At 38.9% G+C, this 124,749-nt stretch overlaps 7 protein-coding genes and 2 long non-coding RNA genes across 11 annotated transcripts in view; 5 read left to right on the top strand and 4 right to left on the bottom strand.

Moving 5' to 3' along the window:
* The window catches only part of LOC148652576 (ficolin-1-like), a 6,627-nt gene extending 6,209 nt beyond the window's left edge, over positions 1-418 (top strand). Inside the window, exon 8 of the mRNA XM_088599476.1 lies at positions 1-418. This exon is cut by the window's left edge and continues 519 nt beyond it. The gene's annotated coding sequence lies outside the window, so the exon portion shown is untranslated.
* A 1,851-nt stretch (positions 419-2,269) lies between these two features.
* Positions 2,270-9,629, top strand: LOC148652575 (ficolin-1-like). Its single transcript, XM_088599478.1, has 8 exons — positions 2,270-2,426; positions 3,536-3,667; positions 4,118-4,171; positions 5,356-5,391; positions 6,149-6,276; positions 6,369-6,498; positions 8,060-8,194; positions 8,873-9,629. Exons 1-8 carry the CDS (start codon positions 2,342-2,344, stop codon positions 9,118-9,120), a joined length of 948 nt encoding a protein of 315 aa, XP_088455604.1. The 5' UTR covers positions 2,270-2,341; the 3' UTR covers positions 9,121-9,629.
* A 5,647-nt stretch (positions 9,630-15,276) lies between these two features.
* On the top strand, positions 15,277-42,590 carry LOC148652574 (uncharacterized). Its single transcript, XM_088597623.1, has 16 exons — positions 15,277-15,435; positions 17,112-17,252; positions 18,289-18,342; positions 18,511-18,546; positions 19,284-19,411; positions 27,470-27,599; positions 28,187-28,321; positions 29,512-29,756; positions 34,571-34,772; positions 36,809-36,931; positions 37,158-37,211; positions 37,588-37,623; positions 38,128-38,255; positions 39,409-39,538; positions 40,844-40,978; positions 42,340-42,590. Exons 1-16 carry the CDS (start codon positions 15,291-15,293, stop codon positions 42,588-42,590), a joined length of 2,073 nt encoding a protein of 690 aa, XP_088453749.1. The 5' UTR covers positions 15,277-15,290.
* A 3,453-nt stretch (positions 42,591-46,043) lies between these two features.
* On the top strand, positions 46,044-52,850 carry LOC148652572 (ficolin-1-like). Its single transcript, XM_088599479.1, has 8 exons — positions 46,044-46,193; positions 48,255-48,368; positions 48,509-48,562; positions 48,939-48,974; positions 49,447-49,574; positions 49,667-49,796; positions 50,808-50,942; positions 51,907-52,850. Exons 1-8 carry the CDS (start codon positions 46,109-46,111, stop codon positions 52,152-52,154), a joined length of 930 nt encoding a protein of 309 aa, XP_088455605.1. The 5' UTR covers positions 46,044-46,108; the 3' UTR covers positions 52,155-52,850.
* Positions 46,880-50,583, bottom strand: LOC148652573 (uncharacterized). The gene is made up of 3 exons (XR_015925379.1): positions 50,367-50,583; positions 49,624-49,840; positions 46,880-48,556 (listed from the first exon to the last, which is right to left on the bottom strand). It is a non-coding gene; the product is annotated as an uncharacterized LOC148652573 (long non-coding RNA).
* Positions 52,851-53,725: 875 nt separating the features above from the next.
* LOC148652571 (ficolin-1-like) lies at positions 53,726-59,282 on the bottom strand. The gene is made up of 8 exons (XM_088599477.1): positions 59,128-59,282; positions 58,793-58,924; positions 58,164-58,217; positions 57,105-57,140; positions 56,671-56,798; positions 56,449-56,578; positions 55,481-55,615; positions 53,726-54,827 (listed from the first exon to the last, which is right to left on the bottom strand). Exons 1-8 carry the CDS (start codon positions 59,210-59,212, stop codon positions 54,580-54,582), a joined length of 948 nt encoding a protein of 315 aa, XP_088455603.1. The 5' UTR covers positions 59,213-59,282; the 3' UTR covers positions 53,726-54,579.
* A 1,686-nt stretch (positions 59,283-60,968) lies between these two features.
* st6galnac2 (ST6 (alpha-N-acetyl-neuraminyl-2,3-beta-galactosyl-1,3)-N-acetylgalactosaminide alpha-2,6-sialyltransferase 2) lies at positions 60,969-94,921 on the bottom strand. 3 transcript variants are annotated; one of them, XM_088599474.1, is made up of 10 exons: positions 94,458-94,921; positions 73,423-73,506; positions 70,450-70,516; positions 68,045-68,210; positions 67,186-67,348; positions 66,502-66,640; positions 65,760-65,863; positions 65,237-65,320; positions 63,825-63,924; positions 60,969-62,725 (listed from the first exon to the last, which is right to left on the bottom strand). In XM_088599474.1, exons 2-10 carry the CDS (start codon positions 73,449-73,451, stop codon positions 62,528-62,530), a joined length of 1,050 nt encoding a protein of 349 aa, XP_088455600.1. In that variant the 5' UTR covers positions 73,452-73,506; positions 94,458-94,921; the 3' UTR covers positions 60,969-62,527. The 3 variants fall into 3 exon arrangements, with proteins under 3 accessions (XP_088455600.1, XP_088455598.1, XP_088455601.1); XM_088599472.1 differs by lacking the exon at positions 94,458-94,921 and adding an exon at positions 84,761-85,182; XM_088599475.1 differs by lacking the exon at positions 94,458-94,921 and adding an exon at positions 84,349-84,403.
* On the top strand, positions 90,886-101,298 carry LOC148652569 (uncharacterized). Its single transcript, XR_015925380.1, has 2 exons — positions 90,886-90,981; positions 100,793-101,298. It is a non-coding gene; the product is annotated as an uncharacterized LOC148652569 (long non-coding RNA).
* On the bottom strand, positions 96,157-111,985 carry LOC148652568 (alpha-N-acetylgalactosaminide alpha-2,6-sialyltransferase 2-like). The gene is made up of 9 exons (XM_088599471.1): positions 111,776-111,985; positions 106,991-107,504; positions 103,942-104,104; positions 101,864-102,032; positions 101,244-101,382; positions 99,980-100,083; positions 98,869-98,952; positions 97,463-97,562; positions 96,157-96,667 (listed from the first exon to the last, which is right to left on the bottom strand). The coding sequence occupies exons 1-9, from the start codon at positions 111,895-111,897 to the stop codon at positions 96,458-96,460; spliced, it is 1,605 nt and encodes a 534-aa protein (XP_088455597.1). The 5' UTR covers positions 111,898-111,985; the 3' UTR covers positions 96,157-96,457.
* Positions 111,986-124,749: the final 12,764 nt, after the last annotated feature.

The following is a 124,749-nucleotide window of genomic DNA, read 5'->3' as shown; positions in this document are numbered from 1 at the left end:
AATATCTGAAGCTTTCGTGACTACTACACTGTGTCTGAATGTGTGACTTAACCAAACCATGTACTTCCAGCAATATTGTATAAACCTTACTAAAATATTTTGTCCAACATAACCAGACTTTACAGCTTTGGAAAAGTTATTACAATGTATTAAATTAGTTAGAAGACTACTGCAAGCAAATTAGCTCTTTTTATCAATCGTCGGAAATGGATGTTTTTTGCTGATTGTTAATGCATGTTCTTCTCCAAATCTGTGATAAATATTGCATTTTGGATGTTTTATGTTAAACTTAGATTGAAACAGACCCATCAGCAATGTATTCCTAAGAAGGAAATATTTCCATTATTGTTTTGTATTTTAATTCAAGAGTAGACATTATACTGTATATTTCTTTAAAATAAATACAGTCGTCCAATAATTATTATTGATTGCTTCTACTACAGGCACTATTTTAACAAGCCACTATCCATATGCTTATAATCAGAAAAGGAGCATTCCTGTCTTAATTTAGCCATTGTCATCAACGATCTGCACGCTACAAGTGTTGTGGTGTTAAAGGGGGTCTGGTTCCTGAATAAAAATGGGGGCAACTTTCTTGTCCTCTTTTCAGGACCCTGATCTGTCAGCAGTCCAGTAACTTAAGACTGAACCTTTTTCCTTCCCACGATTGCAGTCTAAACAAGAGGCTTGCGCAGTATTTGTACTCTGGCAGCAATGTTACGGGAACAAGCAAAGTCAACAACATGTGGACAGGTCCCCCGATAATTAACACTGGCCTGTTTCCCACATTTTCACCAGTGTCAGCTCTCATCAGTCATCTGACCCAGCATCCACCTCTGTACTTCCAAGAGAGCTACAACTCACAGCTCTCAAAAGGAAAAAAAGCTCAGTATACCACAAACATTTTGCTTTTAAAAGTTTTAAACCAAATCTTCAGGTACCCGACTACTGAAATCCCCAAGAACATTTACCTTCACACAAACATCCTCCCCTACCGTGTGTAAATCAGATGAACCCAGAAATCTTGTCTTCTCTCTATTTGTTAATATACACAAAAATGTGTAATGCCTAGTTATCAGGTCAGTTTCTTTAAACCAGTGGTGCCTGCATGAAACAGTTCTGAAGAGCAACATTTCATCCTCTGAATGTTGAGTCCTACACCCTGACAGTCTCACGGCAAAGCACAGCCCCAGACACTTACTGAAGTGGCCATATTGTACCCCACAAGCAAGTTAGATACTCTTGCAGGTCACAATGTTTCCTCTCGCTGTCTGGGAGCCAACAGGGCTGACAGTATTAGTTCTGCCCATCCTCAGATGGACATCATGACTGAAGCAAAGACACAACTGGCCTGTTAGCACACAATCTCTACAGACATTGTGTGTGAGTTGGTTAGACTGAGATCTGGAACAATATTAGGCAAACTGGCAAACTAGCAAGTAGGTGATAAAAAACACCTGTAATTTCTAAAATGATACTATACAATTATGTGTGTATGTGTACACACACATGTATGCATAAGCATTATTACTGTCAGAAGAGAGCAACAGACCATTCTGTCCATATGAATGAGAACTCCCCACCCTTTCCAATGAAGAATGAGCCAGGGAGCTGGTGCAAGGGTGAAAATTTCACCCCTCAACACAGAGGGATGAGAAAATAAAACAAAACAACCGAATAAATAAAAAGTGTGATGTTTTTACATAGGCAGATATCTGGGAGTCTAGGGTTTAGCCTCCTCTCAAAACTCCATAATGTTTAAATGTATTAAACAACCAATTAAGCTTGCTTTGTTCTAACTTGTCAGAATTTTCTCTTTTAAAGAAACTAAAAATTGAAGGAAATCTGGTGAGTGATCTCATTTTAGGTACTGAAATATATTTAGTTTTGCTAGCAGTTATGGGCGAAAGATAATTATCATGGCAAGTCTCTAGTCTTAATCTTTAGTCCATAAGAATGTCCTCAAATAAGAACAAGTTGTTTGGCTTATATAGTTCATTTAGTGGCTGATAGTTTATTGATCTGAAGTGTTTTCAAGGCTTTTCTTGTGGTATACCAGAGCTATCTGTTTCAACAACCTGATAGTGTAGCTAGTTTTGGACTCCCATGACTTTTTCTGTAAATAACTTCCTACTATTCATTCCTATTTTACTGTATTTCATTACTATTACCACCCACATGCACTGCTACACCTGTCACCACCTCTCTTGAGCACCAATTAAATCACGGGAAAGGAGGCTGAGCTACTGTGGTGAATAAATACGCCTGCTCGCAAGAAAATCGCATCAGCGTGACAGAGGAGGCTGGCGTTAAGAGGATAGTGTCTTTAATCAGCTGCAGAATGATTTGCCAAAAGGATTTGGAATCCACCCTCATTCTCTCACTGTTTCTTACTGTGGTAGCTGGCACAGAAAGCACCTGTCCAGGTAAGTCCAATGCCTTAACATCTAGTCCAACATGGCCCAAGAAAGACTTATGTCTTTACACAAAAACTGAGACTTCTGCTTTTGCCATTCTTATCCTGTATACTATACACTTTAAGTACAATACCATTTCTGAAATACATTTCAGAACTCCTTTTTAATCGCATCGAGTGTCTCAAATTTAATAATTATGAGAGCTAACGACTGATCGGTGTTCTGAAAAGGAAAGGACAGAACTTTTCATTCAACATTTTGAAAGCTCCCAATGATTTCATTTGCTTTTGCTTCTGTTAATTTTGGAAAAGAAATATTTTGAAAAGTTTCGGTACTTCATAGCTCACTGAAGATCTTTGTCTCTATAAAAAGTTGCAATTTCCTGTTATTTAATACCTTGCCTGTTGTGTTCTATATTGTGTTCATAACATCTATGAATGCCTAGATTTTCATTTGACACTATAACTACCAATTGTAGCAAAAGGGAAAAGTATTCTAAAACTTAAAGCTAAAAACTTGTATGGATCCTGTGAGAATGGGAATTACCTTGTGGAGAACTCTAGTGAAACATGGATACTCGGCACTGGTGTGACACTGGCATAACATCTTCACCACCTTTCCCTGTGCTCACACCTTGGGAATTGTTGCACTGCAAACATTTGAAACATAAGTATTAACACACACAAAGGATGTAACAAATAAGAGCTGAAAAAAGAAAAAAGCAACTTTTGTCACATTTGTTTAAACTTAACAAAGTTTAAACCCACAATCTGACCAAAAAAGAAATGCTGATGTTGATTCAGCATCTGGTTACTGTAATGAAGTATAAAACTCCTGTTTTCTGTGTGGTCAGTATGTTTTAGACAGCCTTATAGAAACAGAAACATATGCCTCACAATTTATTAGAAGCTCTTTTTTCGAGAATGACTGACTTCACTACAATATTTCGATTGCTGTAAAAGATTCTTCAATGATTTTTAAGGTCCGCAGCACAAAAACGTCATCATTAGTTTTCTTCAGCAGTGTGAAGAGGGATTTTATTCCACACCTTAAACTACCTCCTTTGGTCCTCTTGCCCAGTGTTCAAGAAGGCAGATTTGCGCTCTTCTGTGTTACAGAGGTGAAGGTTGTGGGCCTGAATGACAAGGACAGACTGACCATCCTTCAGGGCTGCCCAGGACACCCAGGGATACCAGGTGCTCCTGGAGCTCCAGGCATGAAGGGAGAACAAGGCCTGCCAGGCCCTCAAGGTACTGTAATTCCCAGCTGTTCTGACTTCTCCCCAGAAGGCATGCAATGAATTGAGTTTGTTCTCTCCCATATAACTAAATGTAAGAACTGTCTGTAACTTCAACTTTTTTCTTTAGTATTTATTACCATCTGTGACAAAGGTGGGTGGGTTTATTACTTGCTCATGATTAAAGTAAATTAGGTGCCTCCATTTATCTTAAGATCAGCTCTTGCATTCAGACATTGAAGACAATTTTTGATCTTGTAAAGGTTAAAGGGTAGAGGTTCTGGCATATCATTGATGCAATATTGGTCATCCAATTAAGTCATTTTTAGAGTTGGAATTGAAGTTCAACAGTTATTATGTCCAAACCCCATCCATTCACCCACTAAAACAGTTGTAATGACTCTCCACATTCTAGATTTTTAAAAATAGAAGTCTTCCTTTCAGCTGTATTTCAACTTTACAGGTATGAAAGGAGAACCAGGAGCATACGGCAAACTGGGTCCAGATGGAGCCAAAGGTAAATATCAGGAAATGCGATTTTAATGCTGAGGTAGGGAGCCAGAAACAACCAAAATAGAAATCTCTCCAACTTTTTAAAGCCATTAGAACAGAAAGGGGGTGTGTGACAGGACTTGTGGGGAATCTCAGCAGTAGTAGCTTCTTTTAAACAGATTATGCAGATCATACTCCTGTTTATGTTAAACTTTTAAAATGAAATTAATGGATGTACTGTATATACTTTTAGTGCAATTCATCTTATCCCGCTTCTTTGAAAATATGAGCAGACAGCATCAGTTTATCAGTTTATGATGCAACACATGAAGTTGTTAAAGGTTTCAAAATGTAGAATTTTAATGGCAAATAATTAAAATATTTTTAATTATATATATTATTTTGTGAGACCTAATACTTCTGAAACCTGATCTAGCAATTTACTTTAAACTGTGCATCCCAGCATATATCCCATCACTGGCTTTTCTCAGTGATCAGATGGGTATTTTCACACATGGCCCTATGTACAGATGTGTCCTATAACCAAGACTGAGCAAAGTCTTTAATATACTCTTGTCAGTGTATAGTATATATATTATCAGCGGCAATATTTTAGGTTATCAAGTCATCCTTACCAGTACTAGAGCTGCTAGATCAAATAAAGAACAAAACAGCAATACAATCATAGTCAAGACACTGTACCAGTACAGTTACATTGAACCAACTTGCTTATTCTTTGGTTTGAAAGAGAGGGAGAGGTAGTAGTTTTTTTTGGATCGGATGGTGAGGAGATGGTGTTCATTTTGGCTTCGTAGTCTCAAGTATGTCATGCACCTTTCATCTTCCAGCTGCTGTTAGAAACTAATTAAATTACAACTTTTTCTTACATCAGAAAAACCAAGTATTAGTTTCTCATTCAGCTGGATCAGTCCCAGGAAATTGGAAAAATGCATTGCACATAGCAAAAGAAAACTTAAAATCACGTTCTGCCCCAAAGTATCCCAAGGAGAGAGGAGTAATACAGCCTTGTTTTCCAGGGTTTTTGGTCAATGTTCCAATGGCTTGATTAAATAAGCCAATTGCTGGTTTAGGTCAGTAACTGCTTGGAGAGGAAGAACACCAGAAGACGGTAGACCAGAGAACAATGGTAGTATTAATAAATCTTCTGTTACTGCACACAATTTATAGATTTGTCATTTGTTCTTTCAGGACAGAAAGGAGAACCAGGGGATTTAAGTTACACAGGTACAATGACGATCTTTTACAGACATCTGTTTCTTTCCAAAAAAGAAAGATGTTAGTGTTTGCTGGTGTGATTAATTGGTGTGGTCTTTTACACACAGAGACATTGTAATGCACAAGGAGCATGGAATTATTCCAATAAATCCTGAGAGATAAGAATAATAGCTCTGGAAAAGCTTAAAGAAATTGTGCACAAAGCAACATGCTGAATGGGGAAAAGGGGAGTGAAGTTTAGTGAAGTGTCATAAAATGAGATTTTGACAAATAAGGTGCAGTGGAAAAATTCAGATACATTTTTTACCAGTTAGAAGAGGAATTTAAAACACAAACCCAACCCAGATAAAAACACTAAGAGCCTACTTAGTGTGTGTGCTAATGTATCAGGTCCATAAAAACATTAGCCATGAAATTAAAATACATATTTTGGCTGTAGTGTATATTATGGTATCTACAGTACCAAACAGTAGTAGTTTGCAACGAGTGACTGTAAACTAAGTATTACAAAAATATTGTGGATGTATTTGTTTTTAAAACTCCAACTCCAACTTCCACAAAGTATGAATATACTTATTCATGTATTATTATATACACATACTGATAAAGATATAATTTCTGCTAATTCTGTAGCAAGCTATTTCAAGTATTTGTGTCCTGAATGATGAAAGTGCTCTGATCACAGTGTTTCTACAGTTCACACCGTGCATTGTAAAGGGAGGCATGTGTCTGTTCAGCTGCCTGTGTGATGTCATCGTTCTTCCAGGGGCTCGGAACTGTAAGGAGCTGCTGGACCAGGGGAACTACATGAGCGGCTGGTACACAGTGAGGACAGAGGGAGACAAAGACATCAGGGTGTTCTGTGACATGGACACTGACGGGGGCGGCTGGCTTGTGAGTAACATGTTATCTTGACATGAAGTCAGAACAAAAATGTTTTTACCTTCAAAATGTTGTTTTACACTGATACATTGCTGTGTCTGCAGGTATTCCAGAGGAGGACGGATGGGTCAGTAGATTTTTTCAGAGACTGGGCCTCTTACAAGCGAGGGTTTGGTAACCAGCAGTCAGAGTTCTGGCTAGGGAACGACCACATTCATTCACTGACCAGCTCAGGTGAGTCTGCCAGCCTGGCCACAGGGCTGTGTCAGCACAGGAACTGCATGAGCTAGAGCTGACCCCATCAGCTCAGAAGGACATGGATGCAAAAAGGATATTAGCTTTTTGTTTACCGTATGTTTCTCTATGCTTCTGCTTTATTAATTTATTTTTACATAATAATATAATTATTTTTAAATTATTATAGACTTTTAATTTTTGTACGGAACTTTCAAACCAGGAAACATGTCTCTTTTGACATGTATTGTAAGAGATAGCAGATTCAGTGTTGTAATAATGCAATATTATGATGCAGCACTGTTTTTGCTTTCCATTTTAAAACCTGCTCAAGGATGGAAAAACACAGGACTTATTTATATTTTCTGAAGAGTGTTCTCAAAGTCCAGTCAGAAAATGTCAAATGTCTGGGGGAAGATAGTCACTGCTGCACACAGGTCCATTCATATTGTCTTATCAATTAGTGCAGCGACATTAAAGGACATAGAACAGGAAAACTGCAGAATTTGGGCAAACTGCAGATATACAGTTTTGTTTAAAGTTACACAAACATACAGTAACTACATAATAACCAGTCCTTAACCTTTAAAGAATTTGGGTTCTGAAAACATGCTGTTAAGCATTACTGCATGCTTCTACAAGTAATAAGACTGTGTTATTTATTTCTATATTTCACAATGTGATGATTTTTAAACCTTTATTTTTCAAGTCCAAGGCCCTCAGTCAAGATGGCAACTGGACAGCTGAACAAAACAAAATTAGCGACTTTTCTTCTCAGACATGTGCAGCAAGAAGAGGAGATTTACCGCACTACATTTTTCAGAAGCATGCCCCATAAAAACAGGAAAAAGCTGACAGAAACAGCTCCTACAGTACTAAGCCAATTACTATTACAATTATCTCATTAACAGCAGAGCTGGAATGCAGCCCTGCAGACACGGCATCCTTCCAGGAATGGAGTTACGCTCCTCTGCACAGATCACTCTTACAGACATCTGTGCGCAATGGCTTGGCTCCCCTGTTTGCCTCTCATTGCTCTGAGTGAGATTTTGAAAATAATTGAACTGGAGTTATTACAAGGTGTGCTTCATTTCAGAATTCATGGTCTTGCTATGCACAAAAGGCCGTAATACAAAGCTAACTTTAGGTATCTGCTGATTGCTTTCAGAGTGTAATCAGAAACTGAAGAGCTACTCTGGGTACAGTGATAACAGTATTCGGTATCAATTCCAGCTAGTTTTTGAATTTTTTTCTTTCCTATGATTTACTAGTTCAAATCTGCCTCGGGTCTTGTACTTCAGTCACCTTGAAATGTTCCGAAAAAAAATAAACAAAAATAATAAACTGTCAGTCTTGAGGATTCAAAGGAGTGCTATTTTAGACCTCCTATGCTTTGTATAATGAAAAAGGTTTAAAAATCAAGTTAATAGATATACTTCAGATTACCTTAAACAGATGTAACAACTTATACAGTATGTTGCAGAAACACACCTTGCGGTCTTCATGTGGGTGCAACAGTTGTGATGCAGTTCTAAAATGTTGTCTTTGTCTTATTTTTAAGGGAGTTACGAATTAAGAATAGACTTAAAGGATTTCGACAATGTGGCAACATTTGCAAAATTCCAGTCTTTTAAAATTCTGGGAGAATCAGATAATTACAAACTTCTTCTTGGGGAATTTCAAGCCGGTGATGCAGGTATGTTCCCAATTCTGTTCAGTGATGTGAAATGCTAATAATTCCTTGTAAATAAGAGTTAAAACTCAATTTTGAGAAATTCAGCTATTTTATAAACATTCCTTGGGTGTAATTATGCAGGTATTTTAAAAAATGATCAATTTTAAATATGTTCACACAATTTGAAAAGATTCTCAACCCTGCTCTTCAAGCAAAAGGGCTTTGAAATATTTTATGATAATTTTTTCTGCTAGTTCTGAATGAAGAAGGCAGAATATATAGAATAATTTTTCAAGTGTTTATTTTTCAGACTCGGTATACAATTTAATATTCTGTGTCTGAAGCTACGAATTTCTAATTTATAAAAATAAAAATGTTAGTTGGCATCTTATTGCTGAAACGGTACTCAATGAACCTCAAGATGATTATTAAATTTAAAGGGAAGATGCTGTCTTTAAAATAATCTGGACAGTGTGATATTTAGAAATATGCCTGAAGAATATCACTCAGCAATTACCAAGCTACAGTATAAGAAGGAAGATAATATATTAAAGGACAAGTAAGTTTATTTATGCAATATGCTAGTGTATAAACTGTATCATTAGCATTTGCTAGTGAGAGACAAACAGTTCTTTAGGGCCTTTTTGTTTGTTTAGGTTTCTTCAGTCCCCTGAAAACCTCCCCATATTCTGTCCACAGGTGATTCCCTAACAGGACATAAGAATCTGCCTTTTTCTACCAAAGACCGTGACAATGACAGCTGTGACTGCAACTGCAGCAGCATGTACAAGGGAGGCTGGTGGTATGGAAAGTGCCACGGTTCCAACCTTAACGGTCTCTATCTGGGTGGGCACCATGAAAGCTATGCCAACGGAATCAACTGGACAACTGGGAAAGGTGCCCATTATTCCTATAAATATTGTGATATGAAAATAAGGCCCCGATGAGAGGTATTCAGTTATCAGGGGCTTGTCACACAGGTGTACACCATTCCTTACTTCAAGAAAAATGACCAGAAAAATTCCAATTTTACCTTGCACCCACAACTTACAGTATGTGCAGTGGCTACAAATGTAAAACACCATTCATACACAATTCTGCACACACTGCTCTTTCTCCCTCTCTATCAGTATAGTATAGTGCTACAGTACAGTAGTCATTTTATCTCTACAGTGAGTCTTGGCAGATTGTAGTCTGCCACTAGCTCTGTACATAAGAATGTAAAAAAGGTTACACTCAAGAGGAGCGCACGTAGCCTACTTGTTCTAATGGTTGCATCTCGAACAATCAAGATCAAAGACATTGTCAAACTGTCTCTACTTCTGTCTTATTTAACGGTTTTGTTTTTAGAAAGTCTTTCCATCTTCCTGGCTTTCTTATCTCATGTAAAACTGTTTTGATTTAATTTTCCTTTTGTTCTGTTTTGAAGAAGAATAAAAAAGTTTTAAAGGATCTAGATTTGTGCGCTTACAGACTCTGATTTTCTGTCTCTTCCTCTCAAACCTTCATCTTTCTGCATCCTGACACAGCAGTAAAATTATATCTAAAAGACCACAGGTGTGTCTCAGGTGTATTGCAAAACCCAGCAAGATGTTACATATGGAAACGTGTCTATTTACGGGAGGCTAAAATTTTTGCCTTCGATTCAAATTGTGTAAAGGTAAGTGTACCAATAAGTAAGAGCAGTAATCAAACCACAAACAGTGCATGAAAACTAGAACCTATCTTAGCCCTTCTTCAAAACTCTAGCAAGAAATTTAAAATGAAAGTGTCCCAAATTCTGACAAAATATTTGCAGATTCCACAAACACCTTGGGAAACAAAACCTGACAAGGAGATAGCTGGTAACTCTTAGTACCAGTATGACATTGTAAGAGCTTTTTTTCTAAAATAACCAGTTAATCAGTATCGTAGTTCCATGGACGAAAGTGACCTAATATGAGTTTGCTTTCAGTTACGGGAAGAAGAAAGAGATTTAACTAAAAAATAAATTAAAGACAATCATTAGGAAACACGTTCACTTACTGAGCAATTAAATCAAGAATCAAAGTTAATTTGTTAATAAGTTAACTTCTATTACAGTCAAATCACTCAATACAATATCTATTTTCTAAGAAGAGTGGAATCTTTATTAGTCTTTGGTAAATTTCAGTCATCCTGGAAATTCTGTCTTGATTTTTTAGTGCCAGCTGTTTCGAGATTCTGATTTAATCAAGTTTATCCCAGAAAGGAAGACTCCCCTTGAACAAATGACATAACCCCCCTATTGGATTATAGAAATTTAGCTGTTCTGAGGAAGAAAGCATCACCTAGAAGAGAAAGTAACCAAAGACAGGAACAGAATTTTAACAAGCACAAGAATGATTCTTCTAAGGGCTGCTGAAATTAGCTTCATCCTCTCCCTGTGTCTCACCATGGGTAATGGAGCAGAAAGCTCTCTGATTATCTTTTTCCTCGCACCAAAAAGCCAGAAGTCAATATGTTGTGCGTCATTCTCTCCTGCCTTGGGATTTTCAGTTTCTCTTCTGCCGGTGTGTGTTCTGTGAAGGCTCCTGAATGATGCATGTTGAGAAAGTAGTTTCTCACACGTCTAATGGGGCTGAAGCTCCACTGCACTGACATGGGTCTTTTCCCAATAAAACTTGTTCAGCTCATATCCCAGTGCTAATCCTTCATCTCCCTAAATTGACACAACAAGATGGGAAATGAGTATATACTCAAATAAGAAAAGGCAAATTATAAAAAAAAAAATTAAACCTCATGTTGATGCTGGAAACCTTTATTTGTATATTGTGATATCTCCTTGGCAGAAACAAAATTGCTTGGTGAGTATTTCATGAGCACATTCTTTTCAGCTATTGATCCAAGATTGAGCAACTGACATCACACTGAAACGTAGTCTGATTGTTGTAAACTGTCCTTGAATTAATCTGATCACCCTTATCATTCACATGCCTACAGTACAAGGTTCAATCATTAGTCCTTGAGATAGCAGTAGAGAAAGGTTTTGCATCACGTGAAGCTGGTTCCTCCAGATCTGTAATTCAGATCTTCTTGGCAAAGTCGTGTTCCATGTTGTAGACGTGAATTCAAAACAGCTACAACATATTTTACCAGAAAATTCTTCTCAAATATTTTCGGCATTCAGCTACCTTTTCAAGTATCTTCATTTATTGTGACAGCTGCGAGTCATTCATTGTCACAGACTGCATTTATCCCATTGGAGCTGTTGCATTCCTTTGATGAACCACTTCAAAGTACCTCAAGCTCATGGAAAGAAGCTCTTCATTAATGCAAAATATATATATATATTTATATACACCTATGAATCTGTCTCCCCTAGTCCTGTAGCACCTCCAGTTCTTGGCAATGCTGTGTCCTTCCCTGTTACAGAGGTGAAGGGTGTAACCTCTGATTGACAAGGACAGACTGACCATCCTTCAGGGCTGCCCAGGACACCCAGGGATACCAGGTGCTCCTGGAGCTCCAGGAGCTCCAGGCATGAAGGGAGAACAAGGCCTGCCAGGCCCTCAAGGTACTTTTCTTCTACTTGGTTTAATAGGTATCAGTTCCCTTAACAAATTAAAGAGCTGTAGTTCCGGTGAACCAGTACTTGACTGGAAAGTAGCCATCTAAATCTATATCCTCACTTAAAATAATAAATTTACCAAATGTTCCTCTACCATAATGTATGGTCCAAGTACAGATTATTTTACCGTCTGCAGAACAGAACACTTGTGAAATAATAACACAAGAGCTGCTGACTTGTGAGTGAACTCAGGATAATTGTTTTCAGGCACCTCACATAGAAGGCAGGCATTTGAAACTTTCCCAGTTTTTGACGGAAATTAAATCTTCAAAATGTTAGTAAGTGCTATGGATGTTTATACTCTCATTCAGGAGTTAAAACACATAAAAATGAGATCTTCACAGTGTTCACCACCTTTATATTCTTTCTTGTGTTTTCTTTTCAGTGTACAAATTAGTCCTATTGACATGCACTTCAGCTTAAAACAGCTTTATTCTGCCATTATCAGCTGTATTTGCAGGACAATTTCATTATCATAAATGAGAGGAGAATTTAACTAATATACATAGGATTCAGTGTACATATTTCTTTTACTGGGTTTATACCCCAATAAGGTCTTACCCCACGTCTTCTGGTTGCAGTTATTCCAGAGAAGGAAGGATGGGTCAGTAGATTTTTACAGAGACTTGGCATCTTACAAGCGAGGGTTTGGTAACCAGCAGTCAGAGTTCTGGCTGGGGAACGACCACATTCATTCACTGACCAGCTCAGGTGAGTCTGTCATCCTGCCCACAGGGCTGTGTCAGCACAGGAACTGCGTGAGCTGAAACAATCACAGCATAAAGTCAGCAATGAAAGGGAAGACATTTATGTGCAGTAGTATAGTTTTTATTCACAGTTTGGTTGGGAAAATATTTTTTATGTTTACATCAGAATGAACAATAATGGTGAATACATTTCTGGAGGATGTTTCAAAACGCCACATCACTCAAAATGAAGAGCCAGCTACCTTGAAATATGAAAAAAATATTATGAGGAACTATGATGCAAAAGCAGCAGAATAATACTTTAAGACTGAGTTCCTGAGATGAAGTCTTGTCTCTCTTGTTTTAAAGATAATTATGAACTAAGGATCAAGAAAATGTCTCAACGTTTGCCAAATTTCAGTCTTTTAAGATTCTGGGGGAATCAGAAAATACCAACTCAACATAAATGGATTTGTATCTGGAAGTGCAGGTAGGTCCCTGTTCTGTGTACCTAGAGGTTTTTAAAGGTAAATACTGTAATACTAATCTGTGTAGCAGGAGCCAGAATTATGTGTATCTCAATGGTGAGTGGTTCAGTGTGTCAGTATCCAGCAGCTATATCAACCTGCAACTCACAAATGGTAACCCACTAAAACTAAGCAGGTGTGATCCTGGCCAGTACCTGGATGGGAGACCTCCTGGAAAAGTTAAGGTTGCTGCCAAAAGAGGTGTTAGTGGGATCAATATGGGGCACTCATCCTGAGGTCTGTGTAGGTCTTAATGTCCCACTATAGTGATGGGGACACTATACTGTAAAAAAGACACCATCCTTTGGATGAGATGTAAAACCGGAATCATTAAAAATCCCAGGTCATTTCTTGAAAATATTAAGAGTGTTACCCTGGCATTCTGGCCACATTTCCCCCTAGCCTTTAACATTCAGGACCTCCTAATAATCCCCACCTATGAATTGGTTTCTTCACTCTGTTCTCCCCCCTACTGACAGCTGATGTGTGGTGAGTGTATTGGTGCACTTTGGCTGCCATAACATCATCCAGATGGGTCCTATATAGAATGTATGTTGAACAGCAGGAGCTGTCTGCATCCTGAAAACTCGGCTTTCCCAATCTGGGAAAAAAGGATTGTACATTGAATTGTAGCAATTTCAAATAGAGCCGTCTTAGTGGAGGAGAATCCCCATTAGCTTTGTAAAGCGCATTGAGTGAAGTGTCTAGAAAAATGCTATGTAAGTGTAAGGAATTATTATCTTCCTTTAATATTATACTTATAGTAGTTTAGTGTCCTTCTGCTTTTGATTTATCTGTGTCCAGTAAGCATCAGCCTTTCACAGGGAGAACAATCTTGTCCACAATATTTCTTACTTAAAAGAGCTAAAATATTATCTATCATCAGTTGTTCTGATGAAAATTGCTGAACATTCTGCTGAACATTAACAATTTCACAGATTTTTAGCATGTAAATATTTCCTTTGAATGTGTGTACTCAATAGAACTTTCCAAGCTTTTAAGCTTTCCAAGTAAAGGAGATCACATCACAATATAGTTTTTTTTCAGTGTAAAAGACTACCGCAGTTTCTACATTGATATTCGTATTAATTTAAAGTTCTTCCTTGAGGCTCTTTTTCAAAATTCCAAAAATTATTTTCCAGAAACTCTTTGTGTTCTACAGTATCTACAAGTGATTCCCTATTTACTCAAAATGATATTTTCTTCTCTGCCACTGTTAGTGAGGGATCAAACAGTTCTTTAGGGTTTTTTTGAGGCCTCTTCAAAATTTCTCCATATTCTGTCCACAGGTGACTCCCTAACAGGACATAAGAATCTGCCTTTTTTTACCAAAGACTGTGACAATGACAGCTGTGACTGCACCTGCAGCAACATCTACAAGGGAGGCTGGTGGTACGGAAAGTGCCACAGTTACAACCTTAACGGTCTCTATCTGGGTGGGCACCATGAAAGCTATGCCAATTGAATCAACTGGTGATCTGGGAAAAGGTGCCCATTATTCCTATAAGTATTGTGATATGAAAATAAGGCCTAGATGAGAGCTGAAGATGTGCAGCACAGTGAGAGAGCCATTCTCAGCTTCCATTCCCAGGAGTTTATCATACAGGAATAGTTTGCTCATGCCTTTGAGGCTGACTATTTTCGATACACTGAACACTTGCTTCAGCAAATGTTGCCCAGCAGCAAATTCAGAAAGCACAGCATCCACATTTTCATCAGTTGACCTATTACTTGTTCCATTGCATCCTATGCATGCAGATGCAGCTACCAACCTGAACTACTTATAATAATAATAATAATAATAATAATAATAATAATAATAATAATAATAATAATACTGTTCCATGTGTGAGTAATAAACATTCCAGTGGTAATCTTCACATTTAGCTATTAAAATGGTTTGAGGAGCAACAGGTGTCTAGTAAATTGATTCAGAAATAGTAGATTCCAGAGATATGGGGGAAGTTATGCACTGGCTTTGGTCTTCTAATTCTAAATTGTCACCCTTTCTCTTTTGCAAAACATTGCAGTAAATTGAATTTTCATTTTTTAATTTAATTATATGTTTTAGCTTAATAAAACCGGGGTCTATCACCCCCAAATCTCTTACCGGATGTTTTCCTCCTTGTGTTTATCAGAATCTCTGAATGCACACACTTTACTGCAGAGAGGAATGAATGACAGGTATTGAACAGATGAAGTCACATTCCTTTGACTCCTGTTCTAGCCTCCACCCATATTCAATAACAGTTACAGTGCTGTTAAACAGGAGGCTGGACTCTTAGACTGTATAAAGGCAGCTGTTCTCCACAAGAATGCATGACACTGACAGAGGAGGTAGACTGACAGAGGATAACATCTTGACTGGCAACAGAATGATTCTTCAAACGGTTTGTGAAACCACCTTTCTTCTCTCCTTGTGCCTCACTGCAGCCACCAGCACAGAAAGCACCTGTCCAGGTAAATGCTACAGCTGCATGGAAGTTGAAGTCTATAGCTGACCTGAGACCTGAGCTCAGGTCAGGGCTTGTACAGTCGCTGTTAATCTTACACACCCTTATGCAAGAGACTTGCCATACGCTAGGTAGCATAAAAGATTACAAAACTTGCAACCATTTGTCTTTGTTATTAAAGAAAATGTGAGTTATTTACTTTTTATACTTTTCAGTCTGTAAATATAATTGCTTTAGAACTTGAACTCCTTAGTAATTGTTCTACATTTTGTAACGGATGCCATCCTTCATAAGCACTATATAAAATACATTTGGATTAATCAATTGATTTTTATAAACATAATGGCAACAGCTGGCTCTTTGTTCCTAATTCGCTGTATTCTATATTGTAGTGTGTTTCTACAGAAAATAGGCTTTGTCTAATGTCATGCCTTGTACACTGTTTCTGAATTTGCTTAGCTTCTTATTTACCATTTAATTAAACTCTAACAACTTGGAGTGTTGGTTACCCCAGCCAGATTGCATGCCAGTAACGGTGATTGCATTGCATTGAACAAAGGATTTTATTTGCTTCTTGGTTGGGTGATTTGTGTCCAAAGTTAACCCATAGACCTTAGTTTTTACAAAACATTAAACAACTAAAAGGAAGACTGCCCCTTCTGTCAGAGTTCTGCCTGTACATTGCGAGACTCTCTGGAAGAATTGGTGGTTAATTCATTTTCCAGCTTTTATGCAATTAGAAAATATCTTTCCTCTGAATGATTTGTTTCTTTTAGACCAACAAGACTTTCTTGAAGAATCCTCCCATAACTGTGTCAAATCAGCCTCAGGCTACCAGGTTTTTGTTGACAAATCATAGCCGGATTGTAACATTGGCAAATTGGGAAATTTAGTTTTTTTCCCCACTATTTGGTTTGACTCCTGGAACTACAGAATTTAAATGAGAAAAGCTACAGAGGTTAGAGTCTGTACCATATCCCTGGCCCATAATAGATACCCCTTTGACTGTGTTCCATATTTTGTCAGAATAAGCCAGCAAATGTCTTGTGAAAACTGTGCTGGAGAAATTAGTTGCACACACTACACAGGAAGCAGAGTTATACTGAGTGGCGAAATACTGATGTACTGTATCTGTATCCACTTTTTCAACCATTCATCCCTGACATTTTTATGGCAGTCTAAATGCACACAGCACTCACATACTAAACAAGCTAGGAAAACGGTAAGTCTCTGATGGTATAAAATATACTTTCAAAGCACGATTTCCTACATCGTTTCAAAACCTCCAAACCACTAAATGTGACCTCAACTAAACAAAACTGATTCAATATTTTGTCTGGTAATTAACTTTAACTACTTTGCAGTTCAGCTTGCCAACCCACTATCCAGTGCACACTTTGAGCCAGTCACATCTGTAAAACCAGAAATAAACTATCATGACCGCATTCTTTTCAGCTACTGTCTAAACAGATCTTTATAAAAAGGCTGCAGTGCATGAAAGCTAAATTCACCAAAGCGATTACCCACTGAATGCTGGTATTAAAGAGATTGATGGTACTTGAATTCACTTGATTAGGGGAAAAAACTCCTAATACCCACATTATCTTAAAGGCCAATGCTTTTCATTGGGCACTTCATCTCAATCCAGTAGTTACGGCAATGCTGTGCTCTTCTGTGTCACAGAGGTGAAGGTTGTGGGCCTGAATGACAAGGACAGACTGACCATCCTTCAGGGCTGCCCAGGACACCCAGGACACCCAGGAATACCAGGTACCCCTGGAGCTCCAGGCATGAAGGGAGAACAAGGCCTGCCAGGCCCTCAAGGTAATTAAAGATGTTTTCATCAGTGGTACAGTACCTGCACATCCAGTTACTGATAATTGGGGTCTTCTTTTCAGCTGTATTTCTTCATTACCTGTCTGAACTATTATCACCCTACTCCCCACCTCGCAACCTCCGCTCTTCAAATTCTGCCCTCCTTACTGTCCCCCAAGCCCGTCTACATTATATGGGTGACAGGGCCCTCCTCTGTTATGCCCCCAAGCTCTGGAACTGTCACAATTATAGTCCCCCCTCCTTAAGGGTGCTCCAGCCCTTCACTTCAGACTTAATTCTGTGCACCTGATCCCTTTTCCCAGCCCACCTTAAAAGCCAGGCGCTGACGCTCATCCGGACTTTGCATCTGGTTTCCGTGCCGTGCGAGTCCGGGACCTGGAAGCGCCTGGTCCTGTTAAGGTTTTAATCTCTGTTCCCGTTCCATTTCCTTGTCCGCCGGTTCCGACCCGGCTTCTGGTTTTAATTCCGTGTTTTGATGGATCTCCTGGTTTTGGACTTACCCATTTGTTTTGGATACTCTCTAAGGATTACTCTTTTGGATTGTTCGCCTCGGCCACACCTCCCCCGTGTACCAGCGCACCTTGGACACGCCCCCCTGTCTTCAGCCCCGTATTCCTGCATGACGTTTCCCCAGTGTTTCCCCACTTCTTTGGATTGTGTCGTCCGCATAGGGTCCGGAAAGAACTGTTCGTTACAGGAACTCTTTGCCCAAGGTTATCAGAGAGTCACCTTCTCTAAACTCCTTCAAATCCAGACTCAAAACCCTCTTCTTCAGAAAAGCCTTTACTTAACTGGTTCCATTCTTCACCCCTCTGCTCTTCTTAGTACTACCTTCCACGGTCTCCTCTATTGTTATTGTTGTATTGTTGTAATTGTAATTGTAATTGTATCTTATCTTGTGTATTCTTCTTATTTATTTTTGTATTCTTCTTATTTATTGTTATTGTCATCCGGAAAAGCGCTTTGAGAAGCCACCTTTAAAGGCGTTATATACATAAAATAAAGTTTATTATTATTATTTCAGGTGTGAAAGGAGAACCAGGAGTTTTTGGAAAGACTGGCCCAGCTGGAGCTAAAGGTAACAGAGAGAAAATAAAATTGAAATCAATGATATCCAAGAATGGAGCAGACCTGCTGAGCAGTGGGTAGACAAGTCTGTTTATGGCTCTGAACATCAATAATCATTAAAAAACTGCACTAAAAAGCTTTTACTTGTGATAATTTTAGAAAACAAATTCTTTTTCAGGACAGAAAGGCGAACCAGGGGATCAGGCTGGTACAGGTAAGCAAAGCATGAACACACTAACTTTAAGAGATACAAGCACAAGCTCAGACTCAGATTTAGTAGAAAAATTATGCTAGTTTAAACTATAGATATAGATTTAAACTACTTGTTGGTCAGAAAACTATCCCACAAATCAGCTGTGTTTGGGACTGACACTAGTGCCTAAATTAGGGGGGCCTAAGTTGTTATTGCCCCCCCTCAAAAAAAGCAAAGGATGATCTTTTTTTTCTTGGATAGAGGAACAGTTTCACCCAAGACCTAACCCATCCTCCTTAGAAAATAGAAGTTTAATAGATTAAACAGCCTCTGAGGGGGATGAAAAGTGGAAACATATCTGAAGGGCACCCCCACAACCCAGACGAGAAAGAGAACTCTCCCACCCCACTCAAAAACAGCTTAAGTTTGCTTAACCCTCCCCCCCCCCAAGCTCACATCAGCCCTGGCTGTATTTTTCTATTGCAACACATCATAACACTGTTTGGAAACAGCTTAACATATTTCTACTAATAAACTCCAGTGTAGACTTTCCAGAGTTTAAACATTTCCAGGTGTTTTCATAATGGAAAAATACTCAGGTCAAATGTTTAAACAATGTTTTTTGGAAAATAATGAGACTGAAAATGGTTTGCATTCAACAAAGTCTGTATATCCACGTACTGTATAATGGGGATAGTCTTTCAGCAGTACACTACATTCTCAGTTCAACTGCTGATGACAGAGTTTTGTCATTTTAGGGTCACGTAACTGTAAGGAGCTGCTGGACCAGGGGAACTATATCAGCGGCTGGTACACAGTGAGGACAGAGGGAGACAAAGACATCAGGGTGTTCTGTGACATGGAGACAGACGGGGGCGGCTGGCTTGTGAGTGATCAGATAAACCAACAATCTTTTCTGACAAAAACAGTCTGTGCATTTCAGCTTAGATCTGATTCTATGCACAAGTACCTGTACAACTTCATCTGTTTGGAAAGAAAGTAGCAGTAAATACATTTCCATTTAACATAAATCAAAACCAAAATAAAACCAAAATCAAAATAATCAAAACCTTTATTTACTGTTGGTGGGCAGTATGGTGGTATACTGTAGTGGTTATCGTTGCTACCTTGCAGGCTGAGGCCCTGGGTTCAGTTCTGTATCTAGGGTGCTGTCTGCCTTGAATTTATATGTTCTCCCTTGTTCTCATGGGTTTACTCTAGGTGCTCCCATTTCCTTCCACAGTCTAAAGGTATAACATACTAAAGTGATAGGAACAAGTAAAAGTTTATTCCACACTGCAAACAGAAGAAAATAAACACAATGTTTCAGCTGTGGAGCCTTTTTTGGGTCAAGAAGGCTCCATGGCCGGAATGTTGTGTTTCTATTCTTACCTTTTCAACATGGAATAAGTGTATTACTTGTTCCTTGGCAGCAGACACATGCTGACACAGATACCTACTGTACTTGAACTACTAAACTGATAGTTAAACTGGGTGCTAGGAAATATTGGCCCTGGTCTGCAAGAGTACATGTTTGTGTCTGTGTGTGCCTTGCAATGGGCACCCATTGCACCCATTGCTTGGTTTTGGCTCCTCTGTGACCCGGTGCTGGATACAGCGGATAGAAATTGGTTGGATGGATTTACTTTACATCCTACCAAACCTATGGTAAATGAAAAAGATAGATAATTCAGTTCTGCTTCCCTGGTGTGTTCTGGTTGCAGGTATTCCAGAGGAGGATGGATGGATCAATAGATTTTTTACGAGACTGGACCTCTTACAAGCGAGGGTTTGGTAACCAGCAGTCAGAGTTCTGGCTGGGCAACGACCACATTCAAACACTGACCAGCTCAGGTGAGTCTGCCAGCCTGGCCACAGGGCTGGGTCAGCACAGGAACTGCACGAGACAGATCAGCTGCAGAGAATCAGCAGGGAAAAAGGAAATTTTCTGACAACATGAGAAGAGTTACACTGGGAAGGTTGAAAAGCCAGTAAAAAAAATATTTGTTTAACTTTATATCATCTTCAACTAGAGAAGCATAGTTTTGATTTTTCTCTCCAGTTTTAAAATGAGTGCAACTGCTTTATGTTCAACTTAGAATCTGTTTTTTTTTGGCAATTACTAGCCATCAGAATATCCAAGCATGGTACAGTAGTTTGTATAGTCTTTACATTGGATCCGTGTACATTTAACACTTTGTGTTTTTCAATGTTTACTACACATACTGGGTATACTTCACAAAAAGCCAAAATAAATTAATTTTGTTCACCTGTGTTGCACATCCGAGCTCATAATATTTTACATTTCTCTTGCTTTATCAGAGTATATGTGCAGTTTATTTTTAAATAGCTATAGTCCATAAACAGCCTCATGTTTTTGTTTTTAAATGTGCAGTACCTTTCCACAATTTCTACACTTATCTTTGAACCTTTGCTTACTTTCAAAAGTTCAAAAGAATTGTTTAGACTGACCTTGTGAATACCTTGAGTGATGGGTATGTGACACTAATTAGCCCAGGCAATGTAACATCAAAACCCTTTCATTCTTGTGACAATGAAAAGGTAGATTTGATGTCATTAGATTAGATGAGTTGTTTTAGAAACCTGCCATTTTGAAGGCTATGAACACTTGCACTTACCGAAAGAGTCAGAGTTGTTAAACATGACCAAGTGACACGACCAATCTAATTATGCAAACATTTAGAAAACCATACATTCACAATAAAGAAAACAATTGACTGCAATAGGTTTCTGATCTTTGCATATGATTACATGGACTGTAATAAAGAATGTTGTGTTTCCTTCTTCTAATATTTTCTCAATTGATTAATGTATGATCCCTTCACGTCATGTTCAGTGATACAGTTAGGTGCTTTCAGGAAGAGTAAGTATCTAACATGATGAACACACATTTCTGGAAAAGAATGAATACAGTATCTTGTTATTGTTGTATTGTTGTAATTATAATTGTGTCCTGTCTTGTGAAATTTTCTTATTTATTGTTGTAGTCTTCTTATTTATTGTTATTGTCATCCTGTAAAGCGCTTTGAGAAGCCACCTTTAAAGGCGCTATATTAAATAAAGTTTTTTATTATTATTATTATTATTATTATTATTATTATTATTATTATTCTCTTAGCTTCTAACCTATATCCTTGTGTGTCTATTTTTTAAGAGAATAATGAATTAAGGATAGACTTCAAGGATTTTGACAATGTGTCTACTTTTGCAAAATACCAGTCCTTCATGATTATGGGGGAATCAGAGAATTACAAACTTGTGCTAGGGGGATTTCAAGGTGGAAGTGCAGGTAGGTTCAAATTTCTGACTTATTTCTTGCAAGAGCGATGTAAGAAGCCAGACGAATTATATTTTGCCCATTTTCGAAACCTGATTTGGGACCTAGTCTCAAATTCTTTTTGACCATTCAATTGCGCATGTACAGTATGATGCATTCACATGTTTATATTACTATTGATTTCCACTTTGGTTTTAACAAGACAGAGCAGCCTGATAATACAATAATATCTAATGTTTTAACATACAGTTTGTGATGGTACTGATTACCTCTCTTAAAGTACTGAGACTGAGAATGGGTTAATATTCTTTCCAACTGAATTCTAAACATTCAATAAGTCCACTTGCACAAAACCTCAAAGTTGCAAGGCCACAAAATTGCAATTATTTGTTTTTCACTTTAAGATGTTATTGGTCCACTATGTTGGCGTTAAATTTTAATTTGCACACTATACTTCCATAAACCTGTCATATTTGTGGTTTGTGGTTATGAATAGAAGTACACAGTGATTAATACCTAATATGAAACTAAATTATTCATCCCCTGGGTCCATAATGTAATGCCTGGTATTTCTGCATGTTTTCCTTATACTTCCGTCTTTAATTTTCCACTCTGCTCATAAGGCTGCTGGTCAGTGAGAGAAAGTAAGTATTCACCTCAGTAAAGACCCCTGCTGCCAGAAGTTAAAACTTATTTATTTTCTATCTCCAGGTGATTCCCTATCGTATCATAACTCAAGGCCCTTTTCTACCAAAGACCGCGACCATGACACTTACGACAGGAGCTGTGCTGAAATTTTTCAAGGAAGTTGGTGGTATGGGGATTGCCATCACTCAAATCTGAACGGGCTCTATCTGGGAGGGAGTCATGAGACACATGCCAATGGAATCAACTGGTTGTCTGGAAAAGGCCATAAGTATTCCTATAAGTACTGTGATATGAAAATACGACCCGTTTGAGGCCCAGCAGAGGTTTAATGTTAATCCTTGACTCCCACATAATGTAAAAATTTAACTGTATGTACTGTACAGAATGGATGTGTCTCATGTAGTCTATGTTTAACACATTCTCTTGCTTGTTTATGGAAGTCATTGTCAAAACTATGGCTATGTAGATCACATCATACAGTTTCTTGTAAGGGAGACATGCTAAAGCATTGAAAATATTTATCAATAGTTGGTGAGTTACATGAAAGATAACAACTAAGGGCTATAAAGAACTGATTAATACAATCCTAAATAATATTTTATTTTTTATTCTACATGGACAAAAACATATGTATGACAAATATGACTGCCCTGTGCAATGTTTTTTATGATTATATTATCTTTAGTGTAAAACATCATAAGAATTTTTTAAGCAAGACACTATCCAATCTGTAATCCATTCTTCTCTATGATGTATTTTATTCCAATTTTATTTATTGGGGGTAAGAATAAGCCTAGATGGCACAAAAAGAAGCCCATTTCACTGGTCAAAGTATAGCTATGTCTTGCTGATAAATTCTAAAAAAGACAAAAGAATTTTACATGACAGTTTGCCCATTACTGTATGTGCACAGCAGAATTTTGTCAGCTTACCAATTATCTCATTTTTTATAAAGGGACTAAGCCTAACATTCTAAATTTAACCTGGATGGTACCTATATAACTTTTTAGTCATTGTTTCCATTGACAAGGTACTGTATAGTCTTTCCAGACCTGGCTTACTCATGCCCCCAGTCATCGCACCCAAACCTCATACTTTGTCTTGTGGGAGGCAAACCCACACAATGGTTCATTGTCAGCTGTTCAGGCTAGAGGGGTAAAACCTGTTCACTGGGTCTTGTTCATGAGTGAGGGTAGAGGGAATTGAGGCACAGACCAGTGGTTTGGTGCAGTGTCAACATTAATGCGGACAATGTTCCAAACCGTTGTGGTGAAGTGAGAGCTAAGTCCGGATAAAGCTCTTGGTTTTCTGGTTGATCTACACTAAGTTCCAGCCCTCGCCTATGGTCATGAACCTTTGGTAGCCACAGAAAGAATGAGACCATGGGAAATTAGGTTTCTCCATAGGGCTGCTGAACTTACTCTCCATGATAGAGTGAGGAGCTCTGGGAGCAACCTGTACTTACCGCTCAAGCAACCAAGGAGTCAGAGGAGCCAGATGAGGTGGTTCAGGCGTCTGGTAAGGATGCCCCCAGGGTGCCTCCTGCTGGAGATATACCAGGACAGACCCACTGGGAAGAGACCCCAGGGCAGACCCAGCACACACAGCTGCTGAAGAAAGGGAAGCCTGTTACCACTGAGACCCTCACCAGGAATGAACATTTAGAAAATAAGATGTGACTTTTTTTCTTATGTTTTTGAAACCACCTCAAGCAATGAAACAATAAAGACACCTCCAAACCCCTGAGTGATGAGAGCAAAGAGTTTGTTGAATGGCACAATTATCTAGCCTCCAGACCAATCAAAGCTAACTTTTATTTCACCCCAAAGAAAGCAGTGACTCCTTGTTTTGCAGAAATCCTCAAAAGGGAAAATACAAAGGGAAGAAACATGAAGCATGAGTTCTGAATACATTTGTAGCTTAAATAAAATATTATACTTTGGTTCAACGTAACTATCTTGGCAACTCTGAGTTCACAATTTTATAGTATTATTAGTGCTTATCATAATACATATCTGTGTTTATTCCTGAGGGACAAAGATGAGACAAATGACAGATCACTTCCCAGGCACATCAATTATTGCAGAGAGAAAAGACACCCAATGAAAACATACACATGTCCTTAACCCCTCCCCTCAAAACACAACAGTAATTAAGATGCTCTTGGAAAGGGGTCTGGACATTATAAAAACAGCCTTTTCCCCTAACAAGCCACTCTGAGAGAAGTGGACACTGAGTGACATCTGAATGATCAGCAACAGAATGGCGCCTAACAAAGTCTCTGGTTCCATCTTCATTGTCTCTATGTTTGTCACTGTGGCTTCTGGAGGAGAAAACACCTGTCCAGGTAAATATCAGACTCACTAGAAACACTAGGAAAACTTGTGTTTTTACAGTATAGAGATGTGCAGATAGTGCTGTTGTATATTTCTTGTGTTTCAGATTACACTGTACATGTTGCACCTCTATTTAAAAAGGTATTTTCCTGTTATTGGCTTTGCTACTTGTGCCCTGCATACTACTTTGTGTCATTTTCTGCTGCTTTTTCTATTTTCATAAGTCTGCCATTTCAATTAAATAATCAGTGAACAATTTTATGGAAAGGTTTTAGGTACTGTAGCAGATTACCTGAAGGTGTGCTTAGAAAGCGTGGAAATCAGATGAACATCAGGTTTCTAATCTGCCTGTTGAAGCAGATTTACTATGCCTGGAGCAAAAGTGACAGATAAGGAGTCATATTTTCTCATCATCCTTTAACTACTTTTATGGCCATCTAAACAGGGAGACTAGTAACAAACAAGAAAGGATGGTGTACAGGAACTATTTACTGAAATCTCAGAATATTTGCCTTGCTTGCCTGAAAGCAAGCAAGCTGGGGGAAAAATTGTAAGGATTAAAGGAAGAAGAACGAGATATTACAAACTCTTCCATCTTTTGAAAACCCCTTACCTCCCAATAGGATCATCTCTAAAGTCTGAGAAAATCTCCTGCCTGATGAGCCTCATGTAAGATTCTCTCTCTGTGAAAACGTTCTGGACTGTCTACTGCATTTAATTATATTCTATGTAATTATCGCAGTGTGACAGATGGCAGAATCTCCTCCATTCAAATACAAAAAACCTTGATTAAAGCATTGCATCCACACCCACTGTCCATAGAAGAACAGAAGCCGCAGTCCTTCGGCTCATGACAACAGACTCTCCAGCAATGGATAAAGAGTTTGACCCCAAACATAATGTGAAACCTCCACCTCTCTTGTCCAGTTTTCCTGTTGAAGCTGCGCTCTTTTGTATTGCAGAGGTGAAGGTTGTGGGCCTGAATGACAAGGACAGACTGACCATCCTTCAGGGCTGCCCAGGACACCCAGGGATACCAGGTGCTCCTGGAGCTCCAGGCATGAAGGGAGGAGAAGGCCCTCGAGGTAAGTGATACAGTAGCTGTTCTAACTTCTCCCCAAGTCATAGCAACTATAAATAGACAGAAATAGGACACCTCTCAGCTGTATGCAGCTGTATGGTTCAACCCAAAGACCTCTTAATCACTGATGATAGAGGCTGCCTCCTCACCTGTATTGCTACATTTTAGGTGTGGCGGGAGAGCCAGGAGCATTTGGGAAGATTGGTCCAGCAGGAAGCAAAGGTAAATAGTGATTATTTGTTTTTACAAAGGTAAGCATTGGGAAATTGATCCTAATTTTCAAATACAAATCACATACAGTGAAGAAGAATGGCAGGCACATTTAATGAAAGGAGCAAGGAGGTTTTAATGTAGAAATTAAAAGAGAAAACATTCTGTTGTGGAGTGACTTTGCTAATGTAATTCTTGTAAAAACAAACAAACTTTTGAATGCCATTAGGAAATATAACAAACAATACATGTAGGTAGGTAAGATAAACTGCCCCTAGATTATATAGCTTTCAAATGATAAAATAAGCTTATAGTGTTAAAAGTTTTGAGGTAATGACTTGTCTATTATTCCTTTTGAAGGACAGAAGGGAGAACCAGGTGATCAAAGAAGCAAAGGTGAGCGTTTGACATACTACCGAAAACAAGCTATTACTTACTGGATTTTGCCTAACTACCATTGAAAATGGAAAGCAAAAATCCCACAAATTGATAAAATTCACCCTCAGGAATAACTAAATGTAGAGAATGTGTATCACTCAGGATGTAATAGTCAGAAACATATCCCAAGAAATCAAATAAATCTCTGTTACAAAACCTTTATAATGTTTAACACTGGAAAATAAATAAATTCAATAGTTTTGAATAAAAGAACACTGAATAAAAGAGATAAATGTAGAACACCCTCACATCAGATTCTGTCCCCATCTGCATGATTGCACATTGCACACTGGCAAAGGGAGGCATGTGTCTGTTCAGCTGCCAGCGTGACGTTATCGTTCTTCCAGGGGCTCGGAACTGTAAGGAGCTGCTGGACCAGGGGAACTACATCAGCGGCTGGTACACAGTGAGGACAGTGGGAGACAAAGACATCAGGGTGTTCTGTGACATGGAGACTGACGGGGGCGGCTGGCTTGTGAGTAGCCAAAAAATTACTTTCCGACGCCATATAGGCTGCAGAAACGTGGTTTCGTCAAAAAAACAGTGGATATCAATTAGCTTCTAACTATCAAATAAGATAGATTGGCCAAATGGTCTCCTCAGTGGTAACTCTGGTTATGATTATCAGAACATAAATACAAAGATCTAAAACACTGATTGCTTGAGCTTTACAAAGAAAGAAGAAAGTAATGTTTCACGTCTTTTATCTTGAAAACATATACTTACTGTAGCAATAGCAGAATGCTTCACAGCAGATATAGCTTTTTGTTACTAATGTACAGATTGCTTCAATTACAAATAGTCTCTGTCTCCATCTGAGCAGCTACATCTACTGTATGTGTATTGATAATTAAACACTATTGTTACATAAATGGATTACAGGCAACACAGAAGTTTATACATATTTCTCATTGCTTCCCGGGATATTTGCAGGTATTCCAGAGAAGGATGGATGGGTCAGTTGATTTTTACAGAGACTGGGCCTCTTACAAGCGAGGGTTTGGTAACCAGCAGTCAGAGTTCTGGCTGGGGAACGACCACATTCATTCACTGACCAGCTCAGGTGAGTTTTGCCTTCCTTCGATCGATGCTTTGTGAGTTGATAACTAGATTTACGGAAAGAGGTTATATAGTAATTAGGCAGTATGAATTAGTCTATAAATTAGTTTAATTATCTTAATTAGCATAATCCTCAAAATGTTACTGCATGCAATTTATTTAAAATAATTGGCATCCAGCTACTTTCAGTTTCAAAACTATACATTCATGTTTTCCATTGTATCATCAAGGTGATCATTCAGAGTGATTTTATCAATACTGTGAACAATGGTTGTATGGAATGCCATTCTGTTCCTCCAGCACAGAGAAAGAACCTTATCTCTGTTTTAAAATAAAAATAAAACTTTCACAAACTGGACTTTTCTGACTTCTCTTCAGATGCTGCCAGAGACAAAGGAAAAAAACTTGTCTTTGATCAATCATTTGGAACTATTAACATGTACAATGACAGGAAACTGTTCCTATTGTGCTTTAAAGTTATGCAAAAAGCATTTTTGATAAAAATGAGTCAGCCCTGTTTATCATAGGTTTGCAGGAGCACCATCTGCAATGCATGTCCTGAGGTGCAGTCTTGCTTGTTTTGTTTTGAAGGGGATTATGAATTAAGGATAGACTTCAAGGATTTTGACAATGCGGCCACCTTTGCAAAATACAGTAATTTTCTGGTTACTGGGGAATCAGAGAATTACAAACTTCTGCTGGGGAATTTTGAGGCTGGAAGTGCAGGTAAGATCTTGTTGCATTTTCACCCGCTGTATTAATACTGCACCTTATATATTTATATATTTCTTTGTATTCCCAATTTGGAATTGACAATTTAGTCACTATTATTTCCAGTTCATAGTTGACTAGACAGTCTTGGTGTCAGACTAAAACATTAAATTACATTCAATTATAATTTGTCTGTGCCTGTCTTAAGGCAAACATTCCACCATGTCTGATTAATAGGCAGTTAATTTGAGGGCAGAGTATATATGCATCCATCCTTTTCTAACTGCTTCATCCAATACAGGGTCACGGGGGAGCCAGAGCCTATGCTGGCAAGCAATGGGTGCAAGGCAGGACATCAGTCTATCACAGCGCAGACAGACACAGACATGCACACACTCACAGCAAAGTTAATTTTCCCAGAAGCCATTTAACCTAACAGAATGTCTTTGGACTGTGAGAAGAAACTGGAGCCCCCGGAGAACACCGGGAGAGCATGCAAATCACATGCAAATTAGCTCCCTAGATCCGGAATTGAATCCATTCAAAAGTGGAAGCATGCAAGTTACATTAGATGTCTTGTTTAAAATTATTTGTTGAAAGTGCAATAAGCCTTGCAATTAAAAATATAGCGTATGTGCTTTTTTATACAGGGCAGCTTTGAGATAGAGATTGTTTGAAGTCCTGCATGCAAAGTGCTTATTACTACAGTAGGTTTAACTATTCTGATCATTATTTCATTTAGTCATTCCCTACAGCAAGTAATATCTCACCATTTTTATGTAACCATGTATAAACTGTATGAGCTTCATCTGTTGATTTGTAGATCTTATTCCCTCCTCTGCTTTTGCAGCAATAATATGTGTTGGGAGACTAATTTCTCCCTCTCTCACATCACAACATATTTCAGAACACTACTCTTAAATCCCTAAAGAAACAACCTGAGACAAATCTCAACAATTCAGAAATCTCTGTCAGTATCCACCTATTGCTTTGGGATAGAAGCCAGGAAAAGCTGACTTGAGCAGAATCTATCTCACATTCAATGTAGTATTGGGCAGTACCTCAAATCTCAAAGTAACACTGTTGTAACTGATTCAATAGTAGGACTGTGGTCTTCACTTTATTGATTGCTTTGTTGGGGTCAAACAGATTTGTTGCGGAATACAAAGTTTGTTATTAATGAAGGACTTGTATTCTGTCCTCAGGTGATTCCTTCTCATATCATAACAGCATGCCCTTTTCAGCCAAGGATCGGGACAATGACAGCCATGATAACAGCTGCAGCACTATGTTCAAGGGTGGCTGGTGGTATGGGAAGTGTCACCAGGCCAATCTCAATGGTCTCTATCTGGGAGGAAGCCATGAAAGTCATGCTAATGGGATCAACTGGTTGACTGGGAAAGGCCAAAAGTATTCCTATAAGTACTGCGATATGAAAATAAGACCCCGCTGAGTGGGAATAAGAGAACACATGGGCCATGTATGGCTAGCACAAGGGCCGTATGTTCAGCTACAGTCCTAAAGTTTCTTTTATACATTACAAGATCCTGGAATACTTTGGAATGTGTTGTGACATCATCATGTATTTCAGTAGGGCAACATATCTTTATAAAAATAGTGTGCACGCTGAGGTACATTTCAGCGATTTTAGTGATTGACACTATTTGCTCCTGTTTGCACTGCTGTAAATAAAGATTTGACTCCAGACCCATATGATTTCTTCTTGTCTAATTTCACCTTTTGTCTGAAAAAAACATTATATGCATGCCAGCCTTATGTGGAAATCTTCTGGCTATTAAAATGAAAACTGATCATGCATGGAGGTCTGTTATAAGATGGTTACAGTTTGCATTGGCATTTCCCATAACCAGAGAATTTTTCTGGCAAAGTACAAGTAAACATAAAGAAACCTTATTAGTCAATTAAAGTTTCCCTGAGCTTCAACTGCACACAGGTGGACTCCAGTCAAGTAATTATATGACTTGGAGAAGAGAGGTGGTTACTTCAGAGATAATTTAGGTGTGTCAAAGCAAGGCGGTGAAAACTTATACATTCAATTATTTTCAGTTTTTTTATTTTCAATTAATTTAGTAAAATGTCTGGATTTTTTTTTCACTTTGACGTTATAGAGTACTTTGTGTTCACACACATTTGTGGCACAAATCCTCAGTTAAATACATCATGGTTCCAGTCTGTAACACAATAAAATATGAAAATGTCCAAGGGGAGTGAATACTTTTGCAAAGCACTGTAAATGCTTTACCTCACCATTTTCTCACAAACGGTATCATATATAAATGCTTTATTAATGCACATTTCAGTTTTAATAGCTTTTTGACTAATAAATTGTAACCCCTGAATTGAAGTTATGCCAGATAAAATATTAACACAATGAGAAACATCTGTATGGACACAGTCTTTTCTGCCAAAATTTATTCCAAAAAGCTTAAGGTCTATATCAAGGCCCATATCTGGGCCACATGTTGGATTCAACATGTAGTAATTCTCCCTACCTAAAATTCTTTTGTGCAAGAATGCTCTTCTCCCATAGTGCATAACAGCTATTTTCTTCTTTTTCATCTGAGAGAGTAGATCATGAGGCAACAAATCACACACTGTTACAAGTATTGGAAGTGACTCTTGAGGTGTTTTCAGATCTAATACCTGGCTCAGTGTCTCAGTGCAGCTTCAAAGCAAGAAAGGAAATGAGGTGTGTGCTGAGTAGTTTGACACTTTGCTCAAAGGAATCATCAGGTTTACTATGGTTAATTAAGTTCTGGGTAAATGATTTAGAGTCATAAAGGGTCCTGGAAAACAGAATTAAAAATGCAAGTAGAGAGAAAAGGAAGAAAAGGGCAAAATGGTCTCTCCTGGTTAGTGTTTTTCTAGAATAGTGACATAATACTAATACTAATAATTCCTTATACTTATGTAGCAGTTTTCTGGCATCCAGATTTATAAAGAGAAGGATTTAACTGTAGGTTGTAGTCAATTTAACTGTAAATACATAGATATTTGTTTAACCCTGTATGCTTGATTTATTACTCTTTTCACCAAAACTATGCCTTTTTTAGAATGCTAAGAACAAATGTGTTTTTGTGACTGGTGTCATTCTGTGGCATAGCGTTTTCGAATCCCATGAATTCACAGATTTTTCATCATTATATGGCAGAATATACTGTAAACACAGACACAATTTTAAACAGTAACAGATGCATTCCTGTGCTTAAAATTATATATTACATTAAAAGAACTGAATCTTTCTAATATTTAACACATAAGACTATAATAAAGAGGGCACACATGGAAAGTATAAGGTTGTGCATTTAAACTAAGAACCGGAGACCCTTTTTAACTTTTTTTTTTTCACTTTTTTGGTTTCAAGAAATGACTAGATGAGATCAATGGATATATTAGCTATTACTAACCAACTAGTGATGTTACTCATTTGTAACCTTTTGTACTGTTGTGGGAAAGTCTTCTTCAGAGGAGCAGGACATAGTTTTGTGCAGATTCAGTTTTATTGAGTCTCAATAAGTACAACAACGTACGTTGGGTCTGCTCCACAGAACAGACAAACTGCAAGGAGTTCCCCAACTCTTATATACTGTACACAGCAGACAGGAAACAAAGGTACGACAATACTTCACACTTTAACAGATCGCAGTAGTTGGCTTGACACTTTCAGTGTTTTCCCTTGTTCATGGCGTCCTCTGTTTATATTCCTCTTTTAACACTTGCAGCAGAGCATTTGTTATTGCAGCTGTTGGTACCAGTCGCTTCGCTCTAATGAATACTATAAAACAATCTGAGTAAACAGAGCTCAGCAATTATTCTAATTATTTATTAATATTACTATTGTAGTGCTGGATATGTGCGGTATAGATATACAGTAGGTCCTGCTGGAAGAGGTGTTAGTGGGGCCACTATGGGACACTCAGTCTGCAGTCTGTGTAAACAACAATAATATTATTAATAACAATAATAATAATAATAATAATAATTATTATTATTATTATTATTATTATTATTACAAGGACTACTAATAAAGTATTAATTATTTATAGTATTTATACTATTTCCAAGAGGAAGTACTGAATACTGTTGTAGTGATTCATAGCCGTTTGAGGGACGCCAAATATGTAATGTTAGTGGCTCTCTGAAGGCACCAGTTCTGTAGGGTTTGGGCATTTACTGAGACAATTATTAATTGTAGCAGTAAATCACAAAGTTGATTCTTTTGATGGCTTTAGAGTCCAACCATGCGACATAACTCAAACAACGCACACACACAAGTACTAATACACGAGGATACATTTATTAATACAAAGAATATGCCTTAAACTAACAGATCTTATCGAGAGGGTTATCAGAATACAAAAGATATATATTCAATCAGTTACGAAGTGTTACATATATCAAGAGGACATACGTTCAGTATATCATTCATTAAGACCGTTTCATAAATGAACTTGGTTATAACTTCTACATTAGATACTCGAAACAAGTACATAACTCTTAGGAATTAAATTGATATCAACTGGTTGGGATAACAATTGAATTCTTGAGCTGTAATGCATTGAAGTTGAATACTCATCCAATCTTTGGGGATTCAGATCTCCTGCGGGCACAAAGAAACAGTTGCAGGCTGTTGCTGTCCAATCCGCGCTCTCTGGCTCGGTGCCAGGCTGTGCTGTGCGGCTTGCGACGGTGCGCTGCTGATGCTCACTGACCGGCTAGTTAGTGTTGGCTTTAACTAGCAAAGTTTGTGCACAGGAGAAAAGATGACTGTGGGTCCCAGCAAGTCAGGAAGAGGACCGGTTCGTTCCTAATGAAGAGCTAGTTCTGAATAGTGATTCAGCTGTCCACAGTTCCGACCTGTTCACGAGGCCTGCTGCTGGTTACTCTCTGGCAACCTCCACTCTAGACTCTTAGAACAAAGGAAAGTTCTGGCACTCGGACACACTGGCCGTTCCGTGGTTGTCCGGGCTGAGTCTCAGGATGGTCAGGAGGCGCGCTGCGAGGATGTCCTGCCCTTGGGAGCCTTCTGCTCCTGGGCCGTCCTGCCCTGGAATTCTCCTTTGAATTCCCTTTAGAACAGTCCACAGAATCCTCTCCAGAATCCCTTCTGAATCTTGTTGAATCTCTGTGTTGCCTGTTTTTACCTGGAGGAACTTCAGCTCATTGATTGGCTGAAAGTTCCATGGGCATCAGAGTCCCACGTGGGTTACTCGGCCCTACCAGTCCCTGATTGGTTGATCAAGGTGAGATATGAGTCACTTACTCCTGACACTTAGGAATGCAATCCAGATGTCCAACTCGCACTCCCTAGACAGATAGGCGCCAATGGATGACCATTGATCATGATAGCCAGGCTTAGCTAAGTGCATCCCCCTTTGGGAGCTGGTTTCTTATCACAAGAAAACATCTTAAATCAGCTTGCATGAATTCTTTCTCTGTGGCTGCACCACAGAGATGAACAGAGAAATTAGGCCTAATTTGGGAAAGCTCAGAAACACTTAATTCTGCCTTATTAATAAGCCTCACCGCTACACTGTATAGATACTGAAGAGACTAGGACCTCCAGACTTCATGTTGCCAGTAAAGAATAGCTCAAGACCAAAGGAACAAACTAACATTGATATACATCAAAGGAACAAAACTATGCCTGTAATACAACACAATCCTATAATTTCTGCATTAAGATCCAGTTATTCGCAGTAACAAATGCAGGTGGAAAGTTAATTAGTGTGACATACAGTATGAGTAGCCAATATCATAAGACCAGAAAGAATAATCAAACAGAAAACTACAATTTTTCAGGGGGAGCAGGGATTTAACACTGAAATTTAGGCTCCTTGTTAAACTTTGAATTTTTCATATGCCAGTAGGTTAAAAAAATATATTTATTTGTGAGCAATCATCTGAGATTTGGGACATTCATGTTCTTGATTGTACCTTAGCACTGGAAGGGAAAATATAGAGTCTATACTTTTTTTTACATTAAACTAAATTTAGGGTTAAAGTGATAAGTTGGAAACATAATTAGTGTTCCTTTTGGTTTCTGCATAAATTAGATCTGAACTGTGGTGAAGGGGTATATTGTCATGTCTCACATTAAATTTTGTGATAAAACCTTTGTGTTTGTAACTGAACCCAAATTTATTGCAGTTTTTATCTCAGAAGATTTCCCCCCTGAAAAAATTTATGTGGGGAGGAAAGACACCAACTGAGAATCGTAAAATCCACCTCCTGTGACGACAGTTAAAAAAGCTGTTGAAGAGGAGACTGGATGATATAAATAGGGCTGTTCTTCTAAAACAGGTCAACACCCTAAAACACAAAACTGGCAGACAGGACAGTATCTTGACCGGCAACAGAATGATTCTCCAAACAGTTTCCAAAACCTCCTTCATTATCTTCTTGTGTCTCACAGTGGTTACCAGCACAGAAAGCACCTGTCCAGGTAAGTCTGTAATCTAATGAACTGGCAATTCTGATGATCATTGTCTTTATATAGAAAAGAAGGTGGCAGTTTTCTAGTAGTGTCCTACTTCATTGTCACTTTCTTTCTTGTCAATGCTGTCTAGAATTATTATTTGCTGTGATAACTAACAGTGTTAGAAAAAAAGCAAAACGTAAGATCTGGGCTTTACACATCCCTCCGAAGGATTTAAAAAAAAAAAATGAGGCATTTTGTTGTACTTAGTGAAGACCACAAATATTAAAGGTTTCTACTATAGGCAGCACCTTCCTGTTATTTCCTTTGTTTTCTTTGCATTATACACTGTATTGTCTCTGTTTTATCATTTTCAGCCAAATTTGTTCTCTATCTAATTTACATTCATGTTTATCATGCTAAAAATATCACACAAAAAGTATAGAAAAGGAGCTTTTCAAAGCAGATTATGAGAAAATGTGTTTGGGAAGTGTTTTACAGTTGTGTTGTAATGTGGAAGGTGTAATGGCATCCCTTTACAGTTAACTATGAAATCAGCATAACACAACACAGGCTAGAAAAACTGAAAATTTAAATTCCCAAAAAAGACCATGAAGACTTATGCTTTAAAAACATGAAACAAGCTAGTGTCAACACTTGTAGTTCTCAGGACCTTCAAGGCAAGGAAGCAATAGAGGTGCTTGCTGAGTATAAGGCAAACCAAGACACATTGATCATAGGAATCATCACCTTGTTTAATTAAGTTCTGGGTAAATGGTTAAGAGGAAACGAGGAACAGAGGATAAAACAGGCAGGTAGGCAGAGAGAAAGAAGAACGAGAGAAAAGACAAGACACAACCGAAGAGGAGAAGAGACAGTGCCAGATGGTAGGTCCTTGTTCTGATCAGCCTTTAAGACCAGATTCAAGTTAAATATTTGAATCTTATTAAGAAAGTTCGTCATTTGGTTGTTTCTAGGAAACTCTAATTTCCTGTCTAAAGAATCCCTAGGTTAAAAACAGTCTCTCCGGTTTAGTGGATGCATTTTTAGAAGGAAAATAGGTTCACATTCATTTTGTAGCAGGAGATGTAACATTATGCTGCATTCTGTTTGGGCAGAAACAGGTTTATCTCTATTATTGCGAAATTTAGGCATAATATGGTATTGGAAACCACTCAGGTATGTTCATGGCAAAAGCTTTACAATTTGGGGGTTATGAATAATTATTTTAAGCATTGATTAATCTGCCCATGCTATATCTGGTATTCTGTATATTGTAACCCCCTATTTGTAACAATATTTTTCACTTCCTCATGTAAGGAAGGTGCTGGCTTACTGGGAAACCGACAAGGGGAATGGCTAGAAGGTGGCTGTGTTCTGTTATGGAAGCCACTGATGGAAGAGAAGTGCTCTGAAAATAGAAGCAGCTTAAGGAGCAGATTTCTAGAAGGAGATTTTAGGAAGAGGAGAAATCCAGTCAGGATCAGTTCCCTGCGGAAGCCCAGCAGAGCTGTGCTGCAAGCTGTACACTCCTAGGAAGCTCAATGACATGCTTCTTTGGTGGCATCTACAAAATATAAAGATGACCTGAAATGAACTGATTAATTGGTAGATTGGGTGCCTGATTGATATACAATGGTTTAAGTGAAAGACCCACAAGAGGACCATGATCTGGGATCTGCTACAAGCTCTGGTGTAACAAAATCACACAAATTATTTTGCTTTTATTTAGTTTTAAAACTGATCATGATGTCAGATTATTACAATGATAATGATCCATTTCACATTTCACGACAGAATTTCATCAACTGTGTGTGTTGGCTAATGTCTTCATAAGACATGCCATTTTAACAGACACAGTCATGTCTCATCAGGTTAACTGAACTCCCTTTATTACCCATTTCATCAAATGTCCAGAGTAGGTAAAATATAAATGACCTTGATGATCTACTAGTAATCCACTCTTAAACGGCGAATGAAGTAGAATGTCTCCTACCTGCAGCTGCTTCTTCCAGCTCTCTCACCAAGTGCTCAAGGTGAAGTTGAGTTCTTCTGTGTTACAGAGGTGAAGGTTGTGGGCCTGAATGACAAGGACAGGCTGACCATCCTTCAGGGCTGCCCAGGACACCCAGGGATACCAGGTGCTCCTGGAGCTCCAGGCATGAAGGGAGAAGAAGGCCCTCGAGGTAAGTGATAGCTGTTCTAACTTCTCCCCAAGTCATAGCAACTACAAATAGACAGAAATAGGGCACCTCTCAGCTGTATGCAGCTGTATGGTTCAAAGATGTTATGACTTCTCCTCCGAAATGGCAGCTAAAATGGGCTCAAACATTCAGTCCAACCATCTAATCAGTAGTAAGGCAACATCCAGTCACTGATAATCTTCTTTTCAGCTGTATTTCTGCATTTCAGGCATGAAAGGAGAACCAGGAGTTTTTGGAAAGATTGGTCCAGCTGGAGCTAAAGGTAAAAGAGAGAAAATAAATTCAAATGAGTGATATCCAAGAGGGGAGTCAGGCACTACAATGAAGAACATGGAGGCCAACGTGCACAATTTAAAAGAAGAAACCTTCTTAGCATAAGTTGTGATGCTGAAACATTTGGCAGGGAAGGAAAAGAATTAAGATAACAGTTTGGGAATCACTATCAAAAAAGTAATTTACAAAGATGAGTGAGAGGTAAAACACCAGGAAGGAGAAGATATTATTTGGTGCTCTTTTTCTGATGTGGAGACACTCAAGTCAGAGATGTCACAAATTTAATAGCCCTGAGATTCAAGGAACACAACACTGATGCAGTGATGAGCTAGTTAACAGTTAACAGTGTCTTTTTCATTTTTTAGGACAGAAAGGAGAGCCATCAGTTCAAAGCAGCACAGGTGAGCTGTGTAATCCTTTCTTTCAAACAGGAAAATGTAAACAAAAATGGGTATTTGTTGAGCAAGTCTGTTTACGTGGAAACTAACAACCAAAGCAGAAAGTAAGCCAGAAAACTGGTCAGAAATCATTCTTCACATCTATTTAACATTGGCAAAATTAGACAAGTTGAGACCAACCTCTAGCCTAGAGGTTTACAGATGATATCTATCGGTGATATAAAAATTGGGCTGAAAAATAAAACTTGCTAGTTTTGCAACAGTTATGATGCAGGAAAATTAGATTCACGAAACAAAATTACAGAAAACAAGCTTGTGAGAAAATAGTTTGCTTCATTAACTTTTTCAAATACAACAGAAAATGAATGAATTACAACACACATTTATGGAAACTGAAGATTGAACAAAAAGTGCTTCATTTCCTGTCTGTTGAAAAGTATAACACCTCACTAGGAAAGAGATGTGTCTGTCTGCTCAGCTGCAAGCATGACGTCATCGTTCTTCCAGGCGCTCGGAACTGTAAGGAGCTGCTGGACCAGGGGAACTACATCAGCGGCTGGTACACAGTGAGGACAGTGGGAGACAAAGACATCAGTGTGTTCTGTGACATGGAGACAGACGGGGGCGGCTGGCTTGTGAGTGAACCCATGTGAATGTGTAGCAGCTCATTTCTGGACAGATTAGTCCACTTCTCAATACAGTATTGGATGCACATAAGTAAATGTGTTGTTTAAATTAATGTGCTGAAAGATGCACTTGCAATACACACAGATACACCCTCAAACTTCACACCCATTGGTTTGCTTTCCCAGACCATTTTCTAGTCTTCTTGGTTTAGGGCTGCTGACTCTAAAGGCAGACACCAAAGGGAAGAGCAGAGGTTCAATCCAACACTACACATATACAGCTTTTATGTGTGTGCAACTCAAATCAACTTACCAATAAGAAACACCTGGAAGCGAATTGTCCCAATACTTAAAAACAAGTGCTATTATTCTAAAACGGTACACCATGTTAGCACAGAAATACTCAGAAACAAATGTGACAATCTATACTTTAGCCACATATATATCTTTTCATCTCAAATCCAACTTGCCTGAGTACATAGCAAAAACATCCATTTCGACTTCACTGCTCCAATACCTACAGAGGGCATTATGTCTGTGTCTTTGACATCTCTTTGAAAGAGATGGTACAGTAAGTTGTCATGAGTTGTCATGATTATGTGTCAGAAGGCAGTACATTTGCATTGTTAAAAACACAAATGCTGGTCTCTCATTTATTAAGTATTTAATACATTTAGCTAGCAGCATAGTGGCATAGCCCAGGGCCCAATTCCTGGGGTGCTAGGTGCAGTATTCTTGTTTTGTCTCATGGTGCTATTTCATGGCAAAAGTGTGAGAGCTTTTCAGTAGACTAGTCTTGAGATTTGGACAGTGCTGGGACCCTGGATTCAATACGGGACCTGGGGTGCTACTGTATCTGTGTGGGGTTTATATATTCTCCCTGTGTTCATGTGAGTTTCCTCTGGGTGTTCCTGTATCCTCCCACAATCCAAAGACAATGGAACACAAAAATAGCTGTAACAAAAAGAGGCAAATTAATTTCTAGGAAAACTGTCTCTGGTGTTAGTGTGTGCCGTGTGATAATCATGTACAGGGTGTACCCTGCCTCGTGCCCGTTGCTAACTGGGATAGGTTTCAGTTCCCCAGCAGCCCTGTATTGAATAAATGTCATTAGAATCTGATGGAAAGAAAAATAGGAACAAATAACAAATTATGGTGGCAGGTGATCCAGAGGCGAATGGATGGATCTGTAGATTTCTACCGAGACTGGAATGCCTACAAGAGAGGGTTTGGTAACCAGCAAACAGATTTCTGGTTGGGGAATGACAATATTCATGCTCTGACTGCCTCAGGTGAGTCTTCACGTCCACTGGTGTTTGGTCTCTGGTTTTTATTGAAACTGAATTTTTAATCAGTGAGATGAATTTGTATCTTCTAGCTTAATTTGATTTAATGATTTATCCTTTTTAACATGTCTTTCTTGCTCATTCCACAGTTTCTAAAGGTAAGTTATCTACTGAAGGTAGATGAAGCAAATGAAACTGGGTTCAATATTCTTTACTTATTAAAAAGTTGCTCTCCGATTCTTGTTTGAGCAGCTGTTAATAGGAATCAATCCACCTGTTCCCACCTTCAAAGTAGGAATCACGACTTCTGACATGATTTTAATAACATTAAATTTGTATTTTAAATATTCACAGAAGAAGAGTCTTCTTCTGGTTGGATCTGCTTTAATTTTATTCAAGACCCCAAACATATTGTCTTTATCAACTTACTATGAAGCAGATATGATCTTCATCTTCAAAAGAGTAAAACCTGAGGACTGAGTCTGAGAAAGAATAACAAAAAGCGAGTAACAAAAACAAAAAAGCAGATGTTTTTGCAATGGAATTTAAAAAGATAAGGACTTAACCAAATAACCAATTTATTTTATACAATCTAAAAAAGTTATTGACTGATTTGAATGTATGGAGTATTGAACTAAAAAGCTTTAAATTTGGTGACACCTGAGTATCAGATGGGGAAGAGGCATTCTGGCGAAGAGCCTGCACAAGTGGTTCCAGTAAAAGAATAAACACTAATGGCCTCATGTCCACAGCCTTGCTGAGTTCCACTTAGTAATGAGACATGAAGAGATGTCACTGATCCAGTCTCAACACACTCATGAATTGAATGAGTGGACCAAGTCAAAGCATTTTAGAGCAGCCCACTGATAACTCCACTTCTGACAATCAGAGGCTTTTTTTTTAAAATGGCACTGCTCAGGCAAATTTCCTGTCTTAGCAAAGTTAGTCGGTTATGTAATTCCAAAGTCAGTGCCTTAAACCACACACCCAGTAAACCAGTATAAGTCTGATCTGTTGTAATAAACCTGGATTTCAATATACAGTAGCAGCTCTTCATCTCTGGTAAGAAATATATGAAGAACAGCTCCTTTCAGAAAAGCACTGTAGCAGTAAAATGTTTCCCATTATTGTTTCTCTAATAGTTTTCCACTATTAGTTTTTTGCTATGTTCAGCAAGAAAGGAATGTTACATTTCAGAAATAAACAGAAATAATGTCTGAGATGATATGCAATAAAAAAGAATGGGCAACAATATAGAACAACACTTGTGATTCATTTTCTGAAGTTTGTTTTATCTGTCTTGTATTAAAGGGAGCTTTGAATTAAGGATAGACTTCAAGGATTTTGATAATGTTGGTTCTTTTGCAAAATACCAGTCCTTTAAAATTCTGGGAGAATCAGAAAAGTACAAGATCCTTCTGGGGAAGTTCGTGGATGGTAGCGCAGGTAAGTTCCCACTTTTATTCGTTCATCCACTGACCTCCTAAGATGTAATTGGTGTAAATATTTCAGAATTAATTAAAATATTTAATTACATAGACTAAAATTGTGCAGAGTAAATGAAGGTATCAATTATTTGTTGGTTACTTTAATATGTCTTGAAACATATCTAGGTAATATTATGATTTTTCATCATTTTCATTACACATAAGCAACATTTAAAATGCTACAACTTCACCTGAACAGTTACTAGTTTTCATTTGCTAGACAAGTTTTTGTTGTGAAATTCCTTAAGAAATTCTTGTTTCAGGAGATGTATTCTAGCACAGTGGAAGGCCAAATAGTTTCTATATCACCTTCCAATTTACAGGAGACTCATGAAAGGTTCAATACATTGTACATTGTACAATTATACAGTGCTCACTTTATTAGCTAGTTCATTGGACATTTATTCCTCAAATGTTCAAATTAAACAAAAAACAGACAAAAAATACACGAGAACGGCTACAAATTTCACAGTTGCAACCTTACCTTACATGCATTTTCTTGCACTCTTCTTTTTTGTTTTGTTGTCTTTTTTTTCAACACTGCCTGGTTTGGTGATGTGTAAGGAGAACGCAATGTAGGCACGTACGGTATTTTAGGTCATGTAGAATATGTTTAAAATACCTTAATGGGATAATGTGTAAAAGTGGCTGAAAATAATATCATGTATGACAACATAAAACTGTCAAGACAATCAACACCAGACACATATCCTCATTATCAGTGACACCGACAAATTACAGAAATTGAATACGTATAAAATAACACTAATTAACAGCTCTTTACTATATCTCTTTCTAGGATGAGACCATAGTCTAAAATGTTTGAAAAATAAAAGTAAAAGCAGACCAGACAAAAATAGTCTAGAAATTTATAATATCATTTTATGATACCATAAGGGTTCATATGGAACGAGCACATATGGCATATTCAGAAATATTTATAATTTTTGTGTAATATGAACGATCCTTTTAAAATCTGTGCACTGATGCATTCGTTGCACAATATCACCAACACAGAAATATATCTGGCAAAATCTTTTCACACAGACAATAATTTCCTTAACGTTTACTTCAGGTTGGCAACAAAAGCAAGCTGCAGATTTATTGCATGATTTCCCTAAAAAGAATATTATAGTGATCAGTGATCCTCCTTGTATCACATGTCATTGAGCTCTCGGATGAAGGGTTTAGTCACCAGAAGGAGCTTGTTAATGGAAGCATGTTGTAGACCTGAATGTTGGCTACTGTCCACTGTGGATCACTACTGAAGACCCATCTGATGGCTCCCTTCAGATCTCTATAAACATTTTCTGTCCACAGGAGATTCCCTGACATACCACAACAACCAAGCCTTCTCTACCAAAGATCAAGACAATGATAGTAATACTTCAGACAACTGTGCAGTTACGTATGCAGGAGCCTGGTGGTATAACAGCTGCCATCATTCCAACCTTAATGGTCTGTATCTGAAGGGACACCATGACACTTTTGCCACGGGAATCAACTGGCACAATGGAAAAGGATACAATTATTCCTATAAGTACAGCGATATGAAAATAAGACCACGGTGAGAGATTATCTCGTGGAGCAGCACAGCAGGAAATCTCTAATTCTTCTCAATGATTTTGTTATAAAGAAATCTTAACATTTCAGGGCACAATAACAGCTGATGCTTAGTTATGAACCTCAATATTATCTTCAGACAAGTATAACATTTTCATTCATCATTCATCACTGTTAGTATAGCTGGCAGGTTTAAAGAGATGTCAGTATTTGTAATTAAATATTCTGCATTGGGTATCCAGTAGCGCCCTTTAAGTATACATTGTCACATGTGTATCTATTTAGGAAAATAAGGTAAAGGTGAAATATAATATACCCTAGTACAGCACCACTAGCACACAATTAGTGTAATATACTGTACGTGGAGAAATTATATAATACTTGTTTGATAAACCTTCTTCAGGTTGAGCAAATAGCGCTTTTCTAAAATACCATATTGCACATGATGCAATAGTAACAACAATTTGCACAAAAAAAACCCCATCACATTCCAAACTTTTACTTTGAATAATCTGTTGATTAAAGTAACTTTTGTGCTACACAGGTAATGAGATGTATTGGTTATCTCTTTCTTTGGAACCTACTCATTGTTGCCAGAATTATTTTCAGTACCTTGCTTCTGGGAAACTTTTTCTGTGTTATGGTCTGCATTTTAAATATTTGTGTCTAAAACTCTATTCTACATTCAATGTTACCTTAATTCAATTTAACTTTGATCATTTTAATACATAGGATATGATACATAATTCAATCTTTTGGTACTAAAATAAAGGTTTCTGAAGCATTGAAGGTTGTGTCCTTTAAATTAATTTATAATGTTTTTTTCTGTTGCATTTGAAGTGCTGTGATTTCACCCTGCTTTGCCCTTGTTCTCTAAACACTGATCACAGTCTGTCCATGGTGCCACTCAATCCCACAAGAATAAAAGGAATAAAAACATCAAACCAGAAGAGCAATAATATAAACATAATGCCCTCTTCTGGTCACTTACATGAGTCAGACCAGTAGTTATGCTGAATTACTCCAAGCCCATCAGCATGTCCCACTTCAAACCATGCAAAATATTTTTTTGAGAATTGAAGGCTCAGATGAATGAAAATATGGTATCAATTTTATTCTGATTTTGTACGAGATTTTTTTTGTAAACGGGAACTGTTAGTTGGCACCATTGTTTTCTGAGGCTGCTGATTTATTTCCAGTACAATACTAATGTCACAGGTTGATTTTCAGCAGATATATAAGTATTTCACATTTCTGTCATTAAGCAAGGATCAAAAGAGAAGAACATAGCAAAGAAGAGACGCCCACGGAAGATCTTTTGAATAGCTTTAATAATAAAAGTAACAATTATTTCTAACACAATAAGTCTTTCCCCCACATCCTCCCCTAGTATGTAGGAACTCCCAACAGTAAGATGTTCTTTATTTTCATTCTCAACAAATTAAAATGAATTGAAAACAAGTATTAAACAGAAGAATACATTAAATATTGATCATATATTTACAGCTTTACATAAATATGAATATTATTAGTCATTATAATGCTCTGTGTGATCTGGCGTCGGCTTTGCTCTTAAAGGACATGTGCTTTCCAACTAACTAATTTAAACTAATATAATATGTTATAATTTACTATCCCAATGTAAACTAATGTTGTCTGACCAATGGCAATCAAGTTCTGGGCAGGGGGTAAGGTGAAGAGGGTATTGGAACTTAAAGGTTGATCAAAATTTATGTTGGACTATGAAAAGGCACAGCAAGTAAAGAAACACATCTGGACTGCAGGTTGAATCCTATGGTCCACTATCTGTGAGTTAAGCCTGGGCTTTGTCTTAAGGTGAGTACTATCACAATTTCTCAGACAAGGAACACAACTGGCTAAGCTACACCAGGACTGGCTTCGCTTGGCCAGGGTATCTTCACTTTGTAAGAGCAATTCCTGGACCTTGCTAGATGCCTGTAAGCTTCCAATCATGACAAAAAAGAAATCTCCGGACTTGCTGGGCACCATATGGAAAACATGGACAGATGGACACAAAGGGTTCAAAACAGGCATAATATGTGTTGCACATGGTCCATGTAAGAAATCTTAGAGGCTGGATATAGTGGGCAGCAAAACTGATGATTAAGATGGAGGACATAAGTTGTCATGGATTACATAGCAAGACTGGGGCGCATCACTGATCCAGTGCTGAGCCAACAGTGGAGTCCCAGACCAACAGCAGTCCATCATGTAAACAATGGTGATGGCTAAGAGTAAGGTTTCTAAGAAACACGAACTGCTGTATAACGATGGCTTGACAGGGTTCTTCATGAACCCCCATGTAAATCACACTTCTGATCTTACTGTACGTGTGCTTATTTCTTGTAAACAAATAAGTCAGGATGCTTACATTTCTGCATAATGAGGCATTTGTTATTCCTTGTGGCTTCACAAAGGCCAGAACGAGAGATCAGAGTTCCACAGGCACCACCATAAACCATTTGGCCATGGACAAAATAGGTCTGGTGATTCTCAAGTCAAAAGAAGATATGTCCTACTCCAGAGACAAGATCATAAATTTGGGGTCATTACTTGGCAAGGAATGCAAAAAGGACTTTTGTTATGCTTCAGATTGAAGGAAACTGGGCAAACATAACTTAAAATCATCCATATACTTGATCTCTTATTTGTTACTTTCCAACCATTTCCTCAACTCTTCCCATAAGTCTTTTTGTTTGTTTTATTTTTATTCCTACTTAACTCATCAATTTTAATAAATATATATTCACACACATCAACCTCACCGCTATCTTGCATTCGGGTTGTAAAGGACTGTGTTTTCAGAGGGCTGGTGTGATGATTACCAATAGATCACACTTCAGAAACACATTCTAAAAGGTTGCTGAGAGATTATGTAAATCAGTTCCATAGCATGTTCTGTGAAGTAGAGGAAAGGCGGCTGGAGTAGTTCTGTTGTACAGTGTTTTCAAATCCCATGAGCTCACTGATTTCTTTGGTCATTTTATGGAAGAGTATAAACACAGACACAATTTATAGTAACGGATGGATTAACACATAGTAGACAGATAACAGATAGTAACGGATGGATACCTGTGCTCAAAGTTGTATATTATATTGACAATCTAAAATAACATGTTATTCTAGTCTTGAACAGACAACAGTATAAAGGGGACTCGAATTTTGGGAAACACAAAATGGGTGTTCTTTTAGATTTCTGTATGAATTAGAGCTGAACTTTGGTGAAGGGATAGTTTGTCATTTCTCACATCAATTGTATATAACAAAACCTTACTGTGGTTGCTGCTGATCATAATTTATTGAATAATTCCTTATCTCCTTACATGATTTATTGCAGAGAGGAAAGAGACCAACTGAGAATCGTAAAATCCACCTCCTGTGACGACAGTTACAAATGCTGCTAAAGAGAAGTCTGGATGATATAAATAGGGCTGTTCCCCTGAAACAGGTCAACACCCTAAAACACAAAACTGGCAGCCAGGACAGTATCTTGACCAGCAGCAGAATGATTCTCCAAACAGTTTCTAAAACCACCTTCATTCTCTCCTTGTGTCTCTCAGTGGTTACCAGCTCAGAAAGTACCTGTCCAGGTAAGTCTGTCAGCTAAGGAACTGGCAATTCTGATTATTATTTCTTTATATAGGTAGAAGGTTGCAGTTTTCTATTATTTTTAAAATTACCTCGTAATTTTAAACATGTTATGTGTTTCTTTCTTGTCATCGTTGCCTAGAATGATTATTTGCAGTGATAACTAACAATGTCAGAAAACTTAAGATCTGGGCTCTACACATCTCTCCGAAGATGTATGTCGTTTGTATAAATGATTTATGTCATTTCACAAAAAGAAAGGAGGGACTTCAATATATCATTTTGTCCTACTTAGTGAAAGCCACAATGAAAAAATTAAAGGTTTTAACTATAGGCAGCATCTTTCTGTGATTTCCTTTGTATTCTTATTTCAATATCATACACTGAATTATCCCCATTTTATTATTTTCTGCCAAATGTGTTCTCACTATCTAATATATTTTCATATTTATCATGCTAAAATTATTATACAAAAAAGTAGGGAAAAGGGGCTAACTGAATATAGGAAATGTGCTTGGTTTTAATAGTAATGTTGTAATGTGGAAGGTTTACCCATAACCCTTTATAGTTGTCTAGAAAATAATTTAACAGAAACACTAATAACATACATATAACATACATATATATATAACATATAACACAGGAAAGAAAAACTAAAAGTGTCAATGAAATTCATAAAGAAAAATAGTAACAATTGGAAATTCTCTTTATTATGCAGTACGTGGAAGACACTGTTACAGCCAGTTAGGTGGGGGATAGTCAAACATCCAGTTAGCTCAACATTTATTGCTCTTAGGACCTTCAAAGCAAGGAAGGAACTGAGATGCTTGCAGAGCAGAAGGGAGTCCAAGAAACACTGATCAAAACAATTATCTGGTTTACCTGGTTAATTAAGTTCTGGGTAAAAGGTTAAGAGCTGAGGAACAGAGGATAAAACAGACAAGTAGGCAGAGAGAGAAAGAAGGACGAGAGAAAAGACAAGAAGACACAAGGGAAGAGGAGAAGAGACAGTGCCAGATGGTAGGTCCTTGTTCAGGTCAGCCTTTAAGACCAGATTCAAGTTAAGTATTTGAAACTTGTTAAGAGAGCTTGTCGCTTGTCATTCTGTCCTTTCAAGGAAACTCTGATTTCCCGTATAAAGAACCCCTCGGTTTAAAGCAGTCTCTTCAGGTTAGTGGATACATTTTTTAGAACAGGGAGGTGGGTTCCCATTCATTTTAAAGCAAGTGGGATTTATAAAGAGAGATTTAACATTAGATTGTATTCTATTGGGAACAGGCAAAAAGCAGGTATATCTCTATTTTTGGGCTGGTTGGGTATAATATAGGATTCGAATACTTGGCAGTAGTCAGTGGTTTTGCTTGTTGGTTAGGACGCAGGCTTTCGAGATGTTTATAAACAGTCTAATGCATATGTTGTATGTGTATGTTGTGTGTTCTTTAAATATTTGTTTAATCCAGTGAGCCTAATTTACTATATTTTTCTTTTCACTAAAGCTGTGCCAAAGAACAAATACCTCGGGTGCCTCTAAATATGCCAGCTGCTTAGGTATATTCATGGCTTTTAAAGTTTTGGGGTAATGCTTATTTTAAGGAATGATTAATCTGGTCAGCCTATTTATGGTATTGTCTGCTTTCGTAATTCCCTCATTGGAACAAAATTATTCAGTTCCTCGTGGCTTTGAAAACTACAAACATTCTAACAGGATATTAACTGAAATCATACATTTCCATGATTTAGTTTTGTTGCTCTTGATCTTATTGTCAAATTATTAAAATGAGAATGAACTATTTCAAATTTCAAAATAGAGTTTCAAAAACTGTGAGTGTTGGACGATATCTTTACTTAATCATCAGACCACAGTATCTCATACAGTTAATTGAATTCATTGAATTGAAGCATTTCATGAAATGCCCAAAGTAGGAAAAATATTAACGACCTTGTTCAAGTACTAGTAATACATTATTTAACAGTGAATAAAGTAAAGTATTTCCTACCTCAAGCTGTTCTTTCCAGCTCTCTCACTCAGTATTCAAGATGAAGTGAGCTCTTCTGTGTTACAGAGGTGAAGGTTGTGGGCCTGAATGACAAGGACAGACTGACCATCCTTCAGGGCTGCCCAGGAGACCCAGGGATACCAGGTACTCCTGGAGCTCCAGGCATGAAGGGAGAACAAGGTGAGTTGAAAATGTTTTGACTTCTCCTCCACAATGGCAGCTAAAATGGGCTCAAACATTCAGTCCAACCATCTAATCAGAGGTAACAGCAACATCCAGTCACTGATAATCTTCTTTTCAGCTGTATTTCTGCATTTCAGGCATGAAAGGAGAACCAGGAGTTTTTGGAAAGATTGGTCCAGCTGGAGCTAAAGGTAAAAGAGAGAAAATAAATTCAAATGAGTGATATCCAAGAGAGGAGTCGAGCATTACAATGAAACTCATGGAGGCCAACGTGCACAATTTAAAAGAAGAAACCTTCTCAGCATAAGTTGTGATGCTGAAACATTTGGCAGGAAAGGAAAAGAAGTAAGATAACAGTTTGGGAATCACTAGCAAAAATGTAATTTACAAAGGTAAATGAGAGATAAAACACCAGGAAGGAGAAGATATTATTTGGTGCTCTATTTCTGATGTGGAGACACTCGAGTCAGAGATGCCAAATAATTAATAGCCCTGAGATTCAAGGATCACAACACTGATGCAGTGATGAGCTAGTTAACAGTTAACAGTGTCTTTTTCATTTTTTAGGACAGAAAGGAGAGCCATCAGTTCAAAGCGGCACAGGTGAGCTGTGTAATCCATTCCTTCTAACAGGACATTTTATATACAAAAATGGGTAATTGTTAAGCAAATCTGTTTACATGGAGACTAGCAACCAAAGCTGAAAGTAAACCAGAAAGCTGCATACCCATTTAAAATTGGCTAATCTGGACAAGGTGAGCCTAGACATTTGCAGATGATCCCAAGACATCTGTCTGGAAAAAGTCAACACAAATAAATTGTTTAACTTCAATGTGGAAATTTTTTTTTCCATAGTTATAATGCAGGAAAATGCTATTCAGAAAAAAGGAAATATGCTTGTGAGGTTGCTTCAGTACCTTTTTTAAAATACAAAAATGAATGAATAAATTGGTCTTTATGCAGTTCACCTTTACGGAAACTGAAGATTCCTGCCTTTTAAAAAAGTATAACACCTCACTAGGAAGGAGATGTGTCTGTCTGTTCAGCTGCAAGCGTGACGTTATAATTTTTCCAGGGGCTCGGAACTGTAAGGAGCTGCTGGACCAGGGGAACTACATGAGCAGCTGGTACACAGTGAGGACAGAGGGAGACAAAGACATCAGGGTGCTCTGTGACATGGACACCGACGGGGGCGGCTGGCTTGTGAGTAACACATTATCTTAACATGAAAGCAGAACAAAAATGTTTTTACCTTCAAAATGTTGTTTTACACTGATACACTGCTGTGTCTGCAGGTATTCCAGAGGAGGATGGATGGGTCAGTAGATTTTTTCAGAGACTGGGCCTCTTACAAGCGAGGGTTTGGTAACCAGCAGTCAGAGTTCTGGCTGGGGAACGACCACATTCATTCACTGACCAGCTCAGGTGAGTCTGCCAGCAGAGGAACTGCATGAGCTGGTACAATTGAGCTGCATAATATTACAAAGAGAAACATTTTGCCAACAAGAAGTGAATCAAAAACACGATTATCCAGTACACTCAACTTTCTGTATTATTTAATATGTTATTTTCTTATTTTAATGAACATCTTTAATGCATTTAAAACCTATAACTACAGGAACTGCAGGATTTGGAACAGCAGACAATTGTACATTTAACGTATACTAGCGACCTTAATTGTCTTTTTAGTAGCAAACATTTCACATACTGTAACAAGAGTAATTGACGTCAAAGAGTAGGAACATATTGCATGAACATCAGAAATACTTATTTGTTTTCTCTCTGGTGAACATTTGGCCACAAAATGTAGCAGCAGTGTGGAACAGTAGTTAAAGGTTCTAGACTCATAAAAGGATGTCTCTGATTTCCCAAGTGAGACATCAAAAGGTGCTTCATTGGGAAGTGTTCCAGTAAAATAATAATAAATAATAAATGAGTAAAAACTTAAGATATCTGGGGCCTCAGGTTCATTTCCTGACCTCAGGTGCTACCTACGTGGAGTTCGTATGTTCTGCCCGGGTTCAAGTGGGATTTTGCAGCGTGTCCTGCAATGAACTGCTGTCCTATCCAGAGTGTGCCTTGCCTTGCCCCAGCTGCTGGCTAGGATAAGCTCTGACTCTGTCGCCCCCATAGCCCTGAACTGGATAAAGCTGTTAGAAAAAAAGATGGATGGAAGATTGACATCTACACTACCAATTGACATTTGCCCCCCTCCCCCTCCTTAAATGTACTGAAGACCTTCTTCAAGAATTGTTTGCCCAGGTTAGCCAACAGAGTAAGAAAAATAGCCTTACATCGTCTTAATAAATGACACTGAGTGTTCTGGAACATGCAGTTATAAGTGAATGCAAAAGTGCCAGAATAATAACCAGTCATTCCCCTCCGTTCTCCTTTATAGTGATTTTGAGTGTTTGATTTGTTGGTCTTATTTTAAAGGAAACTTTGAATTAAGGATAGATTTCAAGGACTTCGATAATGTGGACACCTTTGCAAAATACCTGTCCTTTAAGATCATGGGGGAATCTGACAATTATAAGATTCTGCTGGGAAGTTTTGAGTCTGGTAGTGCAGGTAAGTCCCCATCTCTTCAATCTATTCTGTAGAACACCAAGATAACTCATCATTTTGGTTAAAGAAATTAACTACCATCAAATGCAGAGAAATGCTCATTGTGGCTCCTTTCCCATGAGTATGATCAGTATTGCAGTCTTGAAAGAACAATGCTTCATACTGCTAAAAGCCTCTGATTTTGTTATAAAATGGAGTTTGCAATAATTTTGTTTTTTTACCCTTACAAGTTAGTCCCAGTCAGTCATGTAGCAGACCACTCTGCATTAATGGCAATGGTCACTCTGATGCACACTAGATAAGATGCAAGCTCTGTGGTGGCTTTCAGGTGACTTAACAATGATTGGAGGAGAAGCAATGATGTCATAACTTGCAGGATTGCAGGGCCAAGTCAAGAAATGGATTCAAGCCCATCCAACACAGACAGCCATTTGTATGTCCTGCCACTTGGGGAATTTCATTCACATTTGGCTAATGATACAGTCTATGCCCACAACAGTGATATCTGGACATCAGGCAACTTTAGATACAGGTTTTTTTTTTATAGAATTAATCTGATAATACAATCAAACGTCAAGGTACACATAGTCAATGTGACTTTTAATTTTCACTTTGCAGTTGACAAAACACTAGCATCAGTATTTTAACATCAAATACCAGCAGGTATCTCTTAGGCCTGAGTGTCTGTCTAAGCTACTGAGTTTCACAACTGGAATTTCAAAAGCGGAGTAAAATCAATGAAACAAATAAAAAGATATACAGCGTACTGTATATTTTGTCAGTACAGTCACAAAATGTTATACAGCCCCCACACCCTTTAAAGTGGCTTGCCTATGATAAAGCAAAAATATTTTGGTGCAACTATGATGATGGTTTAGAGGAAGAGAACTTCACCTTGTAGAGTTCAGGGAGCAAAAGGATACGTCCTCTGTGACTTGATCAAAATTTCCTCATTTTCTGTCCTCAGGCGATTCCTTTACATCCCATAACAACCTGCCCTTTTCTACCAAAGACCGTGACAATGATAGCTGTGACTGCAACTGCAGCGGCGTGTACAAGGGAGGCTGGTGGTATGGAAAGTGCCATAGTTCCAACCTTAACGGTCTCTATCTCGGAGGAAGCCATGAAAGCTTCGCTAATGGAGTCAACTGGGAAGCTGGCAAAGGCTACAATTATTCCTATAAGTACTGTAGTATGAAAATAAGACCTCATTGAGAGCTCACCTCCGCTTTCTAAGTAGATCCCTCATCATCACATATCACCAGACAACACACACTGCATTTGAGACAGATTTCTTTTTTGCTTTGATGGAAGCTACTAGAATACTGGGGGTTTGTAAAGATTTATTGCATATACTTAGTATCTATTTATGGACAACACAATTAACAATTAGAAAAGTTGTTTTTAATGTGTTGGGCTAAGCAATGTATGTTGACTGCCACTTTGTTGTCTATTTTTGGACCCAATTATGCTGTGGACAATTTACAATTTTAAATCATTATTATTGTGACCTAAAGTGCAAAAGTGATCTGGAAAAAAATAATTAATTTTCAGGAAAATATAAAAGTGACTGAAATACAATCTAAATATTTATTGGATTGGCTTCATGCTGTGGAACAGGTTGGAACATAGATTCTTTTCACCTCAGTTCTTTAGCGTGTCCAATAAACAAACCATCAGGTTTCGTGGCTTCCTGTTATTATATGCTTTATCCCCTTAATAACCATTGGGGAAAATGGGTGCAACAATCACATTTATATCTCCTTTAAAGCTTGTGATATACTACGAAGCAATTCACAGAGAACTGATAACCTTTCACTAATACTAAAAACTGTGGTTTTTTTAAATGTCAGGTTGTTCTCATGTAGATGCTTTATCATTTTTCTCATAAATAAATGCTTTGTCAATGCATATTGGAGTCTGTTGGTCCCATTCTTAAGTGTGGTCATGGCCTGATCATATTTCTGATGCCTCTGATTTTTCCTCTGACGGCCATGATCACACTGATCTCTCCGTCTGCGTTCTCAAAGTAGGGTTTCTTAACTCCTATAGCAGGAAGACATCAGAAACTAAAATTATCCTGAAACTTGCTTCATACCTTCCCCCTTCTCTGAACGACAGACTTGTTATCTTCAAATTCTCTCTATTCATTTGTAGGTTTCGTTTCCCACCTCTCACCTCTCTAGACCTCACACCACTTGATTGGCCACTCTGTCTCCAGGCTTTTGTTTTCCCATGCTATATTATCTTTGCTGACTGCCCTATCTTTCACCCGAAAAAGGCTCCACAGCCAAAACGTTATGTTTTGTTTCTTCTCTTTTCAGCATGGAACAAGCCTATTACTTGTTCAAATACCCAGCGTGTATATGGAATGTCTTTGTAACTATAGCACCTGAAAAAACCTATTTGAACATAGAGGAACGTGCAAACTCCATACAGAAGGTCACAGAATATCACTCTGGGCTCTGGGCTGTGTGTTAACAATGCCAACTTCCATATACCTATGTCACCCTATCTTAAATGCATTTTCAAAAATCAACAGGCAAATGATACAAAGCATCTAGCAATATATTAATAATATGTTACTTTTCATGCTTTTGGGAGCAGCCTTTAATTCACTGTAAAACTCAGCAATAAATTTAGTCTCCTTCTGTATATTAAGTTTCCCTAAAGTTTACTGCGACTCTTTTTCAAATAATGCTCTTCAACAGGATTAAGCCTTTCCCCACCCAGCTATATTAATGGAACATTCCCATAATGCACAGAAGAACAACAGATTCTTGAAAGTCTGTATGTCTCTCATAGGTTTATTTCTTGACAAGAAAAAAGTACACACCTTGACTCTGGAAAATGCAACAAAATATGAGTTTACTGCTATAAATGTGCAGGGCACTTTTTCTTTTTGATCTACTGAAAAATGCAGAACACTAAAGATTATTTATCAGCCACCTTTTATATGTCCAAACAATGTCAGAAGTACAGAGGTAAAGTGTGACTGAGCGCTGATTGTCAGATCAGTGTATGATCCAACACTGTTTCTGGTTTGTGACATCTTTAGTATAGACTGACAAACATCTCTGGCAGCTTGTTGCCGTTTGGTATTATGTTACTCAGTCCTTCCAAAATCAAAACCAGGATGAAACAGAACTTTCCATCTGACTCCCTCTGCAATCAGCATGTTGTGTCTAACAAATAGGCCTGATATACCTTTGTCTAATATTACAGCTCACAGTCTTGAAAAGTGAATCAGAAATAGATTGTTATTTTCACCTTAGCTCACCACACAAAATTAATCAAAAGTATACATAACAGGTCTTATTCAATGTGTGAGCCTGTTATAGTGATATACTGTAGCACCCAAAAATACCCAAGAGAGGTCAACAGGGGGCTCAAATTTTGGTGTACTGCAATACACAAATACTTGGAAATTCATAGCATAACTAGGGTTTGAGTGTGTGCCAGACAGACAGAGATCTCAGTGAAACACTACACATGGAACAGTTTTAAATGAATCCTTGGAATACAACACAACACATACTTACATACTCTCAAAAAAAAAGCACAATGAAAATGTCTGTATTTTATCTATTGCAAGTATTTGACAACTCCTTGACAACAATCACTTTCCCCACTGTCCAGCTCAGTGGGGCCTTATTTTCATATCACAGTACTTGTAGGAATAGTTATAGCCTTTTCCTGAATACCAGTTGATCCCATCAGCAAAGCTTTTATGGTCTCCTCCCAGATAGAGTCCATTAAGGTTGGACGTATGGCACTTTCCATACCACCAGCTCCCTTTGTACAAATTGGTGCAGACACGATCATCTATATCATTGTCACGATCTTTGGTAGAAAACAGCAGGTTATTATGACCTGATAGGGAATCACCTAAAGACAGATAAGGAAAGAATTGTTAGAAGGTAGTCTTTTATGTACTAGAACACAATAGTACTGGGAAACAATAGCTTTGACAATAAAGTTAGAAAATTCACTTCCAAAAAGCCTGACACTGCAAAAAAAGACGATCAAATCACACCCTGGATAAAAAAATTTTTGCTCCTGAAGCCCATTCTGAAATTAAAGGCCAAAAGGGGGCCTAGCATCCTGGATTGTACACCAGTCCACATAGGACACACCCACCCATACTTTAGACACCACGTTAGACACCAGTTGAAATACCCAGCATGGCTGTGCAAGGTGGGTAGAAACCAGACCGCCCAGAGAAATCCTATATACACAAGAAGAGAACATGCAAACTGCTTGAGTTAAATACTTTAAAGTGCATAATGTAAATTCCCGATAGCTTTCAACACAGAAAAGGTAAAAATATCCGAAAGCTTTTCTTCATCTTCTGAAACTCTGCTGGATCACGGATCTTAGTGGATCTATGTCAATAGAATGGAAATCACAGTGGCAGCACTGGAACACATGGAGGACCATAAAAAATACTGTACTTTGTAATCTGTTCCGTCTGTAACGGGCTTCAGCTGTACTTCAGTTATCTACAGTAGTGACTTGAGGGAAAAGAAAGGAAACTCCACCTGCACTACCGGCCTCAAATCTGCCCACAAGGAGTTTGTACTTCTCTGCTTCTCCTAGAATCTTGAAGGATTCATATTTTGCAAAAGTGGAAACATTGTCAAAATCCCTGAAGTCAATTCTTAATTCATAAATTCCTATAAAACAAAAGAGAACTGGTCACATTCTTTTCCGTTCGAAATACATTGACCTCAATTTAAATTTGTTAGAGAGACTCGGTACAGAAAGTAAACATGGTGCAGTTTGAAATGAGTTAGCCTCTTTAAACAAATGTCTTATAAAACCTGAGCATTGTGGAGCAATGATTCTGGTGTGTGTGTAAAAGGAGAGAGAGAGAACACGTGGGAAAAAAGACAATGACTGCACAGGGCACTGACACTGCCATTGATCACAAAGGGCACACAAGACAGTGTGAACACAAATGGTGGGTCACACTGGGGTAAGAGCTTCTGGTGTCCACTGTTGTAAATCCTGGGCATGGATCTCCCATGGCCATAATTGTACATGTATTATGTGTTTCATTGCTCCAAAGTGCTCAGTTTTCACAACACAAAGGTCAACTTACTTTTACTTTAAAAGCATCAGGTATTTTCACAATCCTTACAAGCAGGAATGAAAATAAATCATGTATTGATCTCTCACAATAAGGGCACTATTCGACTGAGATTCTCAAGGCAGGTGTTTGCATTTATGTACTTTATTAAACAAATGTACCATGGAAGGCACTTTTTTCCCAAGCAACCTGGGATATTAAAACTGCCCATATTTAAAATTTTACTACTTCAGTTTCTTTATCTATAATTATCATTTGTAAAGAACCTAAAGACTTTTTAAGTGCAGTTACAAAGGAGAAACACATTGAAACACATGGAAAAAATGTCTTTGTTTAGTTTTTCTTAGTACATCTTTGACTTATTAAATAATCTTATTTGCTTCCTGCAGTTCCTGTGCTGACACAGCCCTGACTCACCTGAGCTGGTCAGTGAATGAATGTGGTCGTTCCCCAGCCAGAACTCTGACTGCTGGTTACCAAACCCTCGCTTGTAAGAGGCCCAGTCTCTGAAAAAATCTACTGACCCATCCATCCTCCTCTGGAATACCTGCAGACACAGCAGTGTATGAGTGTAAAACAACATTTTGAAGGTAAAAACATTTTTGTTCTGCTTTCATGTTAAGATAACGTGTTACTCACAAGCCATCCGCCCCCGTCGGTGTCCATGTCACAGAACACCCCGATGTCTTTGTCTCCCTCTGTCCTCACTGTGTACCAGCCGCTCATGTAGTTCCCCTGGTCCAGCAGCTCCTTACAGTTCCAAGCCCCTGGAAGAACGATGACATCACACAGGCAGCTGAACAGACACATGCCTCCCTTTACAATGCACAGTGTGAACTGTAGAAACACTGTGATCAGAGCACTATCATGAGCAAACCAAATGTCTGACATCTCTCACCCTCAGATTATTTGATTATTTTTGACACGGAACAATCCTACCAAATTTAAATGGATTTCTGATTTTTAATCATCCTTTTTTGTAATGATGTACAGACGTCTGGTTTGACTGTGGCCTTATACTACAGATGGGTATTTTTTAATTTTAGTTTTGTTAATTTCCAGCTCACATGTACCTGTGTCTCTTTGATTCCCTGGATCTCCTTTCTGTCCTGAAAAAAAGGAATAAATGGCAAGATATTAACTCATGTGTCAGGATAATTAGCGCCACCCAGTTGTGATCCTTGAGACTTAGGGCTATAAACAACCTTGTCACCTCCACAGAACTTCCTCAAGAGCAATGTATGTGGATTATAATGGATTCTTGAATTGTCTGCTAGAACGTTTGTTTGCAGATTGACGTTTTAGAGAAATCAGAAAAAAAACTGTAAAACACTTTATATACAGCCTTGACCTTTAGCAGGAAATGTGGACTTAGAGATAGAAGAAGCTTTTCCAATTTCTTACAGAGGAAAGGCTCAAGTGCGATGGCACTTGTGCAATGGTTAGCAATGTTGTCTCACAGAGCTGAGGTTCTAGGTTAAATTCCCGAGCTGTTATCTGCATGGAGTTTATCTGTTCTAGCCACATTCACATTGGCGTCCTCAGGGTGCTCTGATCTCCTCCCACAGTCCAAAGACATACTGGGAGGTTAATTGCCTTCTGGGAAAACTGCCCTGGTGTGAGTGTGCATGCCTGTGTCTGTCTGCCCTGTGATGGACTACAGTCCTGGCCACGCTGAATCCTGCCTCGAGCCCGTGCCTTGCCAGGACAAGCTGTGGCTCCTCTGCGGCTCTGAATTGGATGAAACATTTAGAAAATGGATGCATGAAAGACTCAACACATGAAGAAAACACAGCCTGATTCAATATTTATTATTACATGCTGGTAAATTACGTATAGAAACTTGAGGCATAACACTTGTGGTGTTTCTGGAAATTAAGTGTTCAATATTAGACAAGCTTCCCTTAGGTTTTATGGCTGTACTAGGATGTATTACTTTATAAGTTTATTCTATCTGTTATTTTACTTAAAGTTGTGTTTCAAAACATACAGTGGTTATTTCTTTAATGGAATAAGCTGCAATATGATCTTTTTGCCAACACATTTTCAATTGCACTGATTGAATAATCATCTGTCCCGCTTCTTCACTAAATATAACCAAAAAATGAAAACAAAAATCAGTCCCTATTTACCTTTGGCTCCAGCAGGACCTATCTTCCCAAAAGCTCCTTCTATTCCTTTTAAACCTAAAATACAGAAATCCAGCTGAAAAGAAAAGGCCAGTCATTACCAACCGAAGAAACTGTTACAAGTGTCAAACTGGCTAGAGTTAACCACTCGAATAGTAGTTTTCCAGTTGAAGTTCATGCTGGCCTGGGCTGCCAATACATCTTGTTTTAGTTCAAAGCCCAGTTTTACAGAATTAACAAATGTATGAGCACACTGGGCCTTAAACTGATGATAATGTTAATAGCCAACTCGATAACACAGTGCTGCAAGCAGGAACTGATTCTAAGTTCTAATTTTCTGCATGATATTTGTAGAGCAAAGGAAAAGACTGTTCCTGAAAGTCTTGTCAATCTACTTTGAATAATGTGAAGATATGCTATTTGAGTTATAAAACAATCAAAAACAAATAATGAGCTAATAAAAAACACTACTTGTAAGTAATGACTAACAGTCTCTAAATAATACTGTTTTCCTTTCATGTTGTTGGCCATGGCCTGACAAATTTATGTTTTGTCACCCCAAACATTAACTACATTAAGAGCCATAACTTTAAGCTCAGCTCCATTAGTTTGTCAATAGAACTAAATCTTACCTTGAGGGCCTGGGAGGCCTTGTTCTCCCTTCATACCTGGAGCTCCAGGAGTACCTGGTATCCCTGGGTGTCCTGGGCAGCCCTGAAGGATGGTCAGTCTGTCCTTGTCATTCAGGCCCACAACCTTCACCTCTGTGACACAGAAGAGCACATCAACAGGAAAACTGAGCTGTAAGTGATGCGGGAGGGCAGTTCAGAAGGGGATTACTCTAGCCTCTTCACCTTTGTACTCCTTGGCATGCAAGATAAACCTGTTTAGTTGATTTAGAATGTATACTAGACACAGAACTGCATTAAGTCTAACTGGACTTCATTCGTTAAGTGTCAGCACTTACCTGGACAGGTGCTTTCTGCGAAGGTAACCACAGTGAGCCACAAGAAGAGAACAAGGGTGGTTTCAGTTACCTTCTGGAAATTCATTCTGTTGCTGATCAAATATGCTGCCCTTTCAATTCAAGGGATGTTTTCTTCAAGGGGAAAAGCTGTATTTATACAGGGCAGACTGCATAGTGGAAGACAGGTGCAGTGTAACCCATGCTCTTCCTGTATCCTGCTCTGGGATAAACACATCAGTGAAGGAAGTACAATAACAATAACTCTGTTTAAGGGTTGGGTAATAGTAAGATTACAAAAAATTGCAAACATTTCTAAATACTTTTGAGCAGTTTTTTTTAAGTTAAAGAGAAAGTTTGGGTTGGATTTGCTTTATCTCCATTATCAATTTTCAGCTTTTTTAAATTCTATTTAAAAAAGACAGTTGAACATTTGGAGGACAATGGGATTAGAATAGATTAAAAAATCAATTATGCATCAACTATCTGATTGTGTTACAGTGTGGATTTTGTGTTGTCCACAAAACATTCATTTACTACAGAAATATATCAAATCAGGCAGATTTTACATATTGAGTGGACACTATCTTTCCTCTCCACAAAGTGTTACACAAAGGAAATGTTAAAACACAAATGCTCTGATATGCAGCAAGTCTAAAATTCCGAACAAGAGAAAATGTGCCACAATTCTACACCAACCTATTCAGCATCAACAGATAATGATGTTCCAAAACTGATAATGCTGCACTTGAAAGATTTCAAATAGAGCACCACATTTAATTGGCAGTCTTAAAAATAAAAAGGTACACTAATCACACACAAGTTGAAAAAAGGTTCCTTTTCAGTTTGAAATAATGGACACTTTCAAATGGATTTGAAGTAATTATGAAAATAAGTGAAAGATGAACTTTATCGAAAAGGCTACTTCATGTCTTCAATGCAACAGAGACCCTAGAATTGAAAAGGAAATTATATGGGTGTTTAGGAATGGGAATAAGAAAACCATCTTTGCACATGAATGCTTAAGTTGATTTCTTGGGATTTTTCAAGAAACGGCTGGATAAGATCCTGCATTCACTGAATATCCAACCGAGTGCCCACAATCTGGTTGAAAGGGACTCCTCTCTCCTGTAACCTTTCTTATGGTTTCATTTTTACCCCTTGGTAGAACGGAACAGAATAAGATCTAAATCTGTTACAGCAGGATTTTACCATTGAGTTCTTGACCACTTCGTAACAACTGTTTAAATATTTTCTTTAAAAAAAAAAAAATCAGAAATGCACAATTTCTAAAAGAACATTTATTGTGAGATTCAAAACATTTCAGGAAGGAAAAAAAAAAAAATATGACCTAACCTAAAATCCATTTTGGATAGGTTGGCATCTTACAAGTACTCCTTTTAGAGTACAGTATGTGCTCTCAGTTGCTTTACTTTATTATACTGTACATCCTGTTTTTTCACAAATTAGCCATTTGTTTTGAGTTCAGGATATACACATTAATGGCTCTGATGAAAACCAGCCTGCTCTACTAACCATTTTGTTAACTTCAGTATCCTTTGTGTTCCTGTGGCCTTGGCATTTGTGCATTTCCAAAACATTTTTAAATTTATAACTGTCCCAAAGACAAGCATTTGTATGACCGAGTTCCCGCTTTCCTAAAGAGAATTGCTTCTCTATTATATGTTCATCACACTGTTCACTTCTCTACTTAGTCACAGTTCCCATTCTTTGGGAGACTTGTTACTCACTTATATTTTTAAATATGGAGGTCACAGAACATAGAATACAAGAACAGAACAAAGAGAAATGGGACACATCCTACAAATGAAAAAACAGCTAAAAATGCTCAATTATTTTATTATAAAATGAAGTTTTCACAAAAGACAAAAGGAGTAAAACCACAGACCACATATCAAGGAAATGTAAAGGAAGTTCAACTATCATTCCTCAACTCTGACTGTGGCATATACCAATTCACAAGCTGCTTTGGTGCTCTGCATTGTGTGAGCGGCAGCTTACTAAAATAGCTACATAGTTGTATATTTTTTACCAAACAAAATTGGGGAAAAAAAAACAGTGCATAGAAAAATATGGAACCTGCTCAAAAATAGAGTTTATTTTACTTTACAAAAGTGTAATTTTACCTCTTTTCTTCAAGATATAAGAAATCCATACATTTGGAATACAAAAGCTTGACTTTCGATTTAAAACTTTAAGAACTTACCATACTTTTTCTCTGCCACGTTTTAAATGACAAAAAAAAATCAATCTTCACCGGTTTTAAGCTCTTAGTGTTCAAGCCTTTTGGAAGCTTATTATTTTAAGGCTTCCGTTATTTCTGAACACAATTTCCCAAAAGTGTAATATTAGTGTTCAATATTTCTCTAGATTCTGAGCGCAGGTCTTCAGTAAGTACATTACCGAAACATTCTTACTGCATCGATGAAGGTGCTTGAATAGGCTCAAACCATACAGTATTTAATTTCATCAGACCCGTTAAGTTCATGCTTCACTTGAAAGCTAATTTCTTCACTGAAATAATTACAATTTTCTCTTCCTCTGCTGGGCTAGAGGACAACTGCTGCAATGAATCTCCTCATAAACCACAGTTCACATTTAAATTGAGCACAGGGCTTTCACAAAGTTGCAGTTTAAGGGAGGAGAACATCTCACAAAGATCTATTCGATGACAGTGCATGTGTATGGTAAGAAAAAAAAGTCCCCCCAAATACTCCATAACAATGAATTCAGTCGAGTTCAGTGTAGGTGTCACTACCCTGAAAATGACCCATGCTGAGTGATGTCATCGCTGATGATCCCGTCACCTAAGCTGTGACCCACATTGTCACTGCTAGATGAATGAGACAACTGCGTTTCCTAAGGATATATTTGAGATCTCTGCAAGGTGGGTGCTTCAGAACCTCTGTCTTTTAAGGTCACCTCTCCTTGTCAGGCTTCAGATTGCTTGTTTTGCAGTCAATGCTAAAGGGAGAAGTTGACCTTGTTGCTAAAAGAATTTTAAAGACCTTATTCACCTACCCTTGGAATTTTATTCTGCCGCTACTTTGAAAAATCACCAGTTTTGTTTCGATTTTGAACAGTCACTGCACACATGATTTCCTGCCTAGTCCTAAAATGATTCTTTAAGGAATATCACAGTCCATTACACAATAGGAAAAGATTCACAGCACACCCCACACCAAATAGTGCAGAAAGGTTTCAAATGCTTCTCAAACATTAACACTTGTTACTTGTATTCTTTCAAGTCCCCAGTCCTGGTTGAGGCCCCAACCCCCACCCCATGTTCACTTCTGCCTTCACTGGCTCCTCGGGGACACCACTGACTTGAAGAGGAAGAGCTCCGTTCGGGCAGGAGCAAGGAGCCGAGAGGGGGGCGGGGTCAACCGGCCGTTGCCATGGGAAGCGGCGCCGCCCTCTTGTACAGCTGCAGCACCTGCAGGGAGTCCAGCAGCTTCCACACCTGGGCCTCCAGCTGCATGTCATGGTTGGCGTAGAACACCAGTGGCTTCTTCACTACGTCAAAGTAATGGTCCGAGAAATCCGCATAATTTTCAGTGATGAAGCCGTATGCGGACACCTAAGGACAAACAAAAATCAGCAGTGGGCTGAAACTGGCCACTTAATTACCAGCAGACCTTGCTGACAATCAAGGGAGACCAAACTACCTCATAGGCTGCCTAAGGTGATAAGCATAGGTGTCCATCTTATTTGCAGTTTTCATTTACTTTCAGCTTTATAACAGAAGGACAAGCATAAAAGAAAATACTTAAATTTTCAAAAGTTAGTTTACCCCTTGCAAAGATCTTGAATTGCCAGGACATTGGTATCGGCACTGGCAACAATGTATTGGCATATGTCGACAGCCACAAAAAAAGACCTGGGTTTCAAATGTGATGTTTATATCCTCTGTTATGTCTGGAGCTCAACCCTAAATAACTCTCGAGCTATTGAGTGGATTATCAGTTACTGAAAAACATCAATGACAGCGAGACACTCTGGTATTTGTCCTTATTATACTAGTAAGTTCACAGGTGTTACTTGCATAACAGCACTCATTTGAAAAGTGCAGCAAATTGATGCTTAGTAAAATGATGTGAGCCAGTACTTAATCTATACTAAAACCTCAAACTGCATCATTAACTCCCTTATCTGTCTAAAAACTCCTAGAAAATGTTAAAAGCAGGTAAACAGCCCTGTTGGCTTACTCTGGGAGAGCAATATGCACATTTAGTTGTAATTTGTTTTCTTGCCAGCAGATGCAGCTATTTCTCTATTTCCTTAACCATGCTTAATCGTGGCCTTAAGCATAACTACAGAAATGATTTCTCCATGATGATTCTGAGAACATGCAAAGGAAAAACTCCCTGAAGAATTTTGGTGTCCAGCCTGTGTAACACTAGTCTGTACTCCCTTACGTGTGGACTGCACAGACTTCAGAGTTCAACCAATTGAGCTGTGACACCTTGCACAACTCTGCTTATGCTACACAACTCCCTTCACTTTTGATCACTGGCCAAATATCTTCCTTCCAATTATTTTAATTAGCAATGCAAATTAAATGTATTTAGCAATGCAAAAAACAAAGCACAGGTAAGGTACTGGTTACTAGACGGATAAGGCTGCATTACCTGAGAAAGGCACTAAATAAAAATCATATGTAGAGAACATTCCCTCACCTGGTCACAGCTATGTAGTGCAGTCAGAAGCATCAGGGCCCCAGTGCTGGGCATATAGAGGTGACTGTACATCATCTTCAACAGACGTGATTTCAGGAACCTGCATAAACACATGAGTGTAATGGAATTACCAGAAATGTTACGGACTCTGTTTCTTAACTTTTTACCTTAACATTTTAAACCCGTTTTAAATCAAATTGTAAAGACAGGATACATGTGAATGTTTGGAAATACAGGAAACTAATTGGGTACAGCCAACTGAGGAACTTGAGAGTAACTTCATTTAAGATGATCTTTTGATTTTGAAACCATGTATTTTTCTAACAGTTTCTTACAGTAGCCGACATTTCATGTTCTTAATCTACAGACTTCACGACTCCACTCTATGACCTAAATTTAATCGGACTAGAATATACAAAATTCACACAATGCCATATGCCACAGTGTTTTTGTTGAAATGTAGAACAAGATAGCCAGCCATGTTGTTCAAGTTGATACCCTGGCTTCTTTCCCGAGAAACCGCAGGATGAGATTCTGGGATCAAACTTAACTCCCAAACAGGCTGGATGAGAGAATGGCCTTGTCTCCTTTGTGACCATTCTTCTGTTCATAATGTTAGCACATGCTATTGAATAACCAATGCAGACAAAGTAAATTAAAAATAAAAATGGGAAAACACACCAGATGCCGAAACAGTGCTACACAAAACACCATAGAGGCTGAAAAGCAAAACCTTATCAATCCTTCCTAGCAGTAGGCTTTGTCAATTATCTATTGCGTTGAGTGAAGAGGTCATGTTTTGTCAAGGATCATAGCATGCTACTAGTTGTGGAGAAAGCCTAGTTTTAGGAATGTCTAGAGAAAAAGAAATCAAGAAAAGCTGCCAAAAGAAACACTGGGAACCATTTTGGTGTACGTGTTGTAAGAGTGGGCTCCAGCTGAATATCTCAGTAAAGAAGCATGAAAAATAGACCATGGTTAACATTACTGGCCTGCATTGGTGTATTCTGGAGTACTGTGTATTACAAGTCTGACATTTCTATTTCATTCACCAGGTGGAGTTAAATCATTAATTAGGAAAAAATAATTATGCATCGATTTTCCCAGGTTCATATAAGCTTTCAGGATATATCAATAAAAAAAAGAAGAAAAAACAATTTGTCTTGAAAAAAAAATTCTTAATTTTATTAGGAGCAAAAATGGAAAAAAAGCAGATCTGATTAATCTTTCATCTAAACACTTCCTCATTTCCCCCTGAAAGGCCATGCTTATCAATACGGAGCCTCCCAGCTCCTAATTCCCTAGCTCTCAGCTGCTCTTCAATGCCAAGTGTTAATCACCTCAATCACCCAGAATCCTCCACAAAACCAGAGTATCTTCAAATAAGGGCTTTGTGCAGGTCTGCCACTTACCTGTCCTTGATGTATCGGATAAAATCGGGGTGAAGCATCTTGAAATCCTTTGCCGAAGAATGAGAGCCAAAATACTTAGAGGGCCTGAGGATAGAAAAAAGTACATCAGATGCATTAGTGCAATGCAATTCCTATTCATGCTGCAAAAATATCATTTCATATCATGACACAAAGTCAGGTACCTCATATTGTCCTTTCTAGAGAATAAAAAATCATTTTCAATTGAACTCTTTATAATGTAATAAGATACCAGAAAATGGCTAAAATATTTATTATATAGGATATTTTACCTTAGGCATATTAATGCACTAAGACTGAATTTGGTTAGATACTCTACAGGCTAATAATTCTGTGCTTAAAACATGACATTTCGTTCATAAAGGAAGACTGATGGACTGGCACTTTCTAGCTTTCTCTTGAAGCAACTTCTCAACTCGGCAAAATCCTTTTGAGTTTGCCAAGAGTCCAAGAACCTTTTTTCCCCCCAAAATGGAAGCCCCACCACTGCTCTCCCCAAACTCACAGGTCACCCCTGTCATGTCCCCAGGGAACCTGCAGACTTCGGATCGCTGAGCTCAGCATCACATAGTCGCGGACGTCTGAAGGGATGAAGATGTACTGAATGTCCTGCAGGACACACAACAGTGGGACGAGGGCCTCAGGTGTTCTGGAGCAAACTGACAGGCCTCTACCTCCGAATGGCACATATAAGCCCGCGGGTGAGCCAGAGCCTATCTTGGTAAACAACGGACACATGGCTGGGTACACATGAACGGGACGCTGGTCCATCATAAGCGCGCGCGTGCGCACGCACACACACACACACTTTTCCAGAAGCCAATTAATCCACTAGTATGTCTTGGAGGAGGAAACCAGAGAACCTAGTGAAAACCCACACAAACACAAGGTGAGCCTACAAAATGCCATGCAGACAGCACACCAGGTATGAAATTGAACCCAGGGCCCCAGCGCAGCAAGGCACCATCATGCAGCCTTATACCAAATCACCTAGAGCTAAATAGTGTGTTTATTAATGCACTGCCTCCCTGACAATACCTCGAAAATAATATAAGCCATGAGACCTCCTTTAATAAAGCTTAAATGGTAACAGATTTTTCAGCATGCTGCATAAATGCAAAAACTCTGCAGAAATAGTAATAAAAGAGAATTAATAATTTATAAAGGATGGTTACCACGTGCTTTAGAAATGACTTGACAAACAACGCAATGTTCACGCATCTGCAAGTTTACTAAGAACTTCTTACCTGCTCTTGAGGAACCTTGTCAAAGCCAAAGGCCCTGTATGCGATCAGAGAGTTCTTCATGGTGTTGGTAGTGAAGCCATAGAAGGAGGTTTTAGTGCCAACATCTTCTTCAAACCCCTTTGTTATGGCCCCATTTATTCTAAACATGCACAAACAATTGTTTGGAAGGAACACAAAACAGGCTTTAGAAGGACTCAGATGCTGTTATCTGGTTGTTCAAATCACTTTATCACCACTGCACAAGTTCCTAGCACATGTAGATACTGTAGATGTTATAGATGCCATGGCACGTTAGAAATGCTGCTATACATCTCAAATGCTTTTATATTTTACTGAACATTTGCAAACCACAACATATGCCATAAAGGTGCTTAAAGAGAAAACAATGGGTTTTAAAAAATTAACAATTGAAAAGAAATGAAAAAGAGGAAGAGGGGGAAAAACAGCATTCTCATAAAAACATTGCTTTAACTTTACTCGGCACTTGCAGGATAAACAGAAATTCTACATTTAAGTACTATCTGTTCTCCACTTCTCTGTATTTTTTATTTCAGGTTTCCTCATTTGAAGTTTCCTTCTTTCCAGATCAGTGCTATTTGTCCATTTAAAGCCAACATATAAAACCTCCTGGTAAACATGCTAGTCAAGTATACAAATATTAAACAGAAATTTCACAGCACGCACCTAAAAACAAAGTCGTGACTGTCAATAGCGTTGCCCTGCCTTGAGCCATTGAGAATACCCCCATTGCCCACCACAGCACAGCGGACACAGCCCCCCTGCGGGCGCACTGGGAAGACATCGCGGTTTGCCTCTTCACCGAGGAGGGCCAGGGTTGAGTTCACCACTGGAACAAGGACAAACCCCAGACAGTGGAGAAAGGATTTCAGAGAAAACAGAAGAGATAGTCATCCAATAGGTTTCCTAACTTTCCTGATGAAATAGACTTGTGCAACAAGTTCTGGGGCTGAAATCTCAACATGAGACACCGGCCAACTGCCAAAATTGAAACAACACCACTACGTCATAGCACAGCACAGTGCAAACATGCACACGTGTTCCACATCACAATTCCTGTTTAGATACTAATAACCTCATTTGAGTTCCTTACAAATTAAAATGCCACAGAATTATGGAGACCTTTTAAGGATACATTCTGAAAAATAGTGGGCAATTGTCTATGTAGAATAACAGTTACAGCCAGCGCATGAACAATCTGCAGATTGCTGTATACTCTGTTACGTTGCAAGTGTAGAGCAACAGTCGACTCTGCAGCAGTTTACTCTCCAACAGGTGTAAAACGCAACCCCAAGCTCAAGGGCTGCATTTACCACTGATCTACACCATGTGGTGCTACACTATGATTAATTAATATGCAAACTATGTTTAATTGAACGTTTGCACCATAGAGATGAAACAAAGGGAGAGATAGGAGCTCTAGGATCAACCAGGTTCTTCATTACTTCCTTGTGCTCGGTCCCTCCCTGCAGTAAACAGCTCAGAGAGGTGAAGGGGTGACACAGGAGGAAAGCTGCACTGATACCCTCCACAGGCAGGCCCTTCCAGCCATAGGGAGGCAGGTGCTGCTGCAGTCTCTGCCACTCGGAGGGGCTGAAGGAGCTGGCCCACTGTAGTACCGGCACAGAGAAGTTGAAGAGATTGTGCAGCTTGGGATGCTGGTGAATACTCTGTCGCAGGGAGCACGTAACCTGAGACAAAAAGAATAAGCCAAAAAGTCTAATTTGAAGATATCCTTTCCGGTACAGCCATTCATTACTAACAGGTATGATTAATTCAGGATGGCAAGGTGGTGCTGTAGTTAGCACTGCTCTCTCACAGGGCTGGAGCCGTTTCCTGGAGGAGTACCATCTGAGAAGAGTGTGTATGTTCTCCCCGCATTTGTAAGGCTTTCCTCCGGGCCCTCCGTTTTCCTACCACAGCTCAAAGACATGCTGGTGGGTTAATTGGGAAAACTGGCCCTGGTGTGAGTATCCCATCCTGGGTGGATCCAGCCATGCACCTGTTGCTTGCTGGGATAGATTCTGCCCCCCTCATGACCCTGAATTGGATGAAGCGGTTAGAAAATGGATGGAGGATGTTTTAAAAACATTCAAATGATTTCATAAGGTAAACTTGCATATTTAATAATAATAATTATAATAAAATAATAATAATAATAATAATAATAGCTTACACTTATTTAGCGCTTTTCTGGACAATCCACTCAAAGCGCTTTACAGGTAATGGGGACTCCCCTCCACCACTACCAATGTGCAGCCCGACCTGGATGATGCGCGACGGCAGCCATAGCGCGCCAGAACGCTCACCACACATCAGATATCAGTGGGGAGGAGAGCAGAGTAATGAAGCCAATTCAAAGATGGGGAATATTAGGAGGCCATGATCGGTAAGGGCCATTGGGAATTTTTTTGGCCAGGATGCCGGGGTTATACCCCTACTCTTTTCGAGAAATGCCCTTGGATTTTTAATGACCACAGAGAGTCAAGACCTCAGTTTTACGTCTCATCCGAAGAACGGCACCTATTTGACAGTATAGTGTCCTCGTCACTATACTGGGGCATTGGGACCCACATGGACCGCAGGGTGAGCGCCCCCTGCTGGCCCCACTAACACCTCTACCAGAAGCAACCTTAGTTTTTCCCAGGAGGTCTCCCATCCAGGTACAGACCAGGCTCACACCTGCTTAGCTTCAGTGGGTTGCCAGTTGTGAGTTGTAGAGTAATATGGCTGCTGTTAAACAACTTTAACAGAAAACAAATTAACGTTCTTTTCAAATATTTGACTTGCACTGTTTGATTGCTGGCCTGAGGGCAAAGCAGGTACCTCCATCTGTTTTTGTAATGCTATATAATTCGATTCTTCCGGGCAGACAGAGCAAACCCAGAATCTACCTGATCAGTCATGCTAGTTTCAGCACTTAAACTGGGGGTAAACAAGATGGGGGGAGGAGGGGGGAGAATCTAGATTGCTCCTCTTGTTAAAAGCAAGGCCATGTTTAGATTTTCCAAATATCTTCAAATGGGGATAATGCTGTAGTGGATTCACCAACCCCCCCCCCAAGACCACCACTGATGATTTTGCTATAGCCCCGATACCAATCCTTAAGTTATTTTTTCCCCAACCCCAATACCTGGCATGCTGTAGTGGTTTAATATCCTGTTTTGAAGCAACTGAAATGAAACCTTCTCAACCCTTTTCAGTTAATTTCAAGACATTACAATGTCATCTGGCCCTGTAAAGAATTAGTTTTAAAATCTCAGATCATTTTTGTCATGTCCACCTGATTTGGAACAAGCAGTAGTGCCTGTTTGTCCGCTATGGCTCACAGTAATGAACCCTTTGACCACACACAGGGGAACAGAGCATGGGCGATTTTTTGCCCCACCGACCCACAGTCTTTTAATCATGGGAAAGAAAGCCTCGTACTGGAAGCTGACGGCCGACCAGAGAAGAGATGTGCTCCACGCCAACAGTCGCCTGACTTCAAACACTTCAAAGTCCACAAGGGTCGCCATGCTGTAGAGATAACTAATCCCACTTTTTCGCCAGTGGTGCTTTGACAATGGCACGCCAACACTCGCAGAATTATGCTCATGGTCAGCTAGTGACATAACTCAAACCCGTGACCACAGAGTGCCATTATGGGATAAACCACTCAGGGACCCTCCATTCAATTCTTCTGGCAAAATCCTTCTAGTTTAGTCACTAGCAAAGTTACTTAAGTAATCAAATTAAAATCACATTGTTTTATTTAACTTGAATTCAATTAATGATACACTGCATCAGTAACGGATGCCAGAGAAACAAATGTGGTACTTGAGGTGATAAAGTAGGTTGTGCACTGCAGTTAAGTGGGTAATGAAATTAAGTGTTAAAATACTGTAACTTGAGACTACACATCAGTCTGCAAGAATCATGAAACCCTACCTCTTTTTCCTGTCTAGTCTTGGTCTCTTCCTCTTCCTGAAGAACAAAGTTTCTGTGCGTTATTGTCCTAGAAAAGATAAATATTTAGCATGTTTATCACTTCAAAAAAAATAAACCCTCACTCATAACTTTCTGCAGGAACAATTTTTAAATGTTGATCATCAATACAAAAAAGGATCTCCAGAAGATGAAAAGGATGAAAGACACTTGTTTACCCAAGTGTATGGAAAAAGCTGTTCAAACATTTAAAGAATGGAGACCATAGAAAGGTAATAACTAATTGAACTGTGGATGAGATATCATTCAAAGACATAAAAGCAAACTGATGGGAGAATTTTTTTTTCTAGGCATATTGTAAAGGTTCACTTAAAGCTGAAAATAACATCAGACAAACCACAACCACACTTCATGAGATTCAGATGGTTGATGAAGCACTGACTAAACAAATTGTTCAATATTTGCCCCATTTATAAAGTGCTCTCCATCCCAAAGGACCAAAAAGTTCTTTAGATATAGGAGGGGACCCACTTCAACCACCAGTTTATCAACACTAGGAGTACAGAGCAGATCAGGTAGAAAGTGAGACATTGTCTGTTGCCAGTTAAATAAAAGGAATTTCAGAGGTGAATGTAAGCTGAACACCAGTGTTAACGCCTCTGCTCTTAATACAGTGCCTTGGTTCCTCTTCCAGTGTCCCTATCATACAGGAGTATTTGTTTTGAAACTTCGGGGCTAGGGGGCCATCTAGTGGTCCAACATTTATAGCAGAAACCTGATTTTCCTTAGTGAGCTCTAGGCCTAGTGCTGGCTGGGCTCAGCCTTGCTCCCAAATTCTGGCTAGAAGTTGGCAATGCTAATATCAGCTCCACAGGATTCCTTGAGTGGAGCTAGCAGGTGTCTTTTTTCCTCCAGGGTTGTGGCTTCTGTCATGCAAAATGGGAGTACAGATTACTCCAGGCTTCAGAATTCTCCGAGACATTATAAGCACTTAGCCCTGAAATAGCTAGTGCCAGATTGTGCTCAATAAAAGTGACAAAGCTGCTGGACCTCTACATAGATGAGCATTGTAAGAAATCTAGGGCACTGCAGCATGCATTATCATCACTTCAATGGGAAAACACGAGCATTCATTAATGCTTTTCATAACATTATGAATCCAATATTACATTTTTTTATCTTAACTTGGCATAGAGTTTATTTTGCACTTTGCAATAAACTGTCTGATGGGTGTGCCTAGATATTGAGTCATACAGAGAAAGAAATTTTGAACTCCTATTGACCACATGGAAAACAAAACATTCACCTTCTTATTTGCAGAGGGAGGTAACAGTGAAGCTACTGATTGCTTTGATAAAACACAAAGAAAGAACACAAGCTCTAAGTTAGATAAGGAACCTAAGTGTACAGAGAGGAATTAATGCTCCAGGTAAAAGTTTTAAAATGAAACTGCCTTACTGCGTCTCTTGTACTACAGCTTGTGCAGTTTATTATAAATTACAGCATTATACTTTACAGCATTTTGTCAATTATGTAAAATACCAGCATCCTCTCCTTCCAGTTTACATTCTTACCCAGTTTTTCCTACCCTTGTATATTCTCAGTAAGATCTCTGCCTGCATGTGCTTTTGGGTTAGAGGGGTGCAGCATACTCCCCTGATGAGTACTTTATATTAAGAAATGGAATTTAGAGGGGAAGTGTGGTGGCTCTGTGGCTCAGGATCTGCGCCTGTGGCTGGAAGGTTGCCGGTTCGTATCCCGTGTCCAGCAGAGGAATCCTACTCTGTTGGGCCCCTGAGCAAGGCCCTTAACCCCAACTACCCCAGGGGCACCGTATAAATGGCTAACCCTGTGCTCTGCCCCCAAGCTTCTCTCCCTGTCTGTGTTTCTCATGGAGAGCAAGTTGGAGTATGTGAAAAGAAATTCCTAATACAAGAAACTGTATATGGCCAATAAAGTGATCTTATCTTAGAGTTATTTTCCGTTTTAAACACGACCAATGTGGTTTCATGATTTGGTTACGTACTGTACAAGGAGAATACAAACCAAAGACATGGGAAAACAGCGTGGTTCAGGGGGATCAACAAAGTAACAAAATCAATCTGATGAAGCATTGAGGTCCAGCACATACCTTTTACTTCATTTCTGCGTAGCTTGTAGGTTGCTTTGGACAAGATTGTCTGCATAGCAGATAGAAAAACACCTCAATCATCAAACACCCAGCTTTTCAAGGTCTATGTCTTTATCATCATAACATTGGTCAGGGAGTGGAAAAGTACTGTACGTCTCAAAAGACCAGGAGTGATGGAGGCCATGTTGTCACAGGCTGATGAGGACGATTGAGGATTCAATCTTCAACTACTAGGCAGGGACACATGAACAGCCATCTGAAGGCAATTACAGAAGTGGGCGTGACCCTGATCCATCTGTCGTATACTGGAATCATTACACCTACCCTCAATGCGATCATTGATTTTTATGAGAGATGTTGGAAAAGCTCACAAGCGCAAGTATTAGTTATGGGTTGTGATCCAATGAATAAGTTTAGTCTATACATTGCACATGTAATTCATGGAAACTGTGACCTGTCACACTATCACCAGTTTTCATGATAAAATATATCTTTGGGTGATATTTGAAATTAATTCTTATCGTTTTACAAAAATGGTGTTTACAAAGCATAAGTAGAATGACAGTGAACCAGGAGATGCTCAGAAATAACTAAACTTGACTGCAAATCAAAAGATAATCTGGGAAATTCCATAAGAATAATGCAAAACGTTCCCCACAACACATTCAAATGGGCAGTAGCAAAGCTGCATTGGAGCAGAAAGACTCAATGATACCACATAAGGTTCTCTTTTAAAAAAATAAATAAATTCTGGCCTAATTCTGCACACACAAACACTGAGTAACCTATTTTTTTAAATTACCTTCGTGATAACCCCTTATCAAAAAGGTCATTTTTTCACCCACCTCTGTGCTGGAGTGGGTTTCACCAGCATCCTGGAGTCCAAACCCTCTTTCACATCTTCATCCGTTACCTGCCCCTGGTACCCCCTTAAGGAAAAGCAACAAAACAGATTCATCAATTTAAAAACTACACCTTCAACCGTGTTAACAAAACATGGCAGTCATCATTAGGTTATCAGAAAACATTAAGATTCTGGATTTATTTACAGCCATTACAACACAAAACCCCTTGCAAAATTTTCTGAATCAGTTCATGCTCTGGAAGAGTTGCACTCACTGCAAGAGTTTTGCAGTACCAAGCAATGCTATTTACATTGAAATAGACTTTTGTTCTAGTGCACGTTGATAAGACACTCAAGTTACAATACAGAAGATAATTGTATGCACCTTGAAGGAGGGAAATAATCAAATATGCTTCATTGCTGAATAAGTGTAAGTCTAATAAAATAGATTTGCATATGTTTTTATTAGAAGTGTTTTCTGGCAAGATTTGCAAAAGACCATGCTGTTTATTTGACCATGGCTGGACTGTGAACATTAATGTTGCCCAACCTTGATATTGTCAATTACTCGTATGTGTTTACTTGGTAAGTAAATGGTTTGGCACATCCAAACAAACCAGGACGACTTAGCCAATCTCAGTGAGAGCCTGACTATCATCAACTTTATCGCATCAGATTGGAGAAGGTAAGACCGAGTCTGGGGTAGGATAGGAGACCTCTACGAAACACCAGATTTGAACTGTTAGTGGTGGTGGTGGTAGACAGCTTGATAGTGATCTTCCCTCTGGAGCAGACCTTTCAAAAGCCACTATTCCAAAATGGTGAAAGGGGACAATGTAGGACATGGATGCACAGACTGAGGGAGTTCTGGGGAGAGGTGTAAAAAATTGAAAACTGTAAATTAATGGCGTGGTTCTAGAAAGAAATGAGTCTATCACCGAGAGAAAGAGGAAGGTGATATACATTTAAAGATAGTCTTGGCTTCTTAGAGTCCTCAATTCCCAGGAAAAGAACTGAAGTGGAAAGGTCTACATAGTTCCTTATCCACCTGTCAATGATCTCCCTGGCTTGGAGAGATCTTTGCTCTTCATTGCTCTGACCTGTTCTCTGGAACAGGTAGCCAGTCTTCATCCCGTTTTGCCTCCGTAAATGGCAGTGTGTTTTCTGGCAGAGTTGCAGTAAATGAGATTACCAGAAACATGTGATGCTCTCTGAAATGCCCAATGGGGTCATGTATACGTATGCTACTGGACCACGAGACATTGAGCCTGGGGATAGAAAGAGGGTTCAGGAAGAAGGTTATATTTGGAATACTTTTGTTAGGCTCAATAAATCTTCATTTGAAAATGTTATGTATGACTTGCCTAATTACCCAAATCTACACAGGCCTATAAAATCTTAGTTCCCCATGCTTAGTCTTCCGTCTGACTTCTCATTCTTTTAAACCTTTAGCTAAATCACTGTTCTTTTTCACAGTTTTGTCTCACAAATGCTTAGAGCACAACCCTGGGAATCCAAAAAGGCAATTAATGATTCACAGCACAAGCTAAAGCACCAAGCAGTTGAACCCACCTACACAAAAGAAAATCCCACTCAATCTGACTGAGTTTCTGCAGTACAGGAACCTTCCTGAAATTAGCTTTTTATTGCATCAAATAATACCAGCTTCAAGCTTAAAAAGTATTCTTACTTCCAGGTTTTTCTTAAATAGCCACAAGGCGCAAACCTACATAATAGCAACCATGCGTAACAAGTCACAAGACTTAACAATGTTGCCACTAGACTGACCAATGAAAATTACATTGAGGGTAACCTCAGATGTCATAAGGAATCCGTATGCTGCCTAAACAAGTCATAATAGGCTACCAGTAAATTACATGGCGGTTGGAATTCATTTCTAAGACATTTTCCAAGCGCCCTGCTGCAGGTCTACATATCTGGTCCAAGATTCAATAGCAAGCACTTTCTTGTTGGTACATTGCTGAGCCACTTCCAAGTTTATAACAGAACATGTTCTAAGAATAAATGGGCAGCATGATGCTGCAGTACTTAGCATTCATGTCTCGCAACGCTGAGGCCCTGGGTTCAATTCCTGACCTGGGCTGCTACCTGTATGGAGTTTCTATGTTCTCCCTGTGATTACATGGGTTTCCTACAGGTGCTCTGGTTTCCTCCCAAAGTCCAAAGACATACTTATAGGTTAATTAGCTTCTGGGAAAATTGGCCCTGGTGCAAGTGTGTGCATGTCTGTGCCCTACAACAGACTGGGTGTACCCCACCTTGTGCGCGTTGCTTGCCAATAAACATTAGAAAATAGAAGGATGTTGTTGTTTTTTTAAGTCTGACTAACCAGATTGAGATGACGTTAAAATAAACAAAGAAGGAAAATGGGAACATGAAGTAGGGGATTGGAGCTTTCTGCATGCTACTACAGCTACTAACTGAACTATGTAGCAGCACTCATCAGTTCTGGTACCTGCATGAATGAAATCTTCAACAAGAGAGCCCATTGTCAGTTATTGGTGCAGGTGCTGGGACTAAGCCTGAAAAAGGAGTCTTATTTAGCATGCTTCTATCATGGGGCACGTGACAAAGAACAGTCTATTCATCCTTACCCAACCAAAAAAAAACAAAACCACACAACAGCTGATGCACATATTCACAACATATTCCTTAATTCCTCAGTTTGCCAATGACTCATGGCAGGGAATAGAGCTGCAGGGTCCTGTGAAACATCACAGCCAAGACAATCTTGTATTCCACTAAAACAGATTAATCCCTGTGGATTTGGACAGTGCAATGAAGTGGGAAGATGACCTCTAAAGCAAGCCACAAAAGAGTGCTGAGGGATAAATAAAGTTATTAAAACAACCAAAGTATCCAAAAGTAACTTTAAATATCCTCAGATCATGTATAAACAGATGCCTGTCATCCGAAGATTCCAACTATGTACTTTACACCTCAGGCTTTCAACAAAGGGAAACCGCAACAGGCAGCGTGCTGGTTCCCTGGCCAGCATTGCTGCCTTCACAGCACTGAAGCCCTGCGTTCATTTCCTGGGGTGCTATCAGCGTGAGGTTTGGATGTTCTCCTCGTGTTCTGGTGGGTTTCCTCCAGGTGCTCCACTTTCCTCCCATAATCCAAATCCACAAATTAATCGAGTTCTAGAAAAAACTAACCCTGGCGCAAGTGTTTGCATCTGTCTGTCCTTCTGATGGACTGCTATCCTGTCCAGGTTATATCTTCCCTTGCGTCCACCGCTTGCCCGGATAGACTCTGGCACCCCCATCCTCTTATTGAGAGGAGCATTTCCACCTTATATGTGCTAACTCCACTGGCCCAGTGCAACTCTTTTGCCCATGTGGTATTATCCTGAAATCGTTATATCTTCAAAACTACGTTTTGACAGCAGAGTCGCCTTTTTAATTCCTCTGACATTTACTGCTGCCAGCAACATTGAAATGAACAAAGAAGCTGAAGACTGCTAGGGCCAGAAGACATTTCAGGCACACTGAACAATGCCATTCTCTCCCTCTTCCCTTCTTTTAAGAAAAAGAAACAGGTGCTAGAGGGATTTAGCAGACCAGAAATTCCTAAGGAAGCACTGATGAAGTGCATCTTAGTGAAGATATGAGCAGTAATGCTCAAAATTTTCCATCTAGCACCAATCCTTAACTGCGTGTAACAGCTGGCAAACCAGAGTCAAATCACTGGTGACAATTTTTCACCAACATATTTTCCAGTGGGGCTGCAAAACCTGGAGATATGAGGAATAAAAAGCTACTGCTGGGAACCTTGGTTGTGTCATTAGCCAACACTGACCAGAAAAGTACCTGTGCAAGAATTTAGTATGAACTTGGGTAAGAAAGTAACATCAATAAAATAAAAGCATAATTTACCACTTGGATTGGAAGTCCATCAATCATACTTGTACATTTTAACACTGGGGTATAGATGTACTGAATACAGAACTAATCCAGTGTTCAGTGAAAACACAGTATATGCTACTGGCTACTTTGACAACTTCATGAAAAGCTAATTTTGCAATCGTGTCAGAAACTAAATTTTTCCTCTCTCTGCAGTTTTCAATGTAGAAGACATCCATTTGTAACAGGTTATAGTACAGCTAATTCCTCATCAAAATTTACTGCAGGAATTCCTAAGCACTTGTGACAGTATTTTCTGCTTCTTCCACTAAAAGCTGCAGCTTTTTTCTGTTCTCTGCCCTTCGCACAATTCAATTCCCCCTTTCGCAGCACTTCCTGCAGATTTCATTTCTCATTATTCCGTAGGTCAGCAATATTTTCTGGAGAAGGGTGCGATGGCAAAGGGGGTGGGTATGTCTGAATTTGCAAGCTCAATTAAAGTTTTCTGATATTTATTCAGCAATAATCAGAAAATTATATGAGTTGGCAATACTTCATGAGCAAACAGTTGTGAAAAATACCTTTGAACACACACCTAAATGTCATAATATCTAAATAAGGCACCTACCATCAGAACATGCACCTTGAGATTGCAGTGCTTATTTTTTAGGTCACTGAATCAAGCGTTTACTTTATCGTGTTACATTTTGTTACTACATTATTAGGAGTATAGGACCTGATGCCTTGTTTTCTACCCAAGCCTAAGTGAATACTGCCGTAGCTGAGCAGCTCAAAGGATCTACAGCTCTTAAAGGATACCCGTGAGCAACTGTGACAATACAGCAGATCTCCTCCAGCTGATGCCCCCTCTTCAGTAGGCACTGAGCTGCCAATGGGTGCAGAGCCGGGAAGAGGAAAGCATGTGTACATACAGTCCACAGCTCTAGTAGTGTCATAGCAGTGAGCCAAGCACACTAACAACCGATTCTTCTAAACCCGAACTGGAGCAAAAACAAAACTGTTGATTCCAAAATTAAAAAAATAATTTCGGAACCCAAATATTTTCTCAGTTAATTTCATGCAAAAATCAGATTAAGGAACTGCGGCTCCGGTAGTTCTCAATATTAGCAACAGATAGGTCAGTACTAATGGTGTAATTAAATTGTGAAAAAAAAGACAACAAAGCCAATGGAAAAGCCCCATATCAGTAACTATTAAAAGCCCTATAAGCCTTTTGTTTCCAGAAAGCTTTGACTGCAGGTCTCAAAGAATAAACTGAAGACCATTTCCCGAAAGAGATAAACACACAGAGAACCTGTGAACCCATGCCTTGTAATTAAAGATGACATCATAAGCCCTTTAATACAATGGAGTGCCTGTTTCAAAAGAGGTCGCAGACACCAATTTTGTGCTTCGTGCTTTGCCAGTAATGTGGGGGGATGAGGCTCAGACCAGGGGCAGGATGGAGCCACTCCACCTGCAATCAGAAGTACAGAGGTGTAGTCAACCTTTAAAATAGCTTCAAGAACATTGTGGTTTACAATATCCATACCTATTTTCATTGATTTAACCGTTCTGGAATGCATTATCTCACATTAGATGATGGAATTTTTACCTCAGCAATGACCTAGAATACAGCCGTAGTTAGTAAGTTCAGAAGTCTTTTGCATGGCAGCCACACAGCCCAGAACCAGACTGCAAGCTGCATCCTTCTTCCTGTTCAGTACATTTTAATGCAGATCAACAGACATAGTGCCCCACCTTCATGCCAAGCAGATCCTTAGCCACAGAGCCACTGCTCCGCCCGATTTTGCACAATCAGGAACAAATATTCACTCCACCTACTCCACACTTCCAAGTGCATTCTTATTCTAGATTTGAAAGCTACCATCCTTTCACCTAGAGAGAATGGATCTTGATAATTGGCTTTGCAAGGTGTCATAAAACTGCCTAACAGGGTTCTTAAGCTGCATAGTCTAACAAAACCTTGAAATATATTTCATCGCTTCATTTTCCTCATCCTCCTCTGGATCACCCATGTGGCAATTCCAGATAACAGAAGATCGTGACAGCTGAACATTCAACCCTACAACTGTTGTTCTGTACTGCTGATGCTGGGAGATCACTGTTCGGAAACAAAAACAGTAAATGGCAAAGTGCCAAGAGATATCATTGGTTTTTATTGCTGCAAATACAATAAAGATCATTATCCTGGCATGTTTTTTTCACTATGTTCAAAGTAACTCAAGCGTATGATAGTCAGACAGGAATGGTCAATTAGATGTCACGAAAACATACTGTACAATGCCAAAAGCCTTTATACCCAATTTTTGTAAAAACCATACATGCATAGAGGGATGTTTCATTTGATGCTTGGTATACTTAAAAACCCTACAAAAGATCCAATCTAAATATTCCAATGTATTTGCTCAAGAGTCTTTCATTTACAAAAATGTATATCACTCTGCGTCTCCCTATTTCTAAGTTTCTGCTCTATTAGCACAACACAGAATGAAATTGCAAGGTCTGAGACAAGCACACAATAGGATGTGAAAGCTACAAACCCCCCCTTTCCTTTGAGAAGGCACTCTGCAAGGCTAATATTCTTAGTAGATCAGAAGATTAAAAAATTGTAATGGTTTGCTGTTCTCAGCCCCTGGCATACAAACAGAACTCAAGGAGTCCCTCCCCCCAAAAAAAACAAATTGTATGGCAATGCAACTGTTGCATAATTAAATTATTTTTGCGTAACAAAATAGTCAAGTGCATCAGGATAATGGAACCATATACCAAATTCAAATTGAAACCAGACCCACACTAATAAAATCCTGGGAGAACTCATGAAAGCAAAATCCCTCCCCCATTAAAAAAATGTACCTGAAAAAGCCTCCAAATATGTTTTGATAATTGCAGTTAATTAAATATGCATTAAATGCAGCTCTTATTCAAAACCATCTCACATCTTTCAGATGTTAATCATTTTTAAATGACCCATTTAACAGTAAAGACAAGTTATTTAAGAAAATTGCAGAGTATTGTAAAAGGCTGAAAGTGCCTTGCAAAACATTTTTAGATTTTATTGATAGAGGAAAAGTACTGAATGTAGCACATATTTTAATTATGAGGGAGATTCAGAAATTCTTCTGCTGGCTTTTATTCACAGCTTACATTGCACCAAATGACTTCAAAACTACAGAACAGTCTCATCATATGTTGACAATATTGTTAGATTCCTCTATCATGACATTCTACAGTTTTTAGTATCACACACTCTTATTCCAACCAGGGACAAATGTATCCCTTTCTCAGACTGAAGGTCTCTGATGTACTTCAAGGTCCTTCTGAGCACAGCATATTTTTAAAAAACACATTCACTGGCAAGCAAACAGACTAATTACTTTGGTGCAGACAACAGTCTACATCAGCTCAAGAAGAAGAAAACAAATGTGTACTCTAGTCTAATTTAGTGTTTGTCTTGCTCACAGACAAACATTTAGCAAAATGCTTATTCACTTGTCTCAAGACTGTACTTACAAGGTTTCAACGTTCAAAACTTCCAAACTTAAAATTACTAATTTGAGTTACATAGGAGGTCACTTAAAAGTTGAGAAATTCGAATTAAGGAACTACTAGTTACATCTGTTAAGATCTAATTGTATGGCAGAACCCAGCCCATATAAACAGTAAGCAAATGAGCCTCAATGGCAATTTAAATGAAATATTTTGGGAAGGGGCTGGGGCAAACAAAGGTATATCTTGGTTTTTGGGCAAGTTCTTAAATCCACACTACAGAATTCAAAGATTTCATCAGATTTATTGCAACAGATGAAGATTCAACCTTTGGGTCACAGGCAAATCCAAACCAGATTACAAAATCCAGATGGGTTGTGTCAAATGATCATATTTTGTAACTGGGAGCCTTTTCAAAAGACTGATAAATACAATCACTGAAGAATAGGTCACTCTACAGCTGAAGAGAGACATCAGTGTAATCAGTGGGTATGGGGCACAGCACCGGTCACTGTCCTTCTAAAACCAAACCTAGCACAAAAGTCAGTCTACTAGACAGGGCAGAATGACAGCTGTATTATGCTGTGTATAGTGCATTTCAACTCAAGCATTACACCACAGTGCTTTGAAGGAACTCCACAGCTGAGACAACTAGCTCGTTATTTTTCTCGGGAGCACATCCTCTTTGGGTGCCTCAATCTGTCCAACACCATCAGCTGACTGCGACCAGGACTCCAAGGACCAATGCAGGATTCTTCAAGACTCCTCTACTGAAGCTTCTCTTTAATGTTTTGTCTGCCAGTGGTATCATTAGCTTTCCCGGGCATACCTATGTACTGTACTGCTCCTCACTTGCCACTACACAAGGACATATTTAACCTACCAAAGACACATCTGAAAAAAAACCTCCCCAACAAAACCTCAATGCAGACTCCACCTGGGCATCACTGGACATAAACAATTACCACATTGTACAGCCTACCCAACAAGAGATCCACTCAGAATCGCTTTAGGACTAGATGTGATCCATGTCTTGCCAACCTCAATAGATAGGAAATCAGTGAAATCCATCTTTAATCCTGTCGGACTTAATACAATATGCAGCACATCCTAGAGGAAAGCCAATCCAGAGATTCAGTGGAGGCCAACTCACCCTTAACACACCTGGACAAGATGCATTTGCTTGGCTCTGAGACTTTGCATTTGTTAAAAGAAAAAGACTGCTGCATTGGAGTCAAAAACAAGGCAAGTTTCTTTGGCTTGTCTTGGTCCCAGGACCCCCTGTATTAAAAATCCTTCAGTATGCAGTGTTATCAATTGCATCTTAGGTCTTCAATATGGTACCTTTGCTTTTCTGTTAGTAGATTACCATTTTCCAAGACCAGAATTAGGGGCTATGAAAATGGAGATGGTTCAAAGTGAAAACAAAATCGCCAGCACATCACTGTTCGTATATTGTCCACAAATGGCAAGCAACTCTTCTAATTGTGCAATAACCATTCTTAAAGGTCCCCATGGAGTCAGCTTCAACCACATAGCTTAGAGTGGACTGCAGACATCCAGTCTCCCATGTAGAATTTCTACTGTTGGCCCTAGGCCCTTGTATTCCTCCGGATCTTAAAATAATCTTACAGGGTAAGAATCCTGAAAGGTATTCAACACCTAAATTAAGTACCAGAAAAATCTTTAGTCCAGTGGTCTCTAGTACCAATTTGAGCTAACCATTAACTTCAACATTTTCTGGAGACCTAAAGCCTGCTGGATACTAGCCCTTGAGGATGTATCTATGCTTTAATTAAGCCTTTTGTAGTCTGAGCATGGTGTCTGGTTGCTCTCCTTTGTACTGCCTCTAGAACAGTAGCAATAGTTAAGAGGCACTTTGATTCCATGCCGCTGTAAGACTTTAAACATTCTGGTAGGTAATAATAATTGCTTACACTTAAATATCGCTTTTTTGGACACTCCACTCAAAGCACTTTACAGGTAATGGGGATTTCCCTCCACCACCAGCAATGTGCAGCATGTGTCCTTGAGGACAAGTCTAATGCTGTGGGTTTTCCTATATTCACTTAATGTAATTTAATATACAGAACAATAAGTCAATTCTACTGTAACATTTAATGCAACAGAAAAAAGAACATATTAAAGCAAACTGCAGAAACAACAGTTTCATGCTAGGTGGCCCGGTGGTGCAGTGGTGCGGCCTGAAAGGCATGAAGCTATTCCATCCGCCCATCATCTAACTGGCTCTTCTAGGGAACAATATATTCTGTCAGAAATAGAGAAATTAAAATCATAGTTTTTTTAACCTTAAATACATAAGAAATAGTTTAAGCATCATGACAAATTCTGCAAATTCTTAATCAGTTTGATATAGTGCGCTAATTGTTTTGCATTAACCTGTGAGAAAGCGTTTATTATCTGATACGTTTAACTTGTGCAGTTCATTAAAAAAAAAACATCTGAAACTTACCTGCAGGCTTCAAAGTGCATTACCAGAAGGTATATAAACAGTCATTGCAGGCCAATTTTAAGAGATATTTAACGGTTTAAAAAAAATATTGTGCTAGATCTTCGCTCAGGATAAATTAAGGGTGAAGGGCAGGATTAGCTTTTGTCACCCTTGTTTTCTCCAAGTAACAAATCCAAGAAAAGGAATCATGAAGCCACTTAAAATAGTAAGTTGGGGGTTCACAACGTTTCTAGTGACTCAAAGGCCTGCTGGTCTTCTTTCTATCAAGCTCATTACTTGATTAACATAACCAAAATAACTAGATTAAAATGTTTTTCCATCTCTACTCGGAATTAGGAGCACTTCGAATTACATATAATCGAAACACTAGTTTAAAAAGTTAACTTCCAACATGTTTAGGTCTCAAGAGCCCAAACTAATACTATTATGATAGTTAAGAGTTCAATTACTTAAGAGCTAAACCGAAAATAAAGCTAGCAAACGCGGGTATCCCTTGACCAGGGATGGGAACCCCTGAAACAGACTATTAAGTGAAAGATTCTAAGGGACCTAAAAAATTAAAATGACAAGCAGATAAACCACACAATTAGAGTAATGAACGATGTTAAGCATACACAGACAAGCTGCCTGTGTAAAGTGTTACTTTGGAATGAGAGGCGAATGTCTGCACCAACTCTCCTGGGGAAAAAAAGCTAATTAAGGAATTCTGAACGTGTGCGGTCTTGCAGGAAAGAATTCGCTTGTACTCAAGATTTCCCATGCTGAGCTTCATTCAGTCTGGCTGTTCCACTGTACCTAGTTTTGACTAACAAAAAGTAACGCGAAGTATCAGCCCATTTCTTTAAAAAGTTCCACCTTTTCTGTTCAAAACAAGCAGGTTTACTGTGAAAACAAAATGCTCGTTTGGAGTGCTTTATTGTGCTTTTTAACTCTCAAATAAAGAGAACAAGAGCGTCACCCACTTCGCGACCAGTAAGAACAGGGTCTCCTCCACTAACCATGTACTGAAGAGTGGCCTTGGTAAAAAAAAAGGCAACACTAATCAACAAATGGTACTTTTTAACACAGCATAACTTACTACGTCTGCACGTTGCTTCGTTTCAGTGTATTTTATTAAGTCTCATCGGATCAAGACGCCAGACAAATAATCTTCAATTAAGTCCATACGAATAGGAAACACAAATGTACGGGTTTCTGTGCGCTAATCCAAACAAAAGTAAGTTCAACAAAAGGAAAAGCGTTTAGTGTTCCATTATTAAGGTCACTATGAATAAAAACATTTTAAACTGCGGGGAATCCGTAATATAATGCATAAAACCATGGGGTTTGCCGTTTAACTTGACCCGAAAAATGTTTTGTATCCTATCGTCTTGGTGAGACAGAGGATTTACCTTTGTGAACTGATTGCATCTTCCCCATCCCAAGAAAAAAAAAAAACGGTATATAGTTAACGGTAAAAAAAAAAAAAAGATTTCGGATGTCTACTGTACCTTTGTTGCAGATCATTCCCGAAGTGAAATAAGAAATCCAGTTCATGGTAATGTCCATAGATAAAAGTACTGAAGGTAAAAAAGGCAGCCCCCAAAACAAACGCACACTTCCATCGGCAGTTCGGCATCCTTGATCTACGAATGGAAACAACAAATCCTACTGGTCACGCTTGCCTTTTGAGCTTTTTACCTGTAGAAACCAGATAAACTCCGCAGCCGCTTTACACACAGACATTATTGCCATGCAAAATCTGCTCTCATTTGCCTGCTTCCTCCCTTTTCTAGTGTCCTGCACGCTTTCCCGTATCTGCACACACTTCGTTTCAGCTGAATCCAGTTCTCAGTAAATCCGTCCATGAAGTAGATGGTGTGTTTCCCCTCGGTGATTTAGAAAACGGGCTGCAAGTTACTCTCATACTCCCGACGTGTAGCCAGACCAGCGATTTTATCCGCTTTTTAAAAGTTGTGACAGTTTTATTATTTGTGTTGGTATTCTTTGTTGCTCCAACGACCCTTTTCTTTGCTACTCTTTTCGGCGATTTGGTAAACTGGGGGTAACAAATGTACCAGTATTTGCTTTGTATTCGATTTTTGGTCTGAAAACGAAGACAAATGTGTAATACAAAATGGAAGATGCCACATGATTGATTAAACCTGAAATCAGTGAAAATAGTGACAGATTGAGAACTACAGAAATGTGAAATAACGTGATAATTAGAACGTTGACATAGCACTAGTTGGCGCCGTTGCCTCAGGGCTCTTGGGTAGATTTCGCCCTTGGGCACACTCTGTGTGGAGCGTGCATGTTCTGTTGTCTTACCGCAGTCCAACAATACAGATATAACTGTGTGTGTCCTGCCCATTGTTTGCCGGATTAGGCTCCAGCTCACGCAAACAGGTGTTGGACAAAGCGGTTATTTAAAATGATTGGGTGGAGTTACTAAACAAGACACCAAGGGAAATTAATGACTGTAGAACACCACCATAGCCTGCAAACTCACAACTAGCAACCCGCTGAAGCTCAGCAAGTGTGAACCTGGCCAGTACTTGGATGGAAGACCTCCTGGGGAAAGCTAAGGTAGCTACTGGGATAGGTGTCCTAATACCTAATACCCCAACGTGGTGATGGGGATACTGTACTGTAAAAAAGGCGCTTTCCTTCGGGTGAGACATAAAACCGAGGTCCTGACTTTCCGTGGTAATTAAAAATCCAAGTTCAAGTATATTGTCATTATACTCATATACAGGTATATGGTATAACGAAATGCAATTTAGCTAGCTCTCAGACAATAAGTAGTACAAAAAAACAAAACAATACAATTGTATAATAAAAGAAAGACAGAGACAACAGGCAGTGTGCAAAACAACAAAAGGTAACAGGTAATATGCAAAACAACATCAGATGTGCAAACACATGCATCAACAGAATGAAATAAAGGATAGAAAATTATGGGGAGTGAGCTTCTTGACATGTAAGGTAGAGGTAGATTTCAATGTGTGTTTTTGGTAATAAAGAAGGCACTGTGAGGTTCAGATCGTAGGTGAGAGAGGCTGGGAGTTTAATAGTTTGATAGTGCAGGGGTAAAACAAATCCCTCCATGTTTCTCAAAAAGAGTAGGGGTGTTACCCCTGTGTCCTGGCCAGATTTTCCCCTGGCCTTCACCAGTCACGGCCTTCTAATAATCCCCATCTATAAACTGATATAAAATGATATTATTATTACTACATTGTAGATCAATGGTGTAAAAAATGTCGCAGATTCAAGTAGTAATTTCTCACTTCTATACCATATCAGCGAGGTACCTGTGGAGCTGTACACATAAATTCGGTTGCCACACACAACTAGGTGAAGAATTCTAATGCTATAAAAGACCTTGTTTACAGACATACCATGATGATTATCTGGCTTAGCAGACTTATGTAGCATTTAAAGTACAAAACAGGAGGTGGTAAGCCCGGTGATGACTGAAGATTGGAGTTCAAAGGTGTTGTCTTGCTGAAGCCAATATTGCAGGTTAGAAACATGATGTAAACATGTAACCTGCTGCTTAGCAGTCACTGTGCTTCATACCAACAGCCACATGTTATTTTTACCATTTTGCTAATAATTGCTAAGTACATGTTTAGAATCCTCTGTCCACATTCAGCAAAATGATGTGTCTCTGTAGAATTCATCTGTTCTAAAAGCATTATCTGCTATTGCAAATATATTTTTTGTTACAAGGTAAAAATATGTCAATAAACACAAAAAACAGTAGTAAGAGAAAAGCAAAATAAAGAGTTGTGTGATCTAATTACCAATCAATATTTTGTGCAGGGACTTGTTGTTTTGCATGCCTGTCTTGTCATATGACAAAACTATTTGCATATTTCAAAGACTGCATGGCTTGCAATGCATCCCTTAGAGAATGCAAACAAGACAACATTTTCTAGTAAAACAGAAGATGTGCACAGCATATGATTTAAATGATTGCCATATGATAATTAAAAGCAGTGAGGCAGGTTCTTGCTGAGAAAGCTGCTTCGGTCTTAACTTGCTTATAAAACTCAGGACATGTTTAATGTGGATCTTGCTTTTAAAATGTAAAGGGGAATAAAATGTGAAACCAGATGTATTGGATTATTTCATATAAATGTATCAATTCCTGCATTTATAGGAATTAAGTAATTTAATTTTTAAAAATTGCCCAATGTCTGACCACAATATACTGTATCAGAAGGCCACTTCTAAATCTTCTATAGGTCTTGCTCTCTGCCTAAATAGAGCATTTAAACTCTCGAGCTTAAAATATCTTTTCATACTACTATCAATTGGTTACTATCAATGGCCAGACTTCAGGAGAAGATGGTAAGACAGCTGGAGAGGTCAGAGGGAGAATTTCCCTGGCTTATAAACTGAGCGAAAGAAGAGTTCTCCAGTTAGAAAGAATAAGTGAGTCTTAAGGGTAACCTAGCAACTGGAATGATTCAGCAGGACCACAAGTCTGGTCTGCAGCAGAAGGCCTAAACATTTAGCCAATCATCCAGAATCTGTTTACTCATTTTTTGTCTAGCTTTGCTGAGCTTTCCCAACTTCCCGTCCAATTCACATCAGCTGGAATTCTCTTCAATTCATCATTTATGAGGCCCCCTTGGTCCGTACACTGATCTAATTCAAGATAAAGGAGGCAACAAGTAGCTGCTGTTGTCCTAGAGATTTTTGTCACACCCAGAAGAATTTATGCAGGAGTTTGAAATGGAGTGGGATTCTCAGTGCTACTTTAATCTTAACTGATTCAGGAGGGTGGGAGTATTTCATAAATAAAAGTGCCAGATCTGGCCTGTACAAAATCAATTCCAACAGCCAGGAAACAAAGACAGGAAATTTGTATGCTATGCAATGTTAAGGGAAGCCCTACTGTGCATGAAACTAACACAGCCATGCTTGTTTACAGCCAAATTAACTAGCTGCAAGGTTCAGGGTTAATATGATGTACAACTAAGATGCAGTCTGGAGCCGAGAGTTGTGCTGACATACCTCACCACCAAGACACCTGACTGCAGTTCTCTATAGTAAGTAGCAATTATACAGTGGAACCACCTGGAATGGGAAACTCGTTATAAATAAAAAAATAGTATTTCATGGTATTTTATGGGTTGCAGCCCCTATAAATCATAAAATTGCATGCCCTCTGTTGTTTTATGCTCACATGTAAACTCAGGAAAACTTAATGTCAGCTACTGTATGATTACCTTTCTTGGCACATTAAAGATAGATAGATAATACTTTATTAATCCCGTAGGGAAATTGATGAATGAATTGATTATGAGGCACTGAGTGAATAGAGTTGGACAAGATGGCAAAGAACACATCAGAATGTCAACACATCAGAAATAATTAGTCCAACATTAATTATTGGTTTATGAGCCACACAAAAAAAACAGAAACCACACTGCCTGATTCAATTTTACTTACGAATTATGCTCAGTTTCTATTTGCAGCACCTGTATTCTCTAATGTAGGAACTAATTGCGTTTAGTGCTCAAACTTAAATTCTCAATGTACCTGTAACCTAAAACATCTCTAATGGTAGATACTGCACTAGTTTATATTTACATTGCAATCTATTTTAGGTAAAAACGAATAAGTGTCCTCTCAGGCTTTCTTACTCTCCCGGGTCACTATATTTCAGAATCACAGAAAGAGGAGACATGGCCATGGAACCATCATTAAAAACAATCAGTAAACTCACAATGTCACATGCAGAGTTCAGTGCTATAATTTTTCAAAATAATACCATCAAAGTCAAAGTATTTCCGACCCCCAGACTGGGTACAACTCTTCAGTGTTACGTTCCACATCCCTCTTTAGAGAGCGCTCCTACCCCCTTTCTGTTATGAGTAGTTTGTATTATTTCCTGGTGCGTCTCGTTTGAATTTTGGTTAAAAGCCTAGCGTCTCTGCTATTCCGGGATCAATATTGGAAGATGGACGCCATAAGTCTGGCCTATTCCCCGGGCTCAATGGTAGCCCGAAGGCAGGCCTTATTCTCCGGCGTCCTGACCGTTTGGTCCCGTTATGGTTTTAGTTCCGGTTCCGACCCGGTTCCTATTTTTAACTGTTTGTCTTGGATGGACCTCCCGGCCTTTGGACCAGGGGCATAGCCAGGAATTGATTTTTGGGTGGTCCTGTGCACCCCTCCAATTTACAATGCAATCCTCGAGCGGTATAATCAAACAGCAGAATTACCAGAAATTTATATATACTGTGTCTCTCTGTCACACACACACACACACACACACACACACACACACACACACACACACACACACACACACACACACAGGTTACGTAACAATTACCTAGGCTGCCGAACGCTACTGGGCCACGGTGGACACACACACACAAACAATCAGTGCCTACCTCTGTTGTGAGGTTTTGGCCTTCTAGACCAGACGCAGGCGTCGGGGCTTGGAATTGAATATGGCAATAATCTTGTCACTGTCTAGAGAGTCGGCAAATTCCCGTTCAAATGACAGCTAGTTTGCAAAGGTCTCTCATATGGGGACTTTGTCTTGAGCTTAAGAAAAGCTGCAAGAGCTCATTTTCACTTGTTGCTTGTACTAGTTCTAAGTATTTCGTATGCCTGCTTTTAGATTGTTCAGCAGTTTTACGAGTTAATCTGAAGTTAATATTTTATTGCAAAACACAATGAACACAACGCAAAACGCAAGATTCAAAATCCGTCCGAAATATCGTATTTAAAATACCATGCAGGGTTTACTTAGAGCTTCGTGAAGTTGCCCCCCTACAGGCGACACAAACGAAACCCACCTCATTCGTTAGTGCTTCATTTGTACTGTTGAAAGTAGCGTTTGTGCTGCTTTCGTTCCCGAGATATAGCGCCTTGATTATCCGGTGATCACGTGACCATGCACGGTGACTTTGACTTCCAGTGACCCCGTCTGCCGAGATCAAGCGTTACCGCTGCGAGAGTAACAGTTCTTCATTTGTGTTCCTCTGTTTGCCTGGGTGGGGTGGCGGTGGATTTTGCATTTAATATCAGTGTCTTCTGTGCGTTTGTGTGAGCTGGAAAATTAAATTTGTCACGAATATCACATACCCGAATCAAAAGAGTTGCGGGTGTAGTCTCAAAAAGCGAACACTAGCAAACAATTACATGTTCTTACCAAGAGGCTTTAATGAGCACGTCGTAATATTTCGTAGCGGTGTGCTTTTTAAAAACAAATCTGAAGAAGTGATCAGTTTCTCACTGTCTCCTTAAACACGCGCACCAAGGGAAGTGTAAAGATTCGACCTGTCAGTCCAGCCTCGTGTTCAAAAAAGCTTGAATTTGCAACTTTGCGAACAAGACCAGTGTTTACTTTTTATGCAAAACACATTCGTTAACGTGAAAAAGAACCAGGGTGTTTTAAGGGGCACTACGTACAAGGTTGTCTAGTGTAGTAAATGACACATCCGAGAAGCAACACTGGAAACTCCACCGTCTCACACCTGCGGACCGCGGCAATATTGGAAACATATTTTTTTTTATTTTCACATAACAGAAGTTAACATATATCTGAATTCTTTAATAAATTGTCATTATCCGCGTGTTTGTATTTACAGGGGTCTTATGCGCAAACATGAAGCGATGAGCTCAGTCGTTTTATCTTTGTGTTTCCGGCCAGTCCTTGGTGTAGAGTACAGCGTGAGGGCACACCTGCCCTCTGAAGACACAGGTATGGGTGCCTGTGTTAGATCCTCAGGTGAAGTCGAGTCTTCTGCAGTCTGCAATATAATGACCCAGACATGTTGGCTTGTCCTGGCCCATGAAGTTGACCACCCGCCCGTCGAACAGCACAAACAACGAAACTCACTCCAATCGGTTTGTGTCGCTGTAAGCGTTTGTGCTGCTTTCGTTTCCGAGATACAGCGGCTTGTTTTTTCGGGTAATCACGTGACTATCTACAAGGAAGTTTGCAGGTACTAACAAACTCGGTACTTGAACTCATGATTGTGACGAAAACAATGGGGGCAATTTGTTTTCCGAGTCTGTCTGGTCGGGTGGGCTGGATGTTTCAATATATTTCAATATAGCGCCTTCTTTTCCTGGCTGTGACGTACAAAACAGCAAAGTCACGACCACCACATCTTTCACAGTTGTGATCATTTGATCAGTTGACCCCAGACTTTGCAGCCTTTACACGAATAAACAGTGTTACATTTAGGGAGGGGTAACTATGTTAGTACATTGGGTTAGGTGTTGTCGTTTAATTTTTAACGATGTTCTCGAAAATGTATTGCTTGTGTACTCCTTTCATTGGTGAAGAGACACCAGTTTCCAATTTACTGCTGGTAAAACACGAGAGCCCATATTCACATTTTTAGGTATTAGTTTCAAGATCGATATAATTTAACAATTAAAAACAAAATTGAAAGCACGAGCATCAAAATATAATGACCATAGACTTGGCATTTCTATTTATTTTTGAAGTACAAAGCAGAAGGTGTTTCCTCTACCTTAAATATACGATTAAAATTGTTGAAAATACCATGTATTCATTACAGAGAGCAGCGGAGACGGTTATATTGCAAATAAAAATGTATTTTTTTCGAAGAGTACGGGAGATTGTGAATCAAAAAAGACGTTAAAAAATAAGCCGATGTAGTTATTTTGCAAATAAGTAAAGCATTTTAAAAATAGATTCTCATTGACAGTAAACAAGCCGATCCACCTGGCGCTGCTAGCTTGAACAGCTCTCAGAGCCGTGATTGGCTAAACCCCCGAACAGCTCGGGCCGCGATTGGTTGAAGAGTGAGAATCGATACTCTGATTGGGTAAAGCGCCACAGCGGAAGTTCCGAGAAAATGTAGATACATATGTGATAGCTACCCACCTGAACTACTATGTGATAGATGTTCTTATTGGTCCAAATACTGTAGCCCCGGTTAACGGTGTGTGCTGTATGAGCACGCTGGATATTCAGTAACACATCCATTGGTTTCAAATGACTAATCAATCTAAAAGAAGTCGCACTGAGGTCAAAACTGAATAGCAGATAAAGAATGTCATGACATCCACAGCGCGTTCACACTCCGATAGCATGTTACGATAGGAGTGTGCGCATCACGATCACACCCCGATACCCATTGCGACTGCGCATCAGTCATGGCGCAACTGTCGGAACATTAAGTCCATATATCGCGATATGACATACCCCGATAAAACGCCCCCCCCCCTCCATGTCGCGACATGGAGCCCGCATATCGTGATTTGAAAAATGCCCCCCCCCCCCCCCCCGCGCCTTTGTCGTGACATGAAGCCCGCATATCGCGATATGAAAAAATGCCCGCCTATGTCGCGACATGAAGCCCGCATATCGCGATATGAAAATGGCCCCCCCGCGCCTATGTCGCGACATGAAGCCTCCATATCGCGATGTGACATCCCGGCAAAAATGCCCTGCCCCATGTTGCCCTAAATTGGGATATGACATGCCCAGCCAAAACGCCCACCCCCATGTCGCGTCATGGAGTCCATATGTTTTAATAGGACATACTCTGACAGGATATGTTAACCACCATGTCGCGACACGTCCAATCTGGGAATATAATGTCCTGATATGAGACCTTTGTTGCGACAGCAGTGCCAGGATGGCATGGAAGCAAGGCGCCAGTCGTGATATACACTGCCGCGATATACATGGGGTCCCTATCATGACATGCTGCCGAGGTCTTGACGTGATGGTATCCCACAGTTACGCGCTTGGCAACAGCGTGTCACGGTAGGGAAAGTAAAGGAAAACGTGCCTTAGAGAATAAAAAGCATAGATCCTACAATCACGGTGATTTTACGTACATTACAAACACAGGCTTATGTCATAGATGGTTAACTTGTTGGCATGCGTCATGTCTTAGTATTATTCACATGTAAGGAGGCTCATTTGTTTATGGATATTGTCTTTAAAATGTTAAAGGTACGAGCTTAACTGTAACAGAGCACTTGAACTCGGCAGACGGGGTCACTGGAGGTCAAAGTCATCATGCATGGTCATGTGATCACCGGGAAAACAAGGCGCTATATCTCGGGAACGAAAGCAGCAAACGTAACACGAATGAGACTGGTTTGGTTTCCCTACGACATTGTACGGAGACTGAGTGACGTGAGTGAGCACAAACGCTACTTTCAACGACACAAATCGGCACAAACATAGCACGAACGAATGAGATGGTTTTAATCGTTTTTGCTGTCTGCAACTTCACGGAGCTTTTACCTTGCCTTTAAATATTTAGCGGACTTGAGCACAAATATACCAGAAGAACGTGGACGCACGTATGGGTTTCAGAGGCTGGAGTAAATGCATCGCCCCAAGGGTAATATCGAGTGAGACGCCATGAGAATACAAACTGCGAAGGTATTAAAATATTAAGTTCTGAAGATCTTCTTTGATCCTTCATGATGCTTTTAAACTTGTATGAAACCCACGACATAAGTATTCTATTTTCGATGCCAGAAGACACCTAATTTGGAAATTCATGACTTCCCACAAGACTTAACACTAAACTGTTATAGTCGCACTACAGTGCTAAGCAATTCATCGTACCTTTAATTGCAAGAATGGTCTGCTAATAAAAGTGTCAAATACATACTTTGGATGTATTTTAGCTCTGTAAACGTCGTTCAATTAAAAATACTGCAGGGCATTTAGAGGCGATCTGAATAGTTATCTGTAAAATGCACACTCACATCTATCCGTCAATATTATCTTAATGTTATTCATGCATTCCAAAACTTGTAATTTGTTTACCGGATAAATTTTAGAATCTCTTCGTGCTCAACTCCTACAAGCAAACGCGTGCACGTTGTATTCGGGAAGCCAGGATGTACTCCTTAAAGCCCAAGATGCCTGTAGCATCTCATGTATCTTATTTGTTTCGGGACTGTTCTGGTCACCTACAAGCGGCTTTTGAAAAACGTAGATACATGCATTTGTTTTGCCATGTCGGTTAATAAACCAAAACCTAGCGCTAGATAGCTCAAAGAGAGTCTGACGACAATGATAGCCAAGTAGGCTACGCATGCGCCGCGTATCTTGTTGGTCACAAAAGATACAGCGAGCCAATAGCAAATCACATAAAATGAAAAGAAAAGCGAACACGTAACATTTAAAAGCAAATCATGTAACGCAAACATGGGGAAAAAAACTTAAATTACTTTGGACTGATTGGGTAGGCCTAGGGTCAACCCAGGCTACTCCCCTGATTTAGACTACGGACTGCGCCCCGACTTCCCGTTTTGGACTTCCTCGGACTTGGTTGCTTCGGCATTCCCCCCCCGTGCGCCTGATCACTACAGTTACTGCCCCCTGTCTATCAACCCATCCTAACCCCGCTAGACCTTCCTCAGTTGTCCCTCTCTTGCCATTTCCGGATTATACCTTCTGCACAGGATCTTTAATAACGCACTTCATGGGAGTCAGAACCGGCTTCCGTGACATTCATCTTATGTCACTGTCTTCAAAACCCTCTTTAAATATTTAATTCCATGTTTCCTACGTGACCCTGCAGAAGTCCATCAACCATTTTATTGCGGACGTCACTTGGAAATTTGTCCCACCCAAATCAGCCTTGGTTTTTCTTGAATTTCCATGATGTATTGTTCTTTTGTTTATGCAGTCTCAGTATGTGAACTTTTTTATCCTGATTCTGTTGCAACACTGTTAAGCCATTCAAAATACCAAAGTAATTACTGAAATGTCTCAAATGAACTGTGGATACAATGAACTGTGGTTCTATGACAACTCTACAGTATAGGAAGGCACTGATAAAGTGATTTCACAACTGTGTCAACAGTATGCAGTGCCAGCTCATATCCAAGAATAATGTCTTGGTCTGAATGTATGATATTTTCATTTTCAAGCATTGGGAATATAGTTTTAAAGCAGGCCAAATGTAGTATTGGAAATGTTTTAACAGAACTACTATTATTAAACTATTTACAGCACTACCACATATCATTCAATAACGGTTCATCCATTTCAGGGTCATGATGACCCAGAGACTAGTTTTATATAAGGAGATGTATGTTCCACTTTTATTATAAACTCAAATCCCCATTCTACTGCACCATGAAAACAGAGGTATCTTAACAGTGCTTCATTGTCACATTTACAGCAAATATTGAACATCGTATGCAAAATACAATTGAGTAACACATAATTTGTTCTGATCAAAACCCCAAAAGTCAGACAATGAGTGATTTCAATCGGGAAAAGAAACACTTTCTATCATGACATGATTCCACACTATTTTCAAAGAGGACTGTGTAACTCCTGGATGGTAACTGAGAATAACAGAGTTGGTATAGATTAAATTTGTCATCTTAGAATTCTACTTCTCAAACAATACCATCTTGATGTTTGCAAAGCTAATCAGAAACAAGTTTTACTCCCCTGCTTTTACATAATCAGTAGTCTACCGTGTCTCATATTAGGAAATTCCAGTTGCAAATAGTCCATAATATTAAATTCAAAGTTAAGATGTAACAATATATCATTTGCATAACTGTTGCATTCTTAACATTTGTAATTATTAAAAAAAAGAAGAAATTGCACAAAATGTTCCACATGGAGTTAAAACCCCAAACAGCTAGGACACCAAGGATTGTATTTCAAGTTGAATTATTCTCGTTTCTTGAGTCATTTACTGTTCTTAATCTTTAAAAGGTATTTTCAGTAGACAAGTACGCTGGACCAGTTTGTCAACATGGTGAGCAAATTTATAAATGGAAACTGGAACAAAGATGCAAAAAAATCTAGCCATTCAGCAAAGAAACTTTGGGTTATGATGTAGTCGTGTTTCTGGCATTGGATTAAAGGAGTGCCAAAGACTAAAAATAATTTGAAATATTTAAATTATTTTTAAAATGTATTTATTTTTAAAATAAATGTTAATACCCGAAGAAGGCTCCACAGCCGAAACGTTGCGTTTTCTTTCTTCTCTTTTCATCATGGAATACACCTATTACTTGTTCCTTTGCATCATTTCAAAGGAATCTTGTGACCGACTAGGTCTTACAAGACTCCACTTTCATTGAAAGAAAAAAATAAATATTTAATAGGAATATGTACACCACAGAATTACGTCACAGCAAACTGTGTGTGCCAGCGGGCAACATATCATATCACCATGCTCTCCCCAATTTTTTAAAAATCTTTAAACTTTTTTTTCTTCATTTTCTGGTTTCTGCGTGTCCTCAGTCCCCTGATAAAGTTTCAAGATCTTAGTGTCATGAAGTTTTTTCCATGTTCTAATCTCCAAATTATAGTCGTGATTGATGTAAAAAACAACTCGGCTCTTTTGCTTATCACAGTAATAGTTGGGGTATTTGGCATGGTCTGCTGTAATGAACCCATAGGCATCCACCTGAAAGTGAGACAGAGAAGGAAGTAAAAATCCAGAGTGGAAATACTGTACTTGGGAAAAATATTTAGAAAAACTGTACAAACAAATCCCAAAGACCTAAGTGCAAGCCAAAGACTTAAACAAACTAAAACCTTTAGAGTTATGAAATAATATAGTGACGTTGCACAACTTTCAGTAGCTGCTTTTCAAATTCAAGGTCTCAGTGTCCTGGAGCTTATCCTGTAAAACACTGGGTGCAATACAGGATCCAGCCTGAATAGGACAACAGTCCCTCACAGGGCACACGCAGAGGAAAACACACACATAATTGTTACAGAAGCTAATTAAATATAAAGATATTGCATCTTCAGGAAAATCTTCCAAATAATAACCTGTATTTGCTGACTGAGTACAGTATTTGTATATTCTAATGCAATTTAAACACCCAGGACACTCCGGGGATTTGTGCAGATCCAAAACTTAAGTACAATGAATAGGTGTTTAAACTGCAATAAAATATAATAGAATAGAAATTAATAGAATAGTATTTAACAGAACTTGAGTTTTGGATCTCTGTTTCGAGAAGTATTCAGTGCCCTATCACTATCTCATCCTAGGAGTCCTGTGTTGTTGATATTCAGAGATATAATGTAGGAGACACAGAGATTACCTAATAGTATTTTGGATTAGCAGTGAAATATTCAGGGAGTGTTCTTAAAGGGTGTTATCTGAGAGCTGCGTAACTATCTTTTGGCGCTCTGCTTTTGCTTTCAAGGAAAGCAAAAGTTCTGAAAAATACAGAGGAAAACACCTTACAACGTCACAGACATGAAGAGCCAGAAACAAGGTGAACGCTCCATTGGTTGGTCTGAAGATGTGCCAGTGCGGAGACTGAAGTTGAGTGGAGTTCAGAAACCTGCACAATGGAATTATTGGACATTCTTAGCTGCAGTCTTAGATCCAGTATTAGTCAATGTTTTTAAGGATATACTAGAGTGATAGGGTAGTTACTTGATTGTTATACGTGCTTGTGGCAACCATACAAAAGAAGGTAACAGAAGCATTTTGCAATGATAACAGATTTAAAACTTACACATCCATTATCCATTAATCCATTAATCAATTATATAACACATTCTCCCATGCTATTTTATTGCATTTCTTAATTTGATGTTTATATTGTCCTGTTGCCTTTTCCACCTCGAAACTTTCAGAGTGCTATGGATTCAGAAAATGCAGAACAGAAGGCTATTGCCATATGGAATAAGTAGAGTCACTGAGGATATACTGTAATACTTTAGGTGTTACAAAATACTAATTTCAGGAGTGGTAACTTTTAAAGGCCAGTATTAAAAGTCACTAAAACAAAAAGTGTAAGTATTTGTTGAAAGAGGTAACATCTTTTCTTTGAATATCCTTCCATGCTTAATTAAGAAGCTAAACATTCCTAGTGAGGATTGTGGACATCTAGTACGTATCCTGGAGGCTCAGGGCAAAGTAAAATGTTACCCTTGACAGGAAACAGGACAGGGCACATACACATGCACACACAGACAGTTCAGAGACAGCAGTTTACCCAATAGGGATGTCTGGAGAAATCAGAAGAAAACAGGAGCACCTGAAGTAAACTTAACTGACCAACAGGAAAACACATTTGTTGATTCACCTAAATTCTCAATCAGGCAACATAGAGAAGAAATAAACAAAAGTTCAAGAAAATAGGCTTGGTAAACTTTTATAGAGCACTAAATCAATAGGTTTGGTCAATATTATGCAATTAAATGAGCTGCGCTAAAGGAGTTTAAAACTGGAACAATACTGAGCTATATTCTGAGTACACAAGACAAAAACCATTAATCTTAATTCAGAACATTTTGGGGAGGTTTGATTGAGGTACTCCAGATTCTGAAAGGGAGAGACAATGGTTGTTTTCCATGTATGTTCTATGTTTGCTCTATGGTTGCCTATATGTTTTCATGTGACAGTATTCTTTGACTCAGAAAACATTTTCACCCAAAGCTATACATAAAAACGGCATAGGTCCTTTACATTGATATATCAATTCACATTTTTTGTTTTGTTTCACATTAAATTGGTGTTTATTGATGTCATGTCATTTATTTAAGTTATAACATTCTCTCAAGCCTGACTCAAGGCATTGGACAGCCGGAATGACAGACAGGATGACTTTCTCTCATCTTTCTCCATTCTTATGACCTTACCTATTCCGAATATATCGGAGGAAATCAGGGTGAAGCACATAGAACTTGTTTGGATCAAATTGGCTGGGATAATATGTCCAGAGCCTTTGAAAACAAGACACAAAATTAAGGCCTATGCACATAACGAGCCAATACAAATGAATTATCAGCAATGAATTATAGCTGCTTTAGGGCAGCTCTGTGTTTGGTTAGAACAGTTTAAACATAAACTGACTTTCACAATAAATAGAATGCAGCCACATAGCTGATGTGTGGTGAGCGTTCTGGCGCACTATGGCTGCCGTCGCATCATCCAGGTGGATGCTGCACATTGGTGGTGGTGGAGGGGAGTCCCTATTACCTGTAAAGCGCTTTGAGTGGAGTGTCCAGAAAAAGCGCTATATAAGTGTAAGCAATTATTATTATTATTATTATTATTATTATTATTATTATTATTATTATTACTTCAGTAAAAGCACTCTATGAATGTTATGCATCTTCATAAGCAGATTTCTATGATAACACATGAGGAATAATACAGAGACAAAGTGGAAAGACTGGAAAACGGAGTCTGGAATCCATTTTATAGACATGTTGTTAACTCAATGGGATCATTTAAGAAACTAGAAACTAGTTTGATAAGCCAAATGGCTTTCTTGTGTTTATAACCTTTCACGTGCTCTTCTAACAATCAGAATGTCTACTATTTAATAAATATGCTGATTTTGAAGTAATTGCCTGATTAGGATTCATGATGATCATGGCTCATCCATTTTACTTCTGAAGAAGAGAACGTTTTATGGTGAAAAGTACTGTACATTCTGTTCCCTTTTTTTAAACAATGCAAACAAAAGACTTCTAGAAATAAAGTGGTTTGTGCAGGGCTATGTACAAAATCCAAAATGTTTGGAAACTGCTTTGGTTAATGTTTTGCATGTGTGTGAGAGTGACTGAACACCCCTTTAATATGCAGTGATTTTCATCAGTTCCTTACAATGTGTCTTGGACAGTTGTGGTATTATTCCTCTTCTTTTTTGGGGTATGCTTTACTTTTTAAAAATAAATGTATTTAAGACAGCACAAAACATTCAAAGCAATTGTTTTGGGTGGAATCGGCAACCAGTCAACCTACTTTCTTCCTCGATACGGTCCAGTGGCAACAGTGGTGTTCTTCAGCAGGCCAATGAGCCACTGGAAATCACGCATGCCTTCTGGGATCATGACGTACTTGGTTCCCTTCAAAAAAAAAAAAAAAAGAGGAGGCCATTATTTCAAATTATAGTGAAAAATTGTGCACGATCACTTGAGAAATGCCAGCCCCCTCTGATTGGCACAGCAAGAAGGGTTTTTTGTGAACCTCTCACAAGGTTCTATTTCCATAACCTGTGAACAGGGCACAGGGCAAAGAAGCACCAAGGTTCCATTCATGTTTGGTTAATGAGGTGGGGAGCCCTTGTGGAGGATAACCCAAAGGGCCATTTAGAGCAGCCGATCAAATGTGCATGCATGCATGTGTATTCTCCTGCAAATGTGCAGGGAGACTGGGGGAAATTGATGTACCCAGAGAAAGCTCCTGCAAACCTAATAAAAACGTGCAAACTCCACACAGACAGATGCTGAAGGCTGGAATCGAACCAAGACACTATAGCTTTTCTCAATGCTCACATCACCATACTGCCCCAAATAAACTTTAATCGCATTCATATAAGAAAAACAATTGCTTATCTGAACAGTCACTCTTCCCGGTGAGGGTCATGGCAAACCAAGGCACCTCAGAAGCAGGAGGGCACAAGGTCAGGTCAGTCAGAACACAAGACCTCACTTGTCCTGTATGATAGTTAACTGTGGGCACAGAGATAGTAATTCAAGCCAATCCTGCACATCTCTGGCCAGTGGTAGTGTCCCCTTCTATCTCTTATTTGATGTTTTCCATTTGCTCCTATAGGATCCCAGAAAATCTGATCCAACAACAGTATGCATCAGACCTCCTCAACTCTTTGTGTAAAGAAGCTGTCGGATCTAAATGTACACCTTCTAAGTTAGAACATCGAGTGAAATGCAAACCTGAGAACAGAGATGAAGCAAGAACCTGATGCCCTGCAGAACTGTATCTGGAGTGCAATATGAATCACCCTACCTTAGTAGAGTCCCCCCTCCTCCTTTCAGACAACATCCAGCAAAAAGAATTTAATCAAATGTTGAATTACAACATGTACAGTAGTGCCTCTTCTTATTAAGACTTTGCTGTGTCCAAGTTCCCAGTGACATGTTCTGTGACAGGTTACTGGTTTTAGCCTTCTTTGGTTGGTGGGTTTCTCTCTATTTCTTTTTTGTAAATAAAGAAAACTGGGAAAATACCCTATATATTGAATGAGGGTTAAGCCTTGAGTATTTACCTCATTGTGTGGTATACCACTCATGCCGTGCCTTTTAAATAAAGAGATTGAGGAACTCAAGGAGTGGGCTGTGTGGACATAAACAGATGTTTTATTTCCCACGTCATCTTCATGGCCTAAAGTCACAGCGCCATTCATCCTATAGGCAAAAAACAGGCACTTGGTCAGAAATGGCTCTGTTTTTCTTGTACACAACTACCTTCAAGAAATGCAACAAGAATGGGGTGCTGAGTGTAACCTAGGTTTAGATTCCACAGCAAAATCATCAACTATTTCACAATACACATGGCACTTAAATATAATTTAAGACACAACAATTCTTAACTGTGAAAAAGCTTATTGCTTCCAACATAGTTGGAAGATAGATCACTCAGTTCTATTGTTCCCTCTTTCTAATAAGAAATTGCCAATGGTAACAGTTGATAACCATCCAAGAAATGATTTATGTGGAAAATAATTATGATTATTTTCAGGGAAAAGGTGTAGAACTATTAGTCGTATATAAATCAAGCCAATTTTGCACAGCAGGAAAAGTGCTTTGAAAGTCATCAGAAAATTACCAGGCATAATGAAAAAAGCAGGGTGTCTTATAACAAACCTGGCAAAAATGGACAACTCACCTAAATACATATTCATGTGAATCAATTTCTTTACCCATGCGTGAGCCATTTAAAATCCCTCCAGTGCCAACAACAGCACAGCGGATACATCCGTGTGCTTCGTTTTTGGGAACGGGCAAAAGCTGATAGTCTTTCAATTTCGGGATGAGCTGCACAGCCTCTTTCACTTCTGTAGGAAACCAAGAAGGATTATCAGTATTAAATGCACATATCCTATTCTAAACTTCATCACCAATGTAATGTTGCTGCATATATAAAACAATTTAGCTGCAGAGAAACCACCTGTAAATTGAGCGCAGCCAGTGTGTGTTATAGTAATCACTAAACAGATTAATTAATGGGTGACTTAATGTTTAAGGAAGTGTTGAAGAGGTATTGTGTGGGAAATAATATACAGAAAAATGCTTCAGAGACATATTGTAACAAATCATAGAAAAGCACATTTAAAGTACTGTATATAACCAATTATGTGTTTTATGTTAATTGTTTAAGTTCAGCAAAATGTAGACAGCAGTAGCCAGAAATAGTAAGCAAAGTTATAATCTGCAACCATTACCACACATGCATGTTCACAGGTCTTTCTTAATATTACATTAATTGTTTTCAAGACTTTTTGACACATTTCACATTTTTAATTGAAAATGCAAAATAAGGTTTTTTACCAATAAAACTAGAAATAACAAAGGTCTTGTCAACTCAGGTCAGTTACTTAGTATTGTATGTACAGTGAAACTGCTTTCATTTTAGTTTAAAATGAATACAGGGCAATGTTTTAATGACAAATTGAAGGTTAAACATTTATAAACTGTGCCTGGATAATGACTGGTATGCTGTAGTAAAGTTATCAGTGTTGTAAGGTGTCCCACAACAGCTGGCAAATGACACAGTCTTGGTCATATGTTTTTTTTTATAAAAGGCCTCCAAGCCCTTCACAAACACTGAGTGATCATAAATTTAGCTTAGGTTTAGATTCCACAGTATAATCATCAAAAGCAAAATACATCTAACTTTTATCACGGAGGAATCTGTAAAATAAGCAAAGATACTTATATAGTTCTCATATCTTATTTGTCAAATGTACTGTACAGTTTGCCCAAAATCAACACTGCAAGGATTTAAAGCCTGCAAAATATTAGAAAAATATTAAAATTGTGGAGTACTAGTGGAAATTGGACTACTAGAATCTGCACTTCTATGTCTCCTCTTAGACATTTATGGGGTTTAAATACAGGACCTGGATGGTATAAATATTATTTAAAAATAAAATGAGAAGGGAAAAACACTTGACCAGGGTGGGTTCAGGAGAATCACATCCTAATCAGATCAGGCTACTGAAACAAACTAGTTTTCTTCTGTTGATTGTATTGATCAAAATAGAGATTTTAACTTGGGTTTCATAGTCATAACTGCCCCATAATGCCCTTCTGGTATGAAAGAGGGACAGAAATTATGCATATCAGCAGCAGCTCATGATAAAATCAGCAGGGAAAAAAAATAGACAAAAGCTAAAGACATTGTTAATAAAAACTTTGTGCTGTACCATATTGTCTCTTAAATCAAATAGGTGAAAAAAACAGTTGACTAATTATTTGCTGATTTGCCCTGCCTTTAAGACACTTCATGAATCTCCTTATCAATTCTTACTTCCCCAAACATTTTTAAAATATCTGTAGCCCACAGAATGTCAAGGGGGTATCCATGGTATAATTTAAAACAAGGAAAGACAGTGGACAGTCTCTTAATACCCATAGTTAATGTATCATGTTTTTCCATACCTCAAGCAGTTCAAACATGATTGTATTTACAGTAGGTCCTCCTTGTTGCAAAATATAATATAATACGGGATACGTAGCTCAGGCTGAGGAAACCTCAATAGCGAGCGAGGAAAGTTGAAGAGTGGAAGTTTAAATAGACAATGTGAGTGAAGTTAATTAGTGAGTGATCGGGTGCTCGTGGGAATGCAACTGTGTCTGCGTGTGGTTTGTGACAGCAAAATCTCTAGTTTGTTTTTCAAGAAACCTTCTTTTTATTATTTCTATCAATTGAAATTGATGGGAATTATATTTCCACAAACTCACCTGTATAGTTTCCCCCCATGAAGCCAAAGGGATTATTAAAATGGTAGAGACGATTCCATTCACTGGTGTTAAAATCCTCCTTGTTCATAAAGATTTGAATATCAGGAATTAAGGCTTTCTGAAAATCAGGATCTTTAGACAGCATGACCGATTCTGGGCAGGTCTGAAACAGAGCAAGAAACGAAGTGAACTGCAGTTCTTACAGTTCAATTTGCTTCTGAATAATTAAGCTCACAAACTTTACAAAACCATAAATAATTACATTTCAAACTGTCTTTCTAACTCCGAAACAAAGAACACAAAGAGAAGACATTTAGGTTTTCTACAAAGTGAAGGGAATAAATCAAGCTATCAGGAGATCACAGATACAGATCTACATTTAACCTGAGATATTTGAGACACTCACATTCTGTTCACACCTCTTTGGGTCAACTGTTTCTATTAAATCTAAGCAGTGTTACATTGGCAGCTTTATTTAAATTGCAATTTTATCATTTTCAAAGTGAGGTACAAAACACTGACAAAAAGTATGCAGAAAAATGGGGATCTGTTTTTGTTTTCTCGTTTGAAATGCAACAGCTAAGCAACTAGACACGTAACATATGATGAGTTATCCACATAAGAAGAGCCACAAGTTTTGCGCTTGAGTGAAACTATGAAAACAGCTGTTTTCATCTCTCTTTAAAGTTCTGCAACTTTTTTACCATTTTTTTGTTGTACCTGTCAGTGCTCACACTGACACATACTGTACTCTCCCCATACTGCTCTCCTCTTAAACTTGTTCTACCTTGAGCACACGGATGCCTCCTGTTGGACTGACATTCTCATGGATGAGACAGGTGTGGTTTGATTTGAATAGCAAAGGTTACAAATCATCACAAATGTAGGAATGCCCAGCTTGAGGCTATTCCCAAGTCCGATACAAACAAGAAATCCTCTGAATTTTGTGCACAGCCTCTTAAAACAAATGCTTTAGATCTGATGTTAGAAATCCAGAAATTCCTCAAACATGAAGACAGCGCTGGATGATGAAGTGGGGCATCCCGCATCTTCATCGGGGCTCTAAAGGTACTCTCTTTCAATCATGTTGGGACTGCTACTCATTATTCAAACAGGAAGGCATGTGCAATTGCATTGAACGGACCATGACTCATTTCACACAAAACCCAGTGTAATCCTCTGTAATATAATGGGGGATCTGTTCTGTTTCTGGTTTGAAATGCAACAGCTAAGAAATGAGACAGTCAAGGTGAGTTACCCACAGAAGAGTCACAACATCTGAGCTTGAGTAAAACACAAGATGAGATTCCCTGCTTCTGCCTTCACCTTTAGTCTTCTAATTTGGAGTACTAGTCCATAATTTATTCCAGGGCATGTAGAACCAGGGCATAATTTATTTTTAAACAGGAAATATTTTACTTTCCCCTGCATCCTGAGGCTGCTAAGCTTACCGCTGATACAAATCTACTGTTATATCCTATGTTCTGATTAATGTGTAATGCACACTATTATGTTACATACATGCATACTTTACTTGCAAATACCTCTTACATTTTAATAGGCCGCAAGGAAACACCCATATTGAAACATTACCTCTTTAATTGCAAAGTGAAGTGCTTTCATTGCAGACATGAATGGAAAATTAAGATGCTTACGACTTCCATCATATAATTATATAGCTTTATCAATCTTTGGCATAAAAAGTAAAAATGATCATCAATGAGTGTCCATAAAATTCATTTAGAATTTATGACGTTTCTCATTATTGTTAATTAGTTCTGGAAACCATAAATAGTAAGGAAGGTAGACACAACATTATTTCAACTTTTAAGTGATGTATGGTGGTCAAATATGTCTGAAAGGGTGCAATATCTGGAAATCTTACCTAACTACAATCCCTTTACAGACATTTCCTCCATGAACAGCACAAGCTGCCTTAAAGATTAAATGGATACAAATCTAAAAAAGATACATAAAAATGGCACAAATGCATGTGTGTATTTTCAAACACTTCAGACCTACAGTACCATACAATATTTTTCCATCTTCACAAGTATTATTTTATTACTGAAATATTAATAAACAATGTCTGCTGCACTGTGTGTTCATCATCACGCTACTGTTCAGTTTTAAACATGATCTACTGGGGAGATCACACCACCAATACTTGGCATTGTTTGGTGTTTCAATGCTTACATTTACCCTGCACAACACTTCCGAGAATGCCTTGTTTAACAGCCTTCACCAACATGTCCACAAAGTGTCAGAAGTGGCAACTCCCTGAAAGAATGACTCACACATCTGTGGAGAAATGTGGATACGTTTGTAACTCTAAAGTCTCTTATTTCCATGCCTGTAAAAGACACTACTTATCACAATCTAGCCTTCCTTCCCCATACTTACACAAATCTGAAGTATTAAATCCTTAATCCTGGGCCTAAACCCTGACAGATTCCTGTAAAAACCTTGCAGCAATCCCATGAAAACTTCCCTTTTGAGCTCTTGACACAGAAAAAAAAAGGAATTTTGAATTTCCTTGTGTTCTCTTGATTTGATTTATTCAGGAATCATGCATACCGTTTTTGTAAGACTGCTAATATCTACAGTAAACTACACGAAATCTGTTTACTGTATAATATTCTTTTACTAAGTGAAGCATGTGAGAATGTTTCCTGAGCTGTGGGTTGCTCTTTGTGCTCAGAAACATGTCACTGAGCTGAATGAGCAGCGACATATTGGTTAGTTAAATCTGTAGCACATGGCTATTTGGCAGAGAAGTTACCAACTTACAGATAGGTACAGATTACTTCACTCCAATTTATAGATATCTATAACTCTGTGGGTACGATTTGACCAGTATTGCCTTCAGTTTTTGATTTTAAGTTCTTAATCTCTGGATGAAAAAGACATGTTCATGTTTTAAAATGAGTTAAATATTAGCAATGTAAGTGTAGTTGCAAGCTCAGAGGACACATTCCTTCAACATCACAGAGTGGAGCATGTTGTTTATAAACATTTTTTAAACACACATTTGACGCAGGTACCTCACCGTCTGTCTGGGATGGGAGTCCCGTCGATATATGTCCTCAAAATCCCATTTGGGAATTTTCTTAAAGTCCAATTTACTCATGGGTGGCACAAGTGGCGTAGGGGTCATGCTTTTGGTATGTCCTTCCAGTTTGCCTTCTGCTGGTGACATCCGGTTAGCCTTGGTGCCTCTTGTCAATGTGACTTTTTTGGACTTGGCAGTTGTGGACTTCTCTTGAGGTCTTTTTGTGGTGGTACCAACCTTGCTGGGTTTGGGGGTATCTTTGGTGGTCTGGCTGCCTGGGAGTGTTTTGGAGCTTAGTGCTTTGGGTTTCAAATTGTCATCACTCTCCACCTTGTCCTTTTCAATTCTTTTATTTGTAGTTTCTGCCTTTTTGTCCAGGCTGGCTTTTAGGGTACCATTGGAACCAAGTGTTTCTAGTGCATGCTGGGATCTACCTTGGTTTTCATCTAGAAATAAGACGCTTGCTGTTTCTTTGGAAAACTCTGATCCTCTTGTGTGTACAAAGCTTCCCCTTTTGTGGAAGAAAAGGGACAAATGTAAAGACGTTATTATTCATTACACTTCCTTCTATTGTGAGTGAAGCTGTCTTTAAGGAGGTAAACAATACAATAATAATGGAAAGATGTCAAATAGCTTCTTCTAGGCATTTGGCAGCGACAAATTGAAATGACACATCCAAGCTCGCAAGATGCCCTGATTAGAGCGGAGTTTGATAAAAATAATACATCTTAATTGTAACAGAGCAAATAGGACTGCAATTCCTTCTTTGGTAAACCAAAACTGTTTTCTCTTTAACCTCTCTCTCATACAAATAAAAGAAAACATGTTTAATGAATCTTATAATGATAAATGGTTTATTAAGCTATGTTTAAGAGGGAAAACAGTAATGAAAATATGTATACATTCATAGTTAAGTCTATTTTGAAGTAGTTAAATTGACAAAAAGCATGAAAAGGCTAACCGTTACAGATCATCTTATTTTGTGTGTGTTCTGTGCTTTTTTTGTCCTGTGGTTTTGCAACACTGAGAGTCTGTTCCCCCTGTTATGCTGTACTCTGCTGCCTGGCCATTGCAAATGAAGCACAAACCCCTTAAAGAAGCAAATGTTTTGCTTACTTGTTCTTCTGAACCCATACAAGCATGTTTAAGTGCTACTGTATTTACTTTGTGTGGTTATTTCATTTAACCATGATCAATAGCAATCCCTAACAACATTTGATATTCCACCTCACAACTGTTCTTTTCAAGTGCATAAGTGACAGAACATCAGCTGGAAGTGCAACAGTGTTTGGATGCTATTCAAGTGTATTCAGTGCTTGCACTGCTCTTCAAAAGGATAAATACTAAATACACTTTCAAAGCATATTTAAGAAATCAACCAAACATGCAACAGAATTTGCAAAAATTATTGTACCTCTTATTACTGTATATGTACGTATCATCTCATATACGACACCCATGGAATTAGTCATTTGCAGCAATAAAACCACAGATCAAGAGAGGATCAGAAACGATCTATTATGGCCTGTAGGATTACATGGAACAATAAGAAAAAAAAACAATTGCACTGGACTGCTTCTCTTCGAAATAGAGTGGAATGTCAGTAAACCACAGGCAGACAGACTGTCAAGTCTGAGTTCCTAGTTTTACACCAAACAGAAAAAACAGACCATTGAAAAGAAGTCAATATTTAATTTGCTTAAGGTATGGTTAAAACACCTAAGGGGTACACCACCTGCTTAATAAATTTGCAGAGGCTGAACTCATCGTTGCAACAATTTCCAAAGACAAATATGGCAGCTGTCTTGGTTTACATGAGCCTCATTTTGCAATACTAAAATTGCATTTTCACACAAATGATACCTAACGTGTTGGTCCATAAATGGCTAAACAGGTTTTGCACGTTTTGTTGTTTTGATGATGTCTTTATCATTGGTGTCAAGTGGTAAAGCAGTAAATTCAAAGGGTTCAAAGAGAAACAGAGAGAGCTTTTCTTGTGTTTAGTTAGTAAGAATCCTGAAGTCTGACCAAAACCATTTAGACATAAAAGGTTTCAATAAATAAAGTAAAGAATATAAAGACTAGATATATTTATGAAAAGTTACAAAGGATAGGAGGCCTTTCAGCCCATCTGCTACATTAGGTAGCTAGTACTGTATAACTGAGATAACTGAGCCAAGGGTCTCATCCTATTGTTTCTTGAAAGAAGCCAAGGTAATGACTTTGATGATGGGGCAGGTTAGCTTGATCTATAATCCCACAACTCTTGTAAGTAAAGACTTGCACCCTGCTCTCAATTTTAAATGCATAGTTCTCGTTTGGACCTAGAGGTTCGTGTTTCATACAAATCCAATAACAGCAACATGGGACAAGCTGGCACTGACAAGGGAAAGGAGCAGATAAAGTATAATGAAGCATCAGTTAGGTAACATTAGACCAAGCCAGTGAGGGAAGAGAAGACAATGTGGAGCAAAATGTAGTGATAAGCAAGCCTAATAGGAGGTAAACCCATAGAGTTGAAAGTACAATTTCATCATCATAGTGCTGTCCCTAAGTTTGTTTCTGAACTGTCTTGATACATGTTGCAAATGTTATTGTTTTAAAATGAAATCTCTCTTTCCTTGTGCAAACCATGTGAGCAGAAGTCCAATCTTTGATTCTGGGAGCTGGAGGAGCATTTGGAGATCTATGTGGTACATTAGTGGCCAGATGTGATTGGAAGAATCGCCCTGAAAATAAGATATACCCACTATATACTTCTCCAGATCAGGGATGCTACATCTCTATGTACTGTACTTACTCTTACACAACCACATTCTCTAAACTTTTCAATTGCAGGAAATCAGTGAATGGTGGAATTTACTAAGTAAAGTTTTAATTACAGCTTCATGTATTTGCTTGTGACGTTCTTGAGGTCACATGCTAATATACACTGATAAAAGAGTTAGAAGAAATAAATGTGAAGCAATAAAAAAGACTAACTCTGTAATATAATGATAAAAATTGGTTAATCATTTTATGATTTAGCGTGCAAAGACACTGAGTGTTGCAGTGCAGAATGACCTAACCAGCAGGCTTTGTAAATAATGACAACAGTATGAACACAATATAAATTGCTTTTGAATAAATATGACTGAAAATGAAGGTATATCTATAAACAGGTCTTCTCTAGTTTTTGTTACATCTGAGCCGTCCATTACATGGTTAGGCTAATTATTTAATTAACTTCAAATTTGTAATATGTGTAAGCAGGCCGCCACATTTTATAGGCAACTTTTAAGTAATAAAATTACCCACTTAAGGTATAAAAGACCTTAATAAAATCATTTATGTTTAATAAAATAATTTTTCAAGTTTTGTTGATTATTCAGGTATGAACAAAAGCCAGAAGCCAATAAGCCATCCAGGAACTGACTTCCTATCTCTCCTTATAAAAACATCTTATCCAAAACTAAACACAATTATATTTTATCATCAGCAGATAAATACAACACAAATATTGTTATAACAATTATTAACTACTTTACCCAACCCTCCCACCCAGATAAACTTTTAACATCATAAAACAAACTAAAACAAATGAACTGCTACCATAGTAGCCATATTTACAGATGGCCTATGGGTAGTGGACTCAATTGGAGGCTATAAATATTTTTTTCCCAAATGCTTTACGAGAATATTTTGAAAACAAATCAAGGAAATCAAATCCCTTAAGAGATTTAGTTCCAGTAACAACTTTTATTTCTTCCCAATTTGGGAAACACTCAATATAAAAACACCAAAACACAAATAGTGAGTTTTTCTTCCCCTCTCAGTCTGTGTTCTCTCCAGCTGTCAGTTGCACAAGATCTCATCCTTGTTTGATTTTTTAAGTGTACAGGATGCTACTCTTCAAACACAAACAAAAGATCACCCACAAACCTCACAAACATCAGTCTTACTACACTTTGAGTACATCTTTTAACCCAACAGACCAGAGCTGACAAACATGAATGAAAGCTGTATATTTTCACCCATTGTAAAAGTTCAATTGAAGTAATCGCTACTCAAAGAGGTTCCACCAGTTACTGAATCCAAGGATTCACATGATAATTCATACGAAGACATTTACTTTCGAGTACTTTTCTACTTTTGAGAAATAATCCATATATACATATATTCTGTCATTGCGTTATACGTTTAATCAAGTTGTCATCTTTCGTCACCTCATGCCTTTTATGCACGTTTCAAGTTTAATACGAGGAAATTTAATCTACGTCTATTTGTACTTCAGGAGTTACTGAACTATACGTTTTTACAAATAAAATCGCTAGTGTTCACTTCTTTTATAGAAAAAGCGCAATTGATATACATATATACTGTAGTAGTATATTTAACCCAATATCTGATAAATGTGGAGTACAAAGATTACCGTACATTTTGAATATTAAAATGAAAAAATACTCGGGTGTCCTTTACAGTTGTTGATACAGGTAGTACTGTAGGTGAAAGTAAAAAAAAAATAGTAACTTGTAAAACTCTTATAAAATCCTATAATGTAAAGCACTCGTTTGGGGAGAATATATCAAATACCAAACTGAAAGATTTACATCCTCAAATACAAGAAGATAATTTCCCCCAATTATGAGGGAAGCTACTTTATAAGCCAATTAACGATAATTACATTCTAAAAATTCTTAAGCCGCGCTCTGATCGTTCTCTACTACCCTGTGTAATACCCTTAATGACTCGTATTCACTAAGTATCCTTTCTGACTTTCTGATTAAGTCTTTAATGACTTACCGCAGATTATACATCACCAGGTTCTTGGAATATAACCCATAGAAGAAAAGACATACGAAGGATACTGCCAGGGTCACAAAGAAAAGTCTCCTAACTGTCATATTAATGACACACAAGGACATTCAAACCATCAGAAGGTCTGGAACACGGTTTTGACTAAATCCATTGCCTTCAGTTCCTTTGTACTGTCATACTGCCAAAAAAAACCAACACCAATATTTACTAGATTTAAATCCGATATGCAGGGAAATGGGCTTGCCTAGTGACACCTGTTGGATACGTTTAGGAATCTCAAACAAAATGTACATCATGTGAGTCAGCCGGTTACCAAATGCCCTATCTGTGGAAGAAAACTTTTCCCGATAAGAGATTACAATAACTACAAAAACTGAAATCCGTTCGCTAATTCTCTCATCCGTAGAAAATATACACAACATCGTAAATGCGTTTTTTAAAAGTTTTTTTAAGTGTATTCACACACACGAATCGGAACAAAAGTGAGCTGTTTTAACTGTATAAAATATACATACTGTATATCACATCAATTAATTAAGGAGACATTAGGGAGGTTTGCTTTTTTCAGTAGCCTACTGTAAATACAACAGTTTTGAAAAGATGGTAGAGTCGAATAGAATACCCGCCGCCCCAAAAGATAATTTAATATAAAGCAATTGTAATTTTAAAAGTAGGTGAGACCGAGTTTCCAAATGCATCAAAAAAATTAGCAGTTGAATTTCCAACTGATCAATAGTCACAGAGCTGACTACACAGGATTCCATGCAGAGCTACAGCACTTAAAGTGATGACTTTGTTCTCCCTTTGTTTCCTCTTTGTGTTTTTTCTACGTGTTGGTTTGTAGATGCTGGCACTACCGTGAATATCAAACCCTTCATTTCTTCACAGGGACAAATGTGTTGTGCCTCACCTCTTGATCTCTTATCTGAATTGCGTGTTTATACGTGTGTCCCATTGGAAGCTGACTCGCACCCCTTAATCAGCTCCATCCACACTCTTTTCCAAAGATGGCAAAACTAACCCAGAACCACCACTTTTCCAATGCTGGCGTCGTTCAGGTGGAGTCTGATTTCTCTGCTCTCCCTCCTCACCTTTCAGTTTTCAATTTGCTTCTGGCTCGGCCGTGGACTATGCAGGTGTTTCAGGAGCCTTTTCAACACCCAGCCCATTTGGTCCCTTGTAGTGAAATAAGCTAGAATGTACCTGCCTTGTCACGCTCAGCTCATACCATCATCTATTCCAGCTCCAGATTCTGTTCTGGGTATGGGTTTCCTCCAGGTGCTCCATTTTTCTCCCACAATCCAAAGACATACAGGCAGGTTGATTGGCTTCTGGGAAAATTGGCTGTGGTGTGTGTGTCCTGTGATGGGCTAGCATCCCATCCAGGGTGTATCCTGCCATACTGTATACCTGTTGCTCGCCGGTTCCCCAGAGATCCTGAATCAGACATACCTGTTAGTTAATTCTGCTTATTTTGCTGCCGGAACGTTATGAACTATGGTCAAGAAACAATCTGAGTTCTTATTACACTTCCCCCTATATGTACAATTGCAATGACACATCTAAACAAAGCTGTACAGGCTTCTTGCCACACATTCAAAATGGCTCTTTTTCTGACCGGGTTTCTTGGTTTAGTCAGCAACTGACGGAGAAATTGCATACAATGAAAATTGTGTCATTTATACCTGGTGAGCGAGGTGTTGCTGAAAAGCTGGAAAACCCTGTTTAAAAATTCCAAATTTGTTATGCTTAACTCTGCATGACTGCTTTTGGTATGAAAATACAATTTTAATGACACAATCCATTCAGGTGGATTGGACACCCTTTCTGGAAAATGGGTGAAAAGAAAGACATGCTGAGAGACCTTCAGAGAGGCATGCAGCAGGAGTAGGGTTGGAGACTCCCCACTGCATCTCCTGGAGCAGTAGCAGGTTGACACCAGCAGACATAATGGATGAGAATGCTAAGAGCTCTCCAGTGTTTGCCCCAACACACGAGAAGTAGTAGTGGAGGCAGTGGGGTCCAATACCTTTCCAACAGCCTCACAACAGGGGAAGCTCACCACAGGTTCGAGGGCACCTGTTCATATTTTCTGGGAAGCTACCTGGGTCAACTGCCCAGGCCCTGTGGGAAAGCACGGATGCACCTAAACACCTGCCTGAGGAAGAGTGTACAGACATTTATCCAGGAAGGACAGGTGTTCAGGCAGGTCTTGCCCACCTGCCTGTCTTTCAACTTGAGGCAGGCTGAAACTGCTCCCATTGGGTTGAGCTTGTAGAGAGGACACATGACAGGAGCCCTGTGACAGGAATGTAAAAACCATGGCCCGCTGGAGGCCATCAAACAGGGCCTCAGGTGGGTTTGGATAGCCAGTTTCCACCCCCGAGGTCCAGCCCATCCAGATCCATCCTGCTCATGCCCGTCAACCTGACTGCCATCGCACCCAACCCCCCATCCTTCGCCTTGTGGGTGGTGAGCCCACACAATGGCTCCATGTAGCTCCACATCCCTAGAGGCAGTTTCCACTGCCAAGGTCTAGCCCATCCCGGTCCATTTGAAATGGTTCAAGCATATGGTGAGAATGCCCCCTGGACACCCTTCTGCTGGGAAGAGACCACTCCCCCCAAGGGCAGACACTGGAAATCCCCACAGAGGAGCTGGTTGCCGTCTCTGGAAAAGGGGAAGTCTGGTCTGCTCTCCTCAGCCTGTTGCCACCACCAGGAATAAGTGGTTAGTAATCAAGAAGAAATAAAGACCAGACTACTTTAACTATGACTAGTTTATAGCAGAAGAGCTGAGAGGTAGCGGATGCCTTCCTCACTAGAACTGTCTTTTGTTATCTTAAAGAAATCTTAGTTATTTTTGAGAAGTTATTTTTTTCTTAAAAAAACCTTTTCATTTTTTTTAAATAATGACCAGGTAAGACCCTCAAACTGTAAAGTTTTGTGTTTGGGGAGGTTCTCTTGAAGGTTTCCTCTGCCTTTAATGTCCTCCCCTCTCACCCTGCCCCTCTCCCCATTAGGTTTTTGAATTGAAACCAAGCATAGACATTATACACCTACAGCAAAGGTTATAAGACCTATAGCAAAGTTCTTTTTTTATAAATGTAAAATGTTCAGCTAACATTTCTATAGGATGATCTGCATATACAGTAATAGTCAAAAGTATGAGTACACCTCCTTGAAACCAGGTTTTTCCTTATTATCTGTGCTTTAGGCACTACTGACCCCTCTCTTCCAAACATGCTTAACACCTTCTACGCACGCTTCGAAGCTCATAACCCTGAACCAACCACCTGGACCACTGACTCCCCTACCACCCCACCCCCCACACTATCCAAGCTAGATGTGTGGAAATCACCAAGTAGACTGAACACACATAAAGCTGCTGGACCTGATGGTATCCCTGGCCTGGTACTTAGAACATGTGCCTGGCAGATAGCTGATGTCTTTACCGACATCTTCAACCTGTCCTTGGCCCAGGCCACTGTACCTAGCTGCTTCAAGATGACCACCATCGTGCCAGTACCGAAAAAATCAGCCCCCACATGCCTGAACGACTACCGCCCTATTGCACTCACCCCCATCATAATGAAGTGCTTCGAAAAACTACTTATTCCACACATTAAAGCCAGCATTCCAAAAACACTGGATCCTCTCCAGTTTGCCTATCGCACAAACCGCTCCACAGAGGATGCAATCTCCATAGCTTTACACACCACACTAACCCACCTGGATAAAAGGAACACCTATACAAGAATGCTGTTCATTGACTTTAGCTCAGCATTTAACACCATCATACCCATAAAACTTTCTACCAAACTCAGGGCTCTAGGTTTAGATACAACCCTCTGCAGCTGGATCCTAGACTTCCTCACCAGCAGACCCCAGACTTTCAGGATTGGCAACCTCACCTCCAACACACTCACCCTTAACACCGGTGCCCCTCAAGGCTGTGTGCTCAGCCCACTGCTTAACTCCCTGTTCACCCACGACTGTACTGCCAAGTTCAGTACAAACACCATCATCAAGTATGCTGACAATACCACAGTCGTGGGCCTGATCACTGACAATGATGTGACTGCCTGCAGGGAGGAGATAAAACAATTTGCAGACTGGTGCCGAACCAACAACCTATGTCTCAACATCAGCAAAACCAAAGAGCTGATTGTTGACTTCAGAAGACAAGGAAAAGTTCACTCCCCCATCTACATAGAAGGGTCTGCGGTGGAAATGGTGAATAACTTCAAATTCCTAGGTGGTCACATCTCTAAGGACCTTACATGGACACTGAACACCTCCAGTCTCATCAAGAAGGCACAACAGCGGCTGTACTTCCTGAGAAGGGTGAAGAAAATACACCTACATCCACAGATCCTCACCAACTTCTACAGATGTACGGTGGAGAGCATACTGACCAGCTGCATCACAGTCTGGTACGGCAACTGCACCGCATCCGACCGTAAGGCACTACAGTGGGTGGTCAAAACTGCCCAACACATCATCGGCAGTGCCTTACCATCCATCCAGGACATATACAACACCAGGAGTCTGAAAAAAGCCACCAAAATTATGTCTGACCCCAGTCATAACTTGTTTGTTCCCCTACCATCTGGCAGAAGGTTCTGGTCACTCCAGTCGCACACAACTAGACTCCAAAATAGCTTCTTCCCCAGAGTTGTCAAGTTGTTGATGCCCCCACTCCCTCCCACCATATTATGATCTCTCCTAACATCTTCCTGTACCCACAATGACTGTACTCCTACACCACTACACACACATGTAAGCCGAAATTATACTGTCCCCTCAATAGCCCAGTAAAACTGTACCGGTCATAATAATATTTAATATTTATTAATTAACCATACTATTTTTAACCATACTATTTTTGCACTGTTCCAAGAATTACCTTGCACTGTTTTTATCTTGTTATATTATCTCTGTTTGCGGAATTTTGCACAGTTTTGATTACTTGATTACATGTTATTTATGTTATGTTATTACATGTTATTGTTATTGTTACTGTGTTACTGTCTATTGTCTTATCTTCTGTCCTATTTATATAATGCACCTGAGTGACTAATGAGAAATACTTTTCATTATACTATGCACCTGTGTAAGTTTAATGACAATAAAGTTGAATTAAATTAAACTGTATAAACCTGTCTATAAACACTGAATATTTAATTACATGATATGTGTACTTATAATCTTAAGTGAACTGCATTGAAAATGTTAATTTCTCATTTTCAATAAAATGAACACCCAAAGCAAGTGGATTTCAGTATGAAGCCCAGGTTAGTTAAAAGTCAGAAATGTGTATAACATGGTGTTAGATCACTAAAAGAAGTTTACAATTGTGTTAGATGTTCTCACATTTAAGTAGCATGTCACCTAATTTACCTTTTGTCACCAATTATTGGAAAACAGGTGAGGGTCCACGATTACTATAAATATAGGGAACATGGGCAAATGTTTGTAATTCCTGAATGAACATGGCAAACTGTTGCTCAGTTAAGCATGGAAAAAAAACTGTCTATAATTACTTTAAGACATGAAGGTCAATCTTTAAGAAAAATTGCAAGAACTTTGCAAGCGTCAGTAACTGCTGTGGCCAAGACTATCAAACAACATGAAGAAACTGGCCCTCATGAGGACCGAAAAAGGTCAGGCAGGCCAAAGGTGACCTCAGAATCAGAGAATACGTTCATTAGTGTCAAAAGTCTGCAAAACCAGCAACTAACTGCCCCTGAAATACAAGCTGAGCTCAATGCAACTAGAAGTGTTCAGAGGAGGTTGCGTGAAGATGGCCTACCAGGAAGAATTACTGCAAAGAAACCATTGTTAAGAGCACAGAATACGAGAGTAGGATAATTGTAGTGACGGGGTCCAGAACCGTCTTTTGTGTCTTGTTTTTTGTGATGAAATCAGAGACAACGTGCTCAGCTCCAGACCACAGGGACCATTTTTGTTGCAGCTACTTACAGATTATGTGGGATTTTTAGTTTTGGTAGGACGCCAAACAGTCTCATTGAGATATTAAAGACTTTAGAGGGATTTACCCAGTACATCATCAGTTCTCACACCCAACCTGGAATCTTGCTAGTGTCAAAGTTTCTTTTAGATCCCATAACTAGATTGCATTCTTGGAAAAGATTAAATTTACAGTCCTCCTGACTGTCATAGTCCGGGACCTTATTCTGAAGGAGTTAAAACTGTCGAGCTATGACAATATGCATGTTTTCCCCTTCTTTTCTGTATACTAAAAGATGTCATTGCGAGCTAAATCCAACCTCAACACGACTTTTATTCTATGTTAAAACAGATATGATCAACCAAAAGAAAAGTGAAAGTGATTTCATTAAATGAAAGAATAAAAAAAAGGAAGGAACAGAACTTCCATCACAGAATTAAGACTTTACAATTTTTGGACGTTGTCTTCCGTTTCCTTCAAGCAGTATTCGCGGCTAATGTGTGCCCTCTAGTGGCTACGTCAGATAGTGATCTACATTGAAAATAAGTCTTCGACAAGGGAGTATCCTGGCAGAACAAAACGGAATACCTACAGCTCATGTTCTTACTCTAAAGAAATTAGTACCTCCGAATGCACGTAGAGCCTCAAGTATGCGGTAGTGAGTTTTAAAAAACACATTCTGTAGAGGGAAATAAAACGAAATTAAGTTAAATTCATATAATGGCCATGACATAAGTGTTTGTGGACACATCACATGAGTCTGTTCCACTATTTTTTCTGACTGGGTTCCACTTTGTAGGTTCTTAGAGGGAAGTGGGGACACTGAGGAATAGGGGTACAGTGGGCAAAATGTGTTATTTTATGTAGTAAATATAGTAAAAAAAAACACTATTATTTGGGTATTTACATATGTGATTATTTAGGATAGTTCTTTGGAAAACACTACCGTCACAGAATGAACAAAACAGTTGTCAGGGACTATGTTGACGTTTACGTTTTTCCTAAAATGGCCGTTGTCTCCAAAAGGGTGGTAACTTTTTTGTGTGTTCTCATTGATCAAAGGTCCTCCTTCCCCACGTGCCAAGCACACAGCTCGGGGCGAGATGTAAGATTGTGAGACAGGACTGACTGGGCCTCAGTCTGATAGGGGAGGCTCTGGAGCAGGGGATGAATACACGGCACATTCTTACACCTGGCCAGTTCTTACATCAGCCAGTTGAGCAATGAGCCCCGAGCACTTGGCTCAGCCCACATCCAAGACATCAAATGGACACGTCCACACCCCTGTGATCAAAATCAGGGGCCCTGGTAAGATAAGATCACTTTATTGGCCACAAACAATTTCTTGCATTAGGAATTTGTCTTTTCACATACCCCAGTTTGCTTTCCATGAGACACACAGACAGGGAGAGAGAAGCTTGGAGTCAGAGCGCAGGGTCAGCCATTTGTACAGCACTGTCACACCCTCAGCAGCCAGAGGGCACTCCTACTCTGTCCTGTCTCTAGTTTCCTGTGCCTTGCTCTCCTTCCAGTGTCTTTTTCTTTGGGGCTATATATTTCCGGGTCTCTTATTCTCCTGTGCTCAGCACAGGATGTCCTACGACCCACCTAACATCCAGGTCGCCCCACGTCCGATGCCTTAGGGCATTGGTTTCTATACAACTCCTGAATTGCTGAGTTTGGGCTTATTCCCCGTTCCGCCGCTACGCATATGGGTCTTTTTCCACTCTCCTGCCTCTCCACGGTTTGTCCCCTCCAACATCCGTGACAAGCACCCCTGGAGGATTACAATGGAGGATTCCTCTGCCAGCCGCGGGATTTGAACTGGCAACCTTCCAGCCACAGGCACAGATCCTTAGCCACAGAGCCACCACTCAGCCCCCTAACCTGGTTACAGGGGCTGCACATTCCACAATCATGAGGATTCATGTGGCAAGACAGAGGAAACACAGTTTGCACCAAAGTACCCAGGAGAAGACTCTACAGAGAGCAGCAGAGGAAGGGCCCAGCATAGTCTTCCTCCCACCCTACCCAGAGCTGGAAGACGGGCTTAAGGGACCATGTTGTTCAGCACAGCCAGGACTGAGGAGGGTTCCCTTGATGTGGTGGAAGGAGGCATGCCAAGTCACCAAATAGAGCTGGCATTAGAGAACAGAGATGCTGGACTGCCTCTCTGGGACACTGTGTTTTGGTAACTGGGGTCCATGCGGTTCTTGTACTGTTCAGTGAGTAAGTGGTCCTTGTATATCATTTGTGCCATGTGCTCTATGATAGAAACTGATGTGTCTTGGGTCCTGTGTGATGGGGAGACTGATAGACTGTAATATAATGGGTAGCTGTGTAATATTAAGGTCTTGTGCTGGTCTGTGGGTGCACTGGTGGTTCTGGGAGATATAAAGAACCTGTTGCAGGGAAAAGTGTCCTAGCACTCATAATAGTTCAAGTAGGGAGCTACGTCAGCGTGCATTGGGTGCAAAGGAAGAAGTAAAGGTTTATTCCATGCTGAAAAGAGAAGACAACCAGAGAAGGTTCCACTGCCGAAATGTGGCATTTCTTTCCTTCTCTTTTCAGCCTGGAATTAACCTTTACTTGTTCCCTAGCACTCATAATTGCTAGGTGGCGTAGTTCCTGCATGTAGGGGGTCACCATCCTTGACACTACCCCTTCTTTCTTATGGTGGCGGTCACAAAAATATAGTGTTGAAACAGCCAAGGTGTTGAAGGTCTTCGAGATGGAACAGGTGGTTCGTCCCAGTCCATAGCAAGGTTGGGGAGGACTGCCAATGACACAATGATCCCGCTGGCTCCTGCTGGACTGGACTGGCACTCAGAGAAAATGAGAGACAAGCAAAACGCTGCTGTAAAATTCCTAAGTCTCTCTCACTGGGAGTTCTTGCTTTAAATGAATGATGAGGGTAGAAATGCAGTGACTGCAATGACTGCGAACAGAGTCGTAGGTGGTGCTCTCGTGCGCATTCAGGATATCGTCTCCACGATGGAAAAAATAATGAGTGTCAAAAAACAAGAGTCCAGTTTCTTAATCCTCAATAAATCAAGGCCATTATTCATCAGAAATGTAGAGACCCAATTACCCTGAAGAAGAAAAACTCAGATAAAGTACAACAATAGGTTTATTCCATGCTGAAAAAGAATAAAGAGAACACAGCGTTTCGGCCGTGGAATAAACCTATTACTTGTTCCTTTGCAGCCTACGCATGCTGACGCAGCTACCCACCTGAACTAAAGTACAACAAACCTAACACCGGAAAGTTAAGCTTACCTTTATAATATTGTGCATAGATATTGTAAATGTACAAGTAATAGGTTTATTCCATGCTGAAAAAAAGAAGAAAGAGAACACAACATTTCGGCCGTGGAGCCCTCACACCTGAAGAAGGCTCCACGGCCGAAATGTTGTGGTCTCTTTCTTCTTTTTTTCAGCATGGAATAAACCTATTACTTGTTCCTTTGCAGCCTACGCATGCTGACGCAGCTACCCACCTGAACTACTATTGTAAATGTAGCCTGTCATGAAAAAAATATATTTTTTCCTAATTGGTTCCTAGTTCCTAAATGGTTATTGAAGTGGCATCTGTCTCAGGATTCATGCCAAATGGATAACTACGAGCTAACACTATTAAAACATAAACAATAATTACTAGTTTAAAAAAAATTAAAAGTTTAATACAAAAATAATGAACTACGTGTACTGTAAAGTATCTCAGTACGTCCCCATTATTTCTCAATGTAAATTAAAGCCACCGTGATACGCCACACCATCAAATTTAAATTAACAGCAGTTGTACTCGTTTCATATCGCATTGAAATTGAAGGAATATTTTATAGATTATGTAGCTAAGTACGCTTATTGGCAATATGTTTCAGAACATTCATTTATTTAAACTAGCAAATCACAGTACATACGACGGAGTAAGAACGACGTCTTCATGTCCGCCCAGATTATTTTACTGGTCCAAATACTGTCAATTATTCTGAATGAGAACCCCCTTCATTTTCCGCTTGGTAGAAAAACAGGTTAATCAGGCTAACTTTGTTTATTTTGTGAACTAATCATGCAGTTTGAGATGATTTCGACAGTACAGCACTAGTACTCAGAATAGTAAGTACCGCCGTATTAAATGGGCAAGTCTGTTGCAACCTGACCCTTTAAGCCTCATAAAGAAGGAAGAGCAAATTTATTCAGAAAATATACAATCCTTTGTTTCTCAGTCCTTGAATATCTTAACTGAATTATTTCTAAGAGTTTTTTTATACATTTTGTAAGCAGTTCCTAAGTGGTTATTGATGTGGCATCCGTCTCAGGATCCATGCCAAATTTCTAACTACGAACTAGCACCATTAAAACATAAACAATAATTACTAGTTTAAAAAAAAATAAAGTTTAATTAAAAATTCGATCATCACAAAATGGAGCTCCAGCACCAGAATAGAAAAACTTGAATTTAAACCGTTCATTTCCCGTAACTCATTACACACAATCAGAAGATTAAGAAAGTCTTCCTTTAGCATTCCAGACCGTATTTACTAAAACTCTTCAGATCAACACTCCCTCGAATAATCTCCTTCACAAATCCAGCTTTTTTATGCACTCCTCGCTGTTTGCTTGTGCTAGATGTTCCGCACACTTGCGCTTTACGATCATTTTTTTACCTTCAAGTAAAACCATAAATTAAAATGGCTTAACTGGGCGAGGTGACATCTGGCCTGTAGCTCCAGATCGTATTAAGTACAGTAACAAAACAATAAAACATTGCCTTACTATTCAGATTGAATCAAAATGTACTTACATAATTACGATATGTAGAAGCTTTTTTGGTATTATTATAAATAAATTGTCCTGCAATTGTTCTTTTTAATTTTTTGTTATTTTAAGTATTTCAGGATATTCTCTTTAATCCCTTACAAATGATATTATTCGCTACTTTGTGAATAAATCAATAAAAACGATATTGCTCTCATATGAAGCTATTTTTCGAATTACAAAAGCACAACAGGGAAAACTCCACCGACTCTTAAGAAAGTTTCCTTAAATCTATTTCAACAATAGAATGAAGAAAGTTCACATACATAGTATTCTGTACACAGAAATTCAGCCTTGTGTTTACTTAAGCGTCTAAAGGGTCTCACTGCATCAAAATCAAGGGCTTGTGGGTTGAGGGTTGTACATATTATGGCCATTTTGTTATGGGACAAATTCAAACCCACAGCGGCTGTACTCGTTTCTTGGCTAATAAAAATTGATAAAGTATTGCATAGGCGGTTACGTGCTCTCATCACCTGGAGTACTTTAGCCTACATACATTTCATTGATTAGATACTAGTATTAAATTAGGACGATCATCCTATACGACAAAGCAATAATAAAATTTTGATGTAGGCCTACATATTAGCTAACCAGTCCGAATAATAAAAATATTCTGAATCAGAACCCTGGTTCAGTTCCTTCTTGATAAAACAACAAATATGCTTAATCCTAAATACACACAAAGAATGGGATCATACGGCCTCCGGCTTTGTTCCGCAGGTTTTGATGTTGTAATTGAGCACACAGGTGTGGATGACCCGGAAAGACACGTATCACCGCGCAAGAACAGATTTTAGTATTTTAAATTAATAACACTTTTTTTTTAAACTTTTCTATGTGGTTTCCTTAAAAAAAAACCAACAATATTTCAGAATACTAAGAAATTACGCATCCATATTATAGTTCAGGTAGGTAGCTGCGTCAGCATGCGTAGGCTGCAAAGAAACAAGTAATAGGTTTATTCCATGTTGAAAAGAGAAGAAAGAAAAGTTGTTTTCTTTCTTCTCTTTTCAACATGGAATAAACCTATTACTTGTTCCTCTGCATCCATATTATAGTATCCATTATAGCATTTCTTGTCTATAATAAGATATTTTAATTGTATTTTAATTAGAAAATACATTTTTGCCATGAAAATAAATAGCTGTTTCCTTGGGCACAATTCCAGGGTAAAGGCATAGCTCAGTTTGAAACTGTCAGATTACTGAACTCTGCCCCTACCACTGGCTCACACTGATGTTTTTTTTAAGCTATATATTATTTTACTTGTTGTTGTTGCTGCTGCTGCTCTTCCTTGTTTGTTTTTGGTGATTCCTTTAATGTCTTTGTATTGGAGCATACATGCAAATAAGCGTTTCATTGCACTTGTCCATATGACAATAAACTGAACTGACTAAGGTATTAAAGTTCCCATCTGGGCTTTGCCCCAGCATTTAAAATTAGAGCCCAAATTAATTTCTCTTTCTCCTGACAGCTATAGGGCTATAGGTGTGTTTAATGAAAATACTTTTTTATCCTCAGGCTCTACACCAGGATTAAGAAATCCTTCATTAGCTCTATTCTCAATTAGAGGTCCTTGACTTTGCCCCAGTGACCTGTAGACTTCACACATGAAAAGTCAGTATATTTAGTTTATGTATTTTCTAGGTGGTTCTCCATAGTTTTCATTGAGAGATTGCCGAAACAAATAACCCAAACATACTCGCCAAACTCGCAAGTACAACACTGCTTTGTTCCTGTGACAAACACACCCTCATTCACAAATCTATACATGTACAGTATGTGAGAATGTAAACTGTTAAAGTTATTGAATCTATTGTGCTCAGGTTAAACTATTTCCAATAATTATGAGTCATTGAGTCCTTTTTGTTGATATAAGTATTTTATTGCTTAGAATTGCATTTTCCTGGAGGTTGTGTGAAGTTTTAGCATGCATGACAAACAAAAACATAAGGCAATTTCTTTCTCCTCAAATTTAAATGCAGAACATGGTACCAGTCTTTGCAAAGCTCCCCAAGAGAACATTTTACTTGCTTCTGAGCATATTGTGCACTTTTTACCCATGTAACACAGGGACCAGCTGCCAACAACCAAATTCCTTGTAATACTTGAAAGCAGCAGGCCCACCACCTGAGTCCACACAATGTTTGGAGTCTAGACAC

This window comes from Lepisosteus platostomus, chromosome 11 (genome assembly GCF_059453375.1).
Source record: "Lepisosteus platostomus isolate fLepPlt1 chromosome 11, fLepPlt1.hap1, whole genome shotgun sequence".
Taxonomy (NCBI): Eukaryota; Metazoa; Chordata; class Actinopteri; order Semionotiformes; family Lepisosteidae; genus Lepisosteus; species Lepisosteus platostomus.
This window is presented reverse-complemented; position numbering and strand designations above follow the sequence as displayed.

Coding starts and splice junctions, on each gene's coding strand:
- LOC148652575 (XM_088599478.1), top strand. CDS start 2,342: ATGATTTGCCAAAAGGATTTGGAATCCACCCTCATTCTCTCACTGTTT. Junction 3,668..4,117: donor AGGCCTGCCAGGCCCTCAAG/GTACTGTAATTC, acceptor TCAACTTTACAG/GTATGAAAGGAGAACCAGGA. Junction 4,172..5,355: donor GGGTCCAGATGGAGCCAAAG/GTAAATATCAGG, acceptor TTGTTCTTTCAG/GACAGAAAGGAGAACCAGGG.
- LOC148652574 (XM_088597623.1), top strand. CDS start 15,291: ATGCATGACACTGACAGAGGAGGTAGACTGACAGAGGATAACATCTTG. Junction 19,412..27,469: donor CAGACGGGGGCGGCTGGCTT/GTGAGTGATCAG, acceptor GGATATTTGCAG/GTATTCCAGAGAAGGATGGA. Junction 27,600..28,186: donor TCATTCACTGACCAGCTCAG/GTGAGTTTTGCC, acceptor TTTGTTTTGAAG/GGGATTATGAATTAAGGATA.
- LOC148652572 (XM_088599479.1), top strand. CDS start 46,109: ATGATTCTCCAAACAGTTTCTAAAACCACCTTCATTCTCTCCTTGTGT. Junction 49,797..50,807: donor TCATTCACTGACCAGCTCAG/GTGAGTCTGCCA, acceptor CTTATTTTAAAG/GAAACTTTGAATTAAGGATA. Junction 50,943..51,906: donor TTTTGAGTCTGGTAGTGCAG/GTAAGTCCCCAT, acceptor TTCTGTCCTCAG/GCGATTCCTTTACATCCCAT.
- LOC148652571 (XM_088599477.1), bottom strand. CDS start 59,212: ATGAATTTCCAGAAGGTAACTGAAACCACCCTTGTTCTCTTCTTGTGG. Junction 55,616..56,448: donor TCATTCACTGACCAGCTCAG/GTGAGTCAGGGC, acceptor TTTGTTTTATAG/GAATTTATGAATTAAGAATT. Junction 54,828..55,480: donor ATTTGAGGCCGGTAGTGCAG/GTGGAGTTTCCT, acceptor ATCTGTCTTTAG/GTGATTCCCTATCAGGTCAT.
- st6galnac2 (XM_088599472.1), bottom strand. CDS start 84,888: ATGCCGAACTGCCGATGGAAGTGTGCGTTTGTTTTGGGGGCTGCCTTT. Junction 68,211..70,449: donor AGACTAGACAGGAAAAAGAG/GTAGGGTTTCAT, acceptor TTTTTGTCTCAG/GTTACGTGCTCCCTGCGACA. Junction 65,864..66,501: donor ACAAGGTTCCTCAAGAGCAG/GTAAGAAGTTCT, acceptor TGTGTCCTGCAG/GACATTCAGTACATCTTCAT.
- LOC148652568 (XM_088599471.1), bottom strand. CDS start 111,897: ATGTCCTTGTGTGTCATTAATATGACAGTTAGGAGACTTTTCTTTGTG. Junction 104,105..106,990: donor ACTCCCATCCCAGACAGACG/GTGAGGTACCTG, acceptor GCTCTGTTTCAG/ACCTGCCCAGAATCGGTCAT. Junction 98,953..99,979: donor GGACCGTATCGAGGAAGAAA/GTAGGTTGACTG, acceptor TTGTTTTCAAAG/GCTCTGGACATATTATCCCA.